This window comes from Conger conger, chromosome 2 (assembly GCF_963514075.1).
Source record: "Conger conger chromosome 2, fConCon1.1, whole genome shotgun sequence".
In the NCBI taxonomy this organism is placed as follows: Eukaryota; Metazoa; Chordata; class Actinopteri; order Anguilliformes; family Congridae; genus Conger; species Conger conger.
In genome coordinates this window covers 59,325,419-59,468,225 of record NC_083761.1, presented here as the reverse complement: position 1 = coordinate 59,468,225, position 142,807 = coordinate 59,325,419, and the positions used below count along the sequence as shown (strand labels likewise).

Genomic DNA, 142,807 nt, shown 5'->3' with positions numbered 1-142,807 from the left:
AAACGCTCTAAAAAAACTCCTCTGATATTGACGTATCTTACAGTAATATATGCACAACAGCTGGATAAATACCCAACAGGATAAGAAGAAATAAACTAGAAACATAGTTTTACATCGATATAGCCCATCCCTGTGGTGAAACCTTAATGTATTCTGCACAGATTTATGTTGAACAAAGATTTCCCTGCTATTTTTGCATATTTATCATGCTGAATGGCTTCAGATCAGACAAAATATAATATGACAAACCAAATAACATTAAAAAAATTATCAAATTGTTACACATTTAATTTCATGAAAAAAGTGCTGAAACACCCATATCAACTATGTGAAAATGTAATTGCCCCCTTAAACTTGTTGTCATACCTTTAGCAGTAATAACTGCGTCAAAACATTTCCAATAATCTGCTATCATCCTTCCAATATGGGATCATTTGTGCCCACTCTTCTTTGCTGAACTGCTAATTCAGACACATTGGCTGGTATTAAAGCATGTATTGCTCATTTCAGGTCCTACACCAGCTTCTCTATTGGGTTCAAGTCAGGACTTTTACTACACCACTCCAAAACTAAATTTTTCCTTCTTTTCAACCATTCAGCTGTGGACTTGCTTTTGTGTTTTGAATCATTGTCTTTCTGCAGAACCCAATTACACTTTTATGTCATTTTTTTTAGTCTAATGTTTTCCAAACTTAATTTTTTAGGTTAAGGAAATGAGTTTATAAGATATGCCCACAGTTAAAGCGGTTATAAAGCTAGGAGGGAAGAATCTATTTTCATGTTTAAAGGGATAGGTCGTATTTAAAATTACATTTTTATTTTTTTTATTTTTTTTACATTTTGATAAAGAACATACACAAAAAATGTGTATCTACAACAATTAACCAGGATTAATTGATTATTCGTACCTGCACATTGATGTACTGTACTATGAAGTATAAAGAAATGGTCCACAGTAATTACAAAGCAGTTTGACAATTTTACCAAACACAGGGCTGTTTACGAATCTTTTATGAACCACAAAAACTGGTAACTAACATTTAGAGGTAGTACTTAGAAGTAGTCTTTGTAATTATTAATTTGAGAAAATCTCAAATGTATGTTATGTTTATGTTATACCACCAGTCACACAATCCTGTCTACCCACAATAATGAACATAGTCTGACAACACCCATACTGACTGAGGAGACACAGCATGCACATCACATTCACAAAATGTTTCTTTTTATACACACACACACACACATACACATAGTACCTACATACATATATACACAAACCAGTGACTTGTGTTTTTTCTGTATGTTTTTCTGTTTTGTTTTCCTGTTTACATCTCATTTTATATCCTCCAGCCTATTTTTTTTTCTACTCCATTTAACTTCTGTCCATTAGATTTTCACTCTGCCATCACAGTTTTGGGGAATGTCACCAAATTCTTTAGTGGAGACAACATTCTAGTACATCTGTATGACATTCTAACGCTACTCAACTCCACTCAACTGTCTGCAGGCATTCGATTCTACTGTGTACTACTCACCTGATTTCAATAATTAATTATCTGAACCAAGCAATTCAAATAATTATCGAAATCAAGTGGTGTAGCACACAGTCCGGGCAAATACCTGCAGACACTGTGGCCCAGTTGGCCCAGTTGTGTTGAGTTGCGCCACTCTAATACATACTCAAGCAATGATGCCCTTGGTGGGATCATTTATCTACCCAACAGCATCCTCTGGTGGAGTCAGATGCAAAGGAAAGGAACTTCAAAAGTAATTTTACCTCCCAAGCTTGTTTGGTCATTATTCCTAGTTTTGAGTTGTGAGACTAAACATAGTGTGCATCATTTGCCCAGTGCTGCACATAGCGTCAGATATTAAAATCCCTTGAAAGATTTGCATTATTTATTATATATTTACAGTAAATGCTGTGATGTAGGACCTCATAGCATGGTTATGTGCATGCATGCCCTGGTATGTTATTTGATGGGAAAGAATATAGGCGTCCAAGGCAGAGAGAGGAGATTATAATTGCCATTACTGCATTGGGTTTCCCTTTACTTTCTTATTATCGGTCCTTATACCTCTGGTGCAGAGATGCATGAAGGTGTCTTTATATTTTAAAAAAAAGCCTGAAAATGACATTTTCTGTTCAGATTTATTCATTTAATTTCTCTCCAGCTCGTTTAAGAAATGTATACATATTACAAAGTGATATCCCAGCATGTTACTTTGTGCATGTTACATTATTCTGACAGTTCCTGCAGTAAATTAGTGTACTGTATGTGCTCAAATAACCCATATAAAGGTGCCAATCAAATTATATTCCAATTTGAATTGTAATTAACTCTTGCCCGTTGACTTTTTTTTTTTACTTAATGTTTCCTCATTCCCCTTAAAGACTAGATCTATATATTCTAGCTGATCTGTTTGCTTTAGAAGGTGTTTGAATGAGGATTTCAACCAGTGCAACCAACTATTGTGAACGATTACTTCTACTAGAATGGTTACTGTTTGTTTCAATTACTTTTATAGTTACCAGCTCCAATACATTTGTTACAATACAGACTAGACTATTAGACAGAGTCTCTTGTGAGTGCAGACAGAGTATGCATAAAATGTGTGGGTGTGGATGTGCGTGTGTGCGTGTGTGCGTGTGTGTGTGTGTGTATGTGTATGTGTGCACACCACAGGTCTATTTCAAAATGACAAATTCAGCATAATAATTACACCAAGCTGTCAAAATTGATGGAAGCTATGTCCCCACCTAATAATGCCTGTCTATATGTTTAAATTAATATTCATGTATGTACAACAGGTCTGATGATTAGTTAAAATAATTGATAGAGAGGTCCCTTCATATTATCGATAGCCACTGACTTAAGTTTAAAGGAGGAAATGAAGGCATTAGATGAAATGCTACTCACTGCAATAAACACAAAGTCTGAAATTAAATGGCGTCCTTTATAGCCAGAGTCTCATTGCATTGTCACATTTTTAGAATGCAATGAAGAGTGGTGTGCTGTTCATTACAACACAGACATTTCAGAGCCCATTTGAGAGGAGCAGTATATAATTTAACTTGATGTTTTATTATGGTGACCTTTAAGACTGGATTTCAGTTATTATAAATTTGAAACGAAGTGCCAGTACAGTACTGTAGCAATGAAATTATTCATTTGGATATTTAAAATTCATAAGCGTGATTTATTTTTAATGCATGTTTTATGTTGGCGGTGGCAGCAGTAATTTTAACAGCAAAAACAAAAACATTGTATTATACACAACCAGTAAGATATTATTTTTGCTAAATGTGGTTTGATATACGTTATACAATATAACAAAGGTGTCAATATGGTTGCACTGTAAAGTAATCAGTTTAAAATGTGTGTGCAGAGCCATATTCTTCAAAATGTTTTCTATTTTCTTGTCTGAAATAGATTTAAAATCAAATGTGCCACTTTCTTGAATAACTTTGGCTCTGATACTGTTAAGCTTTACACTATTAAAATGTCTTATAGTGACTAAAGCTGCCTCCATCATGTCTACTGACTTATTATGAAATTGTGCATGCAGATAGGACAAACACAGCAGAGCAAAATGTAGAGCATAAATAAACCCCCAAAGTACTGTCATTCATTTTATAGCATAAGACGCACCAAAAAAGCATTTTTGGTGATAGACCATTAAAGAGAATGTAAGCAAGCCTCTGTTAGTTATCACGTTCCTGAGACTAACTGTGTAAAGCAGTTTTACACACTCACTGTTTATGGATAAGACTTTAAAAAGTACATAAGAATATTAACTAGTAATAATGTTTCAAACAAATATGTGGCTTGCAGAGGTTTGCAACATTGTGTATGTTATACATTTAATCAACTAATTTTAATGAATGGAAAAGTAGTTGTTATAAATTGAACACTATTTAACCCTATCCACTTTGCCCCGGTATGGTTGAGTTGACTACATCTCAAATTATTGTTGTGTGTTCAGTTTCGGAATATCAATGTGTTCACAAAGCAGAATGAGTGTACAGACATGCGTAATTACAGGATTTGGACTTGCTTTAGATAAACCTGTAATTGTACTGGCTAATGGGGCCTTTGGTTAACCTAATTTTGAAATAAAGTTGCATTTTAAAAGTGATGCAGTTTGGTTAGATAGCATTAGGGTGAGTAATATTATATATTATATATTTTTGGAGAGCTGTTTGGACACTTTGGGCATGCTTTATAAAAACGTGAATAAAACACGTGAAGGTAAATTTTCTTTTGTATCAAGAAATCTGTTTTAATAGAAAAATAAGCATGTGTCTAGTCAAAAATATATGCAGATGTTTTGTATTTGAAGATATTTAGGGACACTTGAGGAGATCTGGGTGCAGTTTTGGGAAAACTCATGTTGAATTTGAATGCCTGTCGATTTCTTTACCATATTTTGGACGGATGTTGACATCAAGTTTGTGCACCAAAGTAAAAGTAGTTCTGGGTTGGCCCTTGACTTAGCAATTTAGATATTCAGTGCTAAACTATAAAAACATAAGGTTTTTTTGAAATTTTTTTGTATTTTAGTTTATGCTGTGAACACTGACATGCATTTCTGAATGGTACAAGTCTCTTCTTTAAGTCTTCAAAATCGTTTTTGAGAAATTGGCATTTGTGACTAGTACAAAATAGGTGAGAAATGCCCTCTAGATGGGGCAAAGTGGAAAGGGTAGGACCCGTTCTGATTCTCTCAAAGTCAGCTCTCACTCATCCCAATAATACATATAAACAGACAGAACAGAACTCAGTAAACGAGTGATTGGCCAACCTTACATTGATGTGAGCCACCCAAGTAAATCTGAACCAGAGAGAAATACATTTGCCAACATATAATAGGTATTAATCACAAAAACTACAAAGTGAAATTTTGTAATTTTCCAAAGACAGGAAATTAAAATTGATCAGCCTGCTCGAGTGTACAGAGCTATGAAAATGGCTACAGCCCAGTATATGTCAACAACAAGTAAGTAACCCAGGCCAAGATAAATCTATGGACAATTCATCTTCAGAATGTCCAAATTTTGAAGTCTCAATTCAAACATAATAAATGTCTAAAGCCATGAAAGTATAAAAAGCATGCATGTCCAAAAATGACAGATAGAATGAGTGGTCTTGCATCAAGATACATTTATGCCAGGTTTTTCAGGGGTATCCACAACATAGTAATGGTGTAACTAAGGAAGCTATACCAAAATAAGTGTTTGGTGAGCTCATGGCAATTGTAGTCCACCCGTGAAATTGAATTGAGATTGGTTTTGAAACAACGGAGATATCAAGGTTCAAAAATCACTGTTTTCTATCGGAGAGCTGACCAATGCAAACATACCCAGGTAATATAGAACTATTGTTTGTGATGCTGTACTTGAGAGATTTGACAAGTTGTGCTGTGTGATCCATCAGTGGCACAAGGGAACGGATGGATAAAACCAATTATCAGTGTCTCCTTGGTGCTGACACTCGGGAATGTGTGTAAAACTCTGCCTGTATTATTCATCATTGTCCCCAGACCGATGCCTACTTTGCAAAGAAAGAGGAGGGAAAAGAAAGGAAAAGCTTGCTGGCTATCCATAGAGTGTCAGCACTTAGCTGTCATCACTCTCCTGACGGAAACTCCCCTCTGAGCTGCGTGTGATCAGCTCAATCAGCAGCACGCAGAGCCAGGTCTTTTGTGACTTTTGCGCCATTGACCTCGCAAATCATCGGGGCTGTGTCGAGGCTCGACTCCTTGGCGGCATTCGCACAGAGCAGCTGTGATTAAATCTGGAGGAGGGGAAGAAAAGGCCTCAGAGCGAGATGAAAGACTGCTAAGAAAATGACAAGGGGCCCCGGAGAGGATCTGTTTCTGTCACACAGAGCAGGTGGCATGGTTTTAACATCTGCCTTTTCTCCTGAGGCAGCATACCACAGGTCTGCTCGTGGGGCTTAGTGCAGGAGAAGGAGAGGGAAGGGCAAGTGGGGGGGGGGGATTAAGCAGAAACAATTCTTTGAGAATGTAAAACACAGATTAGTGGGCTCATTTGAGTAGTGTCATATTTTGGTAACTAAAACAGGGTTAATACCAGCACAATAAACAAACACTTGTCTTGGCAGTACATACTTTCTCAAGTATTAACCTCACAAAAAGATGGTCCTTGGTCATTTATATTTAGCAGTCTAACCCCATTATGCTACACTATATTATAATCTAATTGACATGAGCAAAACATACTGTTTTAGCTCTCATTAAGAGTAGTCATTTTTAGTCAATACATTTGTATACATAGTCATATTCATTCATAATTGTGGATTGAGGGTTTTCATTTTATTACGACTCTTAATATACTCCCACAGTACCAGATACCTTGGCAAACAGTATTAATTGAAGAAGCAAGAATACAGAAGCAACTGGGTGAAAGCAGAAGTGACCCCTAGTGGCTACTTTTCAAAACACATTTTACTGTGAAAAATGGAATGTCCCTGAGTCACCAGGAGATGACAGCAGCTGTTTGCTCATTGCTCACATTTATTACCGCAGACAGAAAACAGAAAATTGCAAAATGATTTATCCTCAGACTATTTCCATTTTAATATAATTACATCGCAACCTCAGTAACAGCAGCAACTAAAGAATTTAGTTCCTTTGACCTAGAAAGGTTTACATTTTAAAGAGAGCATTCACTGGGGAAAAAAACAACCCCACAATGCAGACATTGGCGAATTAAGAATATTGCTTGTTTTGCCCCCGTTTCAAAATTGCTTGCTTTTTATGTAATTTTTCACTGCATTTTCTTATTAGCAAAAAGGTTTACAAACACAATGGAGCAATAAAATACTTGCTGACTTTGTAGTTCTAAATTATCCTTTTAATTACAAGCATTTAGCAGACATGCTGACCCTCAGCGACTTACAATGCAACAGACATACAAAGATCAAGGATCAGAGCGTAGTACAGGTGTCAAGGTTTTTTGACTATCTAAGGAAGGCCGTTAGTTTTCCTGAATTGTAGGCATTTGGTTGAAATTATATAAATTAAGGCAGCTACCCATGAACAAAAGAACACCTCAAGTTTATATACTGTAAAAGTTTATATACAGTACATTGGCCTGTTATTCCTAATGGGAATACCACAATTCGCACAATGTAAATCAATGACTAATCTCATTGAATCTACAGTAAATAATTTGTCTTAATCTCACTTTAAACCATGACCTACTAGTACCATAAGCTCTCAAAAAAATGGTTATAGGCTTATCAAGTGGACAGGAAATGAGACAATCGGGGTAAGGAGGCCTAAATTCGAGTCACACCCTGGAATACAACCATCAACACTTGTCACATACAGGAGATTGAAGACTCAACTATGTATTTTGTCCCATGCAGGGGACATGAGTTTCTGGTCTTAATCTCAATCATAATATGGTTATTATATGTTGAAACCAACATGACAATGCACATTCAAATAAATGAAACGTATACCAAAATTCTGAAAATAATTGGGTTTTTTCGAATCCAAGACAATTGTATTATAATAATAAATAAAATTAAAATCTAAAATGAGGTAACAAGCATGACATAACAAATCTAAAATGAGGTAACAAAATCCCCTTGTCAACTGTCAGCATGGGAAAAGCCAAAGAACTGTCAATTCAGAATACAGATGATAATTGACCGTCACAAGTTGGGGAATGGGTACAAAAAAAATACATAAATGGGTAAACATGGCACGGTAAGGTCAATAATAAAAAGCCATAAATCTACTTACCAGGAAGAGGATGAAAGTGCATATTATCCCCCTCGGATGGCAAGGAAAATGGTGAGGGAGGCCATAAACATCCCAAGGATCACAGTTTGAGAATTTCAGAGATTGGTTGAGTCTTGGGGTCAGCAAAGTCAAAAAGAAAACCATAAAATGACACCTGTAAACTTGAAAACTTTTTGGAAGGGTGGCGTGAAGACAGCCCTTACTGACCACAATAAACAAAACCAAGCATTGGAATTATGACTGGATGTTTTGGAGATGTTTTGCTGTCAGTGGTCCAGGGGTACCATTGGCACAATTAATTCAACAAAATACCAGGAAATCTGGCAGAAAATATGTTTGCCTCTGCTAGGAAGCTTGGTCATAGGTGGATGACTCCAAGCATACATAAAATCCACACAGAAATAGTTAAGTAAAAACAACAATCATGTTCTGCAATGGCCATCTCAGTCTCCAGACTTAAATCCCATGAAAAGCATGTGGTCTGATCTGAAGAGGGGGGTATCCAAAGGATATCAATGATTCTGAAAATGATTCTGCATGGAGAAATGGTCAAATATCCTTCCAAATGTGTTCTCTGATCATATCATAAATTATTGGAAAAGACTCATGGCTGGGTATTAAACCAGGGGTGCCAATAATTGTGGAACCTGTTTTTGTTTTTTTATATTTTCATTTTAAAAATGTAAGACTTCGGTTGAATCCATTGACTCATTAATAAAGCATGCAACTTCACACATTTTTTTTTTTGTTTACAGCAGTTTTTGTGCATTTTTATCAAGGGTGCCAATAATTCTAGAGCCCATTGTATATTGGTATTAATGAAAGCATTATAAATACGAATACCACATTTTCTGATACCTTGAAGAGGATAATCAAGCTGACATGCACAAAGACATTAAACTTTATGTGAAATCTGCTGTTGGTTTGCAAATGCCACAAACATTTCTGAAAACTAAGCCCAATTATCATTATCATTACGATTTCTTTGTTTAGAAAATGCTTCACAGATGCTGAATGGATGAATGAAGGAATATATTCAAGTTTTATGACAGCTGCAAGTGAATATTAAAGTAATCAACCTAGGGTTTAAGTGCCTTCCTACAAGCATTTTGATTAGATGGAATTAAACTCAATAGTATCATCCACACATTTAGCTGGTGTTGCCAAGTCATACTCCTTCCACATCCCAATGAGCATGGCTTACAATATATTACATTTGTCTTTACTTAATTTTCTATCACGTTTATAGCTATAACAGAAGCTATACTGAAGAAGTAAATGAGCAATAACCAAGATTGAAAGTGACAGCCCTCAGATTCTGACTCCAGTACTGTGACCAATCCTCATGGTTATACTGTAATAAGATGTGATCAGCTACTTTTTCTTTTTTTTCTTGCAAGAGTGTATTAGTAAATAGCCCGGCATTCAGATGTCCAACTGACAGCGAAAAGTGATACCATTTGAATGAATCATACACAGATCCTGTTCCAATATTTTCATGTGAATAAAGGACACCAGGTTTTTGTTTTAGCCCAGCACTAGGAGACCTGATTCAACTAATTACAGGTCCTCGATCATGACCTATATAAGCAAATTCAGGTGTCTTAGTGCTAGGCTAGAACAAAAACCTGCACACATACCTGCCCTTTTTGGATAAAATGTGACTCATAAATATTAATAATATTAAAAGCATTAAATACCATTAAAGGTGGTATGGTTTTGATGTCATCTTCTGAATTACATGGTTATTTAACTCATGTGATCATTGACAAGGCTGTAACGGAGAAGAGTCCTCCATTCCATTTGCCTGTCTTTTGACTAGTGGCATGGATGGAAATGTTTTGCAAGGTGTACATTAAATAACTATAACACACTAACCTTTAGGAGTTATTTCTTGCACAAATTGGAAGCAAACCTGCTATTCTAGTCAAAACAGACCAATATCTAAAGCACAGGACATTTTATTTGGAGTAGTTTTCATCTGCAGTTAAAAAAAATAGCCTGTAAATTTAAGTAAATAATATTTTTCATAAAATGTTTTCACAGTAAAAAATACCGGAAGGTGGCATCACTTCCAATAAGTTTCAACACTGATCCATACAGATAGATACACACACTGAGCACTTTATTAGGAACACCTGTATACCTACTTATTCATGCGATTATTTAATCAACCAATCATGTGGCAGCAGTGCAATGCACAAACTCATTTAGATATGGGTCAGGAGCTTCAGTAAATTGTCACATTGCGGCATGTCCAACAATAGCAGTTGCTCAACAACACAACTGTGGTGTGCAGAAGTGCATTACCTCTGCATGCACAACACATCAGATTTTAAGTAAAAAAAAAAAAAAGCAATGTAATTTACCAGTAATGGTACAAGTGTCTCTGTGATGAGCACAAGTGGAGGTATAATGCCTCAAAATAGAACACTGCAAAAATGGGCTAGGGTTGCCAGAATGCGAGTCTGTGCAAAGGTGTTAATGAACATTCAATCTCTAAAACAAATGCATATTCAATCTTTATGACATACTGACTAAGCCCTATAGGTGATGGACATGTTATTGTGAATGCAGTTTTAAAAACAGGCAATGGAAATATTCTGAAATGAACCGGTAAGCATTATGAGAATCTACCAAATACCAACTCAAATGCCTGCTTGTCCATCACATGTCCAAATCGTGTAGAAAAATACAGAGTGTCTGGACAGGTATATCGTTTCAAACGGAGTATTGGCTCTTTTTTTGAATCACCAGTGTCTCCAAGTGTCATGACATCAGTCAGAGGCAGGAAGAGGTCGCGTCGATTCCCCCAGAAGTTCAGGTGAGAGACTTTAAGTGTTGTTTTGGAGCTATCCAAATACATCATGCCCACAACTTTTCTAAAGAAGTGACTAAGGGAGTAAAGCATGATGGCTGCAAAGACAGCAATCCCAGTACTGTAACACATTAGAGTGTATGTAACTTGGCCGTGAAAGTATAGATAATATACTGGTGGGAGCAGTAGCGTTGTAATTCCGGTCTGTAGAAGTTTAAACCTGGATATTACTCGAATTATCCTGATAGCTGGAAATGAGTAAATGACAGTAAAGTTATGTGGTAGGGGGTCCTCGGGCTTTCCGCAAGCTTGGTTGCGAGGAAATGTGGATAACAAGGAACAGCGGTTGACAGGCGCTGTCCTCCTGGGGTGCACCTGGCAAATTCCACGTGGGAGGGGTCGAACCCCAGCGATGAGCCATTTACAGTTTTTTAGAGCCAACTGTCCTCGACGTCCAAACGCTTGGAATGGACCTATGCCCAGGAACAACATTCCTCAATCCTATAATACAGAACACAGTGGATAAAGTAAATTACTTCTCAGAAAATGGGGAGTCTAGTGCCAACTATCCATTGAAGCATCCAGGCTGTAACTAACATAATGTACCGCCTGTACGTTGTTGCTTTTAAAACATTTTATTTTATTGTTTTAAGCCAGCCATATAGCTAACCAACTAGCTAATTAACTTCAGAAGACACTAATGTAGCGAACTAGCCAAGTTATAAACTCAATACAGAAAGTAACTTGGCCTAACGTTAGTCGTATTGTTAGAGCTGGATAATGTTAGCTAATAAATTAGCATAAATTTTCCAGGAAATCGCGCTCACATTGTGCCTCGCTATTAAGATAAATACGATGAATTCAATAATAGATAACAATATTACACGTATTTATTTATAGATGGGACTATCGTGACTTACTGCTAGAGTTGCTTGTCTGCCGTCTTAAGGACGCCCAAAGGGGAGTGAAGATTGGTCAAGAGCATTTGGTGCATCACTGTTTAAGTACTTGACTGCAACCGTAGTATATTTTATCCGTTCCAAGCTATAGGCCTCGGTAATAATCCGAAAAGCGCTTAATGAAGAAAAAATAACAGGTTGTTAAATATATATATATATATTTTAAAATGTATTAATCTTACTTTCACTTACCGTTTTAAATCTTCTAAAGCACATGACGGAAGAATGTTACTTTTCTATTTTTCTTTCTTGAAACTTTTAACTTAGTGAAAAAGATACTTTAAAGACAGACACATTTCTCATGACAACAAAAACGAGAAAGTGCCACGGAAATAATCATTTACAAATATTGTTTTACTAGCTTTATTAGTATCCTATCCAATGTACACAAATGTGCTGCATCAGTTTATCCCCGATAGAAAAGGGCAGCAGTTTTGGACTATGTCTTTGTAAATGGAATTTCCTAAGTAATGGCAGTAACTGAATTAAATATAACATATTACTTTCTAAATTGCGGTTACAAAAATAGATTTTGAAATGAAATTCAATCGAGGGTATTGTTTTCCTCAACATGAAATTCACCAAAAAAAATTCAGTAAATTGGCCAAAATATTTTTACTATACGGTGATAAGCAATACAATATTTTAATTATTTGAACAGTCCAGATCAAACAAAAAAACATACGTTTCACCAGATATATTCTGTGTAGCACTTCACAAGAGGCTTCATTTACCTTTTAATTACTATAGTATCTATTTGCTGTCCATGCTTCAGATGAAATCAATTCTCCAAAAATAGATGACCAGAAAAATGTAGTTGATGGGTCTTGATATTTCCTCATTTGTTTATTATCTTCCTGAGACCTGGCAGAAACGTTTTAAGTATTTTAATTTGCTGACATACTACAATGTCATAGCTACGTTAAAAGTAAGCTTACAAGTAACAAAGTGATCCGAACGAACTCATATATTCTTTTTATTCTGGTGTAAGAGCTTGCCTATTTAAATTGCAAATATAACTTGATCTTCTTTCTGTTGACAACCATCAATTGTCTTATCCCTGTAGGGTAATAATCTTTGGCAAAAGAAAAAACGACCGTCTCTCTCAGGATCAACTCGATTTGAGCAGCCAGGAACGAACCATAATGAACGTGTTATCGTTGTATTTGTATCCTTTGTCGTTGACCTGAGATTTAAAAAACTATATTTTTGGCGGAAAAATACATTGCGTTCTATGGCAAGGTTATCCTCCACGGGTCAAGCTCACGTGGTTTGTGACGTGTATTAAGAACGATCCATTCCCTGTAACACAGTTACCTAGTCTGTATAGCCAATGCAATGAAATAGGCTTCTTATTGTAAAAGAGGTATTAAAATAAATATCTCCGTAAAATTTCTGGACCAAATCAATCATAAACTACTACAAATGTATCGCCTCTCCTGTTCTATTGACGCGCTATGGGTCCCCCTCATGAAACCGCACGAAATGCATCGACATGAGTGGTTTGACACGATGACGTGTCGAACATAGAATACAGTTCTATGGTAGCGCTAATCTGTATGTCATGTTGATGAAGTGATGCGAGAGAGAAAGATTGTAACGTGGCATCCATGTTCTATCTGAATCCGTGCTCCTGTGCAGTAACTGACGTCCGTGAATATATTGAAAACCTATCTTGCTCCTATCTTTAACGTGCATTTCTTTGCAATTGTAACTTAGATAGCCAAGAATTATACTGCTCGTCGGCGTGCTAGAGACCACAATATAAAATGACTTTTTCAGGAGTGGACACAACAACGTTATGCTTATTTGATGTCGACGGAACACTTACTGCAGCTCGCCAAGTGAGTTGAAATGAATATGTTGCCGTTTTAGCTCCACAGTGGCAGCGTCCCCGACTCATGTAACTCAGCTAATGTACACGTCACTTCAACTTGACTAACAAATTGGTTGAGTGACTGGAAACACAGTAACACAGTAACAATGTAGCAATGTAATGTAGTTAATGCCGTTCTTGAATTGATATTGTGATATTTAACTGCGTGTCTGTTGTCATTCTCTGTCGGTTAGCTAGCCTACACAGGTACAAAGCCAAGTAATGAATGAATCGGTGGTTTCTAATTCATATTGAGAAAGTACTGGTTGACCACATAACTGGAACTATATTAAAAATCGTTAACTTGAATGTATCGCGTTTGGGGTAGTTGGAACGTTAACCATTTCCTTGATTGTTCACGGGGAAAATCAGATGATTTACAGCTGTGTTGAGGTTAGCTCATCTTGCCTATTCACTTCAGCTATTTGAGTTGAAGCAACGTAGTTCGCACACTGAGTTAACGTTAGCAAACTAGTTTCTGTTTCACAGGCCACGGCATGAATCGGTTTAAACCGTGGTGACATTACTATGGCAGGTCTCAGGTCTTGAGTCAGTTACTTTTCAATCCAGTCGGTAATGCCTGAAGTCTCTCTCACCCTCTCTGTTTTAATTTGAAGGTGCTTTATTGGAATGAAATGTACGGTGTTGCCAAAGCACATGTTACAAAGAACAGCAATAATAACAATACATATATCCGCACGGGGGGGATCAAGCAGGAGGGTGTACTGCAAAGGGAGTTTAACATACTCAAAATTTCTTCCCATATTTTGGCTTTACAAAACCAAACAACCGCGATCGGCCTTAACCGGTACGACGGGCTGTGCGTGGTCAGGTTAAATTGGCGGTGTATGGCAAAATGAGCCGATAGCAGTGCAGCTTGGGCCGTAGGCTACTCAAGCGGCATATTTCTCACCTGAGATGAAAAAAAACCCGAGTGCCCTGTTTCACAAAGCAGAATTACTGAGTTGGATAACTGCACCTGGAACTTTCATCAGTCTTTATTGGGAGGGTGCCATGGACAATGCAGAATACAATAGAATACTGAGGTGATACTGAATTGTATGTAAGAAAAACATTCTTCCATTATTTCACCACTAATGATATTGCCTTCAAGGCTAGCATTGCCAATAGGTATTTTTACACCATGTATGTCCCTCTACAGAAAGCCACGCCTGTGATGCATGAGTTTCTAAAGAAGCTGAGACAAAGAGTGCGGGTTGGAGTGGTAGGAGGATCAGATTATGATAAGATCAAAGAGCAACTTGGGAATGATGGTGAGTGTACCGTGTTTATAGCATTTGTGTTGTCTTCTCTCTGGACCAAAAAAAAAAGAAAAAAAGGCCCCAACACGGTAACGTGGATGTTGTGCCGCAGTAAATGCTGTCTTCCTGTGTTCATCTTTTCCCATGGCAAAGTGTTGAGAGTTCCCTGGTGTCCTGACTCTCAACCCCTACATCAATGACCTCAACCATCTGATGGTGGTTTCAGAGCCCCTCGCCCCTCCCCTCACTGTAAAGCTCTTTGGGTTTTGGCATTGAGATGTAAGACATTATATAGACTCAATTAAACAGTGTTATTACTAAATTAATGAGTCTTTAATCAACATTAATTTACCTAACCTTAACCCTTCATAGAGACTCAACTCTTCTACAAGCTCCAAAGTATTTATTAGAAACTGACGCATTCTATAAACCCTGAGTTTATGAATAAAAAAAGAGTATCAGCATATTTAGAAGATATATTTTGGAATGCAAAATAAGCTTAGGGTCTATGCTGTGGCTATATGTGGGTGTGAAAATGTGCTTTTACAGCATTGCTCAGTGGATTCAATCTCCCTTTCATTTGACATTAATTTCTTTTGTTGTTAGTGGTGAATGAAGTGGATTATGTGTTTGCTGAAAATGGACTGGTTGCATACAAAGATGGAAAACTTGTTTCTGTGCAGGTAGGAGAGCACTTTGCCAAGCCCTTCAAATTAAAATGTCTTGCCTAACACTAACATCTATTTTTAGCATTTATTTGCTTTGTATTTCAGAATATTCAGGCTCATTTGGGTGAAGACCTGCTGCAGGACTTCATTAATTTCTCTCTGAATTACATGGCAAAGATCAAGCTACCCAAGAAAAGGTAGCACATCCAGTGGTGACTGCAATTTTGCAAATCATCATCAGGCTTCCAGGATTCATATTTATCCTTTTAGTATGCATGTTTTTAATGGTATGGTACAGTTGGTTGGTTTGCAAGGTTGGTGAATAACAATAATAGTAAAACTGCCGGGAAAAGACTGGTTTTCTGTTGCTTCACACCCAAATATCAAATTTGCACTCTGGAGGATCCCCCCCCCCCCCAACAAGCATTCTGTATGACATGGTTAGTGGATGTCGCTGTTTTCTTTTTCCAAAGGGGAACTTTTATTGAGTTCCGTAATGGAATGCTGAACATCTCTCCGGTGGGCAGGAGCTGCAGCCAAGAAGAACGAATTGAGTTCTTTGAACTTGATAAGGTAAGTCAGAATTGTATTTCAAATCACTCTCTTGTTCCCTGCTCCCTCAGCAACACTGGTCTGTTAACATATGTTTTATTTAATATTTAAATTATGCACATTACACGTTTCTATATTTTTTTAGTATCAATGAACATTACATTGCAATTACTTTGGGGTATTTCTCCCCAAATAAAAAATCAGCACCATTCACCATTCAGAAGTTGGATGCCTGTTTTAAGATTTGTATTTCAATTGAAGATGTCTTTCGTTTTTACAGAAGGAGCACATCAGAGATAAGTTTGTTGCTGTCTTACGGGAACAATTTGCTGGAAAGGGCCTGACCTTTTCCATAGGTAAGTGCATTCTTTCATTTTGTCCACTGACTGGATTCTTTATTCTCAATGATGTACAATCCTGTCTTTTAATCCAATTCCTGTTAATGGTTTCTGATCAGGTGGACAGATCAGTTTTGATGTATTTCCTGATGGGTGGGATAAACGTTACTGCCTGGGAATTGTGGAAAAAGACTGCTATGAGAAGATCCATTTCTTTGGCGACAAAACCAAACCAGTGAGTTTCATCTATTGTCTGTTACCATTGTCATTACTATTCACAACTTTACTACAAGTACTACTACATTTCCGAACATCCTTTTGACACTTTTTTCTTTTTTTAATGTTACCCAAGGGCGGTAATGACTATGAAATATACGCAGACCCCAGGACCATCGGCCATGAAGTGTCCTGTCCAGAGGACACATTGCGCATCTGCGAGGAGCTCTTCCCAAATCCAGGAAAATGACTGCAGGGCAAATGAAGGGAGTGGACCTCTGTAGCACAAGAACGTCTCCATTCAGACATTTAATTTGGGACAAAAACATATGATACTGGAATGACTTACTATCCACTCAACTTCATAAATAGATGCTGCAGAAAAGTTTATTTACTGTAATATTCTGGCCTTTGCCCTAAGAATGGTTTTGGAAGTCAGTTTGTTCAGAGTAATGATATTTGAAAATGTATTCATGCATTGTGTCTATTTTTGCCTTATGAAAGTCAGTAAGGTAAGCCTCGAGAAAGGGAATGTTGTTTACAGTGGTACTTCTTAAAGAGAACCATTACTGCCGCTGAGATGAAAATATAAATGTGGAGTAGTGCCAATTATGTGCATTAGTAATGTTTTCTGTGAATGGCAGCAGCTACATATACCTCCTGAGCCTTGGGTTAGAAGGCACTGAAGGTAGGGTCCTGAACTGTGGAGCTTAAACGTGTTAGCCATCTGAAAATGCACTTTTGCACTTTTACTTGCAGTGGACACATTTTTGTCAGTGTGATCATTTTGCTTCATGTTGGATAAAGTTACCAAGTCACCGTTAAGTTGATAGCCTACAGCAGCAGAAGCTTTAATAAGTCAAAAAAATAAGTCTAATAAATACACTCAGTGAGTACTTTATTAAGTAAATAGTCATGATCAATGTTGGCTACATTATATTTTAAGTTGTCCACATGGAAAAGGCTGTTGTTGTTATTCCATATGATAAATGTGCAACTTTCAAGCAAAGGCTGCTGTGATTACACTAGGTAAAAGCACTTCAGACTCAAACCAGAACTTGTGTAACACACAGTCCAGGATGCACACGTGGGGAAAAAATAGTTAACTTCTGCACAAGTTCTTGTGGCGTATCTCAAGCCAGGATGGGGCTCTAAATGAATAACTCTAGGGAATGATATATGAACCATTAATACATAAACTAGCAGATTCAATTAAGCATAAGGAGAATCTTAACTTACTGATGCATTCGAAGAAATATAGTTTACATAGTTACAATGTTATAGTTATAGAAACTGTATAGTATGATAATAAATATATTCTTTCCCAATTACATTTTCAGAAAATCATGCTTTTATAATGTGAATTCATCATCTTGTTCTGACATCTCATTCATATAACAATGATGCTCTTCGTATATGTGACTGCTAGAGGTAGTGTGTGCATAATACAGTGGCTGTGACAGGTACTGTGGGCAGAAAGGATACACATGAGTATACTGCAGTCCATTATTTTGGAATTATATTCTCAGTGTGCTAGTTTTACACGTATTCAATTAAAAGTAGACATTAGAATATGACACCTTGATCATTTTAACCAAATAGTATATTATGGTTATCCAATTCACAAAATTTGAATTCATCTATTTTATTACTAAATGAAATGATTCACAAAGTGATCATTTTTATTGCTAGTTTAGTAATACGGTATATGAGATAATCTAATGCAGCAGTGTTAACATGGTCAATTTTGGAAACTACATAGGCAACAGATGTAGCCAACTTCCATCAAATAAAAACAGGTTAACCATTTCCTGTACCTTATACCCTTAATATCATATGTATATTGTTATATTATAATGTATTGTATGAGAAAATGTGCTTTGTACTTCACTTGGACATTTTCAGCCTGTACCATTGTTGCCTGAGGAACACAAAAGGCAGAATGTCAGGTGCAGGCCTGCTCATGTTGTACCATCACGCCTTTTCTAAAGTACATATGCTGTTTGTTTACCCAATTATAGTTCTGTCCATCCAGATAAAGGACAAACGCAAGCTTTTTTGGCATATTTGGAACACAAGGCCATCCACTCCAAAGCTCCACAAACAAAACCCTGATCTTAGTGTTGCCAGGTATAATTACATGCATGTGCAGAGGGTGGCCTTTGCAATTCATTTGGAAATAAAAATACAATTTATTATAAGCAGTTTATTACATTTGCCCAACAAATACAAAAATTAATCATTTACAGTGATACATTGTCATTTCATGAAACATTGTATTTTTATGGTCCACCTGTTCTGAATTCTGTAGACATCTGCAAGAATGAACTCAGTTTTTCAGTTCCATAATCCAAGATTGAACTATTTTTAACCTGCAATTAACACTTATTAATGGTCTGTTATTATTGTGCTTTTGTAATGAATTATTGCATTGTCATCCTATTAAGAAACAGAAATTGAACAAACTGAAAGTGTGAAGTATAAGTGGATACACTGTCTGTGGATGTTTCATACTTAATTTCTTGGGCCAATGCTCCACCGACAGACAGAGACTCGACTGAATATTTATTGGGGAAAATTCACATTTTTGAATTCAGGACTGGTACATCTATTCAGTCCTACCAGGGCCTCTTGCGGTGTCTTCACAAGACCAAAACGAACCTAAAACAGGATTAACTTTTGAAGCAAGGTTCAAGATTATTTGTTTATTGTTTTTAATAGTAGATAAATGCAAATGTAATTACTACTAATCTTCTTTGGCCAAACACCAGACCTTGCATACAGTTGTATAACATGGAATATTCCTCAATCAGGTCCAATCCTTCACCTATTCAACTGATTTATTATTATTATTTTTAATTCAAAAATGAAATGATGCAAATGCATGACTACAGCATGGCGCAGTGTTCCCAATCTGTATATTTAAGAGTACTGAAGATGGAATGGCACTTGCCACCCCCAATGTATACATCACTGGGAAACCCATGTATACATTCCACATTGGCTCAGATTACCAAGCAGGCAGCAGGATTCTACACCTACCATCTTTGTTGCAGGCTTCCATAATCCCTACACTACCCGAACCCTAGAACAGCTCCGGTACCAACAACCGTCCCATCTGGAATTTCCTGCTTGGTGCATTACAGCTTATACATTATTATTAATTACTGACCCAGGTTGAATTTATGGCAAATAATACAAAATTTCACAATACCATTTTAGGAATACAATTATCATATTGCAAGTATAGCTGGCCCATCTTTTCAGAAATACGAACAGTGCAGCTTTTTTGGAAGCAGGTCCTCGTTAGCGGATTGGGCGGTAAGGAAAGGTCATCCCTGGTAAAAAAGTCTGGGCGGGGTGAGGAGAGTGCGTGTTGTGTGCGGGGTGTGCAGGGAGAGTGGAGTGGGCAGCAGGAGCAGGTCGGGGAGGGTAGCCCAGCGGTGGTGTGTGGATGTGGGGGTAAAACCCAGGCTGATATGGAGAATGAGCTTGCTGCTGGACTGGGCCTGACATCACCAGCTGAAGCAAGCTGTCAGGGAAGAGAGTCAAAGATATAACACTTAATTACATCTGTGATAAAAAAAAACATGCAATAACATTGTTTGGAAACTGCTACAATCCTCCCAACCATGCTTTACGAGTTCAGACAGTCAAATGTGTGAAATCACTTAGCATACAATAAGTGCTACTTACTTATTGTGGGGCAGCCTGGTACAAAGAGACCTCAGGTCCTCTGTTGAGATAAAATGAAAAATGCAATCGTTCCTTAGGATCCTAAATGAAGACAATCACAATGGAAAACTTATGCACCACAGTTTATACACTGAGCATGTGACTGGTGTTCAACTCACCTCTCGCACACAACAATGCTCCTGCTGCCATGGCGACCTGCAGTGACTGAGCCAGTCTGTCCAAAGAGAGCTCGGTTTCTTTGGTGGCATTCAGAGGGTTCAGTTCGTTCACCAGCCTGGCCAGCTCTTCCACAAGTTGAGCCACATTTTCAAACTGCAGGAGTCCCAAGCGGCCAAACAGGTTCTTTTCTGTCAAGTGCGCTTGCAGCATCAGGAGTACCTGCAGGACGCTCAGGTGAAGCTTGGAATACAGAGGCTGCGAGTCCCTGTCGCCCCCCTCGCACTCCGCCATCTCTCCAGGGAGTTTGCCCACGTGGCCGTTGGACAGGGAGGGCTTTGTGTTCCTCTTGTAGGCCAAAGGGGACTTAACACACCACCGCACCAGCCCCAACAGCGGAGTGAGGTCCAGACAGCCGAGGGGCAGGCTGGCTGAGATCGGCGTGTTGAGGAAGGTGATGAGTGTCAGCCGAGGGTCATCGAAGATCCAGTTCACCACCATCTCCAGAAGGTCAAAGGGTGGAATCAGGTCCTCTATGGAAGAGACAGCACTCGTTCAAACAGAGCTGAAGGCAGCAGTCTTCAATTTCCGGTTTTAAACTACAATCACTTACTGGTTCTTATTATAAAGTCCTGTGTGACTTAAATGTAGAGACATTCAAAGAATATGGATGAAAATGAAATCTATAAATGCAAGTCATCAGTTTACATTACCACAATGAAAGATTCAGAAAAGCCAAGATATTTTGAAGACGAGAACAATCTTGCAGTATATTCAATACAGTTTCCTCCCATAAGGTACTGTGATTTAACAAGCCAATAAAAGGGCAAATGAGCCATGTATACCTGATGAGAGGTCATAGAGGGCTGTGACGGCCGTAACAAACTGACAGCAGAACCGAGGGCTGGCACTGAAGATCTGCTGAAGCGTTTGGACCGACCCTGGCACCAAGCTGCAGTAGTCATCTACTAAGACCTTGGCAAGACGTACACAGTATACAGCATGGGACCTCTGAAAAAGACAAATGAGAGATAATAAAAATCTCTTCACACATAACAAAAGTCAATGGTTCAAACTGATGTGCACCTCCTTGTTAGGTGATATGTGGTAGCTGATGGAGAATAGTACTGGATTATAATTAGGACTTTATTGACGAAATGTAATGCATTAAGAGTAATCACTGAGGAGATAATGACAGTAGGAGGAATGATTATAATGACAAACACTGTCCAATACTGCCCAATGCTGACAATACAGACCACAACCAAGTTTGGTTATGCAAATGGACTAGATATACAGTTACATGTCCATCTGTATAAAGGAAGAAATCAAAGTCACCAAATTTTTGCAATATCTCATGATTATCTGTGAATACTATTATTTTGTGACTACAATAACTACCCACAGCAATAAACGAGCTGAACCTCCTCAAGAGAAGACAATAAATCAAAATTGTCGGCCTGTAACATAGTGGTTAAGGTACATGACTGGGACCCGCAAGGTCGGTGGTTCGATATGCACAGCCGTTGGGTCCTTGAGCAAGGCCCTTAACCCTGCATTGCTCCAGGGGAGGATTGTCTCCTTAGACTAATCAACTGATGCTTTGACTTATGGCAGAACCTATGCACTTGTAAGTCGCTTTGGATTAAAAGCGTCTGCCAAATAACAAAAATGTAAATGTAAATGTACGTCGCTTTGGATAAGAGCGTCTGCCAAATGCCATTAATGTAATGTAAAAAAAACAAACATAGAACCTTCTTTGCGATCAAACGAGATGAGGCCAAAAGTTGGTGGGTCATTAAGGTAAAAATATTACTTCAGTTCTCAACGACTTTGTCTGAAGCATTCAACTGTATTTAAATTATATAAATTGATTCTTCAGTCTTCAAGCTACTGATATATGTGATGCAAGGCACATGTTGCCAACCTGCAGCCACGAAGCAGCACACTCCAGGATGGGCACTCTGCAGATGGCCACAGCCATGGACACCAGTTTGCCCAGCATAGCCATTCTGTCGTCATCCGCTTTGTTGCCTTGGGGACTGAAGAGGGCAGAGAAGATAATCTGCCGCACTGCGTCTTTGCTCTGCTCCTGGAAGTAACTGCACATGATCTCTAGCAGCTGCAACTCTTGCAGTGAGTTCATCCTCTGTTAGTTAGTGAATAGTGAAAAGAAAATATTATACAATGTAACCGCATTTCATTTCAAGTGACCATAGTATTACCAAGCCCAACAGATGTAGCAGTGGGCCTCAGCGTGATAGAATTCAAACAGGATCTATGTACTGTATAAACACATTGGTCAGTGATTTTAATCATTCTACACTGCAAATGATTTTAAATAAATAAATTCTGAAAGATATCCTGAGCTTTCATAAAATAATGCCATAACAACATCTAACCATGGAATGAATTAGAAATGCCTCAAAATGAGGAGTCACTTAAGTTAATTAGAAGTACTTTCGTACAGGCCTGAAAAATATATTTCCTTTCGGGCAGAGGGTTTCAGGGCAGGAACTCATCGGTAAATGTATTAAGTTGCCAGGTATCAAACAAAGCCATAGTGAAACAGGAATAACAGAATGATATCACTTTCTGTTGCTCATTGCATTATATTAGCTACTTTCCAAAACATCTACTTAGGAAGTACAATTATGTCATGGTAATTTATAACGAAGTTCATAAAAGATTTGACAATACATTTGCAAATTCCATTCACCAAGGACATAAAACATTTCAAAACATATAGGAATTGAATAATAATAGAATAATTATAACCTACAGTTATCCAATACAACAATATAAATGTGCATGTGACACAGAGTTTCACATGACCAAAACAAGTCAAATAAGAACTTGGGAAGACATACACTGGGCTGTATGAACCAGGCCGCATATCCCTGAAAAACCTGTCAGACAATAATGGTTTCATGGCAAATGCCCAAAAATGCTCAACCAGTGGATCTACAGTACATTTGGTGCAAATTAACTGCATACAAGAATTATCTCCTTCTTCTGTTCTCTGCCCTCTAATCAGAGTGCAGTGTCAATATAATTTGCTTCTTTTTATATTCAAGATGACTTGTAACTAAGGAACTGACCCATTTTTCTTTTCTCAACGTTTTACATGTGGTGTTATTGTTCAATGAAATTGATTTAAGAGTGTCACTGAAGGCTGTAATTTCACAAGAAAAAAAGCAATGGCATATTTTCTACATGCTTCATTATGCATTTAGCACAAATCAATGTGGGGAAAAGTTGACTTAATGTTCACTCTGATGCACTTCCAAGTGATTTAAGTGCTTCACACCCTTTTAAAGCACCTAAGATCCAACTCCTTTAAGAATTACCTAGTTCTTAGCTCATACCTCCAAAAACGTTATACTGCACATTATTGTATAGCTGTAGTTTAAGGAAGACAATAAACAACAATTGATATAGTTTTTTAAAGAAGAAGAATAAAGCCTTACTTTTGGCTGTACATTGCGGTCTTTGGGCACATGGAAGATGAACTCCTCCACCAGTTCAATGGTGCCTTTATCCACAATGGGGACAGCGGTATTCTGAAGCTGGCTGCTAAAATATATGTCCATGTGGTACAGCACCTCCTTGGCAGCACTCAGGGCATCTCGCCTCAGCAAGGAATGGCGGATATCACTCATCGCTGTGTGGTACAGACGCAGGTTTGCATGTCAACACAGAAGCTTGCAGGAACAGAGATAACTCATGAATGAATGGTGCTGTAAGAAGTAAGAAAACTGTACAAAAATAGTTCCAAGGGTTCCCAACCGTATGTTTATGCTGGTATTCAGTCCAATCATTTTTTTTAAGAATGTTATTGAAAACAATAATTGATCTTTCAACACAAATTTGAAGACAAAACTGTTGAAACATTTTAACACAATGTAGGTTTGGTTTTTGCCAACTGCGTTATCTCCAAACTCTATGACATACTCGGGGGTTCTTCAGGGCCAGGGTGGGAAATCATGGTAATAACGTCATTAGATAATACATAATAACATAATAACGATTCACTCGCTGTGACAGGGAGTTGACGTTAACTAAATAGATACACATTTGAATTCTGCACCTTACACGTACATAACATACAATTTTTATTAGTCTGGCCATAATTTCGTATGAGGATAGCAAGCGCCCACCGAACAAGACAGGTGAACTAGTCAAAATGTGCATTTAATGTAAAGCTTTATTTGTATGCACTAAACCCCAATTAAATAAGGTTAAATTCTGTTTTAACTGGTGTCACACTTCTACACCAAAACAGCATTGGAACGTGAAAACGTAAACATTACTTCCAAAACTAAGCAAGCCTGCATAGCACAAATTCAAAACTCAAGACTGGACCGCGAGGGCGAGGCAGCAAGACAGACGCGGCCTAGCAAAATAAGCAAGCTAGTGCTTAAACTAGTGCTTTAGTTGACAGGTTTTCTTGTTTCATTGTATGTTCACAGCACCGGTAACATCCAATATTTTCTTTACCTTATGTCCCGCTGTTAGCACGCCATCGCCTCTTTAATATAAAATAATAAAAACCACGCAGTTAAAGGGCGTACACAAAGCCCGCAGCCTGATGCCGCCGCTTGGCAATGTATGTACATTCTCTCTATTACGGTGGCCCTTTTAGGACAAACATCCCTCTGTTTCCTTGGTGAGTTTGGTTGCGATTCTTGCCACACGATCATAACGCCATCTACGGTGCTGAAGCGTGAAGTAGCAGGAAATGGCTAAAACTCGTTCCTTTACCCCACAGGACTGTAACAGAATCTTCTGTCCGGACAAATTATGAATGACGAAATATTCGGCATGTAAACACGACTGCATTACCGAGAGAGGAGGCTATTTAACGCCCGCAGTGAATGCTCTTCGCGCATTTTGAGCCAGTTGATAATTACATTTAACTCCAGTTTTATATAGCATTGCTTTTATTTTCTTACAATTTTATGGTATTATGCAATTTTATGGTATTACTGTACCATTTCATTTCCCATGTTAACGTCAGCTTTGTCACAGATGGTATCAATATATTTTAAAGTACCATGGTGTGAATGAGTAACCTGATGTTCCTTTTACATTTTGTGTGGTCTGTGACTCCTTTTCTGCACCAAGACTGGTCTAGCTTTTATTGCAAAAGTTATGTTTAGTTTATACACAACGATATTTCAAGTATTATGCGAAGCATATTTTATTCACATATTTGTACGAGTGTGCACATTCATTTTTCTCTTTCTCAAATAATTATTTTGGAGGGATTCACTCTGTGTCACATACTGTATACCATTTTCCACAATGACATTTAAGAAACAGCCTTCATCAACAGTTTATGAAGTCCAGAAAAAGTTTGGTAATAAGCTCAGAGATTTGCACAAATCTAATTTCATTTAAAATACTTTGGTTCACACATTACTGAGGTGCATTTGTAGGGCCTTAATTTCCACTTTATGTAGCTTTCATAAATGCCATTTATATTGTACATTGCACAGGAGAATATCATCGGCATAACAAGTTTACATTCAATCACTTGCTTTAAGTAGTCACAAACTCCTTGACGGCACTGAACATAATATACAGAACAAGAGCACTCAATATATTATCAACTTGTCTAAAATACAATCTAACATGTAGAAACAGAAGGCAATCTCCTTTACATTAAATTATGAAGCATATCAGCTCCATTGTTTATCCCTGTTCTCCATCAATATTCCATATACATCTCCAGTTTGTACAGTACAATGTCCATGAGCGTGTTGTGATGTTGGAGAGCTTCTCTAGTCATCCCAGTCCTTCTTGATCTGCAGATTCCACTCCCAGAACAAGTGATTGGTTTTGTCATCATCTGTGAAGTAAGACTTGATGTGGTAAGTGCCTCTAACAACCATGCCTTTGGGGGCCTCCTCTATAGGAGTGAGGAACTCATACTCCTCTTCCTGTGGTGCATAGCTTCCCACCATGTACACAGCCTTGTCCACTGTGGGAGAACAATGGGATGGTTAGTCTTCTGCAGCATGGTCTGCTAAAACATATTCTGTTAGCCAGGTAACCAACACATCAGACTGAGGAAAAAAGGAATCGTACAAATAATGCATAGTTCCTGATTTAAAACACAGTGCCACTGAATTTAAATGTAGAATTTTGGGATGGTTGTACTGTACTTACCTCTCACACCCTTCCTGTGAGTCAGATGCACATATCTCAGAGCAGACACAATTTCTCTGTTGACCTTTTGTAATAGGTGGGAAAGAGAAACGGAATATAACAACAATTACCGCATTTGAAATGGATGATTCATATCCTGTATTTGTTTTCCACTGCTGTACCATACATCTGCCACCAGAGGTGCTCTTCGCTGTTAGAACAATTACATTTGGTTTGCCTCGCCACACACTGAAACTTGCCTTCACAGCGCTGTCTCATAAAAATACCACAAAGCCCAGACAGTAAGAACAGTTAGTACTTTAAAATTGTTGTGTAGTAATCTGTTTTTTACTGCTTAAAATCACTCACAGTTGATACCATGTGAATTCGTTTTTTGTTTCTGTTGTCTGCAAACATACAGAACATTGTGTGCTCCTTCATTTTTCACTTAATTTTTACAAAAGAATAAACCAGTATCGACATAATGTCTTTGCAATATCACAACAATTTGGCATGCAGTCCGCAAATCTTCACTGTGAAATAGGAGGCAAATGTTTTTCAGAACATTCCCAGAGTGCACATAGCCGAAGGCATAATATGACACCTAGAAGTGCTTAATATCAAAATCATTGGGATTATGCATCATATTAAAGCACTAAAATATGAATGTATTTTCAGGACAGTTCCCAAGAGTAATGTTCCCTCAGCCTGGTAAATTACTTTGGTATGTTTGATATTTGATAACATAATTGTATTGTAATTGGAGTCAGCCTTAGCCTCAATGCAACAACTATCAAAAAACGGAAATATACAAACAAAATAAAAACAGATATAAAATATCAAAATAGAGGTGAGCGGGTGCGGTTGAGGACAGAAGAGAGTCTTTGATAGCAAACACAGGACCACAGCAAGGCAAAAAATCCTGCATCGTAAATATTGTATCGAATGCTCATTTCTCAGTGATAAATATTGTCACATTTACATGTCCAAAGTATCACAACTACGGCTTGACTTATTCATTATTTTTAAATAATAACACTTAGAACACTACCTAAAGATTATTATGATGATTATTGTTATTCATAATTATTATTATGATTATTAGGCTAATGCTGAAATGCTCAAATGTGGCTTAAGAGACAGTGGAGCTGAATGTGTGCTGAATAAAAAAGAACCAGTACAGAACGACAGCACAGAAGAGTGCTGACATCCCACACTCACCTTAAAGTGAATCTTCACCCTGTATTCCACACCTTCTTTAATGGTGAAATTTTGTTTCTTCAAAGCCTCGAGGTCACCTGTAGGACAAAAGCAAGTGAAACATAATATGTACTGGTTTGTGGACATCTGCTAGGGACAGACATCATCACTACATCATTTTCTAAATCTAAATACATATATCTAAACACATTTATATTGCATAAGGTAGCCAGGGCTACCTAGAAGCATAACTGGCAGGATAAAATCTACATGATGCTTATTATCTTTTGTTAAAATTATATTTTAATAACTTGTATTAAAAATTGACATAAGGATGAATGAACCATCACAGTAAGCAAAAGTTTTGTTTCCTCCCCTTTTGTAACGGGCATATCAACTCAATCCTCGATTGATGAATTCCAACCTAAATGTAGACACTGGTCACTATTGACTGGAAATACATTTTGCAATCTCTACTGAGGATTTCAGAGTGCATTTATAATGCACTGTTCAGATGAAACCATTAATACAGAATGCATGATACCAGGAAGAGAGATTCTGGGTTCTAATCAGAGTAAACTGAACTCAGGTAACCCACACACTTCTAAACCTGCATGAGGAGTGAAAGGCAAGTCTACTGTAATCCTCCAGAGAAGTCTTATTAGAAGTGACAGGAACTGCAGAGATCATTGTGCCTAGCAACCAAGGGACCTTTTGTACTACCATCACCATTCACGTGGCAAAAGCTGCATTGCAAGACAGTGAACAAGCAGGCAGAAATGGGGTTAGTAAATTATGCAAATGCAGACTACAGCCAAGTTTCTACATTAATGGAGTAAGTGCATGAGAACAGACAACAAAACAACTTACAGTATGAAGGAAAAAACAAATTGCATTTGTTGATATAACTTGCTTACTTCATTATTAAGGAGATAATGAAGTAAACAGTCAAGAATATATAATCAGCCACTGTCGGTTTGTTTTAAAGAACATGCAAATGAATATAAAAGCAGTATGTATTCTTAAAAAACTAAAGGTTCTGTTCTCTTCTCAATGTTTTACATTGGCTGACCAGGTATTCGCTTCAAATGTAAAGCTTTTTGTCATTTTTGCTCCCACTGAAAAAATCCCAGAGCTGACATTTTGCTGTAATTTACAGCATCGGTGGCACATTAAATGTGTCAAGTGTCTGGCACACATATATTGTAGACTTATTGGCCCAATGCTGGTAAGATCTTCTCAAGCTATTATCAGCTGATGCCAGTACAAGGCCTGATATCATCATGCATCCATATTTTAAATGTAACTGAAAATTCTTCTGTCCTAATATCATCATATACCTTTTGTCACTTTTGGGTTGAAATTAATGCCCTTTCATGTGGCATGACCTGATGAATGTGTGCTGAGAGATTGGGGGACCATGTCACAGGAACTGTGTACAACTGGGTGAGCTTTGAGTCAGGGACTTTTTTTGCATCTGTCCTTTTATAGTAACACTTGGGGCTTTCAGGACCCCATCTTCTAAAATTATGCTTTAAATCCTTGAATTTCTTCAGTCATCTACTTCTCTGTAATTGGCCAAAGAGAGCAGCAGCACAGATAAACAGTGGAGATAAAGTAAGGTAGGAGATAAAGGCTAGTATGATTACCTGAGAGGTTCATTGTGATGGGTCCAAGTGCATGGTCACACACAAGAGTCAGCCTTGTCACCTGAATATTTGGGACAGAAAGATCTGCAAAAAGCACAAGGTGCTGAAACCATAAGTTGTACTAGGTGTAGGGGCTGAAAGGAAAAAGCCATGCCTCAATTCGCATTGGTATGGAATTAATACATCTATTGTACATAAATAATTCAATTTATAAAAATAAGACATCTGTGCCCTGATGTTAAAAAATAACACTACCCAGGCTGAATGGAAAAAGTTTACTCCCTTCTAATATTTGCATCATTCAATCTGGCAGTGAAGTGAAGTGCAGACAGCTGGGCTTTGAGGTCAAAAGTGTAACAAGGTGCTCAAGCATTGAAGTATTGGTGTCAATATGTTTAAAAATACCAAAGCTGCTGTAGAATATGCACAGCCTGGTACTGAATGGAACCATAATTATACTACTGTATGTCTTAACGCATTAATGACATGTATTTATGAGGAAGAATGTCTCATTAGTATTAAGTGTGAAGTTGGAAGTACTTTCATCTGTATTAAATATTGGCCGATTCTACAAAAGGGCAGCATTAAAAAATCCTTTAAATAAAAAAATAAAAAATCCTACTCTTCTTGATTTGACATAGGTATTACAAATCAACAAGACCCAATTCACTGCACAGTTTGACACAATTAGCACAACACACAGATGCAATTAAAAACATGCCAAAGGAACATATTGCACCCCTACTGCTTTGACACTCTTGAGGAAAACTATCAAATTGGTGTTTATTACACCATTATACAATTGTGAATACTCTTGCGAAAGGCAAACTGAAATTCAAATATATGCTCATACTTTTATAAGACTGCCTAACCAACTACATGTTTATATATATAATACTACATTTTTGTGATTAAATCTTGTAGTTGAGTATGGGTATGGAAGACTTGATATATATTCACTTGATATATTATTCACTTTTATTCCTGCTTTAAATTTGGGGTTAGATTCTACCATGTATGTGCCACAGAGCTTTGGTGGAGATGTTTACACAAACTGCCTCTGTAAAATTTAAACACACACATCACTCCAAAATTAGTCAAAGTTTATTGGTTGGACCATTGAATTCTACATACACTCCAATCCACTAATAATTTCTGTAATTATAGAAATGTTTACTTGTGGCTTCCATTCAGAGAGGATGAAGACACTAGAGATCCTGGGGATAGAATGAAGTAGACTTTGTTTTCAGAATGTCTAGAGTGTCATAACTTACCAGTCAAAGCAGTTCCAGCCCCCAGCAGAGTTTGCTTGTACTTATTCAGACTGTCATCATCCTTGTCCAGGTTCTGAATCTCTTCTAGAGACTTTTGTGCCGGTGGCTGATAATTAAGATCAGTCTCGTCCTCCTCATAAATGTACTTCTCCACCTCTTTGTCAGCAATGATGTCTAGGAAAAGGCACAAAAAAGATAATCTCAGGTTTATATGTGTCACATGACACTGAACTCAAATTTACTGTAAATCTTGTATTATTGAATGTAGCATATACCATCCATCCATCCATCCATCCATTATCTGAACCCGCATATCCTGATCAGGGTCGCAGGGGGGCTGGAGCCTATCCCAGCATACATTGGGCGAAAGGCAGGAATACACCCTGGACAGGTCGCCAGTCCATCACAGGGCACACACACCATTCACTCACACACTCATACCTACGGGCAATTGAGACTCTCCAATCAGCCTAACGTGCATGTCTTTGGACTGTGGGAGGAAACCGGAGTACTCGGAGGAAACCCACGCAGACACGGGGAGAACATGCAAACTCCGCACAGAGAGGCCCCGGCTGACGGGGATTCGAACCCAGGACCTCCTTGCTGTGAGGCAGCAGTGCTACCCACTGCACCATCAGTGCTGCCATGTAGCATATACTCATTTATTTATTTATTTTTCCACAGTCAGTAGCATGTTGAAGAAGCCAATTGTAAAGATCAGTCATTTGAAGTAAATCAGCCATGTTTTTTCCAATGATTTACGCTTGTTCTACGCTTGTCTTGTTTTGTTCAAGTTTCATTTTCTACTAAAACATCTTCTCCTACCTCTTGACCATTTTGCAACTTGGGTTATTCTCAGTCCAGATGTTAAGGAAAATATAAGGGTTGGAGCAGCAGCAGTACTTCCTTACCGAAACTGGCAACAACAGGAACCTACATCATTCCCATAACCTGTTAAATAATCATGTTAACAACAATGTTTTGCTACTGTATAGCCTACATTCATTCAGACTTTGTAAAGACAACTGCACAATATTTGGAGTAGATTAAATTGATGAGCCAGAGTCTTTTTTTTTCCTTTTTTTTGTTCACCGGATTTGTAATTACTAGTTCACAGTATTGTAGATGTAACTTGTAGTGGATGAGGCCTACCCGACCCCTCCCAGAAGGCCAGAGCAGCAAGGGAGTGGAAGCTCTCCTGGTGGCCTGGACAGGCTTTCTGATCATGCGAGTGAGAGTGAGAGTGAACTTGCGACTCTGAAGCAGGGTCGTGGTCAGTGGCCGATGCTGGACTACTGGCAAATATTTATAAAACAAAAATAAAAACTAAAAATAAAGTTTAAATTGGAAAAAACTGTTTGTTAAAGTATAAAATAAAATAGCAGAGCAGGTTTAAATATAAAACCTTACAGCTGAAAAAGAAGCAGCAGGAGGATACAGGAAAATATTGTCATCTTATTGGCAATCTATGAAACCTTGGGCACACCTGTTTCTATTAAAGGTACATTTCCTGGGTTTGTGTATTAAAGCAGTCATTACATTCATGTTCAGAACACAGCAGAAACTCCAAATCCCAAATATTATCTTGCAATGTTCCTGTAAACAAGAGTTATTTGTACCATGTGTCTATTTACACATCGTAGCACACCCAGTACACCCAGAGCTAATTTGACTGTGAGATACTAAACAATGACATCATGCCAGACAGGGACATTTTAATTCCCATTGTGAATTATGTATATCCATGGTTACTGGGATGTGGTGAATGCACATGAACACATCCAGCTGTGGCAATCAATTTGCATCCTGTTTGAACAGAATTAGTGCCATATACTGCACATAAAATGGTTAGTGAACAATGTCATGATGATCTAGAATTACCTTTATTTATAATGCATCCCTTCAAAAAAGCCTTTAGTTGCAATCTGAAGATAAAAGTACAAACAAAATAGGGCACATGCAAATGCCTTGAGAAATATGCCTGTTTTGTAGCCAGGACATTATAAGGATATCCTCAGATTGTAAATAAATAATATCTTCAAGTATCATCTGCATTAAAATATTAGATACATTTTCACTTTAATGGAAAACCTAAGAATCTGCCTTATTATACACACAAGCAGATACATTTTAACCACTATTATTCTGTACCTGTGACAACACTATGACATTCTCTTTGAAAATAAATATTTCATGCCCAGGAATATAAAGATCTACGACACAGCTGAGCTTGCAGTTCCTGTCCTTGACCTACACAAACACCCTTCATAAATTATTCCTTGAACTATGCTCAAATTTCAAATTAAATTTATTTTAATTTCTAATAAATTAAAGTGTTGCGGGAGATAACTGTATTCATATTCTGAACTAGAGCCATTTTTTAATTTTTGATCCAAGAGTTGTATTGCTTCTAATATTTGATGGAGCAACATCAAAATCAATCACTACATTTTTTTTTTTTATCAAACTCTGCATTTATGTCATAAGGCCTGTAGATAATGATATACATTTATATATGATGTTTCAGCATTTCTACTTCCATCCAATTACAATTTCATGATGTAACACTTCAAAGAAAGACTATTTTTAAAATGTAACACACTATGCAATGTTGAGATGCTTCCATTTGCTTGGTTTGTAAGAGCAATAACTGGCTGACAAGCAAGCTAGCAAGCAACATGTTTGGCTGACGAACAACCGTATGGTTCAATTAGTAGTTGTTAGGCTATTACAGTACTTCCTACTGTGCATGCTTTCCATGTTACAACACATAATTGGTAGCCACAGAATTATTGAAATAAATCAGTACTCTGATGGTTATCCTGCTGGTATGACAACGTTTAAACTTTGCTCAGGCATATGTTCATTGCATTAAGTCATTGCATTGATTAATATGATAATCAGCAGCTGCTTTCCAACAGAACTGGAAAGAAAGGCTTAGCTACAAACTGTCCCCCAGACTTCAGACCTTGGGAATACTGTGAACTAGGCCAACCAATGATTAACACTCCTGAAATATTAATGGCTGTTCCCCAGCACCAAGTACCCTCAATTCCCTGACATTTTCCCATACTAGGCATGGCATCTCCATTTAACCACAGAGCATTGGCTGAGACAGGGTAGAGAGCAACATATGAATGTACACACACAATAGTGCCTACCAACGCCAAGAGATCGCATCTACATCTCATTACATCCCATGACACAGGCTCAAAGTAAGTCAGTGGTTTGTTGCAACAGAGACAACAACCTAATCGACCATGTGATTGCACTGAATATATAATTGGGGTAACATGATAATTTGGAGAGTGCAGCCATGATTCAATAAGATACAAAGGCTAGCAAATAGACTCCACAAGAAGAGAGAACGCAGTCCGATAACTGCCAAGAAATAATGTCTAGTCACCATCTGCTGAACTAAAATGCCAGTTATTTTAATCACATTTTGAGGCATAACATCTATTCCATACTATCCACGGAAATAAAATTGATCTGAAAGAGTTCCAGTAAATACAAAGTCATGCTGGCTGATCAATTCAAATTATGCTGGAGGCATACTGGCACAGAAAATTAAAAAAATGATGAAACAGTTTAAAGGATTTAGCCTATCATGTAGTTGAAACTAAAATGCTCCATGTAATTAAAAGAAACTGACAAGCAAATGTTACAAGTAAAAAAATCATATCTGTTACTTGCTTCACTTGGGTCTGAGGTTCTCACCTTTGTAGCAAACTGTCAGCCAAAGCAGCTCAAGGATTTGGCCACCCAACTCACATACATCCAAGCCTAACATTCTGTTGTTCCTATCCAAACAGTGTCAGCAATTCCAAGAAACTCAGAAGGGAAAAAAACACTCCCAAGGGAAAAAATGAAAGGAAAAAAAACTTGCTGGAATAAAAAGCGTCACTTTCCAAGAAGAAAACATATACTTGTTAGATCGAGACGGAATCAGTCATACATCACTGTTCATGCCATAAAACAGGAGGCAGAGAATCCAGGGTGGTGGTGGCTGCAATGGTGGGGGGAGAAGAAAAGGGAAGCCACAGTAAATGAACTAATGATCTGCTGGTAATCTACGCTGGGCAAGTGCTACACGCTAAAGCTTCTGCTGCAGTAAGAAGCAGTAATGTGAAAATTGTATTCCTGTCTGCAGATGCTATTGATTTCCAAGCTAAAGAAGCGAACCCCCCTTTGCACATCCATGCGCTGCTCACTGCTCCATCAGTCATTTGCCGGGAGACTGTGATGATCTCATCCTTTCTTCCTCTCTCTCTCTCTCTCTCTCTCTCTCTCTCTTGCTCTGTTTCACTCACTCACTCTCTCAGGCGGCAGCAGCATGCTCCAGAATACAAAAGGGAGCTACCCTTCTGCAGGTGCATCACATCATCAGCCCCCGACCACCCCCCGGTGAGGGGATCCTTACTGAGCCTAAACGCTTGGGAGGGGCTCCCTTGGATTTCCTTCTCAGGCTGGTGACTCCTCCCTCTCTGATGAGGGGGGAGGTCCTGGCCTGGGTTAGTTTTTTTTATTTATGATTCACACTTCATTGAAAAATATTTCTACAGTTGTCAAAGTACTTAATGACTGCATCAAATAAAATGTGCTTCTGTAATGTGACATTGGAAGGAATATTGCAGTGGTGCTCCATGGCTCTTTTTAATTAAAATCGTTCAATTTCTATTAATCGGAATTCATTGAGACCTGGTTGTATGATATAATTCTGAAAAAGATATTGATGAAAACACAAAATAATAATGAAACAATTATCAGTAAAATTTAGCAGGAAAACAAACCTGATCCCCTGTGTTTCGTGGCGTCAATACTGACAATTGTAAACATTGTAAAATACCATTTATCACAATTCTTTCCAGTGGCAGTCACCTGGTCTAAAATATTAGTGGCTCTAAGTAGGATGTTTTTTAAATTAGCTGTGTTACCCTGAAAGCTAGCAATGGAACATAATTATAGCATTCTTTCGCATTAGCACTGGTAGAATATCTCCACTTTGCATCACCTCACAAAATAGCTAATGTCTTAAATGCTATCCAACAATGCCCACTGAGCGATTCAATTGATTTAATACACTGAATTTAACACTCTTTTTTCACAATTTAATTTAACAGCCTAAGAGCAGCCTATGTACAATCACCATTCCTACACAATGGTGTCAGTGGCCAGATTTAGCTTGGTGGACCCACCTATCGCAGAGGCCAAGCTCCCCAGGCAGAATATTTAAGCAATAAATCAAGACAGGCACTGGTATATAGAAATTTTATCACAGCTAAAGGGCGTTGTTCGGCCCTGCATGCAGTGATGGGTCGCAACCCCCATAGCTGTGATAAAATTTCTATATAGGCCTACCACGTCCTGGAGTGAGTTATTGCTTTTATAAAATGGTTACCAAACATAATAATATAGATATCAATCCAATTAAAACAGTTTATAACATTTCATAACAAGAATGTCATTTAGGAGGCCTAGACTGTAACATTGATCTGCCAAACTCACTGTGCAAGCTACTGTGAATGAGCAAACAAGTTTATGCCTTTTTGATGTTTATTTGTACCATTGTGCAAGCACTGAAAAACTCTCCAGCATTAGTGGGATCATGTTGCGTCGGTCTACTTGTTTCATTTTTTGGAGAAGCGCTGTCCTGCTTTCTCCGGTCCACAAGTTTCAATCACCCTAAAGCTCTCGCACTGCCTGCTTATGGATAGTTTCTGAATCACGTGGAAGTGGAGGCAGTGTGTAGCTCTGTGTCCCTGCTTGGTTACAAATTCTGGGCAAAATTAATGCAATTAATTTGTGAATGTGATTAACTTGTATCTTACAGTTTTTCATTTTGCCTGGAATGGCTGCTTCGGTGTGGAGTGATACTTGAAATAAAACTGCAAACAAGCATTAGAACACACAACAGTGGTATATAGAAAATGTATCGCTGCTATATTTATTTATTTATTTAATGCATCATTAATTTAATTTTTCAGATATAATTTTATCTTGATTTATATAATTTTATTTTTTCATTAAAGGCGAATTTAAAGCTTCATTTTTATGTCACAGTGAAAAAAAACAGTTACATAAAAACAAGAAGCTTAGTTGGTCTCAGTCGACAACCCTTTCAGGCAAGTCTCAAGAAATTTCAGTAGTTGCTAGTTTAATTGCTAGTTTACTTTACAACAGACAACACTGACACACATAAGTAATTTGTTTTTGTTGTAGATGTTTATCAGGACACTGCCAGATAATGTGCAGTTATTGAAATAAATAATAGCGTTGTTATGAGTCATCATTTGCTTCGCCGTGGTTTGATGGTCTTGCTGGTATTTCTACTCCTTTACAAATCCCTGAAAAGGTCAAAGGACAATTTTAAATCACTAATTTTGTTTTACTTTGGTAGGCTACTAGCGGCAAAATGATAACAACGTTAGGTTCATTTCGGTTACAAAGTATATAACTATTGCAATCAATAAAATAAAAGAGTCTCTTAGCTAATGATAGTGCAGTGGGAATACATTATTGCTAGTAGCTAACGTTAATACCGTTGCTTACCTAGTGGAGTGGGGATATATTATTGCTAGCCAACGTTGCTTAGCAACCAATGAACTACTGTTCAGCGGAAGAGTACATTTACCATAAAACATAGTTCCATTAAAAATACATTAATTTAAAGTTTGTCTTGTCTTTCTTTTGTGAAATTGGATAAATGTGGTAACATTTGTATTAAAGTGTTACGGAACTCGAACCTGTGGTATATCGATATACCACGGGTTCTCGTTCCATAACGCTTAAATATACTTTGTTGAATCCTTAATCTCACACAAAAACTGCCAACTATCAAACCGTTCCATCTAATATACATTCTAAAATCAAACTAAATTCCAAAATATCTCTGAAAATGAACTATACCTTTAAGGTTTGCCAATCCTCGTAGTCCACCCACTGCCATCTAGTGGTGCTCCAAAGAGTAATTAGGCAGCACCTAGCATAACTGGGTCATCTGGAAGTAGTTATTCATTCATGCACTTTAAGTGGGGATAATATACCATGGTGACAATGAATGGTAACCACCATTAATTATAATAAAATACTGAATTATATGAGTCACCGTTACTATTTGGAAGAATACTAGAATGATTTTATTTTGGATTCTTACTAGGGTCTTACTGGGAAGAAAAACTAAACTTTTATTCATTTTTAGTCTATTAAAACATTAAAATAACAAAAAAAGTAGCATGTGGTGTCATGGTGGCATGGATGGTGCAGTGCTGCCTCACAGCAAGGACATCCTGGGTTCGAATCCTGGTCGGCCGGGGCCTCTCTGTGTGGAGTTTGCATGTCCTCCCTGTGTTCGTGTGGGTTTCCTCTAGGTACCTTCCACAGTCCAAAGGCTGATTGGAGAGTCAAAATTGCCAGTGGGTGTGAATGTTGTGTGTGCCGTGCGATGGACTGGTGATCTGACCAGGGTGTATTCCTGCCTTTTTCCCAGTGTATGCTGGGATAAGCTCCAGCCCCCCTGCGACCCTGTTCAGGATAAGCGGGTTAAGATAATTGATGGATAGATAACACTAAGTTAGTCACACATATCATGACCGTCATCAATTTTGCCATTGTTATTTCTTTCGAGTTTTCAGTTGCTCTTGGAATGACTTAAAACAATGTGTAAGTATGTGGGCTACGTCCCACTGTCCACGCTGTTAGATTCTGTGGATGACTCGTATTTCCGTGACATTCCGCAGTGGGGCGGTAACAGCGCCTATTCCTTCAAAGATTCACGTAACTCAATACAATCAGTCAGTCCCAACTTCAGAGTGCACTCGCACTGGATGTAGCCACACCGTAAGCATGACAATAAACACGCTCAATCAAGCCGGGAACTACAAAGTGCAGATGCCGTGTTTAACAAGGGTAGGTTTATCATCGACACATATTCTGTTTTTGTAAGTATAATTACAGCTTTTTAATGATTGCTTCATACTCACGTCATTGGCATTTTAAATCAGTGGACAACTGTGCGTCACCGTCACCGTTTGAACTGTTATGTTATTATTCAGCCCATGACAAAAACGGACATGTAATATTTTATATTTCAAATTGCTTTTGTATTTCAGCATTTGTTTATTGAGGCGCCAGTTAATGCAATTTTATTCTGCAGAGATGTGCACTGCATTACTCAATTTTAGTTGTAGGCGACAGTTCTGTGTGCTTTATGAGTTTATCAAACTGTAATTGCCAAGAAGACGCAATACGAGTATTACAAATGGTAATTGCGCTTGAACTTCTGGATTCACCCAATTTCGAAAGGTTCCCGTTAAAGAGCATCTCAAGATAATCTTCAAGCACTCTGCAAAGGATGGATTGCTCGATGTCCATAATGAGGGAGTTTTTTTTCGAGCACATTTTTACATTACTGGCTGTACTGTACCTAATTGTCCACTTGAAGCAACTCTGTGGAAATAAGGCTGAGCACATAAGGCAGCACATAAGTATTTAAAATATGTAATTATTTTTTTTTTTTAATTATTTCCAGATGGAGCGAGTTATTGTAGCTATGCAAGATCCCGATATGGGAATGAAGATGAGGAACCAGAGGCTTCTTATTACTGTCATTCCACATGCCATGACAGGTAAGACACATAGACACTTACACCGTTTTTTGTTTTATTTTTACTGTAACACTGAACGTAGATATTAAGAGACTGTGAGTGAATGCAATAGTTAGTTTCATAGACATTGTTATGTATGTTTTTTGCATTTCTGTATCTGTTAAGCTATATATCCAACAGCTACGGTAAAAGTTGTCTGTATTTCCTCAGTTATTAATGAATTAATTGTTCTCAAAGTTGTGTTTATATATCTGTACATATTAAATGATGAGATGTACTGTGCTTCAAATGATAAATTGTGGCATTCTGTAGATTCAATTTTGCTCTGGTCGGGGAGGATGGATACATTTTAATCATCCTTTACCTTTAGCTGAGTACAGCCTCTGCAAATGCAAATAATATATGTGATTAACTGAAATGTCTTTGAGAAAGGATGATCAAATTATTTAGAACTGCAGGGATCATGGTAATGGACTAATGGTATAGGAAGGAAGAAGATAATACATTTTAGAGGGGGGAGAATGTGTCTTGAGTGTCTATGCAGGTAATAATACAAGAGCCTGCTATTAGAAGACATGTGAGATGTGCTGAGGGGGATATAGGAAAGGAAAGATGACTTGCTCAGCACCTTTCTCCATGCTCCATTAATTACCTCCAGGAATAGTGGCTGAGTCACTCAATTTTGGGGGCCCTCTATAAGCCTAAATGTAGCCGGGCCCCAGAGCATTTGGCTGCTTTATAGTGTTTGTGCTCAGTGATCATTTCTGCTGCTAGAACAGGAAAAGTCTCAAATAGTCTTCCTGATTGTAAAAGATGGAGGTGAAAAATATTAATTCTTTACAGCGATTTAGATATAAGCATATACAACAATACTTATTTGTCAAATTGTGTGGGTGTCTCACTGATACTCACCCAAAGAGACAAAACAAATGGTTTAGATGATAGACTTTGTCTGAATGACCTAATGCTCTAATGGTCATTTGGAAATGTAATACCTACCAGTCCTGGGAAATGTTGTGCATTAGGACTTCTATTGATTTCCTTATGCTCATTTATTCCCCAGTCTGCTTGTCTCTCCTTGATTTATGCTTAATTAGTGAGTTGTGCAAACTTAAATTGATTTTTTTCCCCTTTTCGTCATAGGAAATGATATTGTGGAGTGGCTGATTCAGAAATATTCCATCGCAGAGGAAGGTAGGAGGGAGGCTGCACTATTTAGTGTCTTATGAGGGAGATTAACATGAGTGCTGAGTCTGTACTGCTTTTAGAAGCCACGATAGCCAGATGTGAATTATACTGCTGGTTAATTCTGAGTGTAGGAATTAAAACACACTGCATACAGAGATTAACAAGAGTGAAATTAAAGCAAAAATGAACAGAATTCAATGCTGTGTTGTAGGGGAGACCGGGGGAAAAACTAACACGGGGCATGTTGAAACATGGAGATTTTGCATAGTTGCATTTGCACAATAATTATGGGTTTGTTTACACTTATGTATTGTGTGAGTCATGTATGAGTGGCAGGACTATTTGAAAACTTAATCAAGAGGTATTAACAAATGTGTTTTAGCACCATGCAAGTTATATTTCGATGAGCTGTGTGAATAGACAAATATATGTCATTTAAATCACTGTCGTGTGGGTTATCATATAGTATAGTTTCACAGCACAGAAACTGTGAGCCATGCAGGAGAACAACTAGCACAGATATTACATTGTAAAACTGTGTTCCAACATGCCCCCACTTATTATAAATGCATCAGCCACAATAACTTTTAATGTAACGTTGTATATCCCATGCATATGTACATGTGATCATGAGCAGATCAGGTCTAGCACTGATTTTCATGTAATAAGTACAGTGAGCACTTTAATAGGTATTTATTATAATTATTTTTTAGACTTCAACCAGTCTGACCCTTCTCCTCTGACTTCTCTTATTAACAACACGTTTTATTCACAGAGCTGCTGGTCACTGCGTGTTTTTTTGCTTTTTGCACCATTCTCTGCAAACTCTACTGACTGTCATATGTGGAAATGAGTTACTCAAACCACCCTGTCTGGCCCCAGCAATCATTCCACAGTCAAAGTTACTTAGATTACATTTCTTTCCCATTCTTCCATTTGGTCTGAAAAACGGCTGAACCTCTTGACCACATCGGCATGCTTTTATGCATTTAGTTGCTGCCACGTAATTGGCTGATTAAACATTTGCATTAACAAGCTAGTGTACAGGTCTACCTAATAAAGTTCCCACTGATGTACAGTATATTACAGGCATCTCCTTCACTGACATTGTTTTTATAACTGCAGCACCTATTTACTGTAGCTGATAGAAATATTGATCTGTTTTTATATAATAATAAGAATAAGAACAATATCATCAATAATTCAAAGAATTCAATTCATAGTACACCGAAGAGCTCATCAAAGCACAGAGAAGCTGACAAGATATTTGCCAAACAATGTGAAAGATATACATTTTCATAGATTTCATTGATTGAACTTTTCATTGATTTCATTGCAGTCAACTAAGCGGTTGACTTCCTTGTAAACACCGTGCAAACCCCAGCAGCCCCGTTGCTGTGCCAATGGGAAACCCCTCTGGGGAGACTGTGCGTGACTGGGGCACAGGCTGTGGCCCCTCCTGGGAGCCAGGCCACACCCTCAAACCATCCGTCTCAGCCAATAAAACCACAGGCTGGCGCCAGGTGGTGGCGAGTCCCCCATTATTCCGAATTAAAGCAAGCCCAGACTTGGAATGCTCTGCCTCTGCCACTGTGGGTATATGTCGGCATATTTGCCATGCAACCTGTTAAGAGGCCCGAGGCAGACAGCATGGGAAAACGCTTCAGAGGAAAAATATTTGTGTGTGTGTGCAGTACGTTCACATATTCAGATGGGATGTCATTTACATGAGCATCCGTATGTCATTTATTTGCAGAGGCATTGCATGTGGGTAAGCTGATTGTGAAGTTTGGTTACATTTACCCACTGAAGGACCCAAGGACACTGGCCCTCACCCCAGATGACTCTCCCTACCGTTTTCAGGTAAATCACAATCCAGAGCCCCACGTAAACATACAACTCTGTCTGAAATATTGTACTGTGCTCAAGATATCCATTGCCACAGCATAATGATTAAATGTTTAAGAACAATACATTATTCATATTATTTCGTTATATATTTGTGAAAATCCTGATATCAGTACCTTTTTCTTAATTTCACTTGTAAAGACTCCATACTTCTGGACTTCGAACAAATGGCCAGCATCAGAGTTAGACTATGGTGAGTCCTCACATAGATGCATTTAATGCATTTAATAGACATACATTCTTTATAGTGAAGTAATCAGATTTGGAAAAATGTATGTCTAATATTGCTGTTCTCTTTTTTATCACGTGTGATACAGCTATTTATTTGGCAAAGAAGAACATTCGGAAACAAGGAGAACTAATAGACTACGAAAAGGTAAAACTTTTTTCTTTTTAACGTTTTGAGAGTTACCATTGTGAGAAGCACAATTTTTATGCTGTGATGGAAATACTCATAACATATTGACATATTTCACATTTTCTTCCAGCAAGGTAAACTAATTAACTAATGTCAAATTTTTATTTTATTTAGATTGGGATTTTGGGAACATTTTGTAACATTGTGATGTGTATGACAGCCAGTCTTTATATGGTCTCTCTAGAATCTAGAGAGTGAGGTCTCTCTAGAATTGTACTCTAGTTTCATAAATGCTACTGTTTTCTTCTTTGTAAGTGACTGCAAGCTGTTCCTTACATTGTTATAGGAGATGGAAGACATTTTCATAGATTGTAGGGTGAATCATTCTGCTCAGGTCCAGCACAATCCTAGACATCTTCGAACATTGCTTTCTTTCTCATTAAGGACAATTACAATCTCCTGCACAAGAGAATTAACCATACCTGGGACTTTGTGGTGATGCAAGCAAGGGAACAGCTGAGGTAAATTATCACTTTATTAATGAATTAATTAACTTACTTTGCATTTATGACTCTCAGAATCTGTCACATTGAGAACGAATGTTCTGTTAAGTCAGTGTCAACCTCAAGTAAATGCAATACTTCTGGCATGTTCAACTCAGGTTTTTTTATTCAGACACCAAAATTAGTAGGCAATACTTAACTTGATGTACAGTACAGTATGGAGTTCATAGATAATAGTAAATCATATTTAACTAATTTGTGGGATATTATATTCACATCAATAATGATTTCAATGCACAAAAGAAAGTAAAAACTGTATCGTCGAGCCAAAACAACCACGGCATCTTTCCATGCTCTCATGGACATTGAAACCCATGTGTTCTTCTTCCACCAGGGCAGCTAAGCAGAGACGGAAGGCTGATCGGATTGTTCTGGAATGTCAGGAGCAAGCGTACTGGCTTGTCAACAGACCCCCAGTAAGTCCTGCATCTTAACCTGTCTGTCAAAAGAGTCTGAGGGTGATTTTGAAACTTGTGATTTTAGCTGAACTAAGCATTACTGGCATGCTACTGAAATGTAAAACAATTTATTTCTACAAACTGCTGTTTTGGTAAGAATGAGATTCAACCCACTCTCATATGAGAAATCAGACAGAGAAACGTTTTTTGCTGACAATCTCACTGCAATATCAAATGTATTCTCATTCACTCCAATGCATTATTTTGTGTACAATATGTATTACACCCTCACTGCAGGGGCTGGAATCTGTCCAGCTGGGTTCAGGAATAGTGTTCACTTTCCCCTGCAGTCTCCATTCAGTCTCTGCACTGACCCAGTACCCATAAAAGGTTATCACTCTACCCATAAAACTTTGTATAAAAAAGCATTTCAAGGGTAGGGTGCCACCTTTTTTCATCTTGTGTCATACCACTATTATTAAATATTCAGTTTGTCAGTTAAAAGCATGACACGCAACATCTGGATTGGGGAAAAAAATCATGAGCGGGAAGGGGGAGGGGCTGGGCACAGAGCGGCCTGAAAAAGTGTGCTGCGTCTCTCACGGCCTCTCTCTGCATGGAAGCTCATAAATAAAGCAGGGGGATTGTATGAAATGAAAGGATAGTGGAGACAGTGTAATGCTGGAGAAAGCATGGCTCCGGGGCAAAGCACAATGCAGCTACCCTACTCTCCTGCCAGCCCTTCGCTCTGGCACACGGAGTCCAGCTGGACCCCTGCCTGCGTGTGACATTTTTCATCCATACGTCCAAAATATTTGCTTTTCTGAAATGCCCCAAAAAAGAAACTGTCAGGGAAGAGGATGCCATCCTCCATTGTGAAGTGAAAAGAGCTTGGGCACGGCTTGGGTGTCACACAGCCCTCTATTGCAGCGTCTAGTGTATCATAAGTGCATGAAAATAAGGAGACTATATTTAGCGTCCAATCATTATATACATCGAGCTGAGAAATCTATCTTACTCTGGTTTCTCGGCATGCTAAAAGCTAGGATATGGCGTGAACTCAAAGGTTAAGGACTATTAAAGCCATCTTCGGGCAGGTTAAATGGATTTAAATATTTCCCATATCATATAATGGGTATTTTCTTTCTATGGTCGCATCTTATATTGCTCAGGGCCTGCAGCAGCATCTGTTTCAAGTCAGTATAATTTCAGATGCAAAGGAAGCTGTTTTCAGACTGCAGACTGTGGGAGGAAAGAGGTTATGGTGCAGACGTACTGTACTTCCATCCCTCCCAGCCCATTAAGCTTTTAGTGATCCCTGGGAATATTAACCATTAATCCAGATAAAGAGTGCAGGTTTTAAGCTCTCTCCTGTAAATCAGTCTGCATTTAATTTCCTTACCAGTGTTTGGACTGCCATGTGGAATGCAGCAAAAAGACTAAATGAGTTGGGAAAGATCTCGCCTGCTAAATATGGATTGTGATAAACAGACTGCTTTGACAACTTGTGTCTTCAAATCAAGAAAAATCACTGTGCCGCTGTAATTACTTTCTGTATTAATTCAATAGGAAATCAGCTTAATATAGAATCAAACCTATTTGTTCTTCAGCTAAATGCTGGATTGGACTGGACAGGATGAGTATAATTGCAAGACAAGGCAGCAGTTCATATTCAGCATTTTTCAGTACTAGTCTAGCTGTATGTGTTCAAGGGCATCTCTTGAATAACATAAATTGCTTTATTTTCAAGTTATGAGTGAGCACTCTTGATTTCTATTTTGATTTGCCTAATCGAAATGCATTACCAAGTGTTCTTCTGTACAGAATTGTCATGAGTGAAAAAGGCACATAAACTCCCATCCATCTCATCCTTTTTTTATAACGCTAATGCAGAAACTGCAGACTTTCCACAGCCTGATGTGACAGCTTTAATACTGCATCATTCTCATCTCTCATCAATAATAGATAGAGATCTAATTATAGATTTGATAACTACTCCAAAATAAAATATGTTTCTTGATTTGAGTGGGTTTGATGTCATACGACTCTTTCTAGCCGGGGGCATTTGAAGTCCTTGAACACGGCCCAGAACGACGAAACTGCTTGAGCTCACGGGTACAGCTGGTCAGTAAGAGGAGTTCATTAATGTTTCCGTTTCAATGAATCATACCAAACAAAAATATACTGTATCTCATATATTTCTGTCATAATTCATATGAATTTCCTTGAATTAAACCACACTGAGAATATACGTATGTAGACTGAGCCCTGTGTTCTTCAATGCTACAGTAAATAAAGCCAAATTATGACCTGCAGTAAGTTTCTATGCAGAAGATCTGACTATGAAGCTCCTTTATGGTCAAGACTAAAACAATTTGAGACAACCATACATTTCTGGTTATTTTACCAAATATGCAAATGCAAAGTGAATGCAATGTTTGTCAAAGAATATAGTATATAGTCTTTATATAAGATATAAATATTCTGAAATGTATTCATTGGTAAAACTACTGACTTTTTCCTGTTTCTTTTTGCATTCTAATTCCTTCAAATGTAAGTATCTATCAGGCTCTATAGATACATTATCATATGAGGAGAATTGGTGATTTAATGTTGTGATTTACATTTGACTCTGATTTTGACTCTATTTTCTGAATCAATGTCGTATGGCACCAGGGATAACGAATGCACTTAATTTATGTAAAACATACGACAAGCTCATACACTCAGTGAGCGCTTTATTAGGTCATTATTTTACTTATTTTGTTAAGTTTTCTGCTGCTGTAGCCTACCCACTTAGACGTTTGATGTGTTGTATGTTCAGAGATGCTCTTCTGCATACCACTGTTGTAATGTGTGGTTATTTGCATTACTGTCACCTTCCTGTCAACTTCGACCAGTCTGGCCCTTCTCCTCTGACCTCTTTATTGTGTGTGAAAATTCGAGGACATCAGCAGTTACAGAAATCCTCAAACCCTCAAGCCCGTCTGGCACCAACAATCATACCACGGTCGAAACCATTGAGATCACATTTTTTCCCCATTCTGATTGTTGATGTGGATATTAACTGAAGCTCCTGACACCATATCTGCATGATTTTATGCATTGCATTGCTGCCACACGCAGATTGGCTGATTAGACAATTGAATGAATACATAGGTGTACGATATAGTGTCCCTAATATAGTGCTCTAGGGTCTTTCAGCGCACTTATCTCTGGTTATGGGTATGCACTTTGTTGTACGTCACTCTGGATAAGAGCATCTGCCAAATGCCATTAATGTAATGTAATGCTCAGTGAGTGTATAATCCACGGAAAGCATTGATTGGCTTTTGAATAGGCTGATCAAGCGCGTATTGCATGAGACCGCCCAACAATGAGCTATACACCATAGACTGGCCTGCGACTTGTGCGTTAAACCTGAGTTGAGCAGGCAGATGACAAAGGGTGCAAAAGCAGATGAATCTGACAGGAAGTGAAATCAGCTGCACCAAAATCTCATTGTGCTACTCGATCTTGACTGACACACACAGTGCAGTGGCTCTCCTCCCACCCAAAATCCATGACAGAAAATCACTTCACCAGGGAGACAGTTCGCAACATGCCAGGCGCGGTCTGGAAAATAGAGCCCTTCATTTTAAATACATAGAAATGTACAAAAATATTTATCTTTTGCTTCCTCCTGCAGAAAAGAACACTGAGTACTACAAAAAAGAGGTAAATCCCTACATTTCTGCAATTGATACAATGGTTGTAGGATCATGCTTATAATTAAAAATGAGTAAATTGCCACAAATATTTGAACTGAGATCTGCTAACTGCTTGCAATATTTCTGCATTTTTGTCTTGGCCTCGGTGGTGGATGGGTCCAGATCGAACGCAACAAAAAATTCCTGTCACGAACTCGAGTTAAGTCCTCAATTTGTCTGGAAAGGTACGTCAGCTGCTGAAAAGCTAGCTGTCTTCGTGACCACTATCACCTTTTAAACAGTTGAACAATGTCTCTGCATATTAGGGTAGAAGTCTTTCATTTGGGGAAATACTGTATACTGCAATTCCATTTATTGTATTTGTGTACTAATGCAACTAATGCTTATTCCAGGAGAATGTGTGTAGTTGGCCTAGATTCCCTCTCCACCTCACAGAGCTGCTCAGGCATGTTAATAGTATAGCAAATGGGCTTTCACTGGCATTCACTTCCACAAAGCTTCCACAGAGGTCTTTCTGTTATTCACATAACTGACCTTACGTGGCTTTTAGTGCTTTTAGTATATTGATGCAGTAGCTTATAGCCCTTAAATACTATAGAAATTCTTAGAATGACATTGTTCTATTCTACAATATGTTATGAAATTTCAAAACAAAACATAAAAAAAATATTCCAGAGGTTACATGACCGTTTTCTTCACTGCATTTGTTTTAGGGTATGTCAGCAAAACATGGATTATGTTTTCAGAGTTAGAATGCTTATGTATATTTAAAAAGGGTTGTGTTGTATTTTATTTCTTGTTTTTACTTACCTGCGACCACATTAGTAGTGGAGCAATTTCCTTCAATTTTTCATATGGATTTGAGCAACAATCATTAATTATATGTTGTATTATGGAGGTAGCCATAGCCATAGCTAGCTACTATGTGCTTGATTAAACTAAAGTGTAAAACCATTACAGATGTACAGTATGAAGCTTGATAGTTGATTCAAACCTCGATAGTTGAATGATTGCCCAACAATGGTGACTTTATTTTACCAATCAACATTAGCATAGTACTATAGTATTATTTTAAGGTACATTTGGGAAGAATTGCTGCGTCTAATGTTTGTGTTGCAAATCATAAAATATTAAGTTTAGCCTGGGTTTCTAACATATAGACTATATACCATACCTTTATTTTTGTTTTTTCCCCAGAAACATCACTATTTATATAAGGGAAAAAGCTTCTTCTTCCAATATGTTTTCAGTGAATTAAAAAATTTAATTCTGGTGGTGCTTCTGCTGTTTCTTTCAGCTATGTCAAATTCAGTGAGCAGTACCTGGCCCATGACCCCATCATGCAAGGCTGCCTTCCCAGCAACCCATGGATAACAGATGACACCATGCACTGGTCAATGAATTCAGATATGTGAGGGTCATCGAGTCCTAAACACGCGGATTACAGAAATCAGATTTCTCTGTTATGTGTATTTATGTTGATCTGGATGTATTCTTCAGCAGAGCTCATTAGAGAATTGCAGTGTAAGATGCATGAGCACAGTTCATTAACACCACTCAATTCATTACCATTACCATACCATTAATGATGTATTTGCATTGCAGACACTTTGAGAGACTTGCTATGTTACAGTTACAGTTTAAGGTTTTATACATTCATCTATTTGGACAAATGCCTAAGCTGCAAGAAGTTGACAGCGCTGCTGCCATTTCAGGGTTCAAACCTATAGTACAACTTCCAGGAAAATGTGCCTGTCAGTGGAGTTATTCTGCTAATGGTGCCTCTGTGTTTTGGTGCAGGGTGAACACCCCGACAAAGCTCAGGGTGGAGCGCTGGAGCTTTAGCTTCATGGAGCTGCTGAACGACCCTCTGGGAAGACATGAGCTCATGCAGTACCTGGAGAAAGAGTTTAGCGGTGAGCCCCACATACTGCACACAAGCAACACTGGTTATTTCAGTGTGCATAACTCCTTACTGTAGAAACGGGTTGAGATTCAAGTTGCTGTGGTTACTGTAGGACCGATTGATGTTTTCAATCTAAAGAGTTGTTTCTTCATTAATAATTGAGGTATGCACATTTATTTTTCATCAGCGGAGAACCTCTGTTTTTGGCAAGCATGTGAAGACATCAGACATGGAGAGAGCTCTAAAATTCAACAGAAAGTGGAGGAAATGTACAAGTAAGTATGACAAAAAAACCAAAGAGAAATACAAAATTACTCACTATGCTCCTGAACACCAGCTTGTGCTTGCATATGGCATAAGCATATTGTTCCTTTCTTCTGTGATATTATTCCTTTCTTTGGAAAATTATTGTGTAGCAGTTTGTGCACACAATATGATTCACTATTCTAGCTCTTAAATATCAGCATTCTTCTGTGTCTTGGCTCTTCCGCAGGCAGTTCCTTTCACCAGGGGCCAGCAAATGGGTTAATATTGACAGCAAGACCATGGAGAAGACTCTACTGGGCATCCAGAACCCACATCGCTTTGTTATGGACGATGCCCAAATGCACATCTACTTCCTTATGAAAAAAGTATGAGTGTTTCCCACTCAGATTAGTGAACCTTGGGCCACTTAGTTAATCACCTGGAAAACTTGCTTTTTATGCTTGAAATAAAAAGCAACAACTTTACAAACAGTATTTTTTCCATCAGTGTTGAAAGGGGAAGTTCACCCAAAAATTAAATTATATATGTGTCCACTTACCAGAGTACTATCTATCCATCCAAAACTTTCCAAAAAAATATTTGACAAATCTTTCAGATGCAGTTTACCTTCATACGGTGGAACTCTGTAGACCCATATTTTCATGGCACTCAATGCATAAAAACTATACATTAGAAAAACTCAACAGCATCTATTTCCAAATATCACAGTTACTCACGAACATCGGATGTTAAAATCCTCTGTACTACAAAAAAGTATTTTTAAGGGTAGATTTCTCATTGATCCAATAGATGGCCTATCTCCAATGCTTATCTAAGTCTTATGCCCACATGCAGGACTCCTATCCTAGATACTTAAAGTCTGAACTGTACAAGAAGATGCTTGCCAAAGCCATTGTGCCACAGGAGACAAAGAAAAGGTAAAAATCATTTTTTTAAGTTATTTCCTTTGTATGAAAAAATATATTACCAAAAGATATAAATATATCCATCCATTATCCATCCATGCACATTGTGGATTGATGTGCATTATTTGCATAAAGTTTTATGTTGCTTGCTGTAATGCTACGGCTTGCTCTGTTCAGTTATGAGTGGTGTTGAGAATTATTTATGAGTGAGCGTGTGCATGTCCTGCCTGCTCCAGTGTCTTCCCGTTCATGAGGCGCCAACGTCATTCAAGCCCTAGTCCTGCACTGGCCTCTCACGCCACCACAGAAGAAGATGGGAAAGCAAAGCCCTCTGGGTCTGCTGGAGGCTCAGGTGCCACCGCACCATCAGCACAAGTAGCGACCTGCTCTGGAACTGTCTCTCAGGTGTGAGCACACCCGGCTGCCCTCCGAGGCTTGGTTCTTGGAGAACGCTTTTCTGATCTTTGTGTGGAGTGTCCCAGGTCATACCATACACATCGGTTTTGTTGTTCACTTTATGCATCAATGCATTCATTTAGCTCACTTTAAATGCAGAAATATAGACTGGGTGTGATAGATAACTTGGCCAAGTTACTTCATTTTATACATATGCAAGATGTTTTTTACCTATAGGTGTTTTCCACTTAGTTTTTCATGCCGGTGATGTAGGGGCAAACAGATCTTCCTTCTTGGACTCACTGAAATGTAATTACGTTTCTGTACATTTAAGTACTGTATATACACCACAGAATGAAACTTGGAACACTATTTTATTTTGTACAAGTATATATCTCTAAACATTTGCATTGAAGTAGGAGTCATTGAGAAAGAATCATCTAGACCAATTTATTGTAGCCTTCTTCTCCCTTTACAATGTGTTTCAGTGCACATATTTGGATGCATAGAGGGGATGTTTGAAATTTGTTGGTCTCATTGTTTGTTGTTCATCTGCATGTATATCACTTTTTAATTCAGGCAATGCTTTGAGTTGTAAATACACTGTCATCCAACTGATTACAATAAACCAAACAACCTTGTGGTGCATGGAATTTCATGAATGTCAGCATGCGTAATGCACTACTGGATATATAAAAGGTATGTATTCTCCTTCACCTACATGACAAATAATAGCAGTGAAATGCATGACATGTCTGAAGGAAAGCTTTCTTTTCATCCAGAGAAGCATCTGAGAAGGTATGTCACATCACAGCCACTTTCAACAGTCAGGCCCTGGTTCCACACCAGAGGGAGCCAAGCAGTCAGGCTTTTCTTGTTGGAGATAGGCCTTAAGACCAGACTTTTCATTAGGAGTTGATGTTCCCTCAAGAGTTCTAACTTCTATTCCTCTCTGCCTGTTCTTCCTGCATATCGTCCTCTCCTCTGTAACAGCTTTGTCTTATTACCCACCCTCTGGTCATTTTGTCAGCCTCCATCTTGCCTCTGGTTTCACCTTAGACTCCTGCACAGCCTCAGCACCCCTCAGAGGTCCTCCTCTTCCCTTGTGTTTCTGTGCCAGGTTTCCTTCCTTTGCTGTAACCTTTTTACACGGAGGGATTATACCTTCTTTTTCCAATACTGAGTTTCCAGTCATTAATAATGTGTACAGAACCGTATTCCAATGGGAGCTTTCTTATTAAAATAAATCACAGAGGGAAATAGCACCTTCATTTTAAATTAATTGGATGGACACGTTGCTAGTAACATGATCATAGGTGTTTTTGTAATAATAAGCGGTGTTCCATTTGTGAATGTCCTCAAGATGATCTCAGATTTTTTCTACCAATCATTTTTGTCTGAGGTCCTTTGGAAGGTTTTATCAAAACCTTCTCAAAATATTGTGTGTTCATCAGGAATTAGATACTGCTTTTTACATCTGTCATGAAAAAATTCAGTTTCATAAAAAATAAAAATCAACAGGGCAACAGTCATTGTAAATAATCAATAAGACCTGAGGGCAATGTCTACGGCGGTCTATTAAGCGGCAGATTCATCAGTGTCGCACTCATTACTAAGTCAAACCTCTGGTTGGCTCCTCTGACTATGCCTTCAGTATGTCTGTCCAGTCCACATAATGAGTATCTGGGCACTCAACTTCATTGATATTGTATTTTATATCTTTAAACTATATAAAAATTGATTTTCAGTTCAAAATTTGAATACAATGAAAACGAGTGCATTTAAAATATGTATAGAAATGCAAGAATCACAAACCGGCAAACAATGCAGTGACCTATTTTGGAGCCCTAAAATATTGTATGATAAATACCTCTGAATGTAGGTTGTGCTTTTACATGCACATAATCCCCCGGGCAAAATGCACTAAATTCCAGTTTATCTGCAGTACTGTCACTTATTTAATACCGCCATTACAGCAATTTGCACTGTTTTAAGAAAACATGACCCATTTGTTCCACTTTAATATAGGCTATCAAATAATCTAACAATAATAATAATATAACAATATAATATAACAGTCTAACTATGCATTACTCCATTGCTAGGACAACCTACAAAGCTAAATTGTTAGCTTCCAGTCATACTTTGTTCCAATCAAACAAAATAACTGGCATCTCAAAAAATCAGGATGGCGATTATAGTGATCACAGTAGTATATTGAGTAAACTTTGAATGATATATAGATTATTTTGAAGACCACAAGCTTTGTCAAATCTATTTAATACCTCTAACATGGGCTAGTAGTTTGGCCAGACATACTGCTACAGTGGCACTCTGCCAGAGAAGCACTCTGGCTCATTGTGTGGGTCCCTACGGTGAGGATTATCTATAATCCGCAATCTGATTTGTGTTTGCAATATTATAATAAACCTGGGCGGTTGGTCTTCACTAAATGCTCTACTGAGCAATACTTTATTAAGGACTGGAAGCCATATTTGTAGGGAGTGATATCAGAAACTTGTTTTCCTTACTTGCGTGAAGTAAAGCTCTTCATTTTCTTTTATCCATGAAGAAAATATGTGACTGTTGAGGCTAGGTTTGTGGTGAAGGAACTGAAAGGATTGGTGAAGATATAAGACGATTATATAATAAAATAAAAACTCTTCTTGCAAGGCATGTTTGTTGGCCATTTACCAGGCAGGCTCCGTTTGCTTGTCTCACTTGCTTGAACACTCACAATTAATATAATTCATGTTAATATAAAACAAAAGTACATGCTTTTTGGTGTAGTGTTAGAACAAATTGCAGCTCTGGCTTAGGATGTTATGTAATATGTGTATACATATTTAGCAGTGGTTTTTAAAGATTGAGTGCAAACTTTCAAAGTTAAAAATGTCACTGCTAGTTTTATGTGGTTGGTATTTGTGGCTCTTCATAATATGCAAGAGCACAATGAAACAACCTATTTCTAGAATATACATACACAGAATCATAAGAACTAATGCAGGTAAATCTAATATTGGATACATAATTTGTATACTTGCTTTATGTATAGCATGCAGACTGTATTTCGAGATTTGTATATTAATAATTGATCAATACATGACACTAGAGCTGGGTGGCTCAACCAGTTAAAGCATTATTCTGGTGCATGGAGCATTAAATCCAGAATGTACAGCTGCCAACTGTTGCTGTCAGTTCAGCAGGACGTCACACAATTGTGGATTGTGTTTTCCAGGGCTAGAGGGATTTAGTCAGATAGGGGTCCATGTTGTATCACTATATGCTTCAGAGAACCATGGATGTCAAAATGCTCTAGAATAAGCACTGGGGATCACTGCATGAATGTGGCTACAACTTGCAAATTGATATTCAAAATAAAGGCTGGAATTGGGCATGCCAAATTTCCAGGAAAGAAATGAAAAGATAAATGTTTTCCAGTTTCAATAATGTGATAATTATTTGTAATTTACTGTTTAGTATAAATACTTCATTACTATGCATCATTTGAACATGTTTGGCTGTGGTTGTGGTTAGAATCAAAATTGGATAACATTTATTAGATCATTATCAGGTTCTGTGTAATACAATACAGGTAAACTTGAAAATTGGGTGTCATCAACATACATTGTGACATAGATAAAAAGACCAAATCAACTCAAATAAAAACAATGTGAAAGCTGTATTATGTGAAGGTATGAACTTTTAACTGCATATAGGAATAACAAGAAGAGTAAAAAGGTGGCTGCTTTAGTGATGATGTGTCTGGAATGAAAGCGCACACACACACACACACACACACACACACTCACACACACCAGAATGCAATTCGTGCATTTTTTTATTATTAGCATTTGAAACCGGTCGATCAAAACAACGACATACAAAAAATTGAAAGGTAATGAATTAGTAGTCTTTATGCAAAGCAGATTTAGAGACACCCTTTCACCATGTTTGCACCAATTTAAATATACTAGTATTCATCAAACTGATCACAAATGCTAGGTAGACCCTTTAATGGAATAATGAAACTCCGCAATAAATAATGAAGCCACCTTCACTAATGTCAGGACATCAATGATAGTGAGTAAAAAACCTATTGTGAGGTTACTAAGGATAAACGAGGTTCAGCTTGGCCTTCAGTTTCAAAAGTGAAACTGAAACATTTTCTCATAACTGAACAGATTCTGCAAAAACAACAAATTACTACTTCCTTAAACATGTCACACATTCAAGGTCAAGCCTTTTCACCATTTCATTGAATTGGCCCCTTTATTTCCTTAAATGAAGTGACCAGCAGGTAAGCCGGGTTGTTTACACGTCTTAACATGTATATGAAGTGACAATGTTCTCCATTTCATTTCAACAGTGAAGTTTAAATCAAACCAAAGCACAATCATTCATTTTAAAGTTACAAGTGCTTAAAATACACTTATCCGCATACAATCATTTAAACCAATATTGTGCGATATTATACTGCAAGAATAGAAGCTCCTATTCAAACCAAGCGAAACATGACAGCCCTGAAAAAACAAAGAGCCATTCTTTATTGCTTGTGCTGAAATGAGGTCCTTGGAGATCACCGATCACTTACGAGAGAATAAATGGACTTAGACTTAGAGAGACATAACATTCTTTCCCATTATGGTTTAAAGGCTCTAAGAAAACTTTTTTTTTTTTTTTGTCTGACAAAAACTCTGGACCGTGAAATTGGTCTGCATTGCTACAGCAGTAGAGTATCAGGACAATGTGGGAAAGGAAGACACAGGATGAATAAAGCCTTGTAGGCAAAGGCCTTCAGCAGGAAACATTATTCAGAAGTGAAACGAAAGTGCAAAATCTACAACTGAGAAACACAAGCAAAATCCTCAACATGGTCTGAAATCAGCCCGTAGAGTACAGAGCTTGTCTACTAATAGTACATTTCACCAACATAAATATACCTCAAAAGTGAATTAAAATGTACAGTATCCCTTATACTCCGTGACACATGAAACAGATTTAAAAAAGTGCTTAAGATTCAAGTCTTGACAGTTCACTTTTCCGAAGAAAAATGGAAAAACATTAAAAATGATTATAAATCTCATAGATACATTGCATTGCTATTCATTCTAAGTCTAAAATATATACATCTATTGTTCAGACTCTGAGATGCAACTTTCCTTTTCTGTGAATCACAGTGGGCCTCTGTGTAAATATACAGTTTGCAAGTCAAGTGCTTTTCAGAAAGAAAGGGATACCTTATGAAGAAAGACAACTGAATAAGTAATGTGTCAATTCGTCAAAGACAATTAAGGTGCTAGAGGAGTGATTTGGCAGAGTGCATTGCAAATAAATTACCAGTAAAAAGTACTGTCATTTTGCATAGTAAAACAGCAAATTATTTTGACATTGTCTCACCACATCTCTTTTTTGGCTCTCTTTAGTTCTCTTTCACAAGTATAATTTAAGTGTTATTATACAACAGTTCGTTCCAACCTCGCAATTTGATTGACTGACATTTGTCCCTGCGAAAATAGTGTGCCGTGACAATATCTCACTCATAAGTCACACCTTCTTGTGTATTATTGCATAAATAATTATCTAACACAGCGTTATGCTATTGACTCAAAAAAATCACATGCACCTTCCAGAGATCAGTTGAGGCATTTCACCCTTATCAATTATCATAGGGACAAAATAGAAAGAGCAGAACATATCCTGTAAAGAAAAGTGCAGAAAATGAACCCTGTGGTAAAAAGCTCCCTGAAGGAAGGATAAAGACAGGGCCTCACTGGTGATTCAGGAAAAGGGAGGCTGCATCTGCTGGGCTCTAGGTGACAGTATACAGCTCCTCCTTCTCGTTCTTGCAGATCTGGTAGCCGCAGAGCTTCTGAGACCAGCCCCAGGGCTCCTGGTGACGGTCTCGGGGCGGCAGCAGGAAGACCACGCTGCTGGCCACCATGATGTGCCAGATGCTGTGTGTGTAGTAGTAGTTGTCGTCGGTCTGGGTGAAGACGTACAGACACAGGCCGATGATGGCGGTGGCGAGGCCGGGGATCAGGTAGAACACCCAGCGCTTCCACGTGGTGGGGTAACACTGCCTCCGCTTGACGCCTCTGTATACCTGCAGCGCGCACACGCACACACAGAAAACAAAAACCTTTCTCACTGTAATGTATCATTCAATACATGTCAAGATGGTTTCACAAAAGACAAATTAGCTGGTCCATGCAGCCCCAAAGCTAAAAATACCATTAGCACAATATCTGTGTCATGACTAAATGAAGAGGATGGCTCTTACCCAGGCTGCTACCAACGCCAGCACAGCACACAGAATGGGACCCAGCATATTCCACAGGCCTCTGCGATCCAGCTGCATCGACATGGCAATGATCAGAGTCCCCAGCATGAACAGCATCTGCGCACACACAAAACCTGTTTAGCGAGGGTCCGCTCGAGTTGCCCCACTATACCCATGGAAGCTAAACAATAGTAATGACTGGGTCTTTCATAACACCGTGCTGCAAAGCAGGAAGGTGTCTAGGTTTGTCCTCCTGTCGAGGCCAAGAGCTACGTTTGGAGCCTCACGTATTTAAAGGTTTCCTTGACCCGGGACATGCAGAGAATGGTGACCCATATGGAGGAGACGGAGCCCAGGAAGTCGCAGTACTGGAGGGTATCGTAGTCCATGATGCACATCACCGTTATGCCCGGCTGGTCGCAGGCGTGGTAGAACTACCGTCACGGAAAGGGAGGATGACACAACGAGACAGATTTGTGAGACAGAAGTCACCTCTGCAGAGCTTAAAAAATAGATTTATATTTAGATAACTTTTTTAGACCTTCGGGGGCAGGGACGGGCAAATATAATCCAGGTGTTACTGGCGAAAGAGATTTTCATTGAAAAGCAGGTCAGGCAGAGAGAGGAAGAGAGAGAGATGTACCGTTGAGAAGAACATGGTGAAGAGGTAGACCGAGGCCTCCACGATGTAGCAGCGGTATACGGCCACGATGATGGGAGGGATGAAGAGCAGGTTACTGAGCGTGAGCAGGAGAGCTGCCGCCATCTGCCGAGCGTACGACTGCGCCGTCAAGTTATCTGTGCAACTCCAGCCCCGCCAGCCTGCATGTGTGTAAATGGTAAACGGCTGGCATTTATATAGCACCTATATCCAAAGCGCTGTACAATTGATGTTTCTCCTTCACCCATTCATACACACACTCACACACCAACGGCAATTGGCTGCCATGCAAGGCACTGACCAGCTCTTCAGGAGCATTTAGGGGTTAGGTATACTATTCAAGTATCCTCAATTCGAATGGGGTTCATTTAAAAATGTGATGGTAGACTAACATCAGCCAATCTGCATTGCATATTATGAAGAGCCACAAATACCAACCACATAAAACTAGCAGTGACATTTTTAACTTTGAAAGTTTGCACTCAATCTTTAAAAACCACTGCTAAATATGTATGCACATATTACATAACATCCTAAACCAAACTAACACAGTCATAACAGAGCAAACTGCAAGATACCATTAAATGCGGCTCACTACATGTACAAATAGGAGATGAGTAGGGATGTAACTGATCTTCCATTCAAGATACAGCATGTGCATGATACAAAAACAATGTAAGACTTGCAGGTACAAAAATGGAAGAAGAAAACACGCCATGTGACATTTGTGGGAAGTGGTATTCAAATGGCAAGCACAAAAAATGTCGAAGGTCAACCTCTATTTGTGGTCTCGAGTCCCAGCTGAGAGCGTAACCTTTCCGGATCATTCTAACGGCGTTCGTTTTGAACGTGCATAAACGCAGCCGCCCCCACACCCACCGGCTTTGCAGACACAGGCGGCGTAGAGATAGCTGTAAGAGCGGAGCAGCCTGCACTCCCCGTACGTGCCACAGTCGTCGATGCAGGCGCTCAGGTACACCGACGTTATCACCGTGGCAGACGTGTTGCTGCAGTCACTTAGAGAGAGGGAGAGGGAGACAAAAACATTGTCATCAATTTCACTGAGGCGGAACACGGGCCTAATTCCCATGAACTCTCGTCTTTTCTTAAATCTCACGCTCTCACCTGGTGTTTACAGGACAGAGCGTCTGTAGGGTGAGGTACCACATGGCAGCCTCGGGGAAGGGGATATGCAGAGTGGCCTGGGGCAACGTCATGTTTAGTCTGACGTCGTAGCCCTGAGACAGCCCTGCGTGGGAGAAGGAAAAGGGTATCACCGAGGTGTAGGGAGTTAGCACGCGGTTGGACTATCATTCAGCCACTGGACGTACCTGTAGCGCACGTCTGTGTCCTGTTCAGTGCCAGCACTGGGGACCTGGCTGTCAGACAAGCAAACACACTGGCATTCCCATTAGTTAGGTTTGTCTAAAACAGAGGACACAAAATGTACAAAGCAATGACTTTATGATAAAACATTCTTTTCAAAATACCCATATAGATATCATATGGATAACTGATACGATGTACATGTAACCTTACTGCATCAACACAAAATTCTGTACACAGAATGCTTGCTATAGAAGTTGCTAAATGAAGCAAATACTAGTGCTTCTTATGTGATGTAAATCAGTGGTTCCCAAACCCCTGTGTATGCTGAATTTTGTTTCAACCACAATCGAAAAACCAGCATACACAGGGGTACTCCAGAACCAAGTTTCGCAACTGCTGATGTAAATCATTATGAAACAACAGCTGTAACATTTCAGGTTTGACTTGTTTGGTGGAAGAATGTCCACTGTAAAAGTTTTTTTTCCCTCCAGTATTTTTCCTACAATTGCACTGGTCCAATTATCTTAAAAGGTATTCTTCAATACATGTCCATACATTTTGCATGTATTTTTAGTATTTACATTCCACACCAAGCCAATATGCATTGGGTCAGGCCCCTTGTGAATTGTACTCATTGGAAAGTTTATGTAATGACTGCCACCTATGATTCTGAAATAAATTCAAGGTATTTTTACAGATGTGGAATAAGTATTTCTCCTCAAAACAGTTTTTTTTCCCGTCTTCCCAGTTGCACTCCAAGACTAGACTGTAAAGTGTGATTCACTAAATAGATATTTCTAACATTTACTAATATTTCTGCCATAAAAAGTATAAATATACTTCTCATACTACAGCAATCATCTGAGATGGCATATTTCTGAAGAAACAGAAAGTACTTATTACAGAAAAAACCTGTGTTAACTAGGCACGTATGATTTCACACAAGCAATAACTGGTAAACCTGCAATACCTCTATTATACCTTGTTTGCATACATAACATCGAACAGTTGTTGGCAGTTACCCACTTGATTGAGCTTGAGGTCAAGGTTGAGTGTTCCGCCACTGTCAGTGAAGGAGTTAAGGTTGAGAAGGAGCAGTGTTGGAGCCATGGAAGAGACTGTGACATTGGCCCCATTGATCACTGCGAATCGCACAGAAACCACATCCAGCTCTTCTTTAAACACCGGCTGGGTGTGCACGCAGGCATTCTCAAGGGTGTCCAGGTTCACAGAAATGTTCCCCAGGGCACCAGTGTCTGCTGTAGACACTGAGGAGTTGGCTCCCAGCGCACTGCTGCTGTTGGCACTGGCTCGGGCAAAGAAATCGCCCGTCAAGCCTACGCTTTTAGGTTTACAGCCCACTAGGGACAGGGGGACAAAAAATAAATGAAAACTTGTCCTCAAACTTGTCAAATACTATGAATAAACATGAACAAGAAGTTTGCAAGTGGAATACAATGTTGAAATAATACATGTTCAGACTGTAGAATTCTTTGAAGGCCTTTGAGTAACTTTTTTTTACACGTCGTTATTGTATTAAAATAAGCTCAAGCCCAGATTTTCCGATCGTTGCATGCCAGCCTGGATAAGTGCACCTGCTGCACACAAATTACTGTGATGATCGTTTTTAGAACTGCATTTTAACTGCATTAAAAGCATTTGTCATGAGCTGGAATGATGGTGTAATAACGCATTCACCCGTGAGGTTGGCCGAGATGGTGAAGGCTGTGGTCAGGTTGACGTAGGTACTCTCCACAGTGACCCGCACCCATGTCTCCCACGGCGGGGTGTGCAGCATGATGGTGCAGGACACCCTCCCGGTGCAGTTGACCGTTTTAACTGAGGAGTTCCGGAGAGTGGCAGACCCCAGGGTCAACAAGAGCGGGCACTCGGCCAGATCAACACCCTCAGTGATGCAGCCCGAGATACGGACCAGAAGATCTGAGGTGTATTCTGGGACAAAAAGCCTAAAGGGAGGGTATAATAATGACATTAATTGAATGATTTTCATCTCAATCTGAAATCCCTTCACTAGAAATACAGTTCCCAGAAATAGTAAGTCATGCTTTTCATCCTATGGTTCGATTACTTGAGAACAGCTGGACTGTCAGGGGAAGACACAGTCTGGTGCAGCTGAGATTTTGACTCAAGGATGGGCATGTCCACAACTCTCCTGACAAACATCTGCGGCTGGAAGAAGTAGGAACATGAGGACGAGAAGCCCTGTGGGAATCAAAGAAACAAGCTGCTGTGAGCAGGGGAAGCAACATTCGAAGATAAAAACGCAAATACAATAAAAGTCATATTAGCTTGTAAGATTAATTATGAACATATCCGTAATTTACCTTTTGCTCTATTCTGCCATCATCTTTGGGGAGATGCGCAGCCACAAACCAGTCCCCGGATGCAGGGTTGGAGACATTGAAAAGGGTGATATTTTGGCCACTGTTTATTAACAGACTTATATTCTGTGCAGGTAAGAAGGTTGTGTTCTTTGCAAATTCTGTCTCTATAGGATTTATGACCGGAGGGGCACCTGAACGCAAGTGTCTGTGGACAAAGACATAATGTATGAAAACGGTCTGGTCATTGAACTACTAAATCAGAAGGTGTCTACAAGAATCAGTTATTAAATAAGAAATAATCTGGAAATTGGAAAACAAAGGTAACACTGAATGGAAACTGCCACTCACATCGTGATGTTGTGGTCTCCACAGTTTGACCCTGATCCTTTAGTCACAGTTAACAGCCAGCGAACAAGCACTGTATCTTCAGGCACTATGAAATGGTAAAGTCGAACGTTCCCGTACCAGCTGTACTTTGACAGCTTCTGTGGCGTTTTGGAAAAGTACCCAGAGATGAACGTTAAATCTAAAGAAATCACGCAACATGGTGGATTAGGAAGGTTTCCAAGACACTACGCACCAAAACACAATGATACTTGAGAATAGCAATTACAGAGTAGCTTAGTCAACACGGGCTGAGTGAGGTTTCCAGACCAACATTCATGAAGTATCCTCGCAAGATTGACATTACAAATTCCATTCTAAAATCCATAATCCTACTGTAGCCAACCTACTCAACACCACTCAATACTCAATAGCTTTTCTATTTCGCAATATTATTGCCATTTCTCAACATATTCATGGTTTTTTAATAACCAATAAACCTAAATACAGCGAAAACGTCAAATGAACAGAACAACAACGTTTCTGAAGTGTTTCAAGCTAAATCCTCTGATACCACAAGCATTAAAAGTCAAGAGTTGCAGTCACCAAGACGGTAAAACAGCATGCCAACATAACACACCGCTTAGGCAGTACATTAATGACCAGCTAATTCTCGTATAAATTAAGTAAACAGATCAAATAACCGCTTAAATAAGTAGAGGAGTCACTAGATTTAATTGGCATGTCACTGTATGCCATAGCTAAATGAGGGCTTGCGCAGCAGTCTGATGAAGTGGTGCAACCTAGCTAGCTAGCTCCGAATGGAAAAACTGTTTCTAACTTCCCATATAACGTTAGAAATATCAACCTAATAATATTTCCCTTAAATCACTATGCTATCTATTAAAATATGCTTGCAGTGGAATACAGATAATATGACATGGCTATAACTTCCCTTTAGCAGTATATACGATTGTAAGCTACCAAGGTTAGACTGCACACTTGCTTGGTTGGTTTCTTATCGTTAGCTACCTGACCTAGCAATCTGGCTAGGCTAGCTGCTAGCTAACGTTAAACTTACCATCCCCAGAACAGTTCTTTATTAACACGGGAAGCAAAAGGCACAGGATTGGAAATCCGTCCATTTTATTTTTCAATCCTTGTTTAAACGACTGCCTTTTGAATTCGCTGTCATCTTATTTTCAAATGTTCAAGTTAACATTAAATCATTAAACTGTGTCTATACTACTCTATACGACTCGAGGGCTGCGCTCTAGTTTATGTTGATTTCCTGGTTTCTGCACGTAATACTGTAGACGTAGATAGTACGTAATTTTATTTAGGGATCTGATTGGCTAGAACCAGCCCATGGATACTGAATAAACCGAATAAACACAGTAATTCCAAACGCAGTTTTGGAGGATGGAGGGCAGGAATAAAATACATCAGTACATTTAAGAAAGGTTCAGTTAAATTTAAGATACATTATTTTTTACTAAAACATGAAAACGCTGCGTGTATCATTAGCTGGTTTACAATCCAAATGATAGCATGCTTTGTTATGTTTTTGTGCTAACTGCAAATGTTATGAAAAAAAAAAGAAAGAAACTGGACCGATGACAGGATTATCCTTCCCTGCTGTAAAATACCACCTACGATCATATTGAAATAAGGCTACCTGCTTTCAAAACGAAATCTTGAGCTAGTCAAACCATGTTGAACATTGAGCTGGTCTGAACTGGTCAACCAGCTACCAGCTGTTTCAAAACCAAGCTTGACTTTGACCAAGCAACTTTTTTTTTCATTTTTCAGCAGGATTCACAGCCCTATGCATTTTAGTGAACTCTTTCTGACTTTAACATTAAATGTGCTGTGCAAACAAGCCAGGCTCTTGTTTTGGTAGGCTATGCACCATTTCTCCCCTTCCTTACCCAGACATCTCAAATCTAATGGAGCATTTTAACTCAAATAAAGTCATTTCCAATCCCACAGGGATAAATACAAAATTGGTTAAATCTTTAGTTATTCTGTGGTAATGGCCCTTATTTAACTTATATTAGTACAGCACCATCCCAGCAAGCTGGCAAATTGATATTGCATATCCTACTTTATACAATATAATTGACAAAACTGTGCACCAGCTTTTCTCCAGATCTAGAACAAAGTTGCACTTTTTCAGGCATACAGATTAATCTATAATTTTGCATTCACCATTCTTATAAAATAGATGGTGCCAAATGTTTTCTCATTAAACTGTGTGAAGACATGACAGAAGCAGCATACATGATCTTGAACACTCATAATTTCTTATGATATTCTACTCAAAAAAGTTAATTGACAATACTATCTCCTGTAATAACCTACTGTATATATAAAGTACCAATAGGTTGTATCTGTTACTCACAACCATCTCATAGGCCTACATATTAGGCTACATTCTTTCCACAAGGGACATAATTTCATAATGTCTGAAGCAGAGTTACTTTTCTAACTTGTTCCAACCCAACAGTCTCTTGCTGGTGGCTTGATGTCTATTTACAAGTCAAACAATGTAGAATCAGTTTACTCACCATTCCCCTTGTGTGCGTCTGTGCTTGTGTGCCTAATGGCGCGTATAATTTATTGTCTCTGCACTCAAGTGCTGACATATTGCAGGTATTGATTTTCATGTGCCCAAATCAATATTGGAGTGTTTGTTCCAGGTATGAATTATATTCACTGGAGGGAGCACCTCTGTGGGGAGGCAGAGGGAAGAGGGGAGCATGTGACTCCGAGCCAAATGGGGATGCGCTGATAAGGCACGGTGATGGACACTGCTCTGCTTTTATTATAATCAATGCATATGAGCCAATTTGTTAGAACATATGTCAGGACATATGCTCTGTCGTACTACGGGGAGTCATTAGCGACTTTATTATTATAAGGTTGGCTAATAATCACCCCGTCTTGTTTCCATACACCCCTGCATTTTAGTCCTGATTGGGTTAGATATAAGGATTGTATCTATGGTTCTCACATGTCTGTCCCATCTTATTTTGCTGATTATCCATCTGGTTACAACTAAAATGTACCCTAAAATATTTTATAGAAGCTATTTTTATATTATAGGATATATAATATTTCATTTCAATTTAGTTTCATTTTGCTGATTCCTGTTTTTGTTTCCCAGGTAAATACTTGAAGCTGATTTTCAGCTATTACAAATACATACATTATGTTTGTAGCATTATTGTTTTTTTAAATCTTTGACCAGAAGACAAATTAAAATGTGCATTTCACTTCCATTGGCTTTGACAAACCTATGCCATGGTCATTTTTATGCTGCTGTGTAAATCAGCAAGTGGTGAAAAGATCTAATTACATCTCTGCTGACATTAGAGATCTTCTTCATACAGTGACTTCACGATAAGCTTGATGTTCTTTTAAAAAGGGACCTACTCCAGAAGTCAAAATAGCATATGATTTAATTTTATACCTATTTAGCCCCATCCTTGACTGGACACGCAGATCAGAGAGAGTGATAACGCACCCATTACCACCAAGCTGGTTGGCATCTGTGACTTGAGGTTTAATAGAGGGATGTAGTGGAACAACACTCCACAATCCCCTGGCAAGAAGGCCATTAGGTGTTGTCAGTCTTCCCACCCCCATACTGTGTTTCTTCTCTACTCTCTGGTTGCTGGGTGCTAAAACAAACCAATGCTTTATTTGCCTAGTGTACTATTACAATACTGCCTTCAAATATTTGTAAGGAAGGTAGCCCCGCACTGTGCTATAAATACAGAGCCAGGTAAAGTCACACAAAGCTTTTAACTGGGAGCTGTAACAAGAAGCACTTCCATAATACAAAGGTAAGAGCCATACACTTTTATGCCACTGTTTTATCAACTGACATCTATATTTATTTTCTGAAAATATATACCAGGGAGAAGGTGCATTTTTATTTTCAATGGCCATGTAGCCACAGTGGCACATTTGACATGAATTCCCCCGTTTCCCATTTTATAGAAACTGTTAATTTTATTTTTAATCTTATTTTTATTTTTAAAGAATAAAAGCATGCATTTTTAAACATCTACCTTCATAACAATATTGTAATACTACTTTCATAACAATATTATGCATTAAAGCTTAAAACACATTGAAGAGTTACATAGGTGTTTGTTGCATCTTAATTTCTCATAACAGTTCAGTTCTTTATTTCCTCATGTTAATACTAAGAGTTATTTATATCAGAAACAGTGACATAAAAATAATTTGTCTGTGAACCAGAGGTGATGAAAATAGCGGGAAAATCCTCTCAGATATCAGGATAATCGGTATTCGATGTTTCATATGACAATGTTTTAGAAACAAATCAACTCTTTTAACTTTATTTTTATAGTTTTTTATTGAGCATACTGAAATGCATCTTGAAAAATGTAATGAAGCTATGGGTAAATAAAATGAACTTTAGGTAAGACGGGCTAACTCTGGAATAACTGTGATGATCAGCCACTTTGTAAAAAAAGCTGCCTTGAAGTGTTGCTGTATTTTAGAAAGTCTCATCACTGAGAACATTGCTTCTAATTCCATCTGTTAACTTAATTTGAACACATCTGCATGCATAAATATGGGACAACAAATGGAAGAAAATATTTATTTATTTTCACTAGCATGCTAATTAAAAAATTCTGCCATTTTTTGGTTTCATAGCACAATTACAATTCTAAGTTAATTTAAACCAGTTAATTACACAATAAATTAAAATGTTCTTTTACTTTTTTTTTCTCATTTTTAATGAGAAACTAAGATGTTTTCTTTGAATAAAATACATAGTAATAACTCACAGCTCAAAAGTCATATTTTCACATGAAAACTTGATATGGATACAATCTTATACAGTAGGCACCAACAGGATATTACTTAAAAGATGACGGTTAAAACCATGCATCAATATCCATTAAGGAAGTTTGCGCAACAATGGTATTGCATGTCCCAGATTCAAACTGGTGTCAAAAGATTTTGCATGGCTTTGTACACTATCATTCTTGAGGAGCACTCATTTTCTGTATAATTCATTTCATGTATTATTTTTCTGACATACAATGTATCTCAGGAATTTAATATAATATCAGTTTAAACACTGCATAGGCAAATTGTAGATGCATATTGAATTTTATTTTATAAATTAAATTATATTATTTAAATTACTCTTCAATTAAAGGAACTTCATATCGGTAACATACACTCAGTGACCACTTATTAGGTAGACCTGTACACCAGCTTGTTAATGCAAATATTTAATTAGCCAATCAATGGGCAGAAACTAAATTAATAAAAGCATGCTGATGTGGTCGAGAAGTTCAGCTGTTTCTCCAGATCAAATGTCAGAATGAGGAATAAATGTGATAAGTGACTTTGGCTGTGGAATGATTGTTTGTGGGTGGTTTGAGTGTCTCAGAAACTACTGATCTCCTGGGATTTTCATGCACAACAGTCTCTAGAGTTTGCAGAGCATGGTGCAAAAAATATGTTGTTAATGAGAGAGGTGAGAGGAGAAGGTGGTCAAAGCTGACAGGAAGATGACAGTAACGAAAATCACCACACATTGTGGTATGCAGAAGAGCATCTCTGAACACACAACACATCAAATCTGTAAGTGGATAAGCTACAGCTTAAAAAGAACAATAAGTCTAAAAATAAGTCTAATAAATACCTCATAAAGTGCTCACTGAGTGTATAATGTATTAAAAAATGTCCTTCTCAGATGGGGCTGTTGGTGTCAAATTGTAATGCCTATTTGTTATCTACATTATGAAATCTAAGGGGATTCATTAAGAAATATCAGACTGTTCGGCCAGCAGTGTCATATTGAGAGCTTGAAAAAATGTCATGAAATAGTTTCACAAATTTGCTTTTTTCTTAGATATAGATGAGCACCAAGCATGGCTGCTGGGGTTATTAGAAATCTGAGCGACTTTCGGCTGGCCACATCATTCCAGCACCCTTTCTATTGCCCACTGGACGTTAAAGATACTTTAATAGAGGATGAGGAAGAAGAAGAAGATGAGGAAGAGGAGGAGGGTTATGGGCAGGAAGGGGATGAAGAGGGCATAGAGGAGAGTCAGAATATATCATGTCAGATACACAGAGGAGAGAAGGAGTGGCTAGAGGAAGACTACACCCCCATCACCACAGAGACCACCCATCACCTCCTTCGCTTCCTGGACCTCATCAACAGTGACATCCAGCGCTACTTTGGGCGGAAAAATCGAGAAGAGGACCCGGATGCCTGCGACATCTACGAAGACCGCACGTTTCTGGGGAAATGCGGCCGTGAGCGTTACTATGCCGACCTGGTTAAGATGGCCCAGGCAGGCGGGGGTGGGGGTGGTGGTGCAGTGGGCTTGGCAGGGCGAGAGGAGGACCAGGAGTCACCTTCCCTGAATCCGCTCTGTGAGGCCGACAGCCAGGCCATCGAGCATCTCTGCAGCCAGGAGAACGCCCAGCAGCTAGGGCCCCTAGCTGAGCTCTTTGACTACGGCCTGAGGAGGTACGTGGGCTCCGGCGGAGTAAACAAGCAGGTCCATCGCCAGAGAGTGGACAGGAGACACGGGCATATTCTGCCGATGTGCAAACGGCGCCTGCCCTCAAGTTTCTGGACAGAACCCACACCCACCCACCAGGTCTGTCTGCTCAGTACCTCCAACACCCCCGACTTCAGTGACCTCCTCGCCAACTGGACCACTGAGAGCGGCCAGGAGCTGCAGGGTGGAGTCAGGGACTCCCCTCATGAGTTGAGCCAGCAGGCACTTGAGACTGATTTCAACATGGCATAGCCCACCCATTGAGATGTATATTATGTCTGACTAAAGTTTTGCCCATTCCTGTTGTAAATATTATTTTTTGTAAGCATATGCACAGTATGCAGACAAAAAATGATTTACTTGTGAATATGAATGATCAATAATAAATGTCAGGGAACATAACACACCAAAGTATGTTCCAGTTGTTTATTATGCACTACTGTCTTTCCAACTACTATATACTGTAGAATCTGTAAAATAAAGATCCAATTTTGGTAGCTTTCTTTGACTTCAAAGTCTAAAAACTAAAATTGTGCAATCTTGAAGCCATCACTTCTTGAAAGAGCAGATTTCCTAACTAACTGCACTTGCAGCCTGGTTAAAATAGGCTAACTGATAGCTGCGTGAGAAGGAATCTGGAAACATGTTCATTGCACAAACACAAGCTAAGATAGTGCAGATTTCTCTGGAATTCCTATGACTATCCCAATAGTGTGCTGTGAGATGACCAGGTGAAGGTTTTTCTTGAGAAAGCGATATGAAGTAAACAGCCCTCCGTGTAAAGGGAACAAGTAAACAGTCCCTTCAAGCAAGGGCCCTTTCTCCATCAGCCAGAGGGAAGAGAGGATAATGATTCATGATTAGATGAGCAAACAGTGGTCTGTTGACTAAGCAGAGAGGCAGGAGGAGGGCATTATTCCACTGTTTCCCATTTAAAAGCCTGAATGGGCTCAAGTCTTCCACTCTGAGGAAACAAGGGAGAAGCGCACTGACATCATTGTATTTTATAGCCCAGTTAGCAGCTATTTACGCTGGGTCTGCCAAAGCAGGGCAAACAGAGGAATAGGCAATGTACACAGAGACAGTGCATCCACAGCTAATGGAAGATGGTACAGTAATTCCCCTGCTATTTTCAATTTGCGTCTTTAGCTCAGTCATCCCTTTTGCTTTCACCACCCCACCCCCCAAGACATTTTCAGTCAAGTTTGTACTGATACTGTGCTATTCGCCACTTGTTCAGCAAGTTTTCATTGAACAATGCCATTGAAAACAGTACATAAATACTACTTATGTGAGCACTTCTTACTTTATATGATCTATAACATCAGACTCAATGCCAGCTGTCACTGCCATGGTCTGAGGATGATTTGAAACCTAGTGCATTATTATTTATCTGAGCAGAAAAGATTAACGTCTGAGTAATACTGGAGAGACATAAACGGTACTGAACCATGTGTCCTGCTGCTCAGAGGAAAACCAGAACATGTTCCTCTTTTAAGGTAAGAACACTAATGCATTAGCAAAAGAAAGCTTCTTTCAATAGTATCCCTCTACAAATGAATTATGCCACCAGGTGTTCACATGTGATGGTACAGAACCAGAGACTAGTTTTGTGCCTGTGACAGACAGATAGCTGGGCCAGAAGGATAATGATGAAAAGGACTAAATGTTATGAATTTAGTATTTATTGGGCTCGGTGTTAACCTGGATCCCCCCAAAACAAAAACGTCTAATTCAATATAATACAAATCTTATTAATTCCATTTTACTTTGGTTTGGTTTCCTAGCCAATAATTTAACAATACTTAATCAAATGGATAGAACCTGAATAATCACTGAATGAAAGGTGGGTCAAACTATCAAAAGAATGATTATGCAAGCCCATTTTTTAGAAACAACAATCTTGGATGTTTTTGATCGTTTCAAACATACAATATTAAGTAATAGACCACTTTTCAGATAAAATAAATCGAGGCTCTCTGGAATTACCTGGCCATTGCGAAAGCTAATGTCTGCAGAAAAACTGTGGCCAGTTTACCCAAGAGAAATATCGTTTTTCTCTCACTGAAGCCCCAACGAGTAAATCACCTGGGCCTGGGCCTTAGTGATCATCTTTTTAAAAAGTAGCAAAGAATAATCCAAAAAGGGTCCCAGACATTTTCACAGGGCCCTTTTCCTTTTTTAAAAATAATTCATGAACAGTAAAAAAAAATTATAAAAAGCAATCTTACATTTAAATTACAGATTCATTGTAAGATAAATTTAAACCAGGGGTGCCCACATGTTTGCACCCAACTGTATAAGATTCAATCTCTAAATAGCCCAGAACAATATGCTCTAGGCCAATTTCTGAGGAATATGCTCTCTGCCTATTTCTGAGGAATATGCTCTCGGCCCATTTCAGAGGAATACGCTCCTTCCAGATTACTTCAGCATGAACAATCATTAGTTGCTCACTAAAATAGAGGAGAGCCTGACACTGGCACTGGATGTGTCCATTAGGTAGGAGACCTGGCCAGGAAGCAGGAGTTATATTGACAATTCATACCCTGACACTGAAGGAATATGTCACATCACTTCTGTCTCTCTGCCACGTCCAAACGGATGTCATTTATCTCAATAGCTCTTGTTAAGCATTGTGTAGACCAGGGTGTTAACAGCCCTTGTCGTGTAAAACACCACAGATACTTGGCAGCTCAGCAATCTCTGTCAACAGCAACTTGTGTCTTCCCAGTTTGTATCGATGGCTTGCAGCTTGTACTAACACAATCCTCTGATACTCACTGCACAGATTAAAGATCCACAGTCACTATTTACAGAGTGAAGCCAGCAGCATTTTCGGAATAGAAAGATTTGTTTGTACTCGGTATGCATGTTCCTATTAATGAGCAGTGCCCACAAGAACTGACCTTATACCAGAATTTACAAAAAGCATACTTTTGTAACTGCTGAAACATAGTGGTACATTGGGTACAAACTAACTACACATAGTATCTCGAAGCCTTCAACTCATCCAAAAAACAGAGAACACCATATGATCATTGCGCCCATTTGAGCTGATCTAACTGGTGTGACATGAAATGCATTTGCTTCTTAGACTCATCAATGTTAAATGAGTGCATACATATATTTCATGCTGCATATATTTCAGGCTGCATCAAATCCAGTTCTGGAGTGATATCATCTGGAACCAGTCCCTAAAAGTGCTTGGTACTTAGTAAATTACACTTTCTGGTACGGTATAATGGATTGATTCGAAAAGTTAAAAAAAACAAAAAACAAAACAGGTAGTAGAATTCAGCAATAGAATTGATGGGAGATAAATCTATTCTAAATCAAATGTCACATTTGAACACCTCCTACTGCACGACATAGACACATTGGCATCAACTCAACCAAACTGAACACCATCTCTGTCTAACCATGACCTCTAACTCATCTAACCTGGTCTCTTTTTGCTTTAACCATTCAAGTCAATATGAATGTTCATTAAACATTTCACAAAGGAGCTCTCAATGGGGACATTTTAAGGGTTTCAATCTAATGACCAAAACAATGCTTACCCCTGCAGTCTCCAGTACTAGTGTAGCCTAAATTCTTGTATGTTTTATACATCATTCTTCACATTTCCAAACCAACAACGCAGCATTCTTTCTGTGGAATCAATTATGATGGCAAGATTGTTATTACCAATTTTACTTTATTAGCAAACTAAAATATTTTCCATTCTGTTATTTACTTTTAAATATCTACGAGGATAAAAAGTGACAGGAAATAATCAAGAAGTGACACAATTGCAAATTCAGTTGAAAATGATGTCATTTCAGTTGGCACAAACTCTATGAAGACAAAGTGTTTATATATACTTTCATACCAGCGTGGACTTATGCCTTACTTATACAGCAGACTGTGTGTTTGTGTGTGTGTGTCTGTATGCATGCATGAGCTTTGGCTTGAGTGTGTGTGCGTGCGTGCGGTGCGAGTGCGTGTGCGTTTCTGGCTCATCTGCGAGTGGTCATAAAGTTTTGGCTCACCGTGTGTTTGTGTGTGTGTGTGTGTGTGTGTGTGCTTGTTTGTTTTCATGAGTGCGTGTGTGTGTGTGTCCAATCCCATCCGAATTTAGAATCCAATTCGCAAAAACGATGTCAAGTGCACTCATATATGCCCCCTGCTGTCGGCTGAGGAGAGTGAAGACAACCTGCAGTTCTCCTACTAAGCAGGCGGTGCCAGCCAGCTGCTTCTTTTCACCCCACAGAGCCGAACACCACACACGTGCAGAGTGGGGTCATAGGAGAACTTATATATATATATATATATATATACACATATATATATACACATATATATATATATACACATATATATATATATATATATATATATATACACATATATATATACACATATATATATATACACATATATATATATATATATATACACATATATATATATATATATATATACACATATATATATATATATATATATACACATATATATATATATATACATACACATATATATATATATACACACACACACACACACACACACATTCCAAAAGATATGTGACATTTTCTCATTGACAGTGATGTTTCAAATAGTATTCTCAAACACAATACAGCAGTACAAGCCTACAAAGAAATGGAAATCATTTTTCAAAAACAAGAACAAGCCTTCTTCTCCAGTAGTTACACATTAGGATGTAGACAATTTAAAAGCGATATTGCATATACATTTATAATTCTGTAAACATTAAAATTAAGACATTTAAGTAACACATTAAGAACACTAGATTATTTTGCCAGCCTTATGACCTTAAATCATCTCAGGTCAGAAGGAGGCCATTTCTACCCTTACAGCTGTTTTTTTCCTGGAAAATACCAAATAAAATAAAAATATGGAGCAATGTGTGAAGGGGACTCAGTGCACAACAGAATCCGTGTTTGTCGTGGGCTGGTCATTTCTTACAAATGAGATACTTCCAGCTGGCTACAAAGCAGATTTATACAAATATAAAATCATCTTTACAAACAATAATCATTCATCATAAGTCATTCATTTTAACCTAAAATGCATATTATTATATGGTCAGATTGGGGAGTTTTTGCCTTGTAAAGAATATCCAAAGAACTATCCACCATGAAAGATAATTTGTTCTTTGCTCACAGGAGTTCCAAATATAAGACCATAACAGCAAAATAAAATAAAAATGTAAACACATAATTGTATATTCTGACACCTTCAAGGTAAATCCTTATAGATTCACGCACACACACACACACACACACACACACACACACACACACACACACACACACACACACACACACACACACACACACACACACACACACACACACACACACACACACACACACACACACACACACACACACACACAGGTTGGTCCAAACACTTCTGTACCACCAAGGGACCTTTTACAAACTCAAATGGTCTCAGTGCAAAAAAAAGGGAGATAAAGCTACTACAATATAAAAGACAATTGAAATGAATTTTCTTCAAACGGGATGAACCAAAGACAGTGTTACGTATGGTAAATTAAATGGGTTTTGGAGTGAATATTTGGCTTCTGATTATTTAATCGCCTGTGCCAGCACCGGAGTTCTTGCAGTGCATACAGTAGCTGGCATTGTCCAGGCAGGCAGTGGATGACCAGTTCAGTCCCTACAGTGGGCCCAGCAGCCCACATCTCATCACATCTGTGCCAGCTGCAGCTCCTCCAGCCCGTGTTTGCCCAGGTGATACCGAGCCAGATCTTTCCTCGTCACAAGTCCAACGGCCTAACACAAAATCACATATTTCATCTTGTGGGATGCAGAAGTTTCGTGGTAAAATGTTATTGTAATCTGTTATTGTAATTGCATGCCATAATGGTATATTACAGGCAAACTACGCATGATTTTAACCTTGAAAATATAATAAAATAATAATGCTCAGGCACACTGTATCTATGATGCTCTGGCAATCTCTCTTTTTGCACACATCTGCTAAATCCATGCCTGTATGTATTCTGCCTGTACATGTACAGGCTATTTCTTTCATGTTTCACTTGAGTGTTTGTAGCTAGCTGCCACAGTGATGGCAGAGGCGAAGAAGCACAAAGTGAAACGACTAGTTTCTAGGGCTAGTTCAAAAACTACAGCCAATCATGGATTTGCTTTCCCTCGATGGCAACAGCTATCAAGAAACAGAGATCAAAAATAAAAATGGCATAAACTGATATGAAATGTATAAACTGAGGTGATTGAGCGGGTTGAAGACATCTTTGATTGTAAACCCAGGACCACAGCAAAGCTAAATAGCTTGCAAAGTATGCCTTTAAACAAATTATTGGTTACGAGACTTACCCTGTTTTCATTGTCTACCACAACGAGGTGCCTCAAACCAAGAGCTCGGAAAAGCTTAAAAACACGGGGAAGAGAAGTCTCCTGCAATACAAACACAAACTAATTATTCTCAGCAGATATTTAGACATGCCTCAGGTATTAACAGATCCATATGGCAACATTGCATTTGCTTTAATGTTTAATGTATATTTTCTTTCCCTCCATTTTTCTCCCAATTTGGTTGTACCCTGTTTATTTCAATCACCTATGTTAATTGAGGAAACACCGCTACAACCCTGTCCCCGGTGGTCGGAAGGAGACCGACATGCCTTCTTTAAGCCACATCGTCTCAAGCTCCAGACGGCGATTCCGGGGCAATCCAAGGTGCTTTTTGTATGCCTAGTCCCCCTCCGCCACCACCCATGAATTGAAGGCCCAGTTATGCCGCTCCCTTGTGGGCCGGCCTAATTCAACTTTGGCAGGATCGAGGTGAGAACCCTGGAGCGAGAACCTTGGACCTTGGTGTGCAACTGCATGAAACTGATGCCTGCATCAAGGTCCGATGCCTTAACCGAGCGAGCTGCATGAAGCTGACTATCCCTGCTGAGTGTGAGTTGAGAAGAACTTGCTAGAACGTGATCGGTCACCTGTGGTACGGTGTACGGTGTTGGGTTCATGAACTCCGTCAGGTCCATCATGCATTCCCTCTCGTCCTGGGACACGTGGATGGACTGGATCGGGGGGAAGCGGGGGTAGGCATCCCGGAAGTCCTTCAGCTGGAGCTTCCTCTGGTTCAGGCGAGAACGAGCCCTCTCTACAAACACCTGCAAGAGAGAGACATGGCGTGAAACGTTTTAAACACAAACAATCTGTCAGGTTTTTTCTTTTCTCTCGGTCTACAATATTATGTTAGCTAAACTTTTAATGTTATATGTAGAGCGTAAATATATATATTTCACAGAATAAAATGGAAATGAGGTTAGCATTTCAGGACAATGGAGTTTATATTTTTCGTCGTTGTATTATCAGCATTGAAAAAAAATGGAACAATTCATGGCTAGTGACCCAATTCGAGCTCAGCAAACAATCAATACACCTGACCTTGTGTTTCAGGAGCACAATAAGCTGGGATCGTAGGATTAACCCACATATTTTTCCAGGCTGAGAGAAAGGGGAGAAAAGGGGATATAAATACAAAATCAGACATCTGTAACATACACAGTACATTCCACCTGAAAAAGCTAGTACAGATCCTTACCAGAATGCGTTTTCCCTTATCATTAGTCTATTATTGTCCTGCTCCTAGAATGAGCTTTCATGCAACCCAATCTTTCAAGGCGAAGAGGCATGTTCCCAGTGCATTAAAATAAATTAGAAATTTAACTTGTTGCTAGGACGAAATGGACCGTGTCCTCATTTCTACTTTCTACTGTTACGTTAAATCCCCAGCTGATATAACGCAGACGACCTGAATGTAAATTGAATACATGATGTATTTGCTACATTGGAAATCAAATCAATAAGCACCTCATTATTATCAATGAATTCATTCACAACCGGGAAGCCGTTGTGATTGGTAGTCGTGTTGCTGAGAACGTCCACTACGTTCCCAACTTTCTCTATCCTGTTGAAACTTGTCACTGGTGAGCTCATCACCTCCCTATGGGGAAAAACAAATGAACAGCAGTCAGCTTTTCACATTCATGACCCAGTTACCATTCCAAAGTCCCAAATTCAAGTTAGGGTGCTAGAAACCGTTCTCATCAGCGAGATTACTGTAAGGCAGCTTCCTGCAGGCCAGCGAGAGGAGATATACCTGGCTGTCAGAGAGTGAGAAGTAGCTGGGGCCTCCCAGTGAAGGAAAGGAACGCTCTGCAGTTTGATGTGGACATCGTACAACCCCTGAGAAAAATATAGACAGGCTTCAAAATCACCATGAAGGGACTAGAGCAGCTCTTATATCTGCAAGGGACACAGACGGACATTACTTCACATTGTCTGGAGAGAGATGCTTCTATTTGCAGAGTTTAAATCTGCTACAGAGAAATAAGACTGTGATCTGGGGCAGTTTCATAATGAAAAAGGAAGTCGCTGTTCTGGAATGTTCCACATTAACAAGGCTTAAAAGGTCATGCAGAACCAAAACAATTGCAAAATATTACAAACAATATAAGGGTACCATTCATCACTGGGATTTTATTTTGCCTGAATGTTTCTTTGCTATTTCATACATACTTCCTTAACTCACCTCAACAAAGTAATCACCGACAATCTTTGCAGTCATCAGCACGAGCATGATGGGGAGACCAAATGTGACATTGCCTGTGGCTTCCACCATGATAACCGTCAGGCTCAGTGTCATTCTCACAATTCCACCTAAACGCGACATGATGTTACAACACAACAAAATTCAGATGAACAGATAAATGCAAAAGGCATAAAGGTTGATGTCCATAAACAGGACTTACCAAGCTGTGCTGCCGCTCCAATCAGGGCATATTTCCCAGGACCCGCCCATGTCTACAAAAGAAGTTGTATGATTTTATGAAGTTAATGAGCGCATATGCTGCATTTTCCTTTGCCTCCATCGTGAGACAGCTAGGTACTCACATTTGAATCTTTGGGAGATATGGAACCCAAGAGGATCCCGAAGAGTCGACCCCAGGCTGCCCCGATGAGCAGGGAGGGGATGAAGACCCCGGCAGACACGGTCAGCCCGTACGTCCAGCACGCCAGGAAGAAATACGTCAGCGTGAACACGCCCAGGGTCAGAGGGTTAAAGGAACCTAACACCAGAGTATGTAAACACAACAGAGATCTCACATGAAGAAAACTATTCCCTCTTTCTGGTTCTGTCCAACAGGACAGAACTTGCAATCACAGGATAACAAAACTGCTGGAAAAATGATCAAAAATATTAAATAATGGCAGAAAATGCTACATAACTGTATTTAAATCAAGCCTATCTTAAGAGTCTTTGAAATGTTTGCATATATTAAAAATACAGTACAAAAAATACAGAAATACAGAAAAAATCTAATTCATCTAGTGGGAGGACACCAAAGCTGTCGTGAAATGTGGGAATGTGGCTCAACTGCTGGTAATATACCCTGCTATTCTGTCCACCAGACGGATGAGGCCAGGGATATGTTTGTTGCCAAATCATCTAATTGATCTTAAATGCTTAATTTAATCATTTCTAATGTTATTACAGAGGCTTTGTCTGTATATTTCATGGCATAATTCAACTTTGACAGGACGGGGGGGGGTTATAAATTTAGATCTAAAAAATTAGATCTGGGTAAATTGCTCGGAAAAGCCCAAACAAGAGAAGAGGAACGATAATGCTGAAACCGGAAAATCAGAGCAAGGCAGGTTTTCTGCACTCTTCCGAGCTGGGGGCTTGGGAAACCCATCAAGAGACCCTGGGCTGCATACAAGGGTATGGGCTTTCAGAGTGCTCCAACAGCTGCCGAACATCCTGCAGGTTAAATCATCCCATGACTTTATCTGCCATATGAATGGCCGGCCTTTGCACTGGAACCACAGAGGAAGGAATTACCAACCTGACGTGGCGATGAAATGTAGTGAAACATTGTGGCAACATGTAACCAGTGCCAAGTTTCTTCCTATTACCAGCCAAGGAAATAATTTTTTTCCCCACTGTAGTTGAGTTCTCAATCCCCTGATTTCTGTCACGCTGCTTTGTGTCAATGCTCTGTAAAAATCGCTATACACATAACATTTAATTGATACATTCCCTTACTTTCTGCTCTGACTTGTGGGATTAGATTTTCCTTTTAAATGTAATAATTGCCTGTGACTTCAGCACAGACGGAGAGATGAACGGGAAAAGCAGAGCACAAACCTGGCGGGTTATGGAACAGGCTCCTGACACTCCGCTCTGGTGTGTTAAAGAAGGTTGTGGCCATGGAGTTATATTCCCCGTCAGCACAAAACAGCTGCAGCACAGAACAAAGGCTGTCATAACCCCAAAAAGGACGCCCTCTCATGGCCCATATTACAGTTCACACAATGCACAGGACAAACTGCCTACAGTAGGTGCAAGAAACTTAAGGACTGCCAACATTTCTTCATCCAACCATTAATTTATTGGGGCCCTTTGGAAGCATGAATTTATATTACAGCATACATCTATACAAGAATGTATATGTGTACATCAAGAGTGAACTAAGGCTGTTACACAAATGATAGGTCATTACAAAGTAATTTATTGGTATTGACCACAGCAATACACAACTTTCTATGGTGTATTTATAATCATTTTTATAACGGTGTATTTGCTTCCCAGAAGAAAATTTGTAATTTGTATAGGTCTGTTAATATGTGCTAATTGCAGAACTATCATGGATCCCCTTTGGACCTCGAGGCCTAGGTTGAGGGGCCATGTCTCTACCTGCAGGGGGTATTCCTCGGACTGGTCCTGCCCTAGCGGCTGGCAGTCATTGGAGAAATAAATCATGGTAAAGGAGACCGTCGCTGTTACTGCAGCAACCAGTATGGCCTCCATGACCTGCAGGCATGGCCGGTGGATGTACCTGAGACAAGCCATATGGAGATCATATCAGTCATTCTCCACACAGCCACCACATATACATTACATACATATAAGTTACAATTGAGTATCCAAATAAATATGGTGCCTCACTGTTGTAACTGATCTGTGATGTGTGGGTGAAAACATGGAGGGCAAAGAAGTCTTCATGAATAACATTGCTGTTTTTGTTATCGAGCTTTAACTAAGAGATTTTAGCTAAATAACATTACCTAGCTGACGCATTGGTTCAAAGTGGTAAAATAGATGATTGTCGAGTGGGTCTGCTGCTGTAGATTACCCACTTAGAGGTTTGCTGTGCTGTGTGTTCAGAGATGCTCTTCTGCATACCACTGTTGTAAAGTGTGGTTATTTGCGTTACAGTCACCTTCGACCAGTCTGGCCCTTCTCTTCTGACCTCTCTCATTAACAACACGTTTTTGCCCACAGAACTGCTGCGCACTGGATGTTTTTCACACCATACTCTGCTAACTCTAGAGACTATTGGGTGTGAAAACCACAGGAGATTCTGAGACACTGAAACCACCCTGTCTGGCACCAACAATTATTCAATGGTGAAAGTCACATAGATCACAAGTCACATTTTTCCCCATTCTGATGATTGATGTGAACACTGAAGCTCCAGACCCGTATCTGCATGATTTTATACACTGCACTGCTGCCACACGATTGGCTGATTAGATAATTGCATTAATAAGTAGGTGTAATAAGTAGTATTCCTAATAAAATGCTCAGAGAATATATATTTGGACAAGAAATGAATATGCATACCTGATCCTGAGAATTGATAGCCAGTAATTTAGAAGATTAAATAGTGCTCCCAGAATACCACCTGGTATAAAATATATAAAATGTTAATGAACAACAAATGGAAAAGACAGGGAACAACTGAAGTATTGAATACTAGAAAGAATTGACACATGAGGTAGTTCATTGCATTTTCACCAAACAAACCTGCATCAAATACAAGTATGTAGCATAATTCTGCATTTATATTCTTAGACATACACAGGGTTGGTAGATACATCACTGTATCTACCAAGTAAGGAACTGAAACATTGAAATACATCAAACAATTTTAATTGAAAATCAATATGTAAAATAGTTAATATTTTTCAGATAGAACTTTCTCTAAGTAGTATACGCAATTGATTCTCATTGTCAGGCAACTTCTTTGGCTCTCTGATGGTCACCATGACTTTGCAGTAGCTCTTACAAGACTAAATGTTGGAGAACATTTTATGAATGATGTACTTTAAAAACACATACAACTAACTTACAAATTCTTTAGTAGTACAAATCTTAGACAATATCAGCATGGGGAAAAACAGAAATCCTTCTCACCTAGAGCTCCCATTAGAATGAAGATGGGGATCTCATAGAGATTATATTCCACACTCTGAAAAACAGAATGAAGCTGTCAAGATACTGGAAAAAGACACTGGGTCTGTTGAAATCTTCCCCATACAAAGTAAATAATAAAAGGCTTTACATATATTGTAACTAGCCTATGTTACCGTAACCATGGGATTTAACAAGCCGGATGCAACAACTTTCCCCTTATTTTTATTAATTATTTAAAGCAATGGTTCCCAACCCTGTTCCAGGAGATCGACCATCCTGTAGGTCTTCATTTCAACTTCATTTCAATTTCATTTCAATTTCATTTCAATTTGATGCACCGGATTGTACTAATTAGCAATTTTGTACTAATTATTTTAAAATGCCATTGCTTTAGTGACAACAGTTCCTTATTTTGCAACATGTGGGTGGACCTCGCCTTCCATATACTACACAAATTAAGCGAATGTCAGTGTCCTTTTCACGGCAAGGGTCGAGCAGACCAAATGCATAATAGTTCCCCATTCTAAAAACGAACTCAGAGAAACGTCGATAGAATGTCCATTGTTTACTTATAATTTATCTAAAGGAATTATCATTGCTGTCCGTTTCGCCGCTGCATACTTCTAAAAAAGTACTCTGGAACAAGAAGAGCCCACGTATGAACTTCTCTGACCAGTATTGGTAATCCTGTTGTACAGTAAAGGTGTGATCCCCATCCGTGAGCAAAAGAAATACAGTATAACTTCAGCTGAACCTAGAACCGGCTAGTGGTATGGTATTGAAGTAACGACTGAGAAGCATTTTACCTAAAACGTTTCCAACTGCGTATAGTTTGTAAGGCTTTCATAAAATAACACAGCGCTTTTTTTGCGAATACTGTTACGCTCTGGCAAAAACTGTTACTGAGATTTCATTTGCAAAAAGGTTGATGTTTTACAACAAATTTGCAATGCCTATGTCTAATTAGAGGACTTTCTTTGGGGGACTTCCAATGAATCTCTCGTCTCTCTATCCTTGAGTGAATACTTGAGGAAGACAGGGAAAACACCTTTGGCTATACAATCGAGGGCATTTTCATTGTCGTGACCACATTTTATATCAGTGATCATTTAAACACATTCTCAAAACATTGTATTATTATTCAGTATGCATATAAATAAGGGCAATCCAAAGGCAACATATTTGGCTTGCTGGCAGAAATGAAAGGATTCCAAACATGGTCTTCTATTTCTATTTCATGCAATACCTCACCATCTTTAAAGTAATTTAACAATCTGACAGTTTTACAATTTCATAGCATTTTGAGTCAGGCATATTTTTCTGACCATGTACAGTACCTTGACAGGTGGGCAAACATTCTAATTTGCATTAACATTTTTTTAAACAAGATTTTGTACATTATGTAACAGGATAATGATCATCCTGAATTATTTACATACAGTGCAGTCTCTAAGTATTTAGAAAATTGGTACAATTTATGTTCTTTTGGCTCTGTAATGGTCAAAAACTCTTTGTTTAGGTAAGCCTATTGTTTGGCCATGTTTCAAACAGTTTTTTTTTCTCTTGCTTCTCAGCCTCATAATGGCTTGCTTGAATAGTCCTCATGTTGACAGATGCCAAAAACAGATTCCAAAGGCAATTAAAAGCCTAGAAACAAGAATAGATACTGAAAGCTTTCTTATGCATGCAGTAAGGAGGTGACTGAATACACCTGACTAATCAGAAACAGCTGAGAAGCAAACAGTCAAATTACTTTTGGTCCCCCAGTACACTACTGTAACAGATCTTATGGGACTGCAGGAACAAAGTAGCCATAAAAGCAATAAATAAAGCAATAAATAAATAAATAGATAGATAGATAATAAAAAACAGGAACTTAAAACTCCAGGCCAGACTCAAAATATCCTTGTTTCCATCTGCGATTCATATCCATGCTGATCTCAAATTTGTCATAGTGAACAAAGTGAATTTGTCATCTACAGAACAAATTCAGTAGTGTTGAGTGGTAGTGTCACTAAAGAACCCAAGGCAGGGTAAAACATTCTACCAGAGTGATGATTTAGTGCATTTGATCTAAATCCCGTCTAAAACATAAGGAATTCACAATATTTTATATTATTTTACCATTATATTCATGAAGTGAAATATAAATTGTTTTGTTTAGCAATAGCAGTATTGAGTGTTTTTTTGTTGTTGTACAAATTCAGTAAGCCTTTTAACCTACCGATGTACAAACACTGGTTGTACATGGCAACATAGTTCTCAATTTTAATTTATGGAAATGTAACATGATAAATCAGATGTGATCACAATGCTAGTCCCTTAAACAACATAAGCACAGGGTTTTATTCAGCTAAAACCAATCATTTTATTGTGGCCAGCTTCATGGAGCCCAGCATTTCATCCAACACTTAAACCCCAGCCATAGTCCCAGACTTATAGAGGACACATTCTAAGGAATACATCCCAACCTTTGTTTTTGCAGGAGAGCAAGATTTGTACTGCTTCACAGACTGGCCACACATGTCAGCAAAAACTAACATATTTGAGAATAGTGAGGATATTCATTCATTAAGTAATTAATACAAATGTACAATAACCAAATAATCCTTCATCATCCAGCCTAATTTAGCCGCAATTCCGACTTCAGACTAAAGTATTAAAAACTGAAATTGCTTAATGCGTCTTAATTTACTGTAAATAGATGCACATGTACTGAGCATTGGGACCCAGCCTGATACTTACATCACTGTCAAAACGGCCAAAGTTTATAAGACCGGGGCTGGAGAGATCTCCGGGCTTGTTGTGGTAGATGCTCAGGAAGAAATTCAATGTAAAGGTTGACATCATGGAGGCGAAAAACTGAAAAGGACATTTAAAACATTTAGCAACATTTGACAGGAAACATACTTCTCTAAATGCTAAAAGTACTCAAAAAGCAAACAATCAGCTTTTAAGCTCCTCAAAATAAATCACTTTTCACAGATGCAATTACAAGGTTGCTACCCATTTGTTTTTTAATAATTAACCTTTCGAGTTTTCCTTTCATATTTTTCAAATAGTTATTGATTGTGCTGTACTCACAATTCTCCAGGTCAACATCTGGTTCCAGAAGGAAGCTCCTTCCTCCAAGCTGAAAAGGACACCACCTAGAGGATACAGGAGCAGTCTGAATATACTGTACACAGGGGGCGGTCTGTAGCATAGTGGTTAACGTAAATGACTGGGACACGCAAGGTTGGTGGTTCTAATCCCGGTGTAGCCACAATAAGATCTGCACAGCCGTTGGGGCCTTGAGCAAGGCCCTTAACCCTGCATTGCTCCGGGGGAGGAGTGTATCCTGCTTAGTCTAAAATCAACTGTACGTCGCTCTGGATAAGAGCATCTGCCAAATGCCAATAATGTAAATAATAATGTATACATGGCTGTGTGGTAAAAAATCGGAACACGCTTGTCAACGTCTCAATACCTATATGCTTGTAATGTGGAAGCAAATGTGCAAAAAGGCAACATTAACATGAACCCTCCTAATATAGGCAAGGGAACTGGAAGTTGTGAACAAATATAGTCTAACCCCTACAGCAAGTGATTAAAAAAATGCAACATACAATGTTTTTTTATTTTTTTTAAAGATTAATCTGAAAATGGAATGACTTTGGATGACTTCAGGTATATTCAACAGTCCCTATCCCTGTCCCTCAGTGAACAGAGCATATGGTTAACTCCAGAGAGTATGATGGTTAAAGTTGCTTCACCAAGTCCCAATTGCGTTACATCTCAAGGACCCCATACTTTACACACTTGGTACTATTGTCGGAAAGCAATTTCAATGACATACAATGTACCGATGAGACCATTAATTCCAAACCTGCAGAAAAAGAACAAGCATGACTTCGACTGCATTAGCATCTTCACGGAGACAGGAATGCAGGCTGCTATTCATCTCTGAAAAGCCAAGGTTTTCAGGAACGGACCTCACCTACTGGAGCCCCAAAGGCTGCAGACACACCAGCAGCTGCACCAGCTGACACAAAGTCCCTCTTCTCCGTGTCTCTGCGAAAGTATTCGAAAATCTGCAGGATAACACAGCGAGTTGGCAAGATGTGTGCTCCACAGGCGTTTAAGTAAGAACTAAATGGAGCGTACTGACCTTAAAGTCTCTTTTCAGAGAGGTGCTCCTGCCCTGGGACACCCCAGCTGCCACGACAGCTCCTGAGTGGATCATGGGCCCTTCCTGGGGAGACACGGAGAGAACCATTTCCATCCAATTTAGAATGTGCAATATACAGTAGCTGCTACATCATTATTTAAATTTTTTATAATTTTACCTTCCCAACAGCCAGGCCACCAACCACAGAGCAAATCACCCCGCAAACCTTCACCACAAGGGTCTGGGGAGGAGATTCAACTGTCAACAGGGTCCATTATTATATTACAGAACATCAACAATGTAAAAGTGGATATCACATTCCCCAGTTAGAAATATTGTTTTGAAGACAATTGTGCACTGCAACAAGTTGCTTGGTATTGAATTCAATGCAGAGTACAGCAATATATATTGAGTACTTCTGTATATTACTGTTATTAACATTAACACAAAGCCTCAGCATACAGTGGATCTTTCCTTAATGAGTGATGGTACCTTCAGTCGAACCACACGGGGGATTTTCACTCCATTGAGGTAGCACTTAATTTGTGGGATTCCACTACCAGCAGCAATGGGCTGTGAAGAAAAAAAAAAGTATACTTTTTTACATATGGATCGAAATCAGTTTGTGTCTTACATTTACATTTACATTTTAGTCATTTGGCAGACGCTTTTAATCCAAAGCGACTTACAAGTGCATAGGTTCTACCATAAGTCAGAGCATCACATCCAGAAACTAGCAAAATACACAGGAAATGCTGTTCTAAACATAGTTGTCATCAGAAGTGCATTTTTTTTGTCTTCATCAAAGACAGCATAATCTCTACGCAGGAGTATGCAAAAAATGATTCGGAATGCTGCATATCGATAAATAATGTAGGGTAGTACCTTTATCCAAGTAAACAACTACACATACAGCGCTGTCCATAAGTATTTGGACAGTGATCCTTTTTTTTTGGGTCATTTTCGCTCTATTCACATTGTGCCATATCGCCAAGGCTAGACAAGTAAGGTTCCATGATATTTGTGATATTTGTAGCGTTATTGTATTTTCATGGGAATGTCATGTGATTGCCTGGATGGGTGGCAGCCCTAAACCAGTCTCAAGGGTGGAGTTTGAGTGCCCGTTACCTTCTGACGTCACTGGACGTGTTTACCCTGAGAAATTTTGCCCCATATTTAAAAACGGCTACACTGACGGTGATTAAAAAAATGCCTGCACACAAAATTTAAGCATTTAATCAAAATAATCTCAATTGAAACAAGCGTGACAGAGCTCCTTTAACATACTGTAACATTATCTGGGCTAGTAGTTATACCACATCCCTTCACAAGATTCTTATACTCCAGAAGAAATTTGTCAGGATAGCAACCTAACTATCCACCCCTCAATTCAAGGAACTGAAATTACTCTCCATATTTAACAAATAAATTGCAAACCTGCATTTTCATATATAAAGTCAAATCTCTCCCACAAAGTCTACCAATATGTTATGTTACATGTTCAAAAGATGTGTCACTGGGCAAATTTATGGACAGCGCTGTAATATATATGACCAAGAGCTTGGGGGGGGCATGGGGGTGTACACACAGAAACAACATGCTGAGGAGATTTAGCGAGGCAACCTTTAGCCTTCGCAACCTCTTGAGGAAACAGTTAGCAAAGATGACGCATATAGATCAACCTCACCTCAAAAAAGGCCACAATCACAGCGCCCACGAAAACAAAAACAGAGTTCAGCACTGCCCAGAGAATCAGGGAGATGCAGAGTCCTCCAGCTTCTGTGAAATTCACAATGCCTGGGCAATTTGTTCAGAAAAATGTTCCCTTTGAAAATTTAATGACACAATGCTGTACAGCCAAAAGGCCAGACTCACTTTAATCTATGCAGTTTACAAATATGAAGGATACTCTTTTTGATCACTTGGTACTTGTACCCTGCCAATATCTCCACCACAATGTCGATGAAACAGGCAATGAGGCCCGTCAAGAAGCCGATGAGTCCGCACACAACCCAGCGATTGATCTCCAGACATCGGAAGCCCTACACAAAGACAACAGAACAAAAAATGAACAGTTCTTTCTTTATCGCTTACTTCTAGTTTGGCTTTATTCCCAATGGATTGATTTCTCAAACACCTACATGATTTAGGATAGTAATGCTTTTGTTAGTTTAGCTTCTCCAAATACATTACATATGTCGCAGGACTGAAAAAAACTGTCAAACCCTGCATATCAAGAGCTGGACTGACCATATAGCTCATTCGCCTCTCCTCCTCCAAAAATAGCTGGTTCTCACTGTTGTCATAGTCAAGGCTCTGCATGAAGAAAAATACCAATATTATACATTAATTTACATACACACACCATTAATCAAAAATATCCTTTCATATTTCCAATTAGCTACAGTATACGGTACAGTAGATCTGAAACCGAAAAGTCCGGTCAACAAAACAGGGTATGGAATCGGAAGTGTAACATTAATACAAAATTACAACAGTAAAATGAGTAACAATTAATTGAGATAAAGCTGAAGTTATATCACTAATTAGACAAGGGACTAAAGGTAAAGAGTAGCTGACAAGGAAACTACCGCTTTTGACATAAACCAGGACAAAATTTGCTGTTGGATGCAAGCATGCAAATAACTTTAAAACTAGCAAAGATTGCATCAAGCTACAGTACATTTCTTTCAATTGGTGTATTTCAACATAATTTTCAGAGTTCCGAAAGACCTTCCTTCCAGACGTGTGAGGTTTAGAGGTTCCGCTATACTTCTTATACAGACAACCTGCTCGTGGAGGTAAACATTCAAGTGAGGCACATACCTCATATTTCAAAGACAGCAATTTCTCATTATGAGGGATCTCTTTAGGCCAGCTCAAGACTCCATCCTGCACAGGATTAGACAGAGGAAAATACATAAGACATGAGATATGCAATTGAAACACACAGAAAACATGATTTAATTCCACTGCAAAACTGCATCCAGCATGGAACACTCTGACCATGGTCATTTTAGTGTGAAGCGATAAGGCCAAAAACCCCTTATGGGCGGATGTGACCTGCACGTTTCATCTCCCTTAACAGACGGATTCAACGCCAGCGATCATATGACCATTTTTCAAGACACATGACCATTGAAATGCATTGTGATTCCTAGGCCTTTCTGAGGGCTTTTCTATATGGCACCTTAGTCTATAATGGGTTAAACTATGAGCCATGGTAGGAATCTGTTTTCATAAATATGGAATAAATATAATAAATGGCAACAGAAGGTACACTGTAATAAACACCCACCCAACCATGAGAAGTGAGATCATTCGGTGTTAGCCTGTTTGTTGTGAAGAGAGCGTTGCATGCAAGTGAAAAACTCTCAGATGGTCATTGCAGAGAATTACCTCCTCTGTGGTTATGTCTTCTTCCAGGTCCACAGTACTCAGCCTCCCAATATGAAATATACTGCCTCCGGAAAGCTATGGACAATGCACGGCACTTGTTTCTCAAAGACATAAGCTTAGTGAGTCTTATTGAAACTTTTTTCAATCAATCAGGGAGCACTCTTTTTACCAAATTCAGTTGGGAGAATGCTCTACATTTTTCAAAACAACAATAAACTGGATTTACATTTCATTTTCAATGTGATTAGGTCTTTTCTGAAAAATGACAATTCGACTCACTTTGACCTTATATTACCTTACTTTTAACCTACTTTTAATTTACCTTACAGTCTGAAATACTACAAGCAGGCATTTGCACATTGGAGTAACAGATGCCCATGTCACAAATTCCAGACATGAATGAGTTAATGAGTGAAGCATTTCTGCAATCCTTCCAATCATGCCACAAGAAGACGCAAGCCACATTATTAGAGGCAATTACTAAATCAGAAACTGGACCCATTTCCCAAACGATAAGCTAATTTTCCCAGCCTCTCATAAGTTAATTTTCCATTAATTTAATCTGCACAATTATTGTACACAGGAAAATACATTGGCACGACCTGTCTTTTCTGGTAAACCTACAGTACAGCTTATAATATAGCGGTCTCTATGCAGCTATGATCTGCAGCCACTGTAATAAAGATAGGATTGCAGAACTCTGGTTGCTTTCGACTCTGATGACTGTGATGATCATGTGATCCATGCGTTTGTCTGTCTCTTGATGTGGAAACCCAAAATAAATTAACTAATGGGTGACACATGGGCTGTTCCAGTAATGGCTATTTCCTCTATTTAACATTTTGCCTTTTCACTGGAATAAGCTTTTCACAAGAAGCAGACAAGATAAATGTTTATATTCAACAGAGCTGGCTGCAATCAAGCCTGGCTGTGTTCAATCAACTGACTCTAACAATCAATTGAAGTTGGCTCATTGGTCAATTGAGTAACTAAGGGGGCAATTCCTTTTTCAAATGGGTGATATAAGTGGGGGTTTTTTTCATTGAATAAATGAAATAAGAAATTCATCATTTAAAAATGTGTTTTGTGTCTAGTCAGGATCCATTTGTCTAATATTGAAAACCATGAATGAAACCATTCGGTATAACAAATAAGTAGATACGAATAGAGGAAATGGGAATAGGGAAACGGGCAAATCGCTTTTCACAGGACTGTGGTTCAAATACTACATATTGAAGGATATTGTTGATATTTACTGTTTATCCTAATCTTACACTTTATAGGCCTACAATTACACCCAGATTCAAAGCCATCCATCAAGGTATATTTACTGAATGCATTAACCTCACACAATAATATTCATGTTTGTGTTCAGCAGCTTTAAACAGAACAAAATGAACTTTTTCAGCTTTTGATTGCTCAATATGGTACGGTCCCATCCGTCCCTGTAGTTCCCAAATCTTACATCTAGCCCTTTTCTATGGCCTCCTGACACTTGAGCATACTACTGAAGTACCACTGTAAATGCGTATTTGTGATCTTACACCTGAAAGGGTTAAATGTTGGTGGCCAGGAGGGAAAGTAACGTGATCCTTTCACAGTCAATGCTAACATAAGCTGGTTAACGTTAACCAACCAGCTAACGAGCGAGTTACAGTGTATGCTCTGAATGGCAGCCTAATATTATTCGAATCTGTCGTTAATAACGAATGCCGCGATGCAGCAAACACTGGCATGGAGTATCTAACTACATTGTTTATAGTCGGAGGAAACAAAACTTCATGCACAACGTCATGTTGCTGTCATCAAAGCAAGCTATAGTTAGCTAAGTTACCTGTCTGGTGTATCTGGCTGCGCCGGTGTCTCCGTTCAGAAGCGGTGTATCCTCCCCCTGGGCCGAGTAGTCACCCCGGCTGGACCACGACACTTTCTTGGTGATATTTGCCATGGTACCCAGGGGTAAGGAATCGCTCCTTGTAGTTTTATCAGTAGACGTTTCCCGTTTTGTTCGGATCTTCCAGTTCTTCCTTCTCGTCAGTTTTCATATGACAATCATTGTGATCCCGTGACCAAGACTGTCTACGGAGCGTTTAGGGGGACATTCGAAATGTGGAAAATAAGGTTTATGGGAAGTGTAGTGTTTTATCTTTTTGTTAGAAATTGAGAGAGCGAACCAAAAATTCGATGATATACGTAGACACCACATATTTATGGAACACCAACGATAAATAAATTAAATAATACATAAATAAATATGGAAATATAAACATGAATAAATAAAAAATTAATAAATACATACATAAATCAGGAAATCCAGAGATATACACTCACTGAGCACTGTATTAGGTATTTATTAGACAATTTATTTTGTAGACTTCTACTGCTGTAGTCTGTCCACTTAGAGTTATGATGCATTGTGCGTTCTGAGATGCTCTTCTGCATACCACTGTTGTAATGTGTGGTTATTTGCGTTACTGTGACCTTCCTGTCAGCTTTGATCAGTCTGGCCATTCTCCTCTGACATCTCTCAATAACAAGGTGTTTATGTCTGCAGAATAGTTTTATTTTTCACCATTCTTCACCAAACTCTAGAGACTAGTGTGTGTGAATCCCAGGAGATCAGCAGTTTCTGAGATACTCATACCACCCTGTCTGCCACCAACAATCATTCCATGGTCAAAGTCACTTAGATGAAGTTTTTTCCCCATTCTGATGGTTGATGTGAACATTAACTGAAGCTCCTGACCCGTATCTACATGATTCTATACATTGCACTGCTGCCACACAATTGGCTGATTAGATAATCACATTAATAAGTAGGTGTAATAAAGTAAACATTTTCCTAATAAAGTGCTCGGTGAGTGTACTGTAGCTTCAGAAAGTATTCAGACTCCTTCACTTTTTGCACACTATTGTGTTGTAAGTTTAATTTTAAATGGATGAAACTGCAATTTTTGCCCATAAAATCTACACTCAATAAGTGAAAACATATTTTTAGAAATGTTTACACATTTATTAAAAATCAAAAACTGAAATCTCTCATTTATATAATACATATAAGTATTTCATTAATTCCCTTAATTCATTACTTTGTAGAAGCCCCTTTGACAGCAATTCCAGCATTGAGTCTTCTTGGGTAAGCCTACAAGCTTTGCACACCTGGATTTGGGCAGTTTATCCTATTCATTTATTTCTGTATATATTTCGCTATTTATTTTTATTTCCTTGACGAGCATAATTAGTCAATCAACTTGCATTGGTCCACCCGTTAAGTCTGACTAATTATTCCCATATAAATCAACCTTCCGAGCTACTGACAGCTTTTCTCAACAGAAGCAACTTCATTAACGGAGAAATCAAGGTGTAAATAATATCCACAAGTACTGTATATCAGTAAACTAACTAATATAGCCATCTTGTACCTGACAATGCTAGCTAGAGATTCGATTTGCAAATCACAACATTATAGAAGTGGAGGTGACATGGACTGGTTCAGTTTCATATGTTGTGGCCACAAGATATAAAGATACATTATAATTAATGCTACAGATAACAGATAGTCAAGCATGGAACTTTAAATAAGGATCATCACTTAGCATCTAATTAATTTTTACATTCAATTTAATGTCATAGATATGCATTTGTTCACACCTGTATACACATTATTTAATCATTTTAGTTACAATAAAATACATGGTTGCCCCTCATATTGCTTACCTACCATAAACTATCATGTAAAATTGTACTTTTCTTTGAAGCCTGTGCACAGAACTAGTTGCCCTTCATTTACACCGGTTGAACTTTTGTAAAATGGCAGCTGGATGAGAACTGTAATCGGCTATCAAGGTGGCAAAGCTTTTACAAAAAAGTCTTGCTATACAAAATCATGCATTGACTACTCTAGAGTTGAACTGACATTTTACCCTAATATCAAATGATGCTTAACATTTCATGATGAGATCCAAAATATTTCCAGCTCATGTTTGTTTGAATACATAAGCAACAGTAAAAACACAGATTTTTTGCCATCTAAATAAATCTAATTCATGGTACATTGCGCATGAGCCAAAATCATGATCACTTTGCTGCCTTTGATGAAAGTTTGAAATGCCGGTTGCAAAATGACAGCCTAAGTGATATATGTTTACATACACTGTTCCAGGCACCCACAGTTCACACGTTGCACTGATCCATTCCACTGGTCCACATCATCCAGAGAAAGCACTGCTCCCCTGGGAAGCCCTTTCCCTGTTGCGATCCCAGATACCTCACCGGGACTCAGCATCCGGTTCCACACAGTAAAGCCTGCCATCCTCCCAACAAAGGCCTCGGCCTCATCAAAGCCCCCTCCCAAGGAGTCTTGCTCCTGTCCAAGGATAATGGAACCCCCACCTGGGATCTCATAGCCCTTCTGGAATTTTGAACCAGTGGAGGTCAGGCGGCGGTCAGTATAGTACCAGAACCTGCCTTCGATAGAGGACCAGATGACACAGAAGTGATGCCATCCACCATCCAGGATGTTGTCAACGGGCAGTTCCCGGTATGCCGGGTCACCAATAACAAAGTCTAAACTGATCTGTTTGCTGGAGCGGCCATACAGGACAAGCTTGTTGTCATTATCCTGTGTTGCATAGGACAGTAGTGTGCCGACATAATCTACTTCTACCTTCAGCCACATGCAGACAGACAGTTCATGGATCCCAGTAAGGAAGCTCTTCTTGAAGGTGACATAGTTCTCAATGGAGGATGAGGGGAAGTGTAGCATGGACTTCACATTGCAAACTAAAAAATAAGAAATAAGAAAAAAGAAACAATCAAAATCACAGATTTTTTCAACAACAAAAAAAGGTGCTTTTCAGTACAGCAACCTCCACCACTGAGACTGGAATTTAAATTAAATTCATGGATTACATCACATAAGCAGCTGAATACAAGCCTACAAAATATATTTAAGTTGCTCTGGTTTCGTCTGGTGCAATTTTTTTATTGATTACATATGCCTATTATGAGTATGAAATAGTATGACCTCCAAATACCTCATTAATGCATGCATGACTGGGCTCAGGTTTTACTCTTTTAAATATAGTTGTCAATAAGTTCTACCTCCCAATGTACTACATGTTGTTACAATTACACAAGTACAACTTGTATCCCATGCCATGACCAGTCAGCATTACATTTTCAGCTTTTGTCGTGTAATGTCATCATATTCCGAATTGCCATTTCCAAATTGAAGCCTAGTATACAACAGCCAAAATGATTACTGCAATGCTGTTTTTACTGGTCATCCAAAAATTTCTGTTGATAGATTCAAGAGTATTAATCAGGAGTATTAAATGAGAGCTCACACCTCCTTGTCCTTTAGAATTAAGGACCTTTTTCTTGTTGTTTTTTAGCAGTAGGTGTTTTAGCCAATATATTTCTGACTTAATGAAAATATGTCCCCATGACAGGCATAAGGCCCTCAAGCACTGGCCTGCTCAGCATCCAAGTAAAGCCAGGATGTGGAAAAGCAGCCATTTGCGGCATATGGCCCCAACCTATGGAATGGTTTTCCAGGATCATTTTCATTTGCCACATCGACTGATTTTTAGATATAATTGCTAGATTTAGATCATGCTAATTGACAGTTGCCTGTTTCATATTCATACTTGAAGCTGCATTCAGGAAATTCCCCACCTTTGAAAAACTGAACTTATCACCTTGTTCAAAAAGGACAGTCAAATGTAATTAAAGGTAATGACAAAGAGCCACTGTAAGCTCATATTGAGGGCATGCAAAATACTGTTATCTTCACTTGTGGCAGATAATATATATTCAAATATGAAACAAAAATGAAAATGGCAGTAGTAATGTGTACATGACACATGCAGTTTGTAATGTCTTGTTAAAAATTATATTGAAAGCAAATAAAATTTGCAAAAGAGATGCTCATCAATTGTTACCATACCTCATCCATTATACAGTAACCTGAATCATAAAATCGGAATCTATAATTTCCTAGAGCAGGGGTTCTCAAACTCAAACAAATAAACAATTACAAGCGTAGAATTATAACAAGCTGCTCATTTTCTTAAATTACTCTCTTCATGTTTTGAGGGATTATTTATCCTCTTTAGCTACGTTATGTCAGAAATAGTCCCATATTCACATTGTGCTTATTGTGCGATATTGCAAATATTGCCAGCATACACAGGGGTCCTCCAGGACCAAGTTTGAGAACCACTGTTCTAGAGACTGTGACAAACTCAACCCAGATAGCTAATAGTCTGACCCCTTCATAACAAGCTACCTTACTGACTACCTGAGTTCAGCCATCCAAAATTGACATTGTGGTGAATGTTATGAATAAGAAAATGACCACAGGCACAGCCAGTCTCCCCAGTAAACAACTAAGATTTTCAAGTATTTCTTTTTTGTCATGGAATTGATCAAAATTGAATACTGTCAGATTTTTTCTTTTTGCATATTGATAATTTATACTGATATTCCATCAGTCCACTTACATACCAACCATCTACAATGTCCAAACACAAACCCCAGATACACAAACATCCCCAAGCTATTAAAACACTTGAAACAGATACCCATTCCCTATTCCCCAGAGAGAACAGTGAGGGAAAGCATACTTGTGCCTGTTTTCCTTGGTACATGCTGCTGCTGAGGAATCCTGTGTCTAACAGGAAGCTGGGCCAGGTCATGTACATCTGATTCCTCTTCCAGCTCAGATTTAGGCTTTTTCTGGGGGCGGTTCTGGGTTCTCACAAGCACCTGGGTGGGCCTAGGCAAGGGCAATGGCAATCTGTTCTTCAGCCTAGCCCCCTTCGAAGGCTTGATGTGGACTTTATTCCTGGCTGGGTGGCTCTTTGGGCTCTGCTCCAAGACTGATGCATGGATCCTTGGAGCAGGCTCCTGGGGTGTATGGTTGGAGGTGAGAGAATTTCCAGAACTCATTGATACTCTGGAAGAAAGTGTGTTATTTTTCAGCAGGGTCTTTACTTGCCCCTGCAGCCGAGTTGTAATGTCCACCTGTGTTTTAAGGGCATCCTGGAGCCCCCTAAACCCTCCCTGCAGCTCACTCCGATGTGCAGAGATGGATCCAATCCAACGTCTGTGGTCCTGGAGCTGCTGCGTGAGGTTAAACAACAGAGACCTCTGCTTTTTGCTTTCCTTTACACTCAGCTTCCTCTGCTCATTCAGGGTGATTTCCAGAGCTGTTACTTTCTGGTCCAGTTTTTTGGTCTTCCTCTGCAGTTTCTTGGTCCAGTATTTCAGGCTGTCAAGGTCATTTGCTGCTCTCGCCTGGAATTCAGTCAACAGAATTGAGATGTTCTGGAACTGGTCTGTCAAAAGCTGGAAACGGCTGTCCATATCATGGGGGAGATTATAGTTTATGGCAATATCCCGAAGACGATGAAGGGTCTCTTCTCTGAATCTTTGAAACTGTGAAATAGTGAAACAAAATATCAAAATTATAAAAGAGTTGATTCACCACAAATAACAACAAACAACAGGTTTACATTTTTTTTTAATAGATTGTGAATTTTATTTTAAAACAGTGCCATTTGTCTGATGGTTGCTATTTCAAATGACTTGATAAATATTTCTAGACCTAGACCAGAAGGTTGTAAAAAAGCTGCAGATTTTCTGTTTCCAATCTTTTTTTGTTTAACTGATTTTTGTTCTAGGTAATGTGAATGCATCACTTTGATTAAATGTAAGACTTGTGTAACAGGCAATTTAGAAAAATGTGATCTTTGGTTTATACAATAGTCATGCTAACCGACTTTCCAGACAAAAAATAACAGGCAAAAAACATTTCAATTCACTCTTCCCTATGGGATATGTGGGAAGCAGCAGAAAAAATATATAAAAACCAGATGGCATTTGCACCATAGAACACGAAATACACTAAACCAAAAAATGCTGCTACGAGTATAATACAGAAAGTATGTACAGTATTATACTCATAGCAGTATAACACAAAATATATACAATGAATTACTGAAATAATGAAACAGCTGGCTCCTGTAAACACACCAATCTGTTGTGACTGGCATTTAAAATATATATGAGGACCACAATGAAAATAAACTGATACTGACCTTGTCATCCAGCCTTTTCAGTCGGTCAGTGAAGTTCTTTTGGCTTTTTTGGGCTGCTACCTGTTTATAGGCAGGCTGTGTGTGCAGGCATAACACAATAAGAAGAAACCCCACATTCGTTCTGCAACCACTCATGGTGAAAAGGGGTCTACGGCTGGTTTTCCTACTCAAGCTTGAACTACAGAAGTTTTATACTTGGCAGTGCTCTGTGAGCTGTGATTGATTGTCCTCCCATCACTCCCAAAAGGAGTTGCATTTTTTGAGCATAGACAGAGAAGGAAGGAGGCAAGCCCAGAATTAGATGGCTTTAGCAGACTCCTCATATGCAGACATGGACCAACTTGCAAGTCTATTCAATGCTCATTTTGTAACAAGCATAGCATTTTGTGAACCTACACACCGAAGAAGCCATAGCCGACGTGCACAATGTTCCGCATTTCTAGAAACAGATTATAGTAGAATGCAACTATGAAATCCTGAAAAATAGATTTTTGAATATGTATTTTCATGTGAGCAATTTTCCCTCATAGACCTTTTTTTTGATAATGTTGTTAAACTTACTTTTACTTACGTACTGTATTACAATATGAATCAGGAACAATGTAGGCCTTTTAGGAATGTAGGAAAGTTGTTTTCGCAAATTAATTAATTGTATCTGACCTGGGGGGGGGGGCAATGATAAAAGTCATAGTTAAACAGAAGTCATAGGTAAACAGAACATCGGTAGGCTACAACAAGTAGCAAACAAACAATATCGGTAGGCTACTACAAGTAAAGGTGTAGGCTAATGCTTTTTTGCTATAATTTAGGTATTCGTTTATTTTGCTAATATGTTACCGTATCGACCCGTTAGCCTACCAATTGTAGCCTAACCACGCATATTTACCAATTTGTTGACATAACTTGCGCGAGACAAATTTAAAAATTCAATGTTGATATTTTAGGACGACTAATGATTTACAGTATTACAAGGCTACTGGGAAACATGAAACAGCCACTGTAATATAGAAGTAATCGATTAACTAGCAAGAAAGTATATGAAATTTAGTTTACAAATTGGGTTGCCCTGCTACTTCAGCTACAGTTACGTGTGCCAATGTCTGAAACACAGTTGAATGTCCCCTGCAAAGAAACAAGTAGGCTGTGTTACTAACCATAGTGTGTGCAGTAAATTGAGTTTTTCTGACGGTGTGTACAGTAAGATAAGTGATATATGAGCTGGAAATATTTTGGATCTCATGACATGTTCTTACGATGTTGTTCTGAAGCGAGTTTAGGACACGTGTGCAGAGTAGCAACCCCAAACTCCCCAGTTCTTTGCCAGCCGCCAGTGTATTGTTTCCCAAATATAGATAGTGGAATAAGATAATCTATATTTTCTTCCCTGCACACTGTGGGCCATGTGCTAGTGTATCGCGTTAATCTGATGATTTACAGACAGCATATGATACACACCCCTCCACCCACCCAGGAAATCAACAATACATTCTAATTACATCGCATTTAAACATTTTATTTAGAGTATGAGTAGATGTAGTAGAATCACTATAACGACTGTTTATGCACTTGCTTCCTCAAAATGTAGTTGGCTTTCCAATCACCGATATTGGCGAGAGAGATAACCTCGCTAAAACCAGTAGAAATTCTACACGCACGTATCTGGACGCCTCGTCACGGATTACCCTCGCTTTATCAGCACCGTTGCATATGGAGAGCATCAGTTGAAATTCTATTTAGTGTAGAGTGGTTGACGACAATGAAGTTCCACCTGTTACTGCTAATTCTGGTTTTGGCCTTGTCAGCCTGTACTAAGTCTGAAGAGAATGCAGAGGAAAATTTGGAGGAAAACGAAGAAAACTCTTCAAAGATGAAAGAGAAAACAAATGAGATCTTGGAAGAAAATGATGTAATGGTTCTTCATCTAAATAACTTCGCCCGAGCGCTCAGTGAAAACAAGTTCCTTCTTGTAGAATTTTGTAAGTAACGTAGTCTGTGTAAAATTAAAAAATGTAAATAAGGTACATTGAGTATAATGGAAAATATATTTTTTTGTGTGTACTTTATTGGTGAATAGCTTGTCTTTGTAAATGTAAAGATGACAATATGTACCCTAGAAGTATTTCCTGACATGCTATTTAAAAATGATAAATAAAAAATGATATTTATTCATTTTTTATTTACACGACCATGAATTCCTGAGCTGAGAATTTTAAGGTTCTATCTGCGTTCTGAATATTTTTGACAAATTGGGCTTCAAAGATTCCAAAGTGAATGGGCTCCAAGCAGAAACGCCTTTTAAATGTAGCTTTTTCATACTTTTAAACAGTATTTTTGTATAAACTTAGAACCTTATAATTCTCAGTTCATGAACTCCAGAGTTGTTCATTTTCATTTGAATTCACATTTTAAAGGTGGTCTAAAATAATTGAAGTCAAAAATATAATTGTGCCACAGCCTACTTATCTAGCTACTGTGATGTGTACCTAACCTTCACTGGTGAAGCAGATGCAAATTTTCCCAGGATAAGACTTTTATATGAACGGTCCTTTATAAAACACTTCAATGACTCCTTTCAGCAACATTTGCATTTTGATGTTCAACATCACAGATTAGCTTTTGGTCAAGCATTGTTTAATGGGCAAGAATTGAGGATTTCATAGCCTATTTTTTTTACCTACTTGAAGATTATTGTTTTTAAAACAATACATGGTAAGCCTTTGGAACAGGAAATACTCCCATCATTTTCAATATGTTTTCTTAGATGCGCCTTGGTGCGGACATTGTCAGGCACTGGAGCCAGAGTATGCAAAAGCAGCAGGAATCCTAAAGAATGAATCATCTGAAATGCGATTGGGCAAAGTGGAGGCAACTGAGGAGAAGGAGCTTGCAGAAGAGTTTGAAATTGGTAGTTTTCCTACACTGAAACTCTTCAACAATGGGGAAAGAGCAAATCCCATTGACTTCAGTGGTATGTCTGCATCCAACTAAGTTAACCAGTATTCTTGTAAGGCTTGCTCTAGAAAAATAAGTGAAGATAGGGCTAATTGGCTATAGCACAAATCTAGGGCATGAGCTGATCAAAAACAGAGAAAAGATAATACAGCACATATGCAGCACATTAAAATGTATTATCCTTATTTTCCATCCCAAGTGAGCTATGCATGTTTTTATGAGCAGATGTATTACAGTATCTAACTGTTTCTCTGTCCTTTTGTACATTGAGTATTTTTGTTGAACTGTGTACAAATGCTGTGTAAAACAAAATTCCTCTATATTATTCAGGAAAAAGGAATGCCAGAGGAATTGTTCAATGGCTGAAGAGACGGACTGGGCCAAGTGCCACAGTTCTAGAGAGTGAGACTGATTCTCAGGACCTCATTGATGCACATAAAGTTGTTGTAGTTGGGTTCTTTTCTGTAAGTGTATGTCTACATCAATTGATTTTGACTGTCGAAGCTGTAGTATTGTGAAATGGTTGAGAAAATAACTCCCTGTTAAATAAGTTGCAGGTTCAAATCCTAGGTGGGGCAATACCTGAGACCTGAGAACAGTATATCATATATAACAGTATACCTGAGAACTGTACCTGAGAACAGTATATCAATTTGACTCTATACATTAACTTGCACGTATGAAAGTTGATTACAACTGAGAAGTATTTCCTTGTTGATTTTATTCAATGCTTGTTTTTCTGAAAACTATTTTAACAGCACTTCATGCTTCAAAGTTTAACGTTTGATTTGCCAAAGACACTCATTCTGTCTCCAGGACCTTGAGGGTGAGGACGCAAAGGTTTTTTATGGAGTTGCAATGGACTTTGTAGACATCACATTTGGAATTACCACAAGCCCTGAGGTTTTCAAGAAATATACAGTGGAAAACAATGCTGTTGTATTATTCAAAAAGGTATGCAAATTTGCTATACAAATTGGTATAATTTGAGTCTAATTTTCTTGGACAAGAAACACATATTTGTCTATACATTTAAACCATGTTGAATGAATACCCCAACTCAACAGTTTGATGATGGCCGTGTGGACCATGAAATCCTGGAGGACAAAAACCTTGACAAAAAGGAGCTTACAGCATTCATACAAATCAACAGCGTGGAACTTGTCATTGAGTTTAATGAGGAGGTTTGTCATGCAGTTTTTCCTCAGATTTAAATTTACACAATCGGGGTCAACAGTTCTGTCAATTGTGGAAAAAGGCTAACATATAGCTCTCCTTTACCAGAATGCAGACAAGATCTTTGGCTCCAAAGTTCAAAACCACTTATTGCTGTTCATCAACTCAAGTACAGAGGCATATTCACAGATTATGGAGACGTATCAAGGAATAGCAGCAGAATTCAAAGGAAAGGTATGGAAATAAGAGCTCAATGACATAACACATAGGTTGGATATCCTGTACCATATCTCTTGTTTTTAAGTTCATTCCAACTGAAGTACATCCATGTGAAAAAATAAATGGCAGAACAAAAAGCACCTTGTATAATGAGAATGACGAAAGTAACTGAAAAATGCTATCTGCGCATGATAATAAAAATATAATGCAATGCTCCACAGTATCACTCCTAAAGCTAATTCCTCAAGACATAGTTGGGTGGCCTGTAGCGATGTGGTTAAGGTAAATGACTGGGACACGCAAGGTTGGTGGTTCTAATCCCAGTGTAGCCACAATAAGATCCGCACAGCCGTTGGGCCCTTGAGCAAGGCCCTTAACTCTGCATTGCTCCAGGGGAGGATTGTCTCCTGCTTAGTCCAATCAACTGTATGTCGCTCTGGATAAGAGCGTCTGCCAAATGCCAATAATGTAATGTAATGTAATGGAAGAACTAAAAGTACAGTGCTCCGGTGTTAAAAATGAATGGCTAAAACAAGAATTGGCAAACTCAACTAGGGGGTTGGGAATTAGTGTTAAATTATGTATAATTATTATTTATTATTATGTGATATAAAGCTACACTGGGCATTCTATTTCAAATAAACAAACTACTGTAGCAGGCCTAGACATGCTAACATTTATTTTATCCTCTGCTTCATCATCTCATAGATGTGGCAAATGGCAGACAATAGGGGGCAATGTACAGTAACAATGGATGCAATGGTTTCCTATTGGAGACTTTTATAGTCCCTTGGAGCTATTTTTGAAAAATAAATGATAATTTTAATGTAAAGAGACTGTCAATTAAATGGTAATGTCAAATTGTAATTTTCTCTCCTTTTTAATCAAGTGGACTGTCAATTAAATGGTAATATCAAATTGTAATTTTCTCTCCTTTTTAATCAAGTGGACTATATCAACTGAATGTGGCTTCATATAATATGATTAGATTTGGCAGAAAATGAAGAATAAATTACTGTATAATCTAATTCTGGCTCATAACAAATTTTTTCCTCTTTTACATTTACTCAGGTTTTATTTGTGCAGATTGACGTGACATCTAGTGTCTCGCATGTATTGAAGTACTTTGGTCTAACAGACAAGGATGCACCAGCTCTTCGACTCATTAACACAGAGACGGTAAAGAAGTACGTAATGGATGAAGGGAACATCACTCCTGAGGCTCTCCGCTCCTTCTGCCAGGGGGTGCTGGATGGGACAGTGAAGGTAGCCTATCCACCAAGCTCTCTTTCTACCTTTTGAATTGTGGTGGCATGCATGGCATATCACCCTATATACAAACACTGCAGCCCAAAGTAGAGGAGAAAACCATATTAGCAGTTACTGAGCGCTCAGGTGTTTTCCATACTACCATTTAAACACAAAATACATGGTCTGGCTGAGAGTCTGTTTTCAAAATGGGATTACCAGGTTAGTTGGATATGCAGTACAAAATTATTTGGACAATGACAGAATTATATTGAAAGATACTACATTGTTAGCTTGCGAGAGCTTGATGATGTTAGCACACTTTTGTGTAGTTTTTTTTAACAAAATCGTAAAACTGGTGCTAAAAAATCTTGACACATGAATTCATCGACTTGAAGTTAACTAACTGTATGACATTTTCAGGTTTATATAGCCAGCAATTGCCTCCAAACAGAGCTACAACTAGGCTGAACTGGGTTTGATTTTAAAGAATATATATATATATATATATATATATTTAAAATAAGCAACATGTCATTGTCAGAGAAATACATTTGTTCTTCCATTTGGCCTTTATTGAAAACATGATTATATAACACAAATAATTATGCTTCTAGCCTATGAAATAGGCAACTGGAATTGGGTGAATAAATATCAGAATTCTTCCTACAATGTCAATAAAAACAACACGTCTACATAACCTCTTAAGAGAGAAAGCCTTTAAGTCTTGGGTTAAGGGTTAATTCTTAACATTGTGATGTGCAAAGTTATGTATATGCTCGTGTGTGCTAATGTGCTAATTATAAAAAGTCACAGACAGGATATCAACATGTGTTTACCATATTTTTGTGTTTTGTCTATAAGTCAATTGTCTGATCAACAAGAAGCAATACAGATGGAGAGTATTTGGAATTGGGTATTGTGGGAGCAGAGCTACATGTGTAAATGGTCCAAGGATGTTTGTATGGTATTGCATAGTCTGGCAGACTGGCTTCCAATCAATGGGAATGCTCCACTGGAATACTGTCGGGACATGACACAAACCATTGTTTCCTTTTCTTTCATTTTATTCTTGTAAGCCCCACATGATGACTCAAGAGATTCCTGAGGATTGGGATAAGAACCCTGTCAAGGTCCTTGTAGGAAAAAACTTTGAAGAAGTGGCCTTTGGTGAAACCAAGAATGTCTTTGTTGAATTCTGTAAGCTAAAACACCTCCAGTATATACATTTTACAAAATATAATAGATCCAAAAGGCTCAATTAAAGACCTGCGTATTACTATTGTGAATTAGTAAATGTAGAAAAGTCAGAGAAGGAAATTTATTTAGTGTTGGCGATCTTATGGAATGTTAATAAAAGTCAAGATCAATAGTGCCTGTCCAAGTTATCAATGTGACAATTTGACAGCCAAATACTCCTGTATACTCTTATAACAAAACTGTATTAAAGCAAAATCATGGCAAACCACCTCTCACTTTCACTATGTCTTGTGAAAGATGCCCCATGGTGTGGACACTGTAAGGAGCTGGCACCTGTCTGGGAACAACTGGCTGAAAAATACAAGGACAGAGAAGACATTGTCATAGCCAAAATGGACTCCACTGCCAATGAGGTGGAATCTGTTAGTGTGTCTGGGTTCCCCACTCTTAAGTACTTTCCAGCAGGGTCAGAGAGGAAGGTGAGTATGCTCTTTGAGAAACATATATGTTCTATAACAACTATGTAAATACGCATTACCACGCATGTGCACGCTCATCGTAATGTTTTTCTACCTTTGGTAGGTTGTTGACTACAATGGCAAGAGGGATTTGGAGACATTTTCTAAATTTCTAGATAATGGGGGAGAACTACCAGAGGAACTAGATGATGATGATGATGATGATGATGATGACGATGAGGAAGAGGTAAGCAAACATTGGTGTTCCATCAATAAGCACAGTATAAAGAGTATGTGTGTTCAGATGTTGTATTTTACAGTGATAATAGGAATACTTTAGAACTGTTTGTAATTCAGCCGGACCAGGAAACAGTATCATACACTCTCAGAAATAAAGGTACAAAAAGTTTCAAAAAAAGGTACAAATGCTTGTACCTGATAGGTACATAAAATCGTACCCCTAGCCCCCAATATGTAATTGATATGTAGCCTTTTTACTTTGCAGGCAACTTTCTTCTTGTATTTTGTAGCATGACCCGCATATTTTAACTGTATTTTTAGGCTACCTAACAATATAGCCTACCCACCAGACAGAGAAAATATGGCTTGTTGTTTATCAGAAACACTGCAGTTTAGCTCTCTTAAAATGTTTATTGATGCCCTTCTGTTGTTGTTGCTCAGACTTGTGTGTGGTTTATTCTAGCCCACAGAGGACTCAACAGACACTGTGAAGAAAACTAATGAGACAGCCAAGGATGAACTGTAACCTCTATTTGAAGCTGGCCTCTTCATCCTACTTAACCTACTCATTATAATAGAAAACAAGAGAAAGCCTTGAAAATCAATAAAGTTTTTTATGAAAAAGTGAAAGTTTCCTGACGCAACATGTTACTGCTGAGATGCATGACAGAGCAATTATCAGTAGAAAGGTGTTCACCACAGACAATTATGGGAGAGGGCTTAAACACCACAGCTACTGTATGTGGTTGGGCTGAGAAATTGTTGCATTAGAAAGATTACAGAACAAATGGTTGCATGAACAACCTACTGCTGCAGGTCTAGATTTTCAGCACAACTGCCAGGTCTAGCATCTCAACACCTCCCATCCAATCAGAATCAGGTATTCACCCAGGCCATGATAAAAAACATAATATACTTGAACCAACCTTTACTAATGCATTGTGGTTCTAGAACTGTGTCAAATAGCCGACTAGAAACAATTAATTTCCCTATTTACTGAAAAGTAAGAGAATATATGATACTATTAATGCAATTTATATGCACAGCCTGACAAATTCTGATGTGAAAATGTACTGAATGTCTTTAAGATGCATGTATGGGTGTATTGGGCCAGAAAATATGAAGTTCCAATGCACTTAGAGCCTTTACCTGGTCATTAAATATAACACTGCCTGTTCGACCTGTGTCAGTTGCACAGTAGAGTAGACAAATTACAGTGTGAATAAATATGGCTGGCTAACTTCACATGTGGTAGTCCTCACCTGAACTCACAGTCATCACCAGATGGCATTCCACATTTGATAGCGAAATAGGGAAATATAGAGCCATATTTACATGTTAAGTCACATGCACTGTAATGGAGGACATCATTTTAAAAGTATTATAAACACTTTCCTTAAGCTTTCCCCAAGCCTAACCAAAACCTAGTGATAGAAAATGAGTGCTAGAGCAAGATGTTTTGATAATAAACCTAACCTAATAATATATAATGTAGTGGTCACAGTGTTTCAGGTACAAATCACAAGAAGCACATTATTAAATAGGTTTGAAAAAAGCTCTAGGCCAATGAACATGTGAAAACATCACTCACCTTAAGTGATATATTAATATGAATTTTGCATTGGACACAGAAACAGAAGGACACAGCAGAAGATTTGCAGAAGCTTATGAAAGACCATTTATTTGTATTGTAAGATGAGCAATAAACAGAGGAAGGATAAGAATCCCATTGTGCTTTTCATCTAACCTCATACATCTAACCTGAGCTTAATCCCTAGCACCCAATCTTTCTTTTTAACACATACACACACAACACCCCTCCTCTTCAAAAGAAACTTTGTCAGTTTTTTCACTTGAATCTGCTAACACAAATGTATTTGTACATGATAACATTCTCACAGGCCCCTGTGTAGTCACCTTGCTTTGTTTCAACTCAGCTTATTTAACCTTGCACAGTAACTGGTGCCACAATAAATGAAAGCCATTACCAAAGTACACACTTTTATCAGCAGCAACCTCAGCATTACCACGTGACCACCCAGAACAATCAGTGAAGCCCACGTTCTTTCATTTTATTATTATATTCCCCGCCCATGACTCCAAAAGGTTACTGTGTGAGGCTATTACCTCAGATTGCACCAGAATGAAGGAACTACTGGTCTCTTTGCTTCTTGTGGCCTGTCTCTGGGGAACTGCTGCTGTCAATCAGATGCAAGCCAATGAAAATAAAGAAAATAAAGTAAAGAAAACCAAGACCAGTGCCATTAAGGAGGAGAAAGGTGTTTTAGTCCTAAAGAAAAGCAACTTTGACCAGGCACTTAGACAGCACAAGCAGCTTCTCGTCATTTTCCGTGAGTCATATGTAAATGTTTCTGTATTTTTGTGAACCCTATTTAATTACAATTAGGTTTAATTACAATATAAATCAAAACTATGAAATATATTTAGTATGCATATTTTGTTTGCTGAACTGGGTCTATTACAATCCCAAATAGCAAGGCAGTTTTGAAACCTAGCTAACGTTTTGTGAGCAGCCTTCATACATGAATATACATTAGTGTAATTGTCTCCGTTATTGTTCTTACATTTAATACCTAGTGCCCAGTGCAAATGAATTTCACAGATGATTTCACTAAGAATACTTCAAATCAACCAACCTCAGTTTCCACAGAGATGGATATGGGTTATTTTGGGGAATTGAAAATGTGTATGCCATGTTCCTCTTCTCTTTTGTCACAGTAAGTTTGTCTATGCTTCCTTTCAACTTCAGTCTATTTTCGCTGCAGCTGCAAAATATGGCCCTCAACAACAGTACACTTAGTGTCTGACTGAATGAATGAGCCACTAGTGCAGTAATGTTATTTTACCACTAGTCTTTGAAGAGCAAATGTGCCAGCAGAAATAATAACCCAAATAGGCAATGCATGGGCAGCATTTACTCTGCAAAATGTTTCTGCATAAAAGCTGACGCAGATGGGAGTTATTAGGCAATTTAAATGAAAAGTACAGTATATTTGGTATAAATATAGTATAGTATCAATATTTTCAGTTTAAACATTGCATTGGTGTGTCCTTGTTTGTCCTTTAGATGCTCCTTTCTCTGGAGAGTCCCAGAGTCTGTCAACAGAGTTCACCAAGGCAGCAGAGCAGCTGAAAGCAGAGTCCTTTAAGGTACACCTGGGAGTGATTGATGTGTCCAATGAGAAGGATTTAGCTAAAGAGCTAAATGTTACAGGGTTTCCCTCCCTGAGGCTTTTCATTTCTGGAGACAAACAGAACCCGGTTATCTGCCCAGGTACGTATTCTGGATAGGCTAGGCAGCAGCTTGCAGTTACAGCTCATGGGTATCGGCTGATTAGTGAGAAGGGTGCTTGTCAATTTCATTGTAAGTTGCTATGTAACTGACTCTCCTCAGATATGAAAACGGCCTCTTCTATTATCACCTGGCTAAAGCGGAGAAGTGGCCGCAGCGCGAAGCTGATCAAAGATCTCCCCGAAGCAGAAATCTTTATCGCTGTTGAAGATGTGGTGATTCTGGGCTTTTATAAGGTAAAGGTCAATGGGAAAAGTGTTCAGTGGAGGTGTGAAGGTGTTAGTTTATCCCCATAGAAAGTCAAGCTCCGATTAATTATTGTTCAGCTATAATTGCATGAGAAACGAGTAAACATTTCTTTTTCAATTAAAAAAAAAACCAAAAGCATGTTTCTTGCAGGTAATTGATGATTTCAAAGAAAAAACCCAACAAAAAACTATGGCTCATGAAGTATACCACATGGCAGCTGTGTGTGTCCTTGATTGCCATTTCCCTTTATCTTTGATTTGCTTGGCACTATAGGATCTTGAAAAAGGTGCTGTGGAAGCCTTTTATGCAGCAGCAGCAGATATGCCTGATCTACCATTTGGAGTGACTAAAAATAAGCAAGTGTTTTCAAAGTATGAAATTACAAAGGATACGGTGGTGTTGTTTAAAGCGGTGAGTGAAGATTCACACAATTCAATCATTATTTCCCCTCAGTTGTCCTGTTCCCCTGAGTTGGCATGTTCTCCCCGTGTTTGCGTGGGTTTCCTCCCGGTACTCCGGTTTCCTCCCACAGTCCAAAGACATGCAGGTTAGGCTGATTGGTTAGGCTAAATTGCTCGTAGGTATGAGTGTGTGAGTGAATGATGTGTGTGCCCTGCGATGGACTGGCGACCTGTCCAGGGTGTATTCCTTTTGCCCAATGTATGATGGGATAGGCTCCAGCCCCCCTGCGACCCTGTTCAGGATAAACAGGTTAGGATAATGAATGAATGAATGAATGTATGTTGCTATATCTTCTCCATGTCTTCTCTTGCAATGTGATGACCGTTCCTCTTGGGCCACCATCTCAAAAGGTAATGACTGGATTGCAAAGACATTAGCTGTGCTCATGCATGTGAGGGGAGATTATTGTGCCTTTGGCGGAGGTCTACACTCTACTGTGTGCATTCTTTTTAGCTCTTTGGATGTTTTATATTTCAGGCCCCTAATGTGACAATTAAAATTCTGAATAACAGGTTTTATATGGAACTCATGCATATTTAAATCGACCCAAATATGGTTAATCATTAATTGCCTCTGGCATATGTTGTTTTTGCTCCAGTCTAAAAAGTCAGATGTATATGAGGTATCCAGTGAAGTGTCAGAGCAGGACGTGATTCACTTCATCAGAGTGCATGAAATGGATCTGGTGACAGAATATAATGCGATGGTAAGCATTAAACATGTTCAATAAAACAGTTTGATGAAAGTGAAGAATCCATGACAGTGTTTAACATTTCTGTTTTTATTTATTTCCATGTTGCCGGGTGTTGCAAATAACTGATGCAAGACATCTGCAAAAATATTGAACTCTGTGATCACCAACCATCTCATACTGTTTGATAATAAAAGTGATGAAAACTTTGGAAAAAACTATGAAGCTTTTCAAAATGTTGCAACTGCATTCATAGGCAAGGTAAGATATCTGGATTTTTAATATACACTCACTGAGCACTTTTTTCGGAACATTTTTACTTTGTTACACCTACTTATTAATGTGATTATCTAATCAGCCAATTGTGTGGCAGCAGTGCAATGCATACAATCATGTAGATACGGTTCATCAACCATCAGAATGGGGAAAATATGTCATCTAAGTGACTTTGACTGTGGAATGATTGTTGGTAGCAGACAGGGTGGTTTGAATATCTCAGAAACTACTGATCTCCTGGGATTTTCACACACACTAGTCTCTAGAGTTTGCAAAGAATGGTGCAAAAAAACAAAAATAATCCAGTGAGAAACACCTTGTTAATGAGAGATGTCAGAGGAGAATGGCCAGACTGGTTAAAGCTGACAGGAAGGTCACAGTAACGCAAATAAGCGCACATTACAACAGTGGTATGAAGGAGAGCATCTCTGAACACACAACACATCATAACTCTATGTGAATAGGCTACAGTAGAAGTCTAAAAAAATAAGCCTAATAAATACCTAATAAAGTGCTCGGTAAGTGTAGATTTTTTACATTTATTTTGAATGTCATTATTTTAAAAGTTTGAATGAATTATTTTAAACTATCTGTGAATATACATTACCAGTAAAAAGCCTTCTAATATAAAAAAGTCAATGTATACATTGCTTGTCATGTGTATTCTGTACATCCTGGGTGAATTGTAGCATGCCTTCGGGTTTTAGTGTGCAGCTGTGTATTAACACAGGGTTTGAAAACACCATACTAAAAGAGGATTGCTGTTTACGTTGATTGCAGCGTGCAACTGGAGTTCCATAACAGCTGCACTCTTTCAGAAGATAATTATGCTCGCAAATCATTCTTCTAAATTATCTGCTACAACATGTTTCCTCGTCTTACAGTACGTCCTAAATGTTGTATTCATAACTTCATTATTCAATGTTGTGATTACCAAAGTTATTTGTCTCTCCATTTGCATTAGAATAGCATATGAAACTGATAATTAGGTGTCCAAACAGTGAAGCTGGTGAAACCCTATTGGTTTTATTATTATTATTATTATTATTATTATTATTATTATTATTACTATTAGGGTGCCAAGTACCAAAGGTGCAAGGTGCCCAACTATTATCATACTGTTTATTATTACTATTCTTTCATAGTGTGTGTCTGTGGCAGTACTCATTATGGCTTAGTTGCTTTTTTTAAACTTGGCATACTGGTAGAAAACCAAGCCCTGATCCCTTTCTACCATTTTCTGCTGGATAGGACCATGCATCCAGCGTCACTAACTGGAAAAATGTACAATTTCCAAAGGGCTGGTTCTCCCACGCTATGTGGCATGCAGTCATGAAACTTGGGCCTGGAGAACAAATTTCCCTCATGGAACCACAAAGTCTGCTATGATGGATTTTCTGCAATTTTAATCTTTCTGAGACTTAGATACATGTTATACATACTGTACCAAATTTAAGCCACAATAATAATGTTACATTTTAAAAAACAGTTCATTTTCATAGGATGAAAATATAATGGCAGGCCTAACTGAAAAAACTATTACAAATTGTTATACATTTCAAGGTGCAATAGTTCAAAGATTCAAATCATCTGATACAATAAATACTCCATAAAAGCACCCAGAATGATTCAATGAGACCATTTAACCCAATGTCCGTATATTTGGAGTCATAGCAAGAAAACTTCTTAGAGTCATTAGTTGACTTACGAACATCGTCCAGGAGTTGAAGTTAGACGGTAGTTTTAAATAAACTACTGAAGAGCCATAAATAAACTACTGAAGGCCTTCAGTTCACAGCACTGAAATTTCTGTGTATTTCCCATTGGCAGGTTTTATTTGTCCTCATTGACACAGATGAGCCCAGAAATGGTCGGATTCTAGAGTATTTCCGAGTTCGTGCAGTGGAAACCCCATCAGTGCGAATGGTAAACTTGACTGATAACATGCAGTACCAAATGCCATCAGAGGTTACATCAGATGAAGTGAAAGCCTTCTGCCAGAAATATCTCGACGGAAAAGCAAAGGTAAAATTGAGTGATTTCTAAATTTATTCATTGATCTTTATCAACTCATTACTTAGTTGTCACTTCTTGCCTCAATATATGAGCCAATGAAAATAAACATTCCATTGAAGCTGATTTCTTTCCTGTATTATACTGTATTGACTCTTCTCAACACGCATGATTTAAAAAAAAATACTGAGCAGGAAATAGATTATGAAGTGACAGAGCATTCATATGATTCTGTTTAATATTTCCAGCTCAAGTTGCAAAGTGAACCAATTCCTAAAGATTGGGATAAGGGCCCAGTGAAGGAGCTTGTGGGGTCTAACTTTGAAAAAGTGGGCTTCAACGAGGATAGGAATGTATTCATCATGTTTTGTACGTATTAAAATGCTACTTTCCCAACACGATGACTGTATATTTTAGCCCACTTTAGGAGGTAAAAATATTCCATATTGGTATTGTCAATGAAAATGATACATGCCATAAAAAGATCCTATCCAGTTAATGGACTAATTAATTTAACAGTATGGTATTTCTGGTTCAGAATATACATACAGTTGCAAATATTTCTGTACTACATTAAAATATTATGATAGTGTTCTGTTACATTTTTTGAGGCTCTCCCTGTGTGCATTTTACCTGAAAAGATGCTCCCTGGAGCAAGGAATGCAAAGCATTATTTCAGCTATGGGAGAAGCTTGGGAAGGTGTATGAGAAACATGAGACTGTGGTGATTGCCAGAATAGATGCAACAGCAAACGACATAAACATTCTCCTCCAGCAACGCTATCCCGCGCTCATGTTCTTCCCAGCTGTGTTTGCAGAGAAGGTGGGTCAAAGCCAATATAGCTATTGGATATTTATATAATGGTAAACTAATGTTTTCATAGCTTCTTTCTACACTAAACTTCCTAAGTTTAATGTTTACAAAGTCTTGTGATCAGAGTCGTTCCGGATGAAGAGTAAACAGGAAAAAGCCCATTGAATTCAACATGAGAGTAGCTTCCAAGGGAATTGTGCTAAGCATGACAAATGTGATGGTGATGTTTTCACTTTTGTAATGAGAAATGTTTTGTGATTGAAATGTTTAGAAAGATGAAACCAGTTTTGTATGCTTTTGAAAATATACAGTATATATATTAAACACTCTTTGAATCAATAATACTGATTTTATGTTCTGTTTTTGACAGGCTATTCCTTATGTAGGAGACAGAACATTAGAAGCAATGGTGGAGTTTATAGAGAATCAGGTTGAGTTAGCCAAAGGAGAAAAGGCTAAGGTAGGTTGCAATTAATAGAAACTGTACATTTTATTGCATTCATATTTACATTAATAGGTTATATATCTTAAAATGAGTAATAGACTTTTCAATAAACTGAAATAAACTGTTCCTGTCCATCAACTTTTGTTTTTTCTGTCATGTAGGAGGAAGAAGAGAGGAAAAAATATATTGAGACTCAAAAATTAATGGACAAGGAAAAAGATGAACTGTAATTTTCAATTGCTGAAGCTAGGACCTGTCATATTGTGACGTCAAACTGCAGGCCTGCTTTTCAAATGCAATTTTGGCCTCAGTGATGGAATGTAGTTCTTTAAGGTGTGCTGCAACCTTTCTGCTAGAAATGGTCCAGCTAAAATGCATTGAATCCTATCTTGGTACACACCTCCCAAAAACAATATCATCATTGCATTTCTGTCTGTTTATAACTTATCACTTAACACCTGTTCAGCTATCTCCCACAATAGTGTGGGCAGAGGACATCAACCTCTCTTTTTTGCTATTTTTAATTGTTTTTCTTAAAGAGCCATTGGATTTGAACACAAATCATAAACATCAAAGTTAACTTACAGGTCAGCCTAACACCCTACCATACAATATCTTCAAAATTCTAATTTAGCACCAAAGCCTGAATCAGTTTCACCATTGACCGCCCTTACATGAAATAATTACTTTTGTCCATTTAGTGTTTTCCCTGCAGAAAATGGTTTGACAATAATGATGCATATTGTGATGATGATCTCTGGAGTGAAACATAAATAAACAGTAGAACTGGATAAAAAATATTTTCCCTTTTATTTTCCCAAATGGCCATAGCATCGTATTGTTATTTATGTAATTGTTTCCCATTAATAGATGAATAATTGAGCTGTATGTCGTATTGTTTCCTAGCTAAGCAACGTAACAAAATCTGTGTTCACAGACATTTTGAATGGCTAATATCATAACTTGATCTCTGTTATTGCAACTGAAATAAGTATGGATTTGGATTTTGAATGGATTTTGAAATGAAAAAATATAATAATTGGTCATCCAACACCATAAAAATGTTCACATAAGAAAGCAAACAATATACTGGATAGTGTATATGTGCTGGAGAAAAGTAAAAACAAAAGATGAGCTAATTTTCTGCTGTGAGTGTGATTCCACCATGTGGTTCATATACGCTACGTACATGTTATCCTCCTCAGTTAACCTTAAACCTGGGGTTTTGCAGGTTTGTGCTTAAGACACTGTTGTCCCAGCAATAAGCCCATCTAAATAGTGAAATCCCTTCATGAAATCGAATGTCCCATCTCAAACAGCAATCTAATCAGACTAACCGAGTTAGCAACATATATGAAATGTCCAGGGGTCAGAAAGTGTTATATATTTCTTCCAACCATGAACTCAAGCCAGCTGTGCCAACTCACAAATCCAGGTGGAACAAAATACTGGGGAGGACTTTTACTTTCAGAACCTGGACTTTCCACCACTGGTAATGAGTATTTTTTTGAGTATGTCTTAATTCTCTGCAAGCTTCTTTTTTTTTTCTTATTGCATTTCTTGCATAGAAATTCCAAGGCAACACCTGTTGTTGACTGAGCCAGAGCCACAGACACCTGTATCTAAATAGTGTAATCAAATTTACTTCTGGTTGATGCCTAAAAACAATTTACTTTGTCCATCCATCCATCCATCCATTATCTGAACCCACTTATCCTGAACAGGGTCACAGGGGGGCTGGAGCCTATCCCAGCATACATTGGGCAAAAGGCAGGAATACACCCTGGACAGGTCGCCAGTCCATCGCAGGGCGCACACACACCATTCACTCACACACTCATACCTACGGGGAATTTAGACTCTCCAATCAGCCTAACCTGCATGTCTTTGGACTGTGGGACACAGGCACGGGGAGAACATGCAAACTCCACACAGAGAGGCCCGGGCTGACAGGGATTCAAACCCAGGACCTCCTTGCTGTGAGGCGGCAATGCTACCCACTGCACCATCCATGCCGCCCAATTTACTTTGTGCTTTTTTTAAATCTCGAAGGCCAAGTTGCATCTTTTTTGATGTGTCCTTTCCTTCAGCAGCCAATGCAGGCCTTGGAGACAAGGTGTGTGGAATCTTTAACTAATCACTTCAATTAATTAATTGCTGAAACATGCCAAAAACCAGCTGGTACTCAGCCCTTCAGGATTTTTAGATATACAGAGATCTATCAGTAATGGGATTCAAAGTGTGAATATTTATGTTGTCATTCCCACAATGCACAATACACCCAGTGGTGAGTTCCAAAAGAAAGAAAAGGGCTATATATTGCAATTTCACTTACAGGGAGGTGTTCCGGGAGATATTTAGGTATAAAATTTAGAATTGGGCTCCATGAACAGCTTTGTGAAACATTTTATGGTTTAATGTAAAAGAACTAGAAAGTACATGGCTGATCCAGGAGGATAACTGATTTACCTCATACACATAGACTCCAATAAAACACAGCTGTTAGTAATTATGCAGGACTGTGTCTTTACTTTTGTGTGAAGAGTATCTATCATGCCTAAATTGGTTAATTGTTAGGGTCATATTTTTACGAGTTATTTGGGGGTATGTGCAGTTGATAAGTCACCTTTCTTCCTCGATCAGACACACCCCTGTTTAAAAGCTTTTTAAAGGTGAATGAAATGAAGAGGTTTTGATTTCTTTTGTGTTTGGTTAGTTTACATCAAAAAAAAAAAGTATCAGGTAATAGCGGTAAAAAGTTTTATCAGGTTGTTTTATCTGACATTTCATTACATCATGTTGAACCTACAACAATGTGAGTCTACTTATTAGGCACATACTTGAAAGTTTGTAAACTGGAATTGAAAAAACCCAAACATATTTTAGTTCATTGCAATTTCCATTAAACAATCTCTAATCAGATGAGAATGAGTACTGAGGAGACCACAGCAGACACTGCATCCCCTGCACCTTATAATAATACAGGTAAGATTCATATTTTCATGTCTGTATTGATTATTTAGAACATGTGAACTACACTGAAGACAAAGCCTCCAATTCACTTATGTGGATGTAGAACCTTTGAAAAACAAAGGGGGAAACTGCTTTATTTTGGTTTGCCTACTGTATTTTGGAGTGTTTCTAAACCTACCTTTTAACTGTCGTTTTAGTGGAAGGTAATGAAGAAAAAGTGAAAGTTTATCATTCACACACTGTGTTCAATCCACCCACATCCACAACAGTGGAAGATATTTCCAAAGCCCAGTCATCTGTACCTGGTGAGTCCTTAATTTCTGCACTGATTTACAAAAATGTATTCTCATCTCCATCATGTTTGTGAAAATTGAGTCAGACTGTGAAATTGGCCTCCTTCCATGTAATTGATAATTTGTCAAATGTTTTATTTTTTTTATTTTTTTGTATTAAAGCTTATAAAATGTAAATTCACCAAAAGTTTCTGGAAGTTTAGTGGTGGCCTACATATGTGTGATGGATGTTTTGCATGCAACTATTTATGACCTACCATATTTACACTGGCTGGTATGTAGCAAAGGTTAATTAGTTTTCATTTTAAGAAAATGTATTTAAAGGAAATCAAGGGTGACATCCACAGTGATATTAGGCATCCAGGGTATGTGCATGTGTGAAACGCTGTTTATTTCATTAAATTTTTTACACACAATCTAAAAAAAAGAAAAGAATACTTGTATAAGCTCATCCATTATGAAACTGGATTAAAAATATTGTTTTAATCTAAATTCAATTAAGTGAATTATTCCTTAACCCAATGAACATACTGACTAGCTCGAGCTTGATTTATTTGCTTTGCCTTTCCCACTAGTCTATAGCAACTCCCCACCCAAGCACAGGTTCGTCAGCTATGAGACTGTACTGGGACGATCCCCAGGGATGATGACCTGCACTTCCTGCCAACAGCAGGTCATGACAAATGTCACCTACAAAGTTGGTGCTTTTGCTTGGCTGATGTGCTTCGTCTTCATTTTCTGCGGGTAAGGAGAGCACTTGTTTCACCAACCATCTTCAGCCATCATTTTCAGACTGGTAACACTGTTGAAAACTTTTGTCTTCCAGATTGTTTGTTGGCTGCTGTCTCATCCCATTCTTTGTCAAACACTTTAAGGAGGTCTACCACTCCTGCCCAAGGTGTAATGGGATTCTTCACGTTGATAAGCCGTCCTGCTGTTGACCGGTGCGAATTAACACAACGCACTTGATATGTGAAAATCCTATGCCTGCAGAATGCGTACATCTTTTAGATGTACATAATATGAAATGTCTTCTATACTTGTGTATGAATGTTTCTATTGCCTCAATATCATGTTTCATCATTGCCATGGCATCGGTGTTATGCTGCAGATTATTTGTACATGTGCTGATGTTTAGTGTACCAGGGCCAGTTTAAATTGAGATGAGTGAGAGAGAACATTTTAAAACATGGCTATTTCCAACAAGCATACATTTGTTTTATGTGCAATTAAATATTAAAATAAGTTTGTGATTGGAGTCCCTCCTTTGGAGATGGATCAAGGGGATTCATTTCCAGTGTCACTTGGATTTCAGAGACTTCACTGATGCATATTTATAGAAAACTTTATTCAACATTTTCCAGCAAAAAGGCAATATACAGGAAGTTGTACACTGCTGCAACATGGAGGAACAGACAGATATGCAAAGGTCCTCTTTGTACTTCACTCGAGACATGGTGTAGTAATTGCTAAGAATTAGGAATAAAATTATGGAAAGTCAGGAACCAAAAATACACAATGAATATGGACACAGAATTAATTTGTATCCAACAAGTTGTTTTTTTACACTTTATTACAAAGTCAATACCCTACTATACATTAGTGTGCAGTCCTGTGTGGAAGGGCTGCATTTCAATTAGTTTACATCCTCAACCAGTCAAAAGCATTTGCAGCTGCTTGCTATTACACAGCAAAACAACAGAAGTCACAAAAGCGATCAAACAATCCCAACATAACCCCATGGCAAAGAGGATAAGGGGAAAAGAACAAATCCAAAGCAAAAACTCCTCCTAGTAACAGGAAAAAAAAACTTAAGTGTAAATCTGCAAAGATGAAGCAGACTTAAAACCGTTGCCATTTGCTTTGTACAAGATTTGTAGAAACACTCCACTTTTTGGTGCTAAAGGGTCAGGAAATATCAACCACAAGGACACTGAAGGGATGAAATGGCAAGTTATTTTCCCAATTGCCTCCTGATCCTTGTGCAGCAGCTTTCTTGCCATTATCAACTAATAAAAAATTGGTACATAAAGCCCCCAACGCTGTGATAAAATCCAAATCATAATTCCAAACCAAGACAGTCAGGGGCCTGAACAACCTCTTCCCAAAAAAAAAAAAGAAAAAAAGTGTTGAGAATACTTGTACCCAAATTCTGAACAAAACGGGTTTGGATGAAGTCTTAAATCAGGTTGGTTAGGCCAAAGTTGTGAATCTTGTCAGTTGTGAATCTTGATGGCTTTTTCCAGGTATGTGTAGCGGCTTCTCTTTGGAGCCTTGTTGAAATGGTCAAGCCCTAACCACGGCCGAGGATGCGACATATTCCCTGAGGATGATAACTATTATTTTACAAAACTGCTTTACACAGAACACTTGGACAAAGTGCTTGAAAAGACACCTGAAATGTGATTTAGCACCCCTTCCCCCCAGTTAAAAACCACATTTGCAATTATAATGACACATACATTATTCACGCAGTATTTTGTTTTCATACAATGGCAAATGCAAAAAAACTGAAAATCTATCAGAAAATTCACAATTAATATACCTGGCTGAGACTCAAAGTCTTTCAGATTTACTTCATATTCATCTTCGTTGATGTACTGATGCCGTCCCATCATCACGATTGCAAACTTAAACTAAAAGAAAAATGGGGAGAAGTCGATCGGCATGATGACAATCCCAGTCAAACTTGACACTGGACTGGATATTGGATCAATAATGTCACACAAGAATTGCTGGGCATTTAACTATCACCTTTTCAAACTCCTTCTCCTGAATGTTAAGCATGGTCTGAATTCTCCTCATGGCTTCCCTGAAGGGCTCGCCCTGCAACAGATAATGAGTCATGTTGACGGATCATCAATGTAACCGGGTATCTTTCAGTTCATGTCTGTGCCTGTATTACGACAAGTACCTGTCGGATTTTCAGCAAAAATGGGATACCAAAAGTTCCAAAAACTTCCTTTTGGAAATGTGCAACAGGAATCAGCATCTCATTTTCCTTGTCAAGATCTACCTGGTCCACATGAATTTCCTATCACAAAAAAAGAAATACAAAAATAAATAGTGGTGTTTTATGTGCACCAACATTCAACACTGGCTTTAATTGAAGCGGTCACATAATCTGTTAGATGCGACAAACCTCTATTCTGAATGTCCGACTTGCTGCTGGAGATAAACATTCCAACAATTCATCTTCTTGGTGGACCCCAATTATTTTGTAGCTTACAATTTCTAGCAGCCTATGGGGAAAAATAAAAATTATTAGGAATGGGAAGAGAAGACACTTGCTGTTGCTAATGTCAAGTGACACTTCAAATAATGGCGGAGCAGTTTTCAGAAGGAATGTGCCACAGCTAAATATTGATGACAAATCCAGTCTTTGTCCACTTGTAGCCCAGTAAAGAGTTACTGGAGTAGCAGAAGGAAAAGTTTATCTGGTAGTTGAAAATATTGGGAAATTTCAGGTCAGACCTCCGGTTTCGATCATTGGAAAAAGCACCCAAGGGGTATAAGTGTCACTGGTAATTAGTCAAGCTTTTGCCGAACAGTTTTCCTGCTAAAATGGTGGTAATATCTGGAGCTATATTGGGAGCTGTATTTAGATATTTGGAGAGATTTGGAGATGCTAAAGGACACCACGGTGTATCATCTATGACCACAAACATTTACCTGTTTTACACATGTGGCTCGCAATATTTTATTTCTATATTTTATTTATACCTGGTCTCATTGGGTCAATGAACTTTTTCCAAATCATTTGCATGGAAACGTCAATCGCATGGAAGCATGGAGCTAGCAAGAAGAAATTGAATGCCTGGCATTTGGCAGCTGCTACCATTGAGTTTTTTAAAAAGATTTTGGGTTTGATTTGAGTTCTTAATTATTCTGGGTGGGGGGGTGTGTAATGTTCTGTGTTCTAAACAAATGAGTAAAAAACATTCAGTCACAAAAAATATATATTTTCAAACTAAAGGAGAACTGAGAAAATTGCATTTGTGGCACTCACATATACTCTCATATTCATAATTTAGGCAGAAATAATCTAAGTAGTACTGTAAATGGAACAAGTGTTTTGCTTCATTTAAGGAAGTCTCTGTGATGCCCACATCTGGAGTTATAAAGCCTTAAATGGAACACTACATAAATGGCCAGATTTTGCATCTACACAAAGGGGCTAAGGTTGCATAACCACCCATATCTTGAACAGTGAGAACATGTTAAGCCTGTTAATTAGTGTGTTTTCCTAGAGGTGAATAGTTACCTCAACTTTTCGGAGCCTTTGTCAGAGAGTTCCACAGCTTTTTTACACTCTTCCAGCAGGTCTCGGACACAGCCATGTTTGTCAGGGTAGAGTGTTATTTCCTGCACACGATGAAACAAATCCCACATATAAAGTTCTTATTTATCCATTTACCAGTTCCAAAGTCACATCTCCACTGCAAATGATACTATGCCCCTGGAATGCTGTTGATTTCCATGTAAATTAAAAGGTGCTCAAAAACAATGCAATATTATTTTTTAGTTTACCTCTTCCCGAAACTGACTGTTCAGCCAGGTGGATTTGAAACTCCTTCGGTTTTCAAAATCTGTGATCTTCATCTTCAACTGAGGGGAAAATGCTCAATGAATTATCAATAACCTGAATCCAGTCCTGTAAAAATGTACAGCACGTCTTGCATGTTGATGCTAACAATTAGCTGGATTTCAAACCTGCTGATAGTACAGCTTCTTGGGTTGCCTAGGCTTGAAGAACTGCAGCAGGTCTCTGAGAGTGCCTTCGTAATTGTGCCTGAGAGGGTTACCTGGTCCATCTCTGTATCTATCATGTTACAAAGAAAGTCACAATTAAGATCTATTCAGGATGCCAGATGTACATGTGTTCTTTTGTACTTGGTGAGCACATACCCTTGGGACTTGAAGAACTGCAGCAACATTGGGTCAGTATTTAACCTCTGAGCAACAGTTTTCGCCACCTGCAGGAAAGATTTCAGCATCAAAAACACGCTTACCAAGAGAACATATCAGGCTCTTCAAGAGAAATTACTGCTGCAGATGACACTCCCACAATATAGTTTAATTCATAAATAATCAGATAATGAAGTAATCTAAATAAAAGTGTTTTGAATGTTTTTGGAAGTACAAGGTATATAGAAAATCTGCAGCAGAGAAAGTACATTTGCACAAATTAGCATTGTCTGTCTGTCTTCAATAGGTATGTGCATTTGACTAGCGGACTAGCTGCTCCTGCTAGTTGGCATCAAAAATACCAGTCAGTTAAGCGACTTATTTAATTTTCTAATTCCTATATATTTTACACTCCGATGAGTCACACTTCTTCCTAATAAAATACTGCGATAGAAAACAAATAAAAGTGTTTCCACAATGTATTTTTGTGTGATAACATCAATAACGTTAATAATGTGAGCTGAACCAGCTGCTCACCCTGGCCCAAGCAAGAAAACCTCCCCCTATATATACACTCAATGAGCACTTTATTCACGTGATTATCTAATCAGCCAATCATGTGGCAGCAGTGCAATGAATAAAATCATGCAGATATGGATCAGAATCTTCAGTTAATATCAATCAACCATCAGAATGGGGGGAAAAAATGTAGCTGTGTGATTTTGACCATGGAATGGTTATTGGTGCCAGACAGGGTGGTTTGAGTATCTCAGAAACTGCTGATCTCTTAACATTTTCACACACAACAGTCTCTAGTGTTTACTCAGAATGGTGCGGAGAAACAAACATCCATTGAGCGGCAGTTCTGCAGGCAAAAATACGTTAATGACAGAGAGGTCAGAGGAGAAGGGCAGGAAGCTGACAGTAATGCAAATGACCACACATTACAACAGTGGTATGCAGAAAAGCATCAGTGAACACACAACACGTCAACCTCTAAGTGGACAGGCCACAGCAGCACAAGACCAATAAGTCAAATAAATACCTAATAAAGTGCTCACTGAGTGTATATAAAATAATGACTGTGAAAATGTTATAAAAATATATATATTTTACCTGGAAGTAGTTCATCCTATTCGAGAGCGTCACCACAAAACCGGGGTCATTCTGGATTGTTTTGTCACAGAAGATTACATCAACACTATGGTACAGGTCTCTGAAGTAGTCTTTTGCAGTTGGTAATTCACTTGTGTCATTTTCAGGGTCATCCCTAACATGGTGCAATGGGGATACATGGGGAAAGAATGTGAATGAAACAAACTTTTTTCTTTTTTAAGAATATTTTTAAATGGATTCCTTTAGAAAAACGTACTTCTGAAACACTATTATGTCCCCATCCATGAGTTCATCGAGCGCTTTGTCTAGGGAGACGTCATGGTCTTGAATTCGCTCTGTTAGGTTTGGTTTAACTTCCTAAAAAAAATAAAAATAAACCTTATTTGATCTGAAAAGCTACATATGTTCTGATACTTGGATTTTTATTGTGATACTTCATTCTAATGTTTCACAGACATATCAAGGCTCTATGATAACCACTTTCAGTATGGAAATTCTACTTTAAAGGCATACTATGCAGTATTCTATATGAACCATGCTCAGCCATTACTGTGATGCACTGGCAATCTGTGACCGTGTTCACTTCTGCCCAATAAATACCTTGCTTATCTCCCTGTATTTATTATTCCATAAAGTGTTAGTGACGTTTCTGAGCGTGACCCTTTTTCCTTTGTGTACTATATCTGAAAGGCATGTGGCCAATAGAAGGAGGAGCCAGGAAGTTGTTAGCCTAACTCCGATACATAAAGCCTAACTATGTAAAGCTGGGAAAAAAACAAAAACAAAAAAACATTAAAAATAAAAGCGATTTATGTTTGTGTATATGCTTGCTTAGGTTACATAATTTTGTTGCGGCAGGCTACAGCAGACTGAAACCCACTGGTATCATCCTAGCTGTGGCAAACATTCCCACTAAACTAAAGCTAGCTACCCTGTAACTTCGCTGCACATGACAGATGACAATGAAATGGGAGTTTTTGCCATCAGAAATGTCAGTCCAGCATTTTGGCAACTACTTGACTGGTATGAATGAGGCTTTGCTGTATTTTTGAAAAAGACATGATACCAGTAGTATACAATATGATGTTACAAAGCTACTGACAGCGAGGAAGAATAAAATATGTAGTTGTTTTACTGCTGGGTGATCATCATCTTAGGCCTGTAGACAGTGTTGAGAATGGGGGAGGAAACGTTTTTTTGACAGTAAACACGGGTGCGAAGTATGGAAACAAATCCAGCATAGTATGCCTTTAATTTAAAAGAAACTACTGGTTATTTTGCCTAGATATCAAAAGCAATTTGGAACAGCCCTTAGGAAATCTTACCTCATAGAGGATTAGGCTAGTTCCTTGCTGGAATCCTGCTCTTTCGCACATGACGATCAGCAAGTCTCCTATATCAGGAAAATAGAATGAAATGTATTTTTATTATTTATCAGCTTACAGAATAAGCACCATGCAGTCCCTGAAACTTATTTTAATGTGAATCTGTAACATACATTTTAAAATAAAAATAAAAATATTTACTTACGTATTTTACAAGATATAGGAGTGTAGATATGTCCGCAATAATTTAAGCTTCTTGACTTTGGATCGTACATCTTCAAGAACAACATGACATCATCTGAAATCAAAAATAATTTATTAAGATTATTAATAGTTAATCAATTGTGTAATTAATAGTTTTCAAGCTCTAAAAGAGCACTACCATTACAAACGAATACCAAACACGCACGGTCTTTGTCAAACTTGGGTAACGTCACATCACTGGCTGCCATCTCTGGATTGACCGTTTCCAAAAATATTGTCCATGGGTTTTCATTGTCACTCAAGTCAATCATCTATTTCGACAAAAGGCAAGATATAACATTTCAGACATACTTAACAGTTCTTAACATTGTTCACTGAATCAGACCAACATTCCAGCAAAGGCCTGCATAGCCATCAAGCCAAGTTTGTGAAGAATCTAGATATGATTCTTAACTGAAAACTCTTGGTTACGACAGGTTAATGCATTCAGTCATTAATCGGGTGGGAGACAATCAGATGGGACAACATTCAGCATCTCCAGCCTCCCAACAATCAGAAGCTGAGTTTTTAAGAACCTACTTATTTATTTACAGCAATGTAATTGATCCTGTTAAGCATTTTGAAACCGTAACATTTCTGAAGGCTAGAGATTACATAAAAATTGGTTCAAACACCTTCATAAAAATAAAAAATAAACACATGCTAAATAAGGACAACATTTTACAAATAATAATTCATATGACATACTTACAGACTTACTGCAATCAGCGTCATAATCCAGCATTGCCGGCCTCTTGGTACCATTGCTTCTTGCCTGCATTGGCCATAATCGTATCTGATCCTGCGGGAAGCCCTGCAGCAAAACAACACAAGCCAAAAGGTATATTTTTAGGTCCTACTCTAACATGGCAACTTCAGATGAAATTATTCACAGAAGCAGCATAAGTAGTACTGAAACCAAAGAAAAAGGAGAAGCTAAACAGAAATTACTACAAATATTGGAGCTAATGTTAGAGACAGTTGATACTGTATAACTGGACAATTGAGAAAGACCTACAAAGCTTACCATTGTCTGGGAGAGGTTCTGGACAAACTCTGCAAGTGTAGAGTTCTTCAGAAACTTGAACACCGTATACTTCACTTTTTCCTCATCGTACATGTCATTGCCTTGATGTCCACAGAACTGATCTTCTGTTACAATCTAAAACAAAACAATGCAAATTTTAGGTTAAGGTTAAGGTCCCATTATCAATTGCTAGACATCTTGTTCATTACAACAGTAATGTAAAAACCTAGCAAAAAATGAGATAACAATCATCCTATAATTGCGTAATGCACCCCAACTGCCTTAAATACAAAACAAACCAATAATATTCAATAATATTGATCTGTATCCATGTCAGTTACTACATCTTGCATTATGTTGACACAATATGATCTATTGTTCAACAATCATTGGCCTGGCTTGACCAATGCATCAGCAGTCAAATAAAATGTTACTTCATTCTAAAATAAATGTGCATTTCTCTGCTTATTCTCACCATTTCAAAATTATACCAATTTATTGCCCTTCATTTGATTTATTGCCCTTCATTTCAGTTCTTAAATGTGAAAAATAAGGTAACATTAGATTTGCGGTTCAATATCCCACAGGTTATAGTTTCTATAGATAGTTCTATAAATCATTCCATCTGACAGATCTTGAACTCAGAAGCAGCATCAAGCAAATGAGAAATTAGCTGTGCTTGAAGAGTACATGCAGTCTGTGTACCTGCACTTGCATGTAGAGGTGAGCTTCCTGCCGCTCCTTCCTCTTCTGGGCCTCCACCCTCTTCTCCTCCAGCAGTCGCTCGACCAGCTGCTGAGGTATGTCCAGGTCCGTAACGGGCTGCAGCACCTCGCCTTCAGAGAAAGGTTTCGTCAAATAAGCTTTGTAAATTAACTCCAAAAATAAAATGTCAAACTGTGTGTGCTGTCAAGCTTAAATACACATGCAAGCAAAAGCATGATTTGAAAGATATATTAAAACAAACAAGAAAAGTATTATTTTTTACTACAGTATTATTAAATATTTGGTATTCGGTTGATATTTAGAATTTGTTTTTTTTAAAGAAAAGGAATTGAATAAAAGGTACAATGTAATTGTGGCTATGTTGCCCCCCTTCCCTTCCCCAGCAGAATAACATACGTCTGTGTGTCATGGTTTAATGCTATAATAAATATAATTTTCATCTGCTTACCGAGTTTGGATTCTCTAACGTACACCAACATGTATGCGTTTGTACAGTGACGCACAGATAAGTCATCGTCATGCCCTCCGTAGTTGTGCTCAATTGCCTCTTCTTTTGTACATCTGGACACAACATCGTCATCAAATTTGCACCACTGAAAAGAGAGGCAAAAAATGTTGGGACTTCACTGGTCACTTTCATTGCAGCTATGCCCATATTCATGATAATCCAAATAATTTTCAATGTGACCATTGTTATCATCACCTCTGTCTTGTGAGGCCATTTACAATGTGTTTGACACCCATAATAACTAAAACAATCAAAACTTACTGGATATGAATAGACTGAATAACAATATATAACACACACTAGAGCATCATATTAATAACCGTTAGATTGAAACTCAGGTATACTTGCAGTATTTGCCCCAAACACTGGAATGAGGCCAGTGAGAATGAGAAAATATCTACAACCTAAGCAGAGGCTTGGACAGGATTTCTAAAGCATAATCGAGGACCTGCCACAAAAACACAAGCAGGACGTAGCAACGAAACATTTCAATAACATACTTTCAAAAACGTATTCATGATTAGGGATGAAACAGAATTATGGTCATGATACCAATACCAGTGAAATTCCACGATTCTTGATAGTCAACTCGATACCACAGAGAAACACCAAATAGTTTTTTAGCTTTTTTTGTCTTATGTGTAGTTTGGAAAACAACACGTTTATAAAAAGAGATGAATTTATTAACAAAGGAGCAAAACAACGGCCATGGGGAGCATGGAACCCCATTGGTGGCTGTAGAGCGAGTTCCTCCCTCAACCCTCGAAGAGGCCTTCATATAGGGTTCCCCACAGCTGCCACCAATCCTACAATCAAAGTTAAAGGTCCCATATTGGGGAAAATAACATTTCCCTAGCTATGTGTATTATGAATGAGATGGTTATAAAAACAACAAAAGTATCAAAACGCAGTCTGTGATGGTATGACATCACGACAATAGTCTTTGTTTGCTTCAGCACAGCCCACCTTGTAGCTGGAACAAATCAAGCGCTGGGCGCGGAAAGCATTCAGTTTGTTGTAGCTAGCCAGCCAATCAGAACAGAGATTTATTGATATCAACAAGCCTTAAAGACCCTATCTATAAAACAGCCTGTTCTGGGTGAAGGTCATGAGAGGCGTTGAAGAATGGACATGGAAGAGGGCTGGGGATGTAACAAGCCTGCACTCCTTTATTAAAAAGCTATAACAACAACAAAGAAATAGAACATGGCATGTAGCCCCAAGTATTTAACAGTTCGCAGCAGACAGCAGCCTTACATCTTCAAGTATTTATCCATTATTCAGGTAATACTGTGCTTGCTTTCAGTATGCATACAGTAGTGTGAGAGCAAATGAGCTTGACAATAGATTTGTTTACTTTTTACTTCACTGAAGTGGTGATAGCCTTTAATAATGGTATAAAACTAGCATGGCATAGCTAGCATAAGCCAATGGCACCAATAGCCTAAAAATAGATTACTATTGTTCATGTTCATACAAAAACGTTAAGAGAAAGCATTCGAACATGGTCAGCAGAACTAACAATTTGTTGCACCCTCAATAAACAGCAAAAGCCACAGAAGAAGATGGAAGTAATCTTCAAAAGTTCAATATTTTCTGAATAGCAACTGACGATTGTACAGTCGCTATGTAATTTACATCAGAGGTATGTGGACCAGTGTTCCAAAACCAGATAAACAAAAACAACGGAATGCTCAATAAAATCTGTCAGTTTTCAGTGTTGTCAGGATTCTACTCTCATCATTGATGTCATTTTGAGTTTCAAATTCCCAAAAACAGTCTATGTACTCGAATTGTTTTGAGACATTTTCTGAATTTTGGCACTGACTTGGCACCGAAGTATCACTTCTGGTGACATCCCCATTCATGACAATGCAATACTTGCCATAATGAATAGAAAACATTTTCTAATCCCAAATTGCAACATGGCACTAAAACATTTACACCATTAGTCACACAGAACATTACAAATAGGTAAATATAAGGCAAAAAGAAAGGTTTCTCACGATTGGCTCCTTGGAACTCGCTTTGCCGTCTCCTTTGGGGTTGAGGTAGACAACATAGTGCCCACCATGATTATCCCCACTGTGAACCAGCACTGCGTGGAGAATGTAATTGGCAGGGTCCTTCACATCTGGCTTCTGCAGAAACTCATCTAGAGGTAACTGTTCTGGGAACTCAAATCTGAGAGAGATGAGAGCCAATTAAGTTGTATTTAAATGTACTTTCCTATGAATTAAAATACAGTCTTTTTACAAGTAAACCATATGCAAACTTTTTCAGAAACACAACAGCACACTTTTACAAATGTAAATGAATTTGAAGATAATCGGACTAGCTTGTGGGGGTTAGTCATAAATACAAAAAACAGCCCTTTATTTCTCATGAAAGAAAAGGCCAAGCCTCCATTTGCAGGATGTCAACATCTATAGAGCTGAACTGCCCCTTTTCAAGAGTTCACATTAAAACAAGTACAGAGCCAAAACTAAAAATGTTAATGTCCAAATACTTATCCAGATTGGGCTAGTTTTGGGCAAATAAAACCCAATATAATTAGAGATGCCGCAGAAACACTCCTGATTCTACAATGAGGTAAAACCACGTGTCCAGCAATTTTATTATGCAGTGCATCACATTGCTCCATGCTCAATTATGTCTTGTAAACTGGCATACTGCTGGTGTCATAGAAAACCCGTGTCATGTTTGTGCCAAATATACAAATGCTTTAAAGTAAAGTTCTCTCTATGATATCACTGTCAATATAATGCATAATGCATAATGCAATATAATGCAGTATCTTTTGCAGAGCTCTTCAATTATGGTAACAAACTTGCATTCTTAAGGTTTAAAATATCTCACAATGAACAAATCAGATTTTATCCTTACAAATATAGTATAGCATATACAATGCTGAATGGTGAAGATTCTTTGCAAATTATTAAAGCGCTGAAATGTTTACCGGTCATTGATCTTTATGTTTTGGTCTGTCTGAGGGTCATACATGAATCGCATGAGCTGCAAGTGCAGGACCGGGGGAAACGTTAGGAACTTCACCCCCTTCTCAGCTTCCTGTTAACACAAAATATGTCAACATTATTATTATCAGCTTAACACTTGCAATTTCAAAATGTGCCAATGTAACTTCCAGCCATTCCTCTGAAAACAGTGATTTAACCACAAACTCAGGCTTTCATGGTCCTGAAATCTGTACTCCACGCACAGTGGGGCCAAACCTCACCTGCAGACCATGTTCTCCAGCGTCATATTTGTTGTCCCCATCCAGCTGTTCCACTGCCACGTAATCATTGAAGGACTCAAAGACTCAAGAGAAGATACAACTTGTTGCTATTTTTCCACAGGTTTTCATGAACTGCACAATTTTTTATTCAACTAATAGTGTGAATTCCTTGCGTTAAAATGAAAGGCTAAAGATTGGTTGTAGCTAGCATGGCTGCCAGCATTAGTTGCAATTTTTCTTCAAAAATAAATACAAATAAATTTGGAAACAAATCTTCTCATGATTTTGCCAATAAAATAACTTCACAATAACATTTCTGACCCATTATTGAGTCCATTATTTAAATAGAAACATAATCAAGTTCTTTGTGAAGCTGATTTTTTTAAAATGACAAATACTACATTAGAAAAATGAGGGCCATAGTCCTTAGGATTATGCAAGTCAACAAACACTGTATCAAAATGGAAACAGAACAGACAATTTCTTGTTTTACAATGAAAGTAGTTTACCAATGAAGGAAGAAATCTCAAAATGATATGAAAGAAAAACAGATGGGCTACTTACTGGTTTTCTTTCCCTTTATACTGAGCTGGATATCATAGTAATCTTCTATTCGCTCAGATATGTAGTCCACATGCTTACACTGGATATAGGACTGCAATAAAATAGCATTTAAAAATAAATGTACTAGATTTACAAATCATAACAAAAACAGATATGCTTAAGCAAACGTCATCTTACCACCATCTTCCCCCTGAAAAGTTTGGGAATCGTGCCTTCCACACAAGTGCCTTTCATCTTGTTCTCAACATTGTCAAGAAGCTAAAATATATAAAAATCATTTAGAAAATTAGTCATTAGCCAGGCTGCCACGTACATTCACCATTACACAATGTACACACATTTAATTAGTCGTTACAAAATGTCAATAATTATTACAGCACTCTGTTTTTGCATAAACATAAAAAGAATACTTACAACCCGACAGAGCTCCTGCACATCGTGTTGCATAAAGCTGTCCACAGTTTCCCACCTTTAAGGAAAATCAATTGGAAAAAACCTCACGTCTTTTTCAATATAACACTATGAATTCTCGCAATGGCATGTGGTTTTGCAATATGGTCATCAATTATATTTTATTGTTCATCCAATTAAAAAATTGTACAGAACTTGCAATGTAGACAAAAAGTTAATTGTCTGTTCTGAATTAAACTTGCACTTCAACAATATTGACGATGACCACATTTTTTTGTGTAATAATCATCATTCATTCGGCGATCATGTGATGGGTTTTTGTTAATCACATGAGAAATGAAAATAGGCCACAAGGCTTCAACTGTTTTGTTTACATCTTGTGTAACTTGTATCAGAAAAACAAATATAGTCAAATATTATACGTCAATAGTATGAAAAATATACATATATGATATATGATAGGCTAATATGACAGATTTTGGAATATTGAATGATATAATTAATAACAAAAAAATATTTTTAAGTGAAATGTTTGCATTTGTTGCCTCAAAAGACAGGAAATAAAATTGATCAGCCTGAATGCCTGCTCTCAATCAAGGTTTTGAAACAGGTGAGATATTGAGGTTCAAAATATAGCTATTTTGAATGGAAGTGCCAACCAACGCAACTGCACTCACTATAATAGTGACAACATTGCCTAGCCCTAAGAAAAACACAACAAGTTCAAACGCACAACGAAATACTCACCCAAATGACTTTGTCAACTTTTTTGTCCCCACGGGTTTATCACTATGTTGCAGCTCATAGGAAACCCTCTGTAGGGCAAGGGGCACACTTTTGGAGGAATCATCTCCTTCTGTAGGCATCATATACACTGCCTGAAACAGCAGAATAAACTAAATTACTTAAAATAATGAATAAAATAAGTAGACCATGGGAGAATACCAATAATTATAAATGGAATAAGTATTAATGGCAATTATGCTATGAAAAGTATGAAAAACAAAGGTAGCAACTATAACTACATTTTCCAGCCTTCATACGAAATTTTACGAACACTTTTCATCAGGCTATACAATGCACACTCACCCGCCGAAGCTGATTTGTGAAGAACAGTGTCTGTAATAAACTGTTCATGTAGCATGTCGCTCCTTGGTTCTTCAACCCAACATAGCCAGTGTGTTTCTTTGAATCCCATCTGCAAAAAATAATTCTTACAATTACAATGTAAATATTATTTGGATCAACCATCTTCAAATAAGAAATTATCTTCAGTACAATAAACTTTTAGTCAGTCAGTATAGACAGAATAGTCAGACGTGCAGTTCCCTCTAAAAGTATGGGAACAGTTGAGTAAAATGCATTATTTCTGCTATACTTCAAGGCATTGGATTTGAGATTAAAAGATGGACATGAGACAAACGTACAGACAACCAGCTTCTATTTAATCATATTTGCTTGGCTGTAGGTATTACCATAACTATTGTTTTTGAGTTGACCCTCCTCCTCCCCCCCCCCATTTCCCGCTGTGCAAAGGCTCTTGTTCAGGTGTTTTGTATAGCATGGATTATTCACACATAAAAGCGCAGTGAGTATCTAGTCCTGGTTTCAGCCTTTGTTTTCATCTGTGTAGATAGCGGAGTCTGAAGGTATTCACTATCATAAGTTGCTTCCACTTCAAGTGAAATGATTTCTACTTTTTAAATTATAAACCTTTTAAAAATCCCCCCCCACTCACTTAACATTAAAATATAGCAGAATGCCAGTCCATAAGGTAGAATGCCAGTTGAAAGCTGGGATAGTTCTATCAGTGTCCTTGGCTAATCTGAATTCAATGCGAATGAAGTACATTTACAGACTTTGAATAACCGTAGTTATTACAAGATTGTAAGAATAATGAAATTAATGTAAGAATGAAGTTTCTTAACTAACATTGATGTTACTGAATTTTGCCGTAAAAGATTTGCTACAATAGCTAATATTTTTACATTTTAGTCATTTGGCAGACGCTTTTAATCCAAAGCGATTTACAAGTGCATAGGTTCTTCCACAAGTCAAAGCATCACATCCATAACTAGGACAATACACATGAAATGCTGTTCTAAACATATAGTCATCATAAGTGCAAATGTGTTTGTTTGTTTTTTTACCAATATGCTTTGGTAACTAGCTAGGCAGTTTAGCCAGCTAGTAAGCTAGCTAACATTATCAATACAACATTTGCAAAACAGACTTGCAGCTAATGGCTAGATGGGCAACTAAATAGCAAGCTAACAAGGTAATATAGAGTGGTATGCTTCTATGAAGCTAGCTTTGTATCTAGCTAGCTCACATCACCAACTACCAAAGTTATATTAATACAAGAAATAACTAACGTCAACATTATGAATTACCATATGAATACTTAAATTGGATGTCAAATTGGATAACATTAGCTACACTGACTAACTTCCAACATTCTACTTTGAGAGGTGATGTAATGAGTTCTACCGTTAAGTTCCTTTACAATGCAAACAATACCGTTCTCCCCCCGTCAATCTGGGAGGGGTCAACTGGACCCATGCCATCAATTTCTAATGCGTCATTTATGATTTTTAGCGAAATATTGGCACGGTCTAGATCAAACACTGCAACGCAGACAAATTTAAAAACCGGACACTTACAATCATGTGTTTGCACCAAGTAAACGCAGGCATGCGCATACACACAGACATATGCATACCCTCCCTCTAGCGTGCATTTGAAGATGCATGAAGATGACTTCATCTCTGTTTTCCCCTTCACTGACAAATATCCTCAGCAATACCCTTTGAGAAACTGGACACTAATGATCTGCCTTTCTGGCTTCATTAGGCATTCCACAAACACTAAAACAAGAAGTTGAAATGAATAATGAGTGCTTGGGACAATAAAAGGCTGTCTTCCATAGACCTGTAATGTATGTCTATATACGCATGCTGTTACTAGATGAATTAATGGTTGACAGGAAAAACCAAGTTAGTAAGGCTAGTGACCGTTAGATTTTGAAATTCTGAATACTCACGCCACTCCATGTGGTGCATCAGCCTGAACGTACACTTCAAAGGATACCTTGTCATCTTCAATAAAGCCCCTCTCTGGATCAGTCACATCCTGAAAATGTGCAACACAATTTTTAGATGCAAAGCACCTCAAGGACCATTGCCTGTAACTTAAGCACACTTATACCACAAGCAGGTATCAACTAATAATTTAGAAACCATGCCAAATTTTAAAGATTGAGTACATTGACTTCCATTGAGTCATGTTCTTATGAGATGTTCATGATTGTGATGCAAACTTACAATATAACAATGACAGCAAAACTTACACTCCAAGACATGAAGTTGGAAAAGCCCCAGTCATTTTCCTTGTGAAAGAAAAGGTGGCTGATCCTGCGACTGAAAGATTTTTCATCATCTTTATAGTTAATGATCTTCAGCATTGCTTGAGCATGACACGACCATGACCTGAAAGTAAAGTAAATACACATTAGAAGTAGAGTAGAGAAGCGCTTCCTGAAAAAAGAAAGCCCTTTTCGTATGCAGGGAAAATGAGAGGCATGCTAACGAGAGATACCTTATTTATTATTTACAAGCATAATATATCCAATTACGCAACATCTGTGCATTTCGCAGCATATTTTAAATGGAGTACGGACATTTAATTGCATTTTCAAACTTTATTTTGAAAGTTAAATGTCAACATTGTAAGTCAGATCTTTTATTTTTTTTATTTAATGTAAACTTTATATGGCACAGGACAATCGTGCCGGTGAGATTAACATGGCCCATTTTTCGCTGAAAGTAGTTTTTCACTTTCAAAATCTGATGGATAAATAGCCTAATGATTGTGTACTGCTTTATTTTTATGTACATAGCGCATAGTGGAAAGCTATGTTCAGTTTGCCGGTAATTTTAATTTGTGTATTAACAAATAAACATGGATAAAGAAACACCATAAAATAAGACAGTAAGTGAACTAACAGCTACAGAAATTATTTGATAACAATAGTAGTCCACTGTAGCATTCAATTCCTTGCGGTGTTTGCCTTCTTAAACCCCAGAAAGGGCCACAGATTGATTGCTAGTTTAGAATGTAAACCGTGTATTGTAATATTTGTACAATGATGTATTGCTTATCTGGCATAGTGGTAAGCTACGTTAAGTACGCCAGTAGCTAGTTTGAATTCCCTTGTCAACGAATAAACACGGATCCACTGTGAACCTTAAGAAACGACATAACATTACAATAAGCCATAAGTCAACCAACAGCTACAGAAATTACTTTATAACTATATATAATACTGTAGCATTCAATTTCCTGTGGTGTTTGCATTTTAAACCCCACAAAATGGCAAAAGATTATTTGCTATAACTACTGTAGCTTGTCGATTGCTAGTTTGGAATGTAACGCAATAATACACCTGATGGTGAACGCGCATTTATTTTAAAATGAGCTCACCATTTCAGATTCAGAAATAAATTATCCGTTCCCAATTTTTTGTAAACGTTTACAACTAAGTTTTGGTTAACTGCTTAACTGTTTGAACATTAACACCCCCAAATTTCACCTCCTAAAAACTAAGGAAATGAATCACAGAAAACTATGTTTTAAGTGAAATGTTTGCCTTTGCTTCAAAAGACAGGAAATTACATTCATCGGCCCTAATGCTAACATCAGCCAGCTTTCCATCAAGGTGTCTCAGCACAGATCTTTGACAACTTGTTCCCTCAAGCAAAATCGAGGGTTGAGGGACTGATCACATTCCTCACTTGCATATATAACGGCTTGTACCACACTCGGGCAATGCACTTCCGATTTCTGTGGAAGTGCTAGAGGGCAGTACATTTAACAGATTGGACCACAGCCTTGATCACGCACTGCATTCATCCAACTGCTGTAGCTTTGTGTTCTTGCTCTTTCCCGGTGGATTATGCCGATTACGATAAAGCACATCGGAGTAATGCCGCCACTGCAGTTACAAATGATAGAAATCCACTGTGCAACACAAATATTCATACAGTTTTTTTCATGCCTATACCAGACAGAATACTGTGAAGGCAGAACAAATTGTGATTACAGCCGCCATCTCTACATGCAGCTGGCAAGTGTGAAGTCACAATTAACTCACTCATTTGGCTAGACGGCTTTCGCTTCCAAAACCATCACAAAGGTTTGACTCACGTGGATTCAGACTCTGCATTGCATTGAAGGAAAAAACCCACACTCTTCTGGTGTGGCCTGTCTGGGTAGAAGCGAGGCATCACCATGATCTTCCAGGGCAAGTTCCTCACAAAACAAGGTGGGCCAAGAACAGATTCACTCAGTCTGCTGAAATGCTCTACTACGAATCGAAAAGTAGCTTCTGAACGCCAACTGGTGTCTGAAGAAAAAACAAGACGACAATATAGTTTGCAAGTTCTGCTGTGACCACACTAACCGATTATTTTGGTTTTCAAGAATGGATTAATTTGTCCTTGAGACCACCCCAATGATATTAGCAGTTAGGTCTCCAGAAATACAAAAGATCCAGTTGAAATCAGTTGTGCTCATTGAATTCCACAGCTGATTAGTTAACAAGAAAATGCTATTTATGAAAAAACTGTCAATATAAACCTATACCTCAAGACCCAGGCTTATCCAAATATTTTATCCAAAATAGCTTGTTTGCTAGCTTTCCAATGCCAGCTGTGCTAGCTTCAACAGTCTGCAGGCTGGCTAGCTTATTGATAATTTACAGCAAACACTGACAGCAAGCTAGAAGCTACTAATGACAGTTTATTAAAGGTGAAGTTTACAACCATTATTTCAGTTAATAACATAAAACATTGTGTTCGCTAGCAGACACTTATCTACATCAAGCAAGCTGTTACAATAAAAGAGAACATAAGCTCTTATTGCTTAACAGTTTAAAAAATGCATGATCAGTGATAAGTGTGGCAACTGGATACAGCATCTAGGAGTCTGACATCAAATCTTACCATCCTCCATGTCTTCCTCTGTGTTGTTTTGTCCATCGGCCATGGCTACGTTCCCATTGATGACAGAATTCTGGGTGATCCTTGGGGGTTCATCTGCATCTCCAGCTATGAAAAAAAAATCCATCACCACAGTGCTTTGGAAATCATGTGGATTTTTTAACAATACATCAATTCCTGATCAATACATTCACAGGAGTTCCCTAGGGCTCAGTCCTCAGTCCCCTCCTCTTGTCCATCTAAACTAGATCCCTTGGCCCTGTTATCTCAGCTCACAGAATATCATACCACTGTTATGCTGATGACACCCAACTCTTTTTTTCTTCCCCCCCCCGGATGGACAACCACCATCTAAAGCTCAATCCAGGTAAGAGGGAGCTAATCTTCATCCCTGCGCTAACCTCTCCCTTATCTGTTCCATTTCACTAGGGGACACACCACAGTGACCTCATCCCCCAGTGCAAAGGACCTTGGAGTGTTTATGGACAACTGGAAGTCCCTCTCCAAGAACATTGCAGCGGTGACCCGGGCCTGCAGCTTCTTCCTGTACAACATCAGAAGAATCCGTCCCTTCCTCACCACCTACTCAACCCAGCTCCTTGTCCAAGCAATGGTACTGTCCTGCCTGGACCACTGTAACTCTCTGTTGGCTTGTCTTCCAGCATCTGCCGTCAGACCCGTACTCTGGTCCAGAACACCGCAGCTCATCCGGTATTCAACGTCTCCAGACTCTCTCACGTCACCCCCCTGCCCACCGACCGCCACTGGCTGCCTGTTATAGCTCGCATTAAACTTAAAACATTGGTTCTCGCATACCAGGCAGTTAAGGGATCAGCCCCAGCATATATCCAAAAGCTCAAGACCCCACACGCTTGCCGGATGCCTGGTGCCTCCCCCTCGTCGCACCTTACCGGTCACGACTGCGGTCTGTTCTGGCCCCACAGTGCCTGTAGCATAGTGGTTAAGGTAAATGACTGGGACACACAAGGTCGGTGGTTCTAATCCTGGTGTAGCCACAATAAAATCCGCACAGCCGTTGAGCCCTTGAGCAAGGCATCCAGGGGAGGATTGTCTCCTGCTTAGTCTAATCAACTGTACGTCGCTCTGGATAAGAGCGTCTGCCAAATGCCGATAATGTAATGTAATGTGGTGGAATTACCTTCCTGTGGACGTCAGAACAGCAGAGTCTTTGACCACTTTCAAGTGCAGAATGAAAACTTTTCAGGCTGCACCTTTCCCTCCCTACCTCACTGTAATAATTAGCCGCATATTCTATATGTAATAATTTAATTTGCATTTAATTATTTTACTATTAGGGATGTTCTAGCTGCAAACTGTGACATGTGACTATTATTGTTAGAATGTCTGTGCACTCAGACTACACAATAGGCTTTGACACCAAATCTGCTTAACCACTTTCATCTCTCTGAAAACCACCATACAACAACCCATTAGCACTGGACAAGCCAGAATAGACCAATCCAAATTAATTTCACTTTGGGACACAAGAAGTCAATAAGAAAAGGGCGTTGGAAACGTGCCACAATCATTGACTTTGGATATGTTCAGATTCACTCAAGATTATCCGTCATGAACAAAAAAAAAATGTCATGGTGTCTTGATAGGTCTGTTTTCTACGGCAGCTTCAATAAAAGCATAATTTTATTTATTTATTTTTCTAATATGTCATATGTCACATCAAAACAAAACTATCATAGCCAAGATTACAACACTCAATGAAGATGCAGCCAATTCGCTTTATCTTGTGTATGTACACGTACATCATAATGTTTTATGAGTAAAAACATTCACAGCTCAGCTATTCAAACAATGTTAAAGTGCCATTCTAAATGTCAAAACAGCTCTTTGAAATTATCTGGGCTGCTAGTACTCAAGCACTTGCATGGTAGTCTCAATTTCCCAAGTGAATTAAACGTCAAGCACAGCATGTGACATTAATTATAATTCCCTTTTTACAACAACGCACCCTTATGTATGCCACAATAAGTGCATGATGATCAAATAACATAACCGACATAGGTCGGTACGGTTTGCTGTTATGGCGTCTGAGAGGGCATTTAAAGTATTTATTATTCGGGCTACACCCCCACATACTCATCAAATGGGAGCAAATATATCTCAAAGCCTGTTGCAAAACGTTGTACACAGTTGGAAGAAAACATATCGTTCTACCCGGAAACCGTCGCAAAACATATATATATATATAGAATAAGTTAAATAGAAAAGTATCCAAATGTAGAACATTTCTGGAAACATGACGAGTCCATGACGTATTCCATGATGCTTGGAGAGGGGGAGATTCTTCACAAATCTTACGAAATGAAATAACAGCAAACTTACGCCTTAGAAATATTCAAAATCATTAAATAAACCACGTGTTCCATTTAGTCTGGATTAATGTTTATTTACCAAGTAGAGTCAAACTAAAAGCTGAATGCTGCCAATTCTGAACTAAAGTGCGAATTTCCAAAAATATAACGTAACTTCTTGACAATCGTTTGAAAGGGATTACGGCAAATTTTTATACACTTTCTATTGCAAATTAACTTCTGACAAACAATTACCAAAATTAAATTACTTGCCAACTACTTTATTAGGTAAAGGGTACCTACCGTTAGCTAGCTTTGAAGACAAGCATGCTAGTTAGCTAGCTAACGTACACAATGTTGATTAGCCAAGTTAGCAAGTATAGTATAGTCGACTGTGTGAAATCGAGACAAACTAAACGGTCCATCCTGAAAGACACTGACCCATCACTTTGAAATTATGTGAGGTATCTTGAGCTAACGTTATCTTATTACCACCAGGACCTAAATTATCAATTCAGTACCTACGCTGTTGTATCGCTAACAGTTAAGCTAGGGAAGTAGGTACTCTGCGTAACAACTGATGGTCGAAAAAATATTTTAGGCGCAAGTTAACGGGCTATTGTACCCAGCTAGCTAACTGGGTAAGTAGGCTAGCCTGTCGTAGCTAACCTGTGAGATAAGCAAAGACAAACAAAAACGTACGTACGTAGCTAGCAATATTTCTGACTAGCTAATTTGGCTGCCGAGATTAATAATTAGACACGACCTCCCAATGAAAGTGTTCGCTGGCCAACATCAATGTATGCAACTGTGCTAGCTAGGTACAACTTAGCCATTTAACGTTCGCCATCATTTGGATCTTCGTGATTACCTAAAATCCGCTAAGGGCGTCTGATTAAATGGCAGATTCTATTTGGATCCATTTATACGAGGCCTTCCATTAACTTTAACGTTACCTTCCATATCCATATCCTCTGGCTCGCTAAGCTGTTGCTCGCCGGCTTTTTGCTGCTGTTGCGGAGTGTGCTGGTGGTGGTTCATTTTGACGATTGTTGTGGTGTGATGCCTGTCGTCTTCGTTCCCCTCACCCTTTCCTGATGCTAGCTCGGGAAGAAACCCGGCCAGAGAAAGGTGTTGGGGTATTTGTGAAGGCGGAGGGGAAGACAGGTCGAGCCCTGGCGGCTGGGCCTGTTCTGCAGCAACCTCGACCTTTCCAGCTCTCAGTGCTGGTGGTTGTGGAAGGGATATCGGTGGGGGAGCAGGCAGAGAAACGCGGACGTATTTGCTCGCTATTCGCCCAATCTCGGCTACTTTTTGATGGGGTATTAGTAGCTGACGTTGATGGATGAAAAGGACTCATAAAGAGAAGCCCTTTAAGCAACCCAGTCTGACTCTCCCCCCCCCCACGAAAATGGGGAAGGAGGTGAAGTGAGAGAACTGGCTAGCCTTGCCACTTTCACCAAAACCTGCGACCAGAGGAATGTCTTGTTAGCTAACCATACAACTTGTACTAAGTCAAGTGTTCATTTAATTTCTATATCATTGGTAATGTCAGAAATGTAAACCATTTCCAATGTAGAATTTCCAGTCTGTTTGGTTCTCCGGTAGTCCCTCTTCTGGAGGACAGCAAATTAAAATGTATCCATTCAAACCCGCTTCTATTAACGTTAATTTGGAAGTTTATGTAGCTAATAAATTGCCGAGCCTGTTTTAATTGTCTTGTAAACAACCCCCGTATTCATTTCGTTAACATAAATTTGTGGCAGTATTGTACATATTCAAAAACGTCTTTGCTTTAAATGATCTTGAAGCTAATACGACTCTTCCTCTATAGCCAGCTAAGTTAGCTATCCAGTGAGTCTCTATTCAAAATGGCGACCGCGCTCTTCGTTGAAATGTCACATCCGCATGGAGATGGCGCTACCTAAAGCTAGCTTTTAGCTCTTGCGCTCACTGAAGAAGTGCGATTACTCAATCGATTAGTCAATAGACTAACTCAAAAACTCACAATTTCATAAAATAACAATATACCACGTCCAACGATGACCAAATATGAAGACATAGATATTAGCTATAGACAATCAAATTAGCTAAAAGGGTGTTTTATTAACAATGTCATTACTAGGATAATTTACAAGAAAATACTCCCCTGCTGCTGCTCCAGATAGCAGACACAATACAGGAGCCTCTCTCGTGAAAGGAAGGAGCAACATACTATGCGATCAAACAAACTCGGAAACAGACAACAAATCGACAGTCAAAAGAGTCCTATTTCACTGACTGCACAATACATGGAAACGTATATACAGATACAAAGTATCCAACAAGAATGCAGTTTCTATTTTGTTACTTTGGATTTATATTAGTCACTGGAACTACTTTTTTTGGCCAAGCCAAATAAATGATTAAATCAATCTATTGTCTCAAATTATTGTCTGAAATTACCATTCATTGATTGATAGCTTTCTCAGTTGTATTAAAACTGAGAAAGCAATATTACAATATCACATGGTATGACAGACCAGAGTATGTCAGTCTTGGAGGGTCCAGGTCCCAGACTCACAACGTAACCTGTGGTGTCCCACAAGGGTCTGTCCTTGGACCCATCCTGTTCATTTTATACTTGTTTCTCCTTGGCTGTGTCATCAACCGGCATGGAATTTAATTTCACTGCTACACTGATGACACACAGCTTTACATTAAAACTGCACCAAGTCCATTGGCTGCATGCACGCTGCTTAACACCTGCCTTGAGGGGACAAGAGCCTAGATGAAGAAAAACGAGGCCCTCCTTGTTGGCATCCCCCACCAGCTCTGCCACTCTCCCTTAACCCATCTCAGTATTGCTGGCCAGGAGATTCTCCTCCTCAGTCTCCAACTTAGGCGTCACATTTGACCCCTCTTTGACCTTCGACAACCACATTAAACAGCTGTGCAAAACTAACTTTTACCACCTCAAAAACATTGCAAAACTCCACCCCATTCTCTCCCTGCCTGATGCAAAAAAGCTTGTCCACGCATTTGTCTCCTGAAGGCTGGACTACTGCAATGCTCTCTTCATTGGGATTCCAGACAAGAGCATCCAGAAGTATATTCAACAAACAAAAAAGATCAACAAAAAAGAATGCTGATCTTTCCTTGTGGAAAGAGAGGGCCAGCATGTACTTTTGCAGATGATATGCAGTGATAATTATTGTAATTATCACCAGTAATACATCTAAGAGCTGTATGGTATACAGCATCTAAAGGCTTGAGGGTGGTTGCAGCTGCATGTCGATAAATTACAGACCCGTAATCAAGGGCTGAAATAAAATTTGACTGACTACCCTCTTTCTAGTGACTGTGGATTTGTGGATTTGTTTCGAAATATAAGTAGCCAATTTTTGCCGGACCCAGTGGAGTCAACCTAGAATTGACTTTGTCCCTTACTGCCTGACTAATTTGTTGAAACGCACATGCGCAAGAAGGCTTACACAGTACTTATGACATCGATTCTGCCTCTATATTATTGTGGCCCAATCCAGCATTCTTGCCTAAAGTCTTCTCCCCTCACTTTATAAATCAGCACATTGTGTTGGCTACTCTGGCAGACCTAGTTGGTAGCCGGTTGGAACTGTGCCTGGTCCAGTCACTTACATGTTATATTGACAGAACAGCAGCTTGGCGCAATACTGACCAGTTTGTTTCAGTGATGCATGCAGAGATGCACTTCTCTTAGCAACATGCAGTACATTGGGTGGTGGAGGCCATTTCACAGGCTTATGAGTCCACAGGGCAAACAATCCGTGTCTCTTCATTGTCACTCCACACATGCCCTTGTAACATCTTGGGCAGAAATTATAGGTCGGCCTGCATTTTCTCTCGGTTTTCTCAGACTGAATGTGGCTCCCAGTGCATGCTGCAAGAATGATCTAGAGACTGAGATTCAAATTAGCATTAACCTTGCAGCGACTGTAGTGATTCAACCATTTTTCACCCATACATCCTTTACCCATCCTTCAACCTTGTTGGAAATTGCTACTTTTATATCTCTTCAAACCGACTTGGAGCATAACACATTTCCATAGCTAGTGAGATGAACTTCAATAAGTTTCCTTGAGTTCCAACATGCCAGTGTGCCACTGAGGGCCCAAAGTATTTATTTCTTAAACAATACATTAATTTGCTATAGTATGTTGTGATCCTGAGAAGTGTAAACCAGATGGCACTTACAACATATGCTACTTGTGTTGTTTGATTCCTGAGACTATAAATAGGAATAGCTGATTGTTTCTCACTGTGTTGTGAGAAATTTTCACTATTCAATACATGGCACAATTTAAAAATCTATAACAAAAAATCATTCAAATGTTTTCAGGAAATTAAGTTTCATGAATACAGTTTGCTTCAATTTTTAAATTGTGTAAATATATAAATATGTATTGAATAGTGAATATTTTTGAGTTTGCTATAATTTTAAATACCCACAGTAAAAACGGAAGGAATCGATGGCACGGATATCTGCGAAGGTGGTCTTCATGAATATTGGCATGTTGAAAAATTTTGAAAATCGCCATGCATTAAACAGAATGACCATTTCGGAGTATTCAAGGTTATTATTTTTATTATTGAATGTTTAAAGACGAACAAAATAACCAAACTGTATCATTTGGAGTATTGAACTGAGTTTTCAGCTGTAGGCCTATATTGTCAAAACAAAACACGATTTACCGTAAAGGGCAATATAGATGAGCACTAAAACTCTAAGTGCGGATAGTTTGACCGACGTTTTTCGAAATGCGGACGTCGTGACCGCAGTGAGTCAACGGCACCCATACCATCAGACTATTTTCGTTTCACACGGAGTTTTATAAATTGCGGGGGGAAAGTATAAATTGTTGGCTGCACCGTACACGGATAAGTGGAAACGCAAAACTCTCCTCAGATACAGTAAGCGCAATAATGGGGCACTGACCCGATGCAGACAGTGAACTCTCGAGTTTCGATATACTGTGATATTCATCAACGTTTGACGTTCTCTCATTCTTCGGAATTGTGTCAACAAGTTGGAACATTTGTGAACGCACAGTCAATGTAACCCATGATTCAACCTTATAATATCTTTCCCTTCCATCTACACGTGACACGTTTGTTTTTGGTTTGTTTCGG

General features: G+C 38.5%; 13 protein-coding genes across 19 annotated transcripts; 6 read left to right on the top strand and 7 right to left on the bottom strand.

The window, feature by feature from the left end:
* Positions 1–9,727: 9,727 nt before the first annotated feature.
* Positions 9,728–13,742, bottom strand: tmem186 (transmembrane protein 186). 4 transcript variants are annotated; one of them, XM_061230294.1, is made up of 2 exons: positions 13,391–13,742; positions 9,728–11,101 (listed from the first exon to the last, which is right to left on the bottom strand). In XM_061230294.1, exon 2 carries the CDS (start codon positions 11,090–11,092, stop codon positions 10,406–10,408), a length of 687 nt encoding a protein of 228 aa, XP_061086278.1. In that variant the 5' UTR covers positions 11,093–11,101; positions 13,391–13,742; the 3' UTR covers positions 9,728–10,405. The 4 variants fall into 4 exon arrangements, with proteins under 4 accessions (XP_061086278.1, XP_061086277.1, XP_061086279.1 ...); XM_061230293.1 differs by lacking the exon at positions 13,391–13,742 and adding an exon at positions 12,294–13,030; XM_061230295.1 differs by lacking the exon at positions 13,391–13,742 and adding an exon at positions 11,752–12,275.
* Positions 13,101–17,802, top strand: pmm2 (phosphomannomutase 2). 3 transcript variants are annotated; one of them, XM_061230263.1, is made up of 8 exons: positions 13,101–13,403; positions 14,598–14,709; positions 15,304–15,380; positions 15,471–15,562; positions 15,839–15,938; positions 16,198–16,273; positions 16,375–16,490; positions 16,608–17,802. In XM_061230263.1, exons 1-8 carry the CDS (start codon positions 13,329–13,331, stop codon positions 16,719–16,721), a joined length of 762 nt encoding a protein of 253 aa, XP_061086247.1. In that variant the 5' UTR covers positions 13,101–13,328; the 3' UTR covers positions 16,722–17,802. The 3 variants fall into 3 exon arrangements, with proteins under 3 accessions (XP_061086247.1, XP_061086262.1, XP_061086254.1); XM_061230278.1 differs by lacking the exon at positions 13,101–13,403 and adding an exon at positions 13,849–14,481; XM_061230270.1 differs by lacking the exon at positions 13,101–13,403 and adding an exon at positions 13,849–14,494.
* An 860-nt stretch (positions 17,803–18,662) lies between these two features.
* ints15 (integrator complex subunit 15) lies at positions 18,663–24,984 on the bottom strand. 2 transcript variants are annotated; one of them, XM_061230261.1, is made up of 7 exons: positions 24,824–24,984; positions 23,794–23,987; positions 22,251–22,472; positions 21,169–21,334; positions 20,326–20,856; positions 20,168–20,207; positions 18,663–20,003 (listed from the first exon to the last, which is right to left on the bottom strand). In XM_061230261.1, the coding sequence occupies exons 2-7, from the start codon at positions 23,983–23,985 to the stop codon at positions 19,778–19,780; spliced, it is 1,377 nt and encodes a 458-aa protein (XP_061086245.1). In that variant the 5' UTR covers positions 23,986–23,987; positions 24,824–24,984; the 3' UTR covers positions 18,663–19,777. The 2 variants fall into 2 exon arrangements, with proteins under 2 accessions (XP_061086245.1, XP_061086246.1); XM_061230262.1 differs by lacking the exon at positions 24,824–24,984 and having other exon boundaries at positions 22,251–22,365; positions 23,794–23,927.
* Positions 24,985–25,501: 517 nt separating this feature from the next.
* Positions 25,502–35,006, bottom strand: LOC133122270 (rho GDP-dissociation inhibitor 2-like). The gene is made up of 6 exons (XM_061232158.1): positions 34,320–35,006; positions 30,600–30,773; positions 29,326–29,409; positions 27,698–27,774; positions 26,498–26,561; positions 25,502–26,309 (listed from the first exon to the last, which is right to left on the bottom strand). Exons 1-6 carry the CDS (start codon positions 34,390–34,392, stop codon positions 26,110–26,112), a joined length of 672 nt encoding a protein of 223 aa, XP_061088142.1. The 5' UTR covers positions 34,393–35,006; the 3' UTR covers positions 25,502–26,109.
* A 3,403-nt stretch (positions 35,007–38,409) lies between these two features.
* On the top strand, positions 38,410–51,450 carry rgs11 (regulator of G protein signaling 11). The gene is made up of 17 exons (XM_061232415.1): positions 38,410–38,507; positions 39,130–39,226; positions 40,349–40,399; positions 42,150–42,256; positions 42,443–42,494; positions 42,619–42,677; positions 43,104–43,180; positions 43,557–43,638; positions 45,676–45,744; positions 47,314–47,337; positions 47,493–47,554; positions 48,628–48,741; positions 49,131–49,246; positions 49,424–49,511; positions 49,730–49,868; positions 50,338–50,420; positions 50,645–51,450. The coding sequence occupies exons 1-17, from the start codon at positions 38,445–38,447 to the stop codon at positions 50,817–50,819; spliced, it is 1,458 nt and encodes a 485-aa protein (XP_061088399.1). The 5' UTR covers positions 38,410–38,444; the 3' UTR covers positions 50,820–51,450.
* Positions 51,451–54,627: 3,177 nt separating this feature from the next.
* On the bottom strand, positions 54,628–63,029 carry pgap6 (post-glycosylphosphatidylinositol attachment to proteins 6). Its single transcript, XM_061233041.1, has 13 exons — positions 62,828–63,029; positions 61,771–61,948; positions 61,423–61,627; positions 61,167–61,300; positions 60,776–61,044; positions 60,104–60,438; positions 59,080–59,173; positions 58,874–58,997; positions 58,628–58,764; positions 57,731–57,909; positions 57,375–57,521; positions 57,088–57,204; positions 54,628–56,910 (listed from the first exon to the last, which is right to left on the bottom strand). The coding sequence occupies exons 1-13, from the start codon at positions 62,889–62,891 to the stop codon at positions 56,617–56,619; spliced, it is 2,277 nt and encodes a 758-aa protein (XP_061089025.1). The 5' UTR covers positions 62,892–63,029; the 3' UTR covers positions 54,628–56,616.
* Positions 63,030–67,673: 4,644 nt separating this feature from the next.
* LOC133121273 (protein PERCC1) lies at positions 67,674–68,567 on the top strand. The gene is made up of 2 exons (XM_061230477.1): positions 67,674–68,112; positions 68,149–68,567. Exons 1-2 carry the CDS (start codon positions 67,674–67,676, stop codon positions 68,565–68,567), a joined length of 858 nt encoding a protein of 285 aa, XP_061086461.1.
* Positions 68,568–72,893: 4,326 nt separating this feature from the next.
* Positions 72,894–90,193, bottom strand: LOC133121517 (H(+)/Cl(-) exchange transporter 7-like). Its single transcript, XM_061230737.1, has 25 exons — positions 89,972–90,193; positions 88,138–88,212; positions 87,565–87,630; positions 86,989–87,054; positions 86,648–86,780; positions 86,426–86,535; positions 85,231–85,311; positions 84,917–84,979; positions 84,739–84,822; positions 84,568–84,661; positions 83,673–83,737; positions 83,334–83,450; positions 80,589–80,643; positions 80,016–80,076; positions 79,086–79,227; positions 78,537–78,630; positions 77,279–77,454; positions 77,137–77,188; positions 76,917–77,044; positions 76,485–76,570; positions 76,196–76,328; positions 75,770–75,829; positions 75,316–75,492; positions 74,690–74,770; positions 72,894–74,122 (listed from the first exon to the last, which is right to left on the bottom strand). Exons 1-25 carry the CDS (start codon positions 90,083–90,085, stop codon positions 74,036–74,038), a joined length of 2,400 nt encoding a protein of 799 aa, XP_061086721.1. The 5' UTR covers positions 90,086–90,193; the 3' UTR covers positions 72,894–74,035.
* A 1,646-nt stretch (positions 90,194–91,839) lies between these two features.
* Positions 91,840–96,377, bottom strand: LOC133122793 (pentraxin-4-like). Its single transcript, XM_061232953.1, has 3 exons — positions 96,243–96,377; positions 94,767–95,580; positions 91,840–92,919 (listed from the first exon to the last, which is right to left on the bottom strand). The coding sequence occupies exons 1-3, from the start codon at positions 96,375–96,377 to the stop codon at positions 92,282–92,284; spliced, it is 1,587 nt and encodes a 528-aa protein (XP_061088937.1). The 3' UTR covers positions 91,840–92,281.
* Positions 96,378–97,998: 1,621 nt separating this feature from the next.
* On the top strand, positions 97,999–104,279 carry pdia2 (protein disulfide isomerase family A, member 2). Its single transcript, XM_061232524.1, has 11 exons — positions 97,999–98,218; positions 99,004–99,210; positions 99,525–99,658; positions 100,011–100,148; positions 100,262–100,378; positions 100,479–100,604; positions 101,661–101,855; positions 102,917–103,037; positions 103,335–103,516; positions 103,620–103,742; positions 104,199–104,279. Exons 1-11 carry the CDS (start codon positions 97,999–98,001, stop codon positions 104,259–104,261), a joined length of 1,626 nt encoding a protein of 541 aa, XP_061088508.1. The 3' UTR covers positions 104,262–104,279.
* A 1,599-nt stretch (positions 104,280–105,878) lies between these two features.
* Positions 105,879–112,650, top strand: zgc:136472 (uncharacterized protein LOC678514 homolog). Its single transcript, XM_061230476.1, has 11 exons — positions 105,879–106,086; positions 106,824–107,030; positions 107,151–107,284; positions 107,571–107,708; positions 108,358–108,465; positions 108,586–108,711; positions 110,557–110,751; positions 110,988–111,108; positions 111,381–111,562; positions 111,924–112,013; positions 112,160–112,650. Exons 1-11 carry the CDS (start codon positions 105,879–105,881, stop codon positions 112,226–112,228), a joined length of 1,578 nt encoding a protein of 525 aa, XP_061086460.1. The 3' UTR covers positions 112,229–112,650.
* A 1,405-nt stretch (positions 112,651–114,055) lies between these two features.
* On the top strand, positions 114,056–116,819 carry LOC133121507 (lipopolysaccharide-induced tumor necrosis factor-alpha factor homolog). Its single transcript, XM_061230717.1, has 5 exons — positions 114,056–114,114; positions 114,920–114,983; positions 115,169–115,276; positions 115,840–116,008; positions 116,091–116,819. Exons 2-5 carry the CDS (start codon positions 114,920–114,922, stop codon positions 116,203–116,205), a joined length of 456 nt encoding a protein of 151 aa, XP_061086701.1. The 5' UTR covers positions 114,056–114,114; the 3' UTR covers positions 116,206–116,819.
* On the bottom strand, positions 116,594–139,001 carry LOC133121506 (ubiquitin carboxyl-terminal hydrolase 7-like). The gene is made up of 31 exons (XM_061230715.1): positions 138,616–139,001; positions 135,333–135,437; positions 134,536–134,734; positions 132,680–132,818; positions 132,374–132,462; positions 130,420–130,528; positions 130,078–130,208; positions 129,334–129,388; positions 129,097–129,177; positions 128,920–129,010; positions 128,356–128,438; positions 128,077–128,186; positions 127,124–127,301; positions 125,058–125,202; positions 124,589–124,719; positions 123,884–124,018; positions 123,569–123,670; positions 123,023–123,128; positions 122,819–122,911; positions 122,614–122,681; positions 121,545–121,645; positions 121,289–121,442; positions 120,173–120,240; positions 119,978–120,086; positions 119,795–119,872; positions 119,529–119,629; positions 118,407–118,506; positions 118,179–118,298; positions 118,019–118,090; positions 117,810–117,900; positions 116,594–117,587 (listed from the first exon to the last, which is right to left on the bottom strand). The coding sequence occupies exons 1-31, from the start codon at positions 138,698–138,700 to the stop codon at positions 117,481–117,483; spliced, it is 3,336 nt and encodes a 1,111-aa protein (XP_061086699.1). The 5' UTR covers positions 138,701–139,001; the 3' UTR covers positions 116,594–117,480.
* Positions 139,002–142,807: the final 3,806 nt, after the last annotated feature.

Coding starts and splice junctions, on each gene's coding strand:
- tmem186 (XM_061230294.1), bottom strand. CDS start 11,092: ATGTTGTTCCTGGGCATAGGTCCATTCCAAGCGTTTGGACGTCGAGGA.
- pmm2 (XM_061230263.1), top strand. CDS start 13,329: ATGACTTTTTCAGGAGTGGACACAACAACGTTATGCTTATTTGATGTC. Junction 13,404..14,597: donor CACTTACTGCAGCTCGCCAA/GTGAGTTGAAAT, acceptor GTCCCTCTACAG/AAAGCCACGCCTGTGATGCA. Junction 16,274..16,374: donor GGGCCTGACCTTTTCCATAG/GTAAGTGCATTC, acceptor GTTTCTGATCAG/GTGGACAGATCAGTTTTGAT.
- ints15 (XM_061230261.1), bottom strand. CDS start 23,985: ATGAGTGATATCCGCCATTCCTTGCTGAGGCGAGATGCCCTGAGTGCT. Junction 22,473..23,793: donor ACCGCAATGTACAGCCAAAA/GTAAGGCTTTAT, acceptor ACTAACTAACAG/AGGATGAACTCACTGCAAGA. Junction 21,335..22,250: donor GTGCTGCTTCGTGGCTGCAG/GTTGGCAACATG, acceptor TGTCTTTTTCAG/AGGTCCCATGCTGTATACTG.
- LOC133122270 (XM_061232158.1), bottom strand. CDS start 34,392: ATGTTAGGCTTGGATGTATGTGAGTTGGGTGGCCAAATCCTTGAGCTG. Junction 29,410..30,599: donor GGCTGGAACTGCTTTGACTG/GTAAGTTATGAC, acceptor TGCTTTTTGCAG/ATCTTTCTGTCCCAAATATT. Junction 26,310..26,497: donor TCACAGGAAGGGTGTGAGAG/GTAAGTACAGTA, acceptor GTTCTCCCACAG/TGGACAAGGCTGTGTACATG.
- rgs11 (XM_061232415.1), top strand. CDS start 38,445: ATGACAATAAACACGCTCAATCAAGCCGGGAACTACAAAGTGCAGATG. Junction 45,745..47,313: donor TGAGCTCACGGGTACAGCTG/GTCAGTAAGAGG, acceptor CCTGCAGAAAAG/AACACTGAGTACTACAAAAA. Junction 47,338..47,492: donor CTGAGTACTACAAAAAAGAG/GTAAATCCCTAC, acceptor GGATGGGTCCAG/ATCGAACGCAACAAAAAATT.
- pgap6 (XM_061233041.1), bottom strand. CDS start 62,891: ATGGACGGATTTCCAATCCTGTGCCTTTTGCTTCCCGTGTTAATAAAG. Junction 57,205..57,374: donor TCAAGGAAACCTTTAAATAC/GTGAGGCTCCAA, acceptor GTGTGTGCGCAG/ATGCTGTTCATGCTGGGGAC. Junction 56,911..57,087: donor TGGCGTTGGTAGCAGCCTGG/GTAAGAGCCATC, acceptor TGCGCGCTGCAG/GTATACAGAGGCGTCAAGCG.
- LOC133121273 (XM_061230477.1), top strand. CDS start 67,674: ATGGCTGCTGGGGTTATTAGAAATCTGAGCGACTTTCGGCTGGCCACA. Junction 68,113..68,148: donor GATGGCCCAGGCAGGCGGGG/GTGGGGGTGGTG, acceptor TGGCAGGGCGAG/AGGAGGACCAGGAGTCACCT.
- LOC133121517 (XM_061230737.1), bottom strand. CDS start 90,085: ATGGCAAATATCACCAAGAAAGTGTCGTGGTCCAGCCGGGGTGACTAC. Junction 83,738..84,567: donor AGCCTTTGGGGCTCCAGTAG/GTGAGGTCCGTT, acceptor TGTATCCTCTAG/GTGGTGTCCTTTTCAGCTTG. Junction 77,455..78,536: donor CCTGTTCCATAACCCGCCAG/GTTTGTGCTCTG, acceptor CTCTGGTGTTAG/GTTCCTTTAACCCTCTGACC.
- LOC133122793 (XM_061232953.1), bottom strand. CDS start 96,377: ATGAGTGGTTGCAGAACGAATGTGGGGTTTCTTCTTATTGTGTTATGC. Junction 95,581..96,242: donor TGAAAAGGCTGGATGACAAG/GTCAGTATCAGT, acceptor ACTATTTCACAG/TTTCAAAGATTCAGAGAAGA. Junction 92,920..94,766: donor ACCAAGGAAAACAGGCACAA/GTATGCTTTCCC, acceptor CTTATTTTTTAG/TTTGCAATGTGAAGTCCATG.
- pdia2 (XM_061232524.1), top strand. CDS start 97,999: ATGAAGTTCCACCTGTTACTGCTAATTCTGGTTTTGGCCTTGTCAGCC. Junction 100,379..100,478: donor TCATTGAGTTTAATGAGGAG/GTTTGTCATGCA, acceptor CTCCTTTACCAG/AATGCAGACAAGATCTTTGG. Junction 103,743..104,198: donor ATGATGACGATGAGGAAGAG/GTAAGCAAACAT, acceptor GGTTTATTCTAG/CCCACAGAGGACTCAACAGA.
- zgc:136472 (XM_061230476.1), top strand. CDS start 105,879: ATGAAGGAACTACTGGTCTCTTTGCTTCTTGTGGCCTGTCTCTGGGGA. Junction 107,031..107,150: donor GAACCCGGTTATCTGCCCAG/GTACGTATTCTG, acceptor GACTCTCCTCAG/ATATGAAAACGGCCTCTTCT. Junction 110,752..110,987: donor ATCTCGACGGAAAAGCAAAG/GTAAAATTGAGT, acceptor TAATATTTCCAG/CTCAAGTTGCAAAGTGAACC.
- LOC133121507 (XM_061230717.1), top strand. CDS start 114,920: ATGAGAATGAGTACTGAGGAGACCACAGCAGACACTGCATCCCCTGCA. Junction 114,984..115,168: donor TGCACCTTATAATAATACAG/GTAAGATTCATA, acceptor CTGTCGTTTTAG/TGGAAGGTAATGAAGAAAAA. Junction 115,277..115,839: donor AGCCCAGTCATCTGTACCTG/GTGAGTCCTTAA, acceptor CTTTCCCACTAG/TCTATAGCAACTCCCCACCC.
- LOC133121506 (XM_061230715.1), bottom strand. CDS start 138,700: ATGAACCACCACCAGCACACTCCGCAACAGCAGCAAAAAGCCGGCGAG. Junction 135,438..138,615: donor AGAGGATATGGATATGGAAG/GTAACGTTAAAG, acceptor TTTTTTTCATAG/CTGGAGATGCAGATGAACCC. Junction 118,507..119,528: donor AAAGGCTCCGAAAAGTTGAG/GTAACTATTCAC, acceptor TTTTCCCCATAG/GCTGCTAGAAATTGTAAGCT.